The 144179-nt window shown below is 35.4% G+C and overlaps 3 protein-coding genes and 1 long non-coding RNA gene across 4 annotated transcripts; 1 reads left to right on the top strand and 3 right to left on the bottom strand.

Annotated features, from left to right (window-relative positions):
* Nucleotides 1-57972: 57972 nt before the first annotated feature.
* LOC126979323 (hexosaminidase D-like) lies at nucleotides 57973-68789 on the top strand. The gene is made up of 4 exons (XM_050828566.1): nucleotides 57973-58418; nucleotides 64219-64410; nucleotides 65912-66024; nucleotides 67721-68789. Exons 1-4 carry the CDS (start codon nucleotides 58056-58058, stop codon nucleotides 68700-68702), a joined length of 1650 nt encoding a protein of 549 aa, XP_050684523.1. The 5' UTR covers nucleotides 57973-58055; the 3' UTR covers nucleotides 68703-68789.
* Nucleotides 68790-73141: 4352 nt separating this feature from the next.
* Nucleotides 73142-143831, bottom strand: LOC126979324 (potassium channel subfamily K member 18). Its single transcript, XM_050828567.1, has 5 exons — nucleotides 143772-143831; nucleotides 86262-86359; nucleotides 85237-85387; nucleotides 74749-74951; nucleotides 73142-74218 (listed from the first exon to the last, which is right to left on the bottom strand). The coding sequence occupies exons 1-5, from the start codon at nucleotides 143788-143790 to the stop codon at nucleotides 73553-73555; spliced, it is 1137 nt and encodes a 378-aa protein (XP_050684524.1). The 5' UTR covers nucleotides 143791-143831; the 3' UTR covers nucleotides 73142-73552.
* Nucleotides 76178-78045, bottom strand: LOC126979325 (uncharacterized). The gene is made up of 2 exons (XM_050828568.1): nucleotides 77798-78045; nucleotides 76178-77611 (listed from the first exon to the last, which is right to left on the bottom strand). The coding sequence occupies exon 2, from the start codon at nucleotides 77472-77474 to the stop codon at nucleotides 76413-76415; it is 1062 nt and encodes a 353-aa protein (XP_050684525.1). The 5' UTR covers nucleotides 77475-77611; nucleotides 77798-78045; the 3' UTR covers nucleotides 76178-76412.
* On the bottom strand, nucleotides 94109-98527 carry LOC126979326 (uncharacterized). The gene is made up of 2 exons (XR_007732809.1): nucleotides 98322-98527; nucleotides 94109-94363 (listed from the first exon to the last, which is right to left on the bottom strand). It is a non-coding gene; the product is annotated as an uncharacterized LOC126979326 (long non-coding RNA).
* Nucleotides 143832-144179: the final 348 nt, after the last annotated feature.

Below are 144179 nucleotides of genomic sequence, written 5' to 3'. Positions count from 1 at the left end.
TTAAAAAAATATGTGTGTAATTCACACGCTGTAGAAGTGAAACCTTAAAAAATTTTGGCTTAAGATAATCAGACGAATGTAAAATTTCGGGAAAAGTATAATTGTAGGTTTAAGTAATGATCATAGTGATGTAAAGTTTGATAATGATTTTACATTTTATTCGTGTATATAAGATTGATTTATATAGATATGAATATATCTAGTCTGAATAGACTCAGAGTTTAAATTTTCGATAAATGATACAAGAGCAAACCACCATACCCTGTAGGGTAACCATAACCTACGGGTGTGTACACCCGTGTAGGTTATGGTGGTTTGGTTTCAAATTAGTTGTGGCATATAAAAAAAAAAAATCAAAAAATTTCATTTGTTTATTTCAACATACCTACTTTCAGAAAATGGCGCAATTTTTGCGACTGGACTTTTTTAGCGACTTCAGAAAAGGAGGAGGTTCTCAATTCGTCGGTTTTTTCTATGTTTGTTACCTCAAAACTTTCGACTGGGTTTGAACCGATTTTGATAATTATTTTTTTATTTGAAAGCTGGTGTTTCCCGTGTGGTCCCATTGTAATTTGGTTCAGATCTGACAATAGCATCCATGAGAAAACCATAAAAGTCTTAAATTTGCTATACATACGTATAGCAAAGTGGATTGTAAATTTACGAATAACTCAATATCGCGCCAACCGATTTCGATGATTCTTTTTTTATTAGAAAGGATATACATCAAAAATAGTTTGATGAGAGTTTGGTTAGGTTCTGATTACGGAATCCATGACAAAGTAACGGATTACTGTCTGTAATCAAATTGCAAAGCACTTACGTTCATTGCTGCATTGAAAAATTTAGTATATCTACATATATTTAGACAAATTTGTTAGTTAGTGTACTTCAAATTCACTAAAAATCATAAAAAAATTAACAAAAAAACAACCGCCTTTAAAAACACTATACCAAAACAATAGATATAATAGCACTAAAAAGTATAAAAATAATTGCGTATATTTATTCAATCTAATAAATTAATCTACTTCTAGTTACGGTCATTGTAATTTTTGGAGTCGGTGTCATCCAAGATAGGTTTGTTACTACATACATATACATATATATATCTATAGGTGAGATGTGCTTGAGTCGTGAGGAGGCGAGAGGCGGAGCGGGTCGCGGCAGAAGGACACTGATTCCAAAAATAACTAAACTAGGAAAACTGGAACGTACTCGTATACAGCCTATTAACAACCATTTAAAATATTTTTTATGAATTCAAAACGTATGGACTGATTCATTTTATATGAAACTTATTATTCTATGTATAAAAACTCCTTGCTAATAAACTTTTAAATTTAAAATTTAATTGTAAAAGTCATGAACTCGAGAAACATAGTATTTAAAGAGGATCTTTTGTCGTGAAAGAAAACAAAAAGAAGACCGCGTAATAGAAAGTACCCTATGGAAAAGATTTAATATTGGAATCATAATTGGACGTAATTTCAGAAAAACGTTCCAAACCACAATCATGTTGAGTTAAGAACACAAAACTGGTCACGTGATTCATATTAGCAAACTCACAAAAAATGGCAGCATTCACGAAAAAACCTTGCACAAACAACGAATTCCAGCTCTAAATGTTGATGCATCTAATATAGGATATTTACATTTATACAGTTAATTCTTTATTACTTTTTATGCAATATTATTATTATTAAAAACGCTTTCAACTAACACGATTCATATATTGAATGCAGCACCTTACAAACTAATTTGTGCTGTATATTACAGTCATTGTAAAATAATCTAGTGACGATTCAAAAAAGCTTACTTTAAGCCTAATTGAATAAAGTTTATTTGACTTTGACTTTATCAGATGAAATAAATCAAACAAAATAATCAACAAACATCGAACAAATTAATGAAATCCCCGTCCATTTAACTGAATTTAACACGGCAAGCTCGCTGGACCGTTCAAACAAGCTCCCCATGTTTGCTCGTAATTAGTCGATTTTGGTTAACAATTCATTCAAAAGCAAACTTGCTGATTGATTCAACGATAACAGAAGCTAAACATAAACGCATTTATCACTGGGAGTGTTCCAAAGAGCTGTTTCACCTGATTTCTGCCACCGAATTCCACCTTCGCACGACACGTCACAAATTAGAATATTACCCTCCACAAATTAGGATATTATCCTCCACAAATTAGGATATTATTCTCCACAGTTAATACTAGGTGACCCGTACTCTGTGTTTGTCCTCCTTTTCCATAAAAATGATTTTTTTTAATCTGTTTTGTTTTCTGGAAATTTATCAAATTAAACCGATACAAAAATTAAGAAAAGGTATTCAATACTTCAGTAAAAACATGGACACTTCAAAAAGCTTTCTCCAGGTTAAATGTTCCGCTACATTAACTTTATTATCGGATTTTTCGGATAGAGTCCTGGTCTAACGTAATCCTCTCCATAAAACTTCACCTTTATATCCAGTCCATGAAAACAACAGCTTCACTTGTATATAAACAAGCATCACTGATAAAATAGGTAAAAAAGTTTATGAACTGATAAGCACTTTAAGATGATTTGCTAGAAATTGTGACAATCATAATGTTAACACGAGGAACAAACATAAACTTGTTATGCCTACTACTCGGTTAAGTCTTTTATTGGGCGATGTATAATATTCTTCTATAATATGATCCCAAAAAATGTCCATATTTTATAATAAAAAAGCCCGCAAAAGGGCGCAAGAATTAAATTCTTGCGCCCATTCTTATCAGGCAGTCTATTCTGAATGGGTAGTTTTTGACGTTGAACAAGTGATTTTGAATCCTATCTTGAATATATTTTTTTAATTGAATATTAATATAATTTATTTAATTTAAAATTTGAATTTGACAACTTCTTTAGTCGCACTGAGTACTTTGTTTTGAGGGTATTGCATGTTGTTAAGGTATCACTTTCTTCCGGATAAAGTCGGCTCGGGTGAATAAAATCAGCGATCAGTTTGAGCATATTTTAGCATAGTAATTTATACACAATAACAGTTATAGTATTTACTTTGATCAGTTCAAGTATTACATATTTTAAGTAAAATACTTTTTAAAAAATTAAAACGCCTGTAAATTACATTTTTTTGTTATTTTTGTTCCCCTGAAAGCTCTCAGCAGTACTATGAAAAGGTCACGGAGTACATTGTTTTAATCTTAAAATGTGTTTTATTTAAATTTCTCCTAGTTACGTACATTGAAAATGAGGTTTGTTCACTAACACATGCCAACATAGACATTTTGAACCAATTTGTTTGTTTACACTTTAAACATTATGTCTCGTGCTTTTGTTTGTAAACAAAGAATCAGCTGTATTCACGTTTTTATGCATTTATTATTAATTAATCCAATAAAAAGTGTTTATTATGTGTAACATTCAATGAAGAAAATACTCTATGGGAAATGTTTCAACCTGAATAACTTTTGCTCCCGACCACCTAGAAACCCAAACTCAAAAATTTTAAGCTTTTTTCATCAAAACTAAATGGGTCTGTAACTATTGTGGATGCTGAGAAAATAATTTTCCAACAACGCCTTTGCTTTTTTTATGGAAAATGAGGACAAACGAGCGTATGGGTCACCTGGTGTTTAGTGATCGCCGTCGCCCACATTCTATTCCAACACCAGAGGAATCACAGGAGCGTTGCCGGCCTTTGAAGAAGGTGTGCGCGGTTTTGAAGGTACCCATGTCGTATCGTCTCGGAAACACCGCACAAGGAAGTTCATTCCACATCTTTGTAGTATGTGGAAGAAAGCTCCTTGAAAACCGCACTGTGGAGGACCGCCACACATCCAGATGGTGGGGATGATATCCTAATTTGTGGCGTGTCGTGAGAAGGTGGAATTCGGGGGCAGGAACCAGGTGAAACAGCTCTTCGGAAAACTCTCTGTGATAAATGCGGTACAAGACACACAATAAAGCGATGTCTCTGCGCAACGCCAAATGATCCAGCCACAGCACTAGGTCCCCGACAATTCGAGCTGCTCTGCGTTGCACGCGGCCAAATGGATCGAGCAGATAATGGGGTGCACCAGACCAGAGATGACTGCAATACTTCATGTGGCCGTGATTCCGTGCTCTGTTTATGACGCTCAGGTTCTTCGAAGCCAATTTGACTTTGTCAGCGGAATTGGCAATCGCTCGAGATTTTAATACCCAGTACTCCGATACTAGGCGAGGCTTTAAGGGAAGTATTATAGTATAGTGAAATTAATGGGCAAATGAGACTCAACATCTTATGTCTCAAGGTGACGAGCGCAATTGTAATGCCACTCAGAATTTTTGGAGTTTTCCAAGAATCCTAAGCTACATTGCTTTGTGATGGCCAGGCCGTATCAATTACCATCAGCTGAACGTCCTGCTCGGCTCGTCCTTTATTTTCATAAAAAAAAATCAATAAGTGTAGTAATAACTTTGCAAATATTTAATTAGTAATACCACAGAGCAGGAATAGATACATACGTATTAAGTAATAATTTCGACTTATATCTATTTTACTAAAATTAATTACCTACTAATGATAGCTAATCACGAAACGAATTTATTTTTGATACGAGCCAACGTGACTTATTCAGAATGGCTGTGGAAGCATTAGTATTACCATATTGATTGAAATAATTAGTAGCTAACCATTATTTTGCACGGGGAATCATGCGTTATGAAACTAATAAATTCCCAATTTATTGACACTTCCTATGTAAATAAGGTTCGTGCTATCCACTGTTTGGGCAAGTATAATTAGAATACCAATGAATATAATTTTATTACGGTGCTCTGGCAAAATATATATTGTAATATAAGAAGAATCACAGATCTATTCAAAAAACTTATATGGATGTTAAGAACTAACTGGCTATGACACAAATCCATGATTGGGTCACAAAAATACATATTTCCCTTCTGAACTCATCTCAGACACTCCTAACCATATCCTACTACCGCTCTTCTCTGAATAAGTGCAGGTCGTCATTTTGTTAGTTAAATTTTCATAATAACTTTTAACTATATAATTTTTATATCTTTGCTTGTCTTAATAAAAGGTCTGTGCCTCCAAACAGAGGTGATAAGTCCCCGCCTGGCTTCACTGTAATACTTATATGCAACTGTTGTGTAATAAGGGGCATTAAAACACGAACGTGGGTTTATCATACGAGGCGAAGCCGAGTGTAATAATAGTATCACATGAGTGTTTTAATACCTAATTATCAACAGTTGCATACAAGACTTTATCTACACCCATAATATGAATCTTCTAGAAGATTCTGAAACCGTTAGCTTACTGCTAACATTAAAACAGCCGGTCCTAGTAGTAACCTAATATCATCCATTATTGATTATATAAAAATAAACTAAGTATTAATGAAAAAAAATATTTATTTAAGTAGTAATTTACATTTTGTATAGTGCAATTATAAAATTCACTTGAATAGAGTTATGCTCTTTTGCAGCGTTTAAAATATCTGGCGGTGTGCTGTCAAAACTTGAATCGCTCATTTTTTGTAAACAAAACAATAAAAATATCGAAGAAAAATGGAGGGGATTCGAATAACCTACTTTTTTATACGGCGCGAGGTCATCACGAGGTTCTGGTAGTGTGGAACGCGCGTATACGGAAATATTCTTTTTTTGAAAGTCATACGAATACCACGCATCGAGCAATAAGAATGTGGCTGTCTGTTGAAACTCTTTGCACATGAAGGGATCGAAAAAAAACAAAGGATTGTTGTTTTGAAATTCTGTACAACATTACAACACTCGTTTGGATGATGTAATGTATATTAGGACATTGGGTGCTTTAATGTTGGCAATAAGCTGTTTTAGAATTTTCAATACAGGATTTAAAGCATGGGTGTAGTTAAGGAGGTTTTTAATCGGTAGGGGTTTTACACCCGAGCCCGACATATGGGCCCCGCTTCAATACGTTAATGCATATACCTCCTCTCGAAAAAAAAAGTGATAATCATAATGGGAGACCCTTAGTTTTTAAGTCCATTCAATAAACAAAATTATCTTTTAAATAATATTTTATGATTAGTTTATACTTCATTAATTATTTAATTAATGAGAACTGTTTGACTATCAATTACGAAATGTGGTTCATGTGGTTTTTTCAATGGATGCGACTTGTTATAACATCTAATAAGTACCTATAAGTAAGATTATAATATATAAGTACAATTTTTGTAATTTGATAAATAAACATTGTCAACTTCATCATAAGTACTTAGTTTCTTAAAATATGAGTGAAGACGTGTCATCCGCAAGCAATTCTAACTTATGTGTTTTAGTTTAGGTATTGTTTGATCAATGTGCAAATTACGGTGGTGGATAGAAGTATAAACTTTGTATATTACCGTTAACTAAGTTAATGGATAGAATTGACCGCTAAAATCATATTTTCTAACTACCCTCGTCTTGTCGAAGTGACAGCTGCCAACGTCCACCGGCTTGTGCGAGCGTATAACTCACAGTAGAGAGTCTTCTATTGTTGGGTCGTACGTAATGACTTCGTTTCGTTTTATAACCTTTTAGCATACGAGACGAAATTTCGAGCAACAAATGCCTCTGAATGAGTGCATGAAGCTGAAAGATAAGGTGCTGGATCCGAGGTACGCTTAAGGATAAGCTTTATAAGCTTTGGCCTGTTTTTGTACTTTGAGGTAGTGCTCAAAGAGGACACACATTAATTCCTCAATTAAAAAGAACTAAATACAGTCAACTTAAATATTATATTTATATCGAATTAGCAGCGCCACCTGTTTCACACAACAGGTATGTAAAATCATTAATATAGATAAGGAAGAGAAACGGTCCGAGAATAGACCCATGTAGTACCCCGATATTAAAAGTAGTCCTAAGATTTCCTGGCATTCACATCATTGAATTGTATTGTTTGAAATCACAGGTTGAATCGTGAACTAAACCTAATAAAGCTTATACGTGAACGTTTTGATATAAATCACAGAATACATAGAAACAGATGTGTCGTAGAGGAAATTCTGGGGAAATTGCTCCCCGTTACCGGAAGATACCGCAACATGTGTAGATATCTTTAAACGAAAAGCTGTAACACATTTATCGGTAGTTACTGCTACAACATAGTTTCTGTAGAAGATATATTTTATTCGAAATATATTTGGTGCAAACTAACAATGCCAAAGTTTTCTCATATCTTTTTAACAGCGAAAGTGAAAACCAGTGAGTATTTGTACGTATTTTTAAGCAAAATTTAATGCTAACCATTAAAATAAAGAGACTTAAATGAATTTACCTGTCGCAAACTATATATAAAAATATTACGAAACTGAAGAATTGTATGCCAGACTTCTAGAACTCAACAAAACGATAACGAGACAATGATTAAATAAATAGAAAAGGCTGTAAGAAACGGTAATAAATATAAATTAATATGCTCCTTAATTTTCAAGCTAACAAACTTAAATGAAGTTGTTTGAGGCTTACTCCATTCGGTAACAACTTAATTTCAAACTTCTAAGTGCAACCAACTTCGAAACTACTTTTCCCAAAGGCTTTGGTGTAAACATGAACAACACGGTTGTAAGACACTTATGAGGAAGCTCATTGTCGCTCAGAGGATGATGGGGAGGGCTATGGTTGGAGTTTCCCTGCGAGATCGAATCAGAAATGAGGAGATCCATGGGAGAACCTAAGTCACCGACGTAGTCCAAATGATTGCGAAACTGAAGTGGCAGTGGGCAAGGAAGACATTGTGTTGGTAGGCCCTCCATAAGATGGACCAATGACCTGGTCAAAATCGCCGGTCAAAATAGGTTGGATGAGGGCAGCGCAGATCTGAGCGTCATGGCGATCTTCGGGGGAGGCCTTTGTCCAGCAGTGGACGTCTTCCGGCTGAAATTATGATGATGATGATGATGATAGAAGTTTAGTAATTAATATAATATTGGAACATTTTCGGTGTTTTGCAGGAGTACAATTATATGCGAACGTACAGACGAAATATTTCAGAAATATATATGATAACGATAACCGTTTTCAATACTTGTTTTAAATTATTCAAACGCGTGTATTTCTAACCGAATTTCTTATTAATTGTTGAGGAAACATTACTATACATAATATTTTAGTTATGTAGCCGAATGAAGTTCTACATATATATACATATAATCACACGCGATCTTAAAATATGTGACACTTTAGTAATTTAAGTAAAATAATATAAGGGCAGTAGTTCGAGATTCTTTTATATTACATACAAATATATAAAATTTTATAAGTAATCAAGCTAAGATCAAATACATTAAAATTCTTGAGATATCTCAATATAAGAAAAGCGTCAGTTTAGACTGAATCTGTTGGAAATACCAACAACACTCGCGAAATTAATAAGTAATTTTATATTACTTTATTATTAGTTCTCAGCTCGTAGAAAGTTGTAGTTACTCTATACAAAACAACTACACAAATATGTAAACATATATGAATGTAATATTCTAATATATAAAAATCTTCTGTCCTGGTGTTTGTTACCAAACTCCTCCGAAACGACTTAACCAATTTGTCTAAAAATTTTGTGTGCATATTGGTTAGGTCTGAGAATAGGTCAACATCTATTTTTCATACCCCAAAATGATAAGGGTGACCCCCGTAAATATATTTTTTTATGTTTTTGACAAAAAGAAATATTTTCATAGCGTTAAAAAATACATACAACTTCAAATTTTCACCCTTCTACATTTAACCCCTGTTTTTTTGTCACCATTTTTATATTATTCTGTTCCATCCACATATACGCAATAGGGTTTCAAGATGGGAATCGAGTTTATTTATTATTGTAGTATGATAAATTTTATGTACGATATATTTGGTAGGTCTGAGAATCGGTCGTCATCTATTTTTATGCTCCAAAAATTATAATTATTAAATTTTTTATTACTTTTTATGCAATACAATGTTTGCTGTGTCAGCTAATTATATATCTTATTAATGCGAGGGATGAGTGGTAATTTAGGATAATTTAAGGCTAGAAAGAGGGGAAATAAGGAACCAGTTTTCAGAAAACAATCTTATTTAATAAAATATCTAAAAATCTTGAGAGATACATTGTGTTATGCGAGGGCCATGTTAATCTATCTATTTAAAACAGAAAATATTTTTAATTTAATATAGTCAGTTAGTAAATTACGTAATAACTTTAGCAAAGAATATGTAATAGTACTTAAAATAGAATGATCCCTAAGTTGGGACTGAATAAATTAACCAACTTGGTATCAAATGGATATCACAACTTTATACGGCAGATGAACTGAGTTGCGATGCTTGATTGTTTAACAGGTTATGTTTTTGATGGCTATGATTTAAATAATATGGATATTGTTTCCAATGTTCTTAGGGTTGCAAAGTCCGAATTTATGATAATCTTTTTTTAAATCCGAGATGGTCGTACGTAGAATTAGCATTACCACAGCTATGTTCTATGATTATTCAGATCCATAGGTCACTGGTTCAATCCGGCTCGAAGGACCATGAAAAGGGGTGCACTTAGAGGTAGATATATATATTGGTTTTATGGTAAAAGTATTTATTTACTTAAGGTGCTAAACTTATCTATGACACTTGCTAAATAACTATAATTAATTGTTCTACTGGTGAGTACGCAGATCTCTACTATTAATTGGTTAAAATGGTTACTCGGACCAGTCCTGTAATGGTTATAGGCAAATGGTTAATGGTAACTTGGACCGGACCGATCAATGGTTACTCGCGTACTGCCTTACTAAAGGCAACACATGGTTTTATTACAATTACTTTTATCTACTAAGCAATATTTGTAATATAATGCTGTTCGATAGATTTACTTCGAACAATGGATATTTACGAGGTATTTGGGGTGGATTAGATCTAATTAAAAAAAATATATGTTGATAACATTCTATTTTTATATTATCGATATGTTTCATAACTTTCACACATATTAGAATTAGAAATGATAATCTTCACCGCAAACATTGAATGATTATACCATAGTATTCATAGCGATCGTTAAATTGTAAAAAGAAACTCCTTTCTGCTATCAGAATAGGAAGTAAGTCAAACGAGTTCTAAGGTGCAACACCTTGAGTAAAAATTTCAAAAGAATTTTACATTAAATAAATAGCAAAATATTCCATCTGTAGCACTGCGCCCGAAGGATTTTACGATTTTCCGTAGAAAGTACCGCTCGTATCGGAAATCCTGTTTGATGTACGGTTATTCCGACCGACAGTTACTTCACGCCAGGGCTGTCACCTGCATGTTCAAGAAAGCGAGAGACAGGTTAGTTTTAGCTTGCGAGAATTCCTTGCGAATTTTTAAATGCTTTCATAATAAACTAGGTTGCCGCAGTCGCTCGTCGTACTGCTTCGCCGCGGCGTATATTTGAGCGAAGCGAGGTAAACTAAGCCTATATAAAAAACTAAATTAATCAATCAAGATTTGATCAATTGGCTCAATTTTTAAATAAATATAGATAGCGCGTGCTAATTTAGAATAATTTGTAAATCACGTTTGTTTTAATTATAATAATTGAATCAAATCGAAATTCAAAATTCTCGACAATAACCTAGAAAATTTCGAAAGCTTTCTATAATAATAGTGGAAAGCGTCCTATAATAATATTAACAAACGATTACAGTACACAAAATTCAGAAATAAAGTAAATAAAGAAATAAATGCTGCTAAAAATAAATATAGGCAGAGTCAAATAGAATTATGTAAAGGAGATTATAGGAAAATATGGAGGAATATTAATAGCTGGATAGGAAGGGTGAAACCTAATATAGATAGTGTAATTATGAAGTACATAGGAAAAACCAATAATTTGATAAATATTTGTGATGAATTTTCAAAAAGTTTTACGAAAGAAATCATAGATTTAAAACATGTTTGTAATATGAAATTGTTAGACCGAACGACATATGTAAATCTAAATAATGTATCCTTCAGATTTGCTAAACCCTCATCGAGGGATATTTATAAAATAATCAACAGACTTAATATTGAAAAATCTCCTGGTATAGATAAGATAAGAGTTAAAGACTTAAAATTTATAAACGATAAGATTAGTCCAGTTTTAGCGCATTTTATAAATATTAGTGTTTTAACTGGATTATATCCGAATATATTAAAAAGTGCATTAATTAGACCTGTTTATAAAAGTGGTAGCCATTACGAATATACTAATTATAGACCAATAGCAATATTATCAGTGATAAATAAGATTGTTGAAAAAATAATTGTAGGACAAATTTGCTCTTTTTTAGAAAAATTCAGTATGTTGACACCTCACCAGCACGGCTTCAGACAGGGGCGCAGCACTAAAACAGCGCTTAACAACTTTTCCAACTTTATAAATGATAGTCTAAATAGTGGAAAGCAGGTAATAGCTCTCTTTCTAGACTACAAAAAGGCATTTGAAACTTTAGACCATGATGTGTTGCTGCAAGCCATGGAAGAATGCGGAGTGGGGGGTAAAATGAATCAGTGGTTCAGAAACTACCTCTCTAATCGGACAATAAACACGATGATAAATGGAACCACTGGTGAAGAGGCTAAGGTGACCCTAGGGGACTGCCTCTGTATTTGGCGCTATTGGGTTTACAATGCTTGTCAACAGTGTAGTTAACGTCGTGCAAAAATGTAATATTTATATGTATGCTGATGACATGTGCCTATTATATGCGTCTGAAAACATAGAAAGTGCACAAATGACAATCCAAGACGATTTCGAATATATTATAAAATGGGCGCATGACAACAGCATCATATTGAATCTAGAAAAAACTAAGTGTTTGCATATTTTTTCCACCTACAACAGAAATGCAAAAAATATAAACTACAATAATATACCTATAATAGGACATACTTACGAATGTTTACACCGAAATAAAGCAAATTGTAACTGTTCCGCAATAGAATATGTAGAAAAATACAAATATTTAGGATTAGTAGTTGATAAGAACTATAATTTAAAATTACATATTGACGCGCTATGCATAAAATTGAGAGCTATTTTAAGCAAATATTATCAGCTAAGGTACGTAAATAATAAACAAACACTACGCACTGTGTACTATGCGCTAGTTGATTCGCTTATCAACTACGCTGTTGGTGTGTATGGTCGTACCTACAATACATATACTAAAAAGGTATATATCTTGCAAACCAGATTTATAAAATATTTGGTAAGCAAAAAAGATAAAAATAATTGTAAAGGTGATTATCGAAAACTATATTCACTAACTAAAATACTACCTGTTGATTTAAAAACCAAATTCCAAATAGCAATAGATTTTTATTTTAACGATAGTTTGAAAGTTCCTATAAAAAATAAATATAACTCCAGAAGCGTGAGGGAGGGAAAGTTAATGGTTCCAAAGATTAAAAATTACTACGGTAAAAGATTGAATGAATATGTGGTGCCAGTCATATACAACGAGATAGCGTGGCTGAGGAGTGTCCCCAAAATAAATAAAAATGCAGTTAAATTTAAGATGAAAAATGCGCTGTTGAATAGCATTGAATAACTCTCACTGAATGTTGTTCAATGTTATTCAACAATAACAAGATACAATAATAGATTTAGTAAATGTTTTCTTTTGTCTAATTTGAATAATTCTAATAATGTTTAGTTGTAAGTCCTAATAGTTTAGATTATAGTACGTAGTAGTTAAGTATTTACACATAATTAAATGTTTTTTAAGCGCATTAACTTGCCAACAAACTGTTGAAGTTTGGCAAGATATATTAATAAGCTAAAAGTGTACTTATTTAATTTAAAAATTAATAAAAAAAAAATAAGTTCAAAAATTTTAAAAATCGGTCCAGAAATGGCCGGGAAACAATTTAACACAGAAATCAATTTGAGTGACCCGGTGGGAGCTCCGCTCAGCTTCGCTCAATAAATGTCTTAAAATCTATGACGATTCCGATTGCGTCTACTTAATATTTTTAAAACTTTAATAATTTGATTTGATTTGAAAGTATTCTTATTTAAAACCTTTTCAACCATTGGGTACGTACATATTTTTATTACACAAAATTTATTACATATTTATTCTATATTTTTTTTTTGAGAGGAGGAAATACGATTACGTACGGGCGTAATATGTCGGACTCGAGTGTCCGCGTAAGCGGACACCCCATACCGACTAAAACCTCCTCTGTGCTGTTAGCAGCCCTGGCTTTCACAGCGAAGTAGGACGTGGGCCGTGGAGGCCGCAAAGACTACGCAACAACAGTCGCGGGGCGTCTCCTAAGGAGACTCGAACCTCAGACCGGCTGTGTGCTTGTGGGAAGGAGAGAGAATGAAAATGAAGATGAAATGAAGATGAAATATGAAAAGGTGATAAGAACACACTCGCCGGCGTGTGTGGTGATGTTTTGTGTAATGTATGTAAGTGTGTATGTATGCGTTTATGATTGTATGTATGTGTGTTTGTATGTATGTACGTAGTGTAAATGTTTGTGTGCATGTATGTTTGTGTCTGTTTGTGGAGTGTGTTTGTGATTGTGTAAGTGGTGTATGTCAGTCCGTCAGTCAGTCCGTGTGTGAGTGAGTGTAGTGAAGCGATTACAGGACGAGGACTAACGTCTCGTCGGGTATCAAAACAATGTGTGGTGTATCTAGGGTGCGGGCCGCTGGCCATCGTCAGAGCGACGACTGCCAGTGGTTTGCGGTGGTTGACCGCGCCTACGCCTGCGAAGGCGGTGTGTGCGTGTCTGTGTCGGTGTTTGTGTGGGTGTCGCGTTCGCGATGGTGATGTCGTCATCCGGGTCTACCGTTACGTGTCTGGGACGTCTTATTGGGTTGAGACTATGGTGAAGGGGGGTGTACCCGCATGCCTTCCTAACCAAGATGTTGGGATGGTTAGGCGCCTTGTCAAAGGAGCGTCGCGAGATCTCTTTAAAGTGTTGAGCTATCGTCGGAAGCTCTAGGTCGCGGTGAAATTCAACGTTTCGGATGAACCACGGGGCTCTGGTTGCCATGCGCGTGAATTTATTTTGAACTACTTGCAAACGACGTAAGTAGCTCGGTCGGGTGTGCGCGAAAACGACGTTTGCGTATGACAGTATGGGCCGTACGATGGTTTTGTACAGCGTCACTTTTTGTTTGAGCGGAAGTTTGCTTCGCCCACACACAAGTGGATAAAGGCGACTGAGGACAAATCGGGCTCTATTGCATACCGTATCAATATGTTTCTTGAAGTTCATATTGCTGTTGAACGTGACTCCTAAGTATTTGTAATCCTTCACCGACGGTATGGGTGTTTCATACAATTTAATGACGTCAGTCGGTCGTTTTTTAGCGCGGATGCTATTCGCGTTACCGAAGAGTATCGCTGCACTCTTGGTGGGGTTCACTTCAATCCGCCATTTTCTGAACCAGTTGCGTAGTTCATCGACGGCGGCTTGAAGTACTTTAATGTTCCTGCTCAAGGTTGAGCGGTTCAATAGAGCGGAGCCAAAGTAGAGTGCCGTATCGTCAGCGTACTGAGCGAGCTGGACACTCGGAAACTTGGGAATGTCGCTCGTGAAGAGCGAGAAAAGAGTGGGAGAGAGGACTGAACCCTGTGGCACGCCAGACCTGATGGATCTGGGTGAGGATAGGGTGCCCTCTACTCGATATCGGAAGGAGCGATCAGTAAGGTAGGCTCGTATGATGCGCACGAGCCTGTCTGGCACTCCCCGTTGATACAGCTTGAATACTAAGCCGTTGTGCCATACCTTGTCGAATGCCTTCGCGACATCAAAAAACACGGCTGCCGTGGTAGCGTGAAGTTGACGCCGTACGAGAATGTACTCGGTGAGTCGGTGAGCCTGCTGGGGACACGAGTGAGCGGTTCTGAATCCGAACTGTATGTCGGGTATCAGGTTGAGCTCCGCGATGTAATGATTAAGACGCGCGAGAATTAATCTTTCGTAAAGTTTCCCGATCGAGTTAATTAAGCTAATAGGCCTATAGCTACTCGGATTAGCTTTAGGTTTATTGGGTTTTGGGATACCGATAACAATGGAATCTTTCCATTGTTCGGGGAACGCGCTATTAGACAATAGAATATTAAAAATGGTAACCAATAAAGTAATAAGAGTCGAGGGTAGGATTTTAAGAACCCAATTGTTTATAGTGTCGGGCCCCGGGGCCGTCTTGGAGTGAGCTCCTTAATGATTAGCTTCACCTCTTCGTAAGAGGTGGGTTGGTTTATTACATCGCCTGAAGGGCTCAGAGCGGAGCGACGTTCAACTTCACAATCAACTTCGTCAACGTGTGTCGGGTCGGCTGCTGTATTTGTAGAGCACTGACTCTCGAGACTATCGGCGAGGCATTCAGCCTTCTCATCGTCATCGAGCGCCGGCTGCAACCCCGGTCTGTCCAAAGGAGGCATGACAGTGGGCGGCTCCTGTTTGAACGCGCGAGGCAGCTTCCAGAAAGCCACATGTGATGGCTTAAGGTTGCCGAGCAAGCGGTACCAACGTTCGCCGCGGAGTTCCGCGATACGTTCCCGTACCACCCGCTGTAGGTAGCGGAGGTGGCGCTTATTCTCGACCGACGGATACCTGCCTGGAGCAGGCCTTGATCCTATTCTGTATATGTGACGTCACATGAGAGATAGCACTGTGAGCCGTGTCGACCGAGTCGATGACGTCCGGTATAAGGTCAAGGTCGTCGGACTTGATAGACTCGAGATCCTTTTCCAGCCGTTGCCAGTCGATCACTGTTTTCGTCGGTGGTTGAAAGTTAACCGGTGGGCCTAGATTTAGGACGACGGGCCGGTGGTCTGACTCTAATTCGTGAAAAACCTCGATTGAATTTACATTGAGCGTTACGTTCTTAAGTAACGCAACGTCTAGTATGTCGGGTCGGTGCGCGACGTTATCCGGATACTGTGTTGGTTCGTCGGGTGCTATTACTGAAAAGTTCAGCGTGTCTGTCAGCGAATTTAATTAGATTCCGTTTCTATTTGTGGCTCTACTGTTCCAGCTGGAGTGTTTGGCATTAAGATCGCCACCCACTATGACTGCAGCCCCGTGGCCGAGTAATGCTTCTATATCTGTGTATAATACTTTTTTGTTGGGCGGAAGATAAGCTGAAATAACAGTGATCGGCTGGTGATTCGCCATACTGACCCGGATGGCAGAGGCCTCGATGTTAGTGAGGACCGGAGGATCTATAGGTATACAGTGTAGAGACCTTTTAAAATAAATGAGGGTGCCGCCCATACGGGTGGTGCGATCATTCCTGACTAAGTTGTAATTAACGATACGCGGATCGCGTATACGTGGTTTTAGAAATGTCTCTTGCACTAAGAATAGGTCTAATTGATGTTCGTGAGCGAACTCCTTCACCAAGTCTAGTTGAGGCTTAAGGCCTTGGGCGTTAAAATACGCTATACGGAGCGTATTTGATTTAACCCGTCCGCTTACGTAATTAGGAATCGCGAATGTTTTTATACTTTCGCCCTATATCGGTGAGGGCACGAAATATTTTGCCGTTGTCTGCCATAACTTGCAGGAGCGACGGCGGGTCGTCCCGGACAGCATCGAGCCTGCTGGCCAGGGCTGTGATTTCATCAATGTCGAACATCCCTGACAGTTCGAACATGAAGGCAAAGGTGCTGCCGCCTTTGTTACCTGTTGCCGCGGACGCGGGCGCCGGTGGCCTCGGTCGCGGGACCGACGCCGCCGGGCGGGACGCTTGTGGTGGCCGGAAGGGCGCGGGGGCCGTGGTAGGCGCTGGTGCTGTCTCCTTAATAGGAGACTTTTCCTAGGCGTTCGTCTTGGGCGGTGGGGCCGAAATGAAGGCCTCTGGCTTCTTGTTCGGCCCCTGGGCCTGACGCAGCCTAGGCGGACCCTTGCGCTTCGGTTTGGGTGCCTTGGGACACCCGCGGTAGTTTGCACGGTGTCCTTCGGCACCACAGAGCACGCATGCCGGAGGCTCCGCGCACACTGTAGGGCGGGTGCACTCAGGAGTTCCATGGTTGCCAAGAAACTTGACGCAGCGAGGTTTCTCCTCGCAGTTGCGGGCAGAGTGGCCGTATAACTGGCAGCGATGGCACTGCCCTGGACCGCCGCTTTTGTGCGGAGCCTCCACTTTGATGCCGTGTAAAGAGGACACGGCCTTCAGATTGAATATCGCCTTGCCCTTCCTTAGTGAGGTCGAGAACGACCAGCACCAGGTTCAGCGGCGACCTATCAATTCGTTTGTGCATGCGATGGACTTCATTCACAGGGTAGCCTTGCTCTTTGAGGTCAGCGTGGATCTCTTTAATGTCGAGTTCCTTTGGGATGTTCCTAAGAACGACCCGCAGTTTTTTGTCCTCAGGGAGGGCGTACGTGTGGAAGCCAACACGTAGCTCCCTGAGTATAGATGTTAAAGAGCGGTGGTCCGCAATTGTCTTCAGCCTTATCTTAATAGAGCTGGTATAGGCCTTGGCCGTGTATTGATGCGATGAGGGTATCGCTCTGCGTACTGCAAGCCACTGGGCCCTGTCGCTTATGAAAAGAGGCGGGGGCCGCACGGCTTGCGGATGGTCGCGCGGAGCGCGTTTTGCGGGCGGCGGGGAGGAAGGAACGCTAGACGCTTCCTTTGTCCGCTTCTTTTTACGGCTCACGGTGGTGAAGCCATCCGTGTCCGATGCGACACTCTCTGCTCTCGACGGAAGAGCGGTATCCGGCTGGGCCGGTGAAGCACTGGAGGCCTGAGGGGCTTCCGTGCGGTCGAGAGTTACCGGGACCTTAGGGGTCGCCTGGGCGTTAAAATATGCCTGTAGAACAGGCGGACGAGCTGACCTTAAAATCATTTTCCTCGGTTTAACCGAGGCCGCGGAGCTCGCGTCAGAAATGCTTCCGACTTCCATTTCCGATTCGTCATCCGACAACTTATCGGATGCCGAGGCGTAATTTTTGGTTTTGGTGGCGGCTGCCACCTTATTTATCTGATCCGCTATGAGCGGTGCCAGTTGAGCCATGAGGGCCTTGAGGGAACCCTCGTCAAGAACCATTGGTGAAGCCATGGTTCATATAATGTTGGTTTATGTTAATTTAAAGGTAACAACCCCCGCTGCCCCAGTCAGGCAGAGGGGGAATATAATGATTAAGTGGACAACTATAGTTTAGTTGGACACTTGTACATTAATAAAACAATATTAATAATAATATAATATAGCAAAATTTAAAGAAATTAATAATGGTAATTAAGCCTAAGACTTAGCTTTACTCGATGTAGACTGGCTGGGCCGGAACCCCGATGCACGCTGTGCAGGCCCCCGCGGAGAAGACACACACGGCACGAACTGCAACTCACAAACATACACGATTAGCGTGCAGAATCGCGAAACACAGCACAGGTGCTAACTAACACGATCGTAAACCGGGTAATTAACACTGATAATAACTAAGCTTCGTTCTGCGAAGGAACGTAGCAGATGCGAGACTCAAAGAGTCCCGAACAATAGCGCGTGATAACAATAGCTAGCCCAGGTGGCCTGAGCAGATAGTGCGATAACGCAGGTAATAAGTATTCGAAAGAGGACAGATAACACGGCACGTGTGCTCGCGTTGCCTGCCTGAATCGAACTCATTTATTCTATAATCACGAATGTACGTTCTTTTTATTTCAAAGTTGATAAATTTATATTCATGTTAGTTCCATCTTTTATTCTAATTTCTGTCGACATTTTCAATGAGCTTTTTTCATATGTATTTATCGAGGGTCAGATTTTCTTAAGTATCTCTGTATGTTTTCCACCACAAACTCAAGAATCTTTAGCCTAATTGAAGTAAAAAGTTGCAATTGTATGCATGTGGTAGCATTGGAACACATTGGTAGATATAATTATTATTTTATAAACTAAACTACATTTAATCTATAAAGAGGTAAAGTAAAAATCTAGCTGTTGACAACCCTTACTCGTATAGGAATTTATGTGCAAAACTAGATAAACGACACCACTATACGTTTATTTTGTTTTAAGAATGTCCAAAATGTTGGAGTGCTTTTTGGCACGGATTTCATTTAATTAATATTTATGTTTCTCTAATACAGCAGAGCTTTTAGAACAAAACGCATTTATTTACATATTTATTTACGTACCAATTTCGTTGTGAAAGCTATATATATATCATCTATGTTACGAATGTTAGTTCCGAATTTACATTCGAGTGCGTTACAAAAGAGAAATTTTTCTGTTTTGTATCTGCAAAGCATCCAATGACGTCATTTAGTTTAAGGTATATTATGAACACATCTTTGAACTCAGTGCATGTCATGTAAGTTACCACAAGAATGATGTGAGATACAATTGTTAGACAATGCACATGCCACAAATGACACCATAATAAGCTTCGACTGCTATGTCTATACATTTCTGCGTTTACTCAATTGTTTAAAATATTATTGGTCAATAGGCAGCAATGTAAGCACTTTTTCAGTTTAAGCTGCGTATTTTGAATTTAGAACTCGATTTGCACAATCAATTCTTAGGAGAAAAGTGTGCTTACATTGTCTTTAAGCACACTTTTTCCGTTCCGCTATCAGACTGCGAATGATATGTCCATATGTATAGAACGTCATTGCTGACAGTAGAAAATAAATGTACCACACCCAAGGCTATCGTACCAAAAACCATTTTAAATTTTACTCGTTTTAACATCATTAACATTTAATCGTTTCAACTCTCCTCATAAATCTGCAATGAAAACGCTTCCATTTTTTATCTCCATTAAACCGAAAGTTGCAGCGGTGTTAAAAATAACCGACCAATGTTGTAGCTTTTACAGCATTACGGTTTTGGTGAATACATTACGAATAAATTAAGCATCAAAAATGAAGTAACATAATTGAAGATATATATTTATCTACACCCATGCTTTAAATATTCTGAAACAGTTAGCTTATTGCCAACATTAACTCACCCAATGTTCTAATAACCATCCAAAATAATCCAAACGTGTGTTGTAATGTTGTACTGAATTTCTTAACAACACGCCTATTTTTTTTTTCTATCCGTTCATGCTCAAAGAGTTTTAAAAGACAGCCACATACTTATTGCTCAATTCGTGGTATCTGTATGAATTTCAAAAAAGAACATTTTCGTTTACGCGCGTTCCACACTACCAGAACGTCGCGCGCCAAAAAAAAGTTGGTTATTCGAATCCCCGCCATTTTTGTTCGATATTTTTATTGTTTTGTTTACAAAAAATGAGCAATTCATTTTAAACGCTGCAAAATAACATAATATTCAAGTGAATTTTAATTATTACACTTTACAAAATGTAAATTACTACTAAAATAAAGAATTCTTTCATTAATACTTAGTTTATGGTATGTAATCAGTATGATATTAGGTTACTACTACTAGGACTGGCTGTTTTAATGTTAGCAGTTAGCTAACAGTTTCAGAATATTTTAGAAGATTCATATTCTGGGTGTAGATAAAGTCTTGTATACAACTGTTGATAATTGGGTATTAAAACACTCATGTGATGCTATTATCATACTCGGCTTCGAGTCGTGTGATAAATCCACATTCGTGTTTTCGTACCCCTTATTACACAAAAATTGCATAAATAACTATTATTACATTGCAATAAAACTTTGTATTCGTTATGAAGCTACATCAGTACGTGAAAGGGCTTTGACATTTGGAAGAGAACTGATAAAATCTCCCAGTCCAACTTTTAAATCTAATATTATCATCTAATAACAAAGTTTTGTTAAGCAGTTGCTTAGCCTACTTTAATAACATGAATCCTTTTACCCCACTCTATTTTTTTTATGGAAAAGGAGGACAATCGAGCGTATGGGTCACCTGGTGTTAAGTGATCACCGCCGCCCACTTCTCTTGCAACACTAGAGGAATCACAGGAGCATTACCGGCCTCTAAGGAAAGTGTACGCGCTTTTTTTGAAGTTTCCTATGTCGTATCGTCCCGGAAACACCGCACAAGGAAGTTTATTCCACAGCTTCGTAGCATGTTGAAGAAAGCTCTTTGAAATCCGCACTGTAGAGGACCGCCACACATCCAGATGGTGGGGATGATATCCTAACTTGTGGCGTGTCATTGTGCGAAGGTGGAAATCTAGCGGCAGAAATCAGGTGAAACAGCTCTTCGGAATAAATGCGATAAAAGAGACACAATGAAGCGATGTCTCTACGCAACGCCATGTGATCCAGCCGTTCACAGAGCACTGGGTCCCCGACCATTCAAGCTTATATATACTCTATAACCTTTTTGATTGAGAGTTGCCCCGTACTTTTCCCGGGGCGTAAAAAGAATAGGGGAGTCCCAGGCCTATGGGTGTCGTAAGAGGCGACTAAGGGCCTTTTTAGAAGTGGGAAAGTCACGCTGCCGTCTTTTGACGTCAGCAAAATCGGGCCAGATTCGTCCGGGTTAAATACCACACTCGCACAGAATACCGGTGTGAAGTAGCGGCCTAGCGCCGCTATGTTTCGCATAGGTAAGTGTCGAGGACCGGAGGACAATTCCTCCCCCCCCCTCCCCTTCCCCCCAACAAAAAAATATGAGAGCGGTATATAAAGATAAATTACCCCAGCAGGGTACTGGCTCCTGTAGAGCCGGAGAATCCCTCCTCGAGCATTCTCGCTCGGCCTGCCCCTCGTATTCTGGGGAGGGCACAGTACCGCGCATGACCGAGGACAGACGAGGCAGTAGCACCACGGCATATATAACGTACCCCGGGTACAAAATTTTGCACAATTTTTTGCCTCATGCCGGGATATGTGTGTACGTTAGGGAGGATATCTGCTGTCGCCGTCTCGGCAATTTTGAGGGTAGGGACCTGTCCACTCTCTGGCTCCGCGTAGATTTAGAAGACCGCGTCCGCATCTATGCGTGTGTCTACAGGTCCCATAGTGGTAACGCAGAAACCGATCATCTCATGGGCTGCGTTCAAGCGGCAATTGACGACGTGCTTGCACAGATCCCCTCCGCTGAAATCGTAGTCTTGGGTGATTTCAACGGGCACAATGCCGAATGGCTTGGACCACGTACCACAGACTACGCAGGGCGATCTGTGCATAATTTTGCATTGGCGTATGGTCTGTCCCAATTGGTTGAGTCGCCAACTTGGGTTGCGGCGCTGGGCACAAAGGATCCGAACTGCATAGTTCTTAAGAGGAAATACAACCGTGCCTCCAGATTTTTTAAGCGGCAAATCACCCGTGCAAAATCAAACACGTCGTCAAAATCGGCGAGCAGCTTTCCAGTTACCCGACCGGAACACGCAAGTTCTGGTCGTTGTCGAAAGCTGCTCTTGGTAACTTCAGCCAGTCGTCCATGCCGCCGTTGTACATGAGGAATGACACCCTGGCCCATACGGCAAAAGAGAAAGCCGACCTTGTGCACTCTTTTCGCCTCCAACTCGACTCTTGACGACAGCGAAAAACACCGCCGACCATCCCGCGGTGTCAGAGCTCTATGCCTGAAGTACAGTTCAGACAGAAAACTGTTAGGCGAGCTCTGTTTTCGTTGGACGTCAGGAAGTCGAGCGGGCCGGATGGCATTTCTCCAATCGTGCTTAGAACGTGTGCCCCTGAGTTGACGCCGGTGCTAACGCGTTTATTCCGGCACTCTTATTCTAAAGGCGTAGTCCCTGACTCATGGAAGTCAGCCCTTGTCCATCCGATCCAAAAAAAAGGAGACAGTTCGGATTCGGCAAACTAGAGGCCTATTGCTATTACCTCCCTGCTCTCCAAAATCATGGAGAGCATAATTAGCCGTCAGCTCTTGGTATACCTAGAGGGTCACCAGTTGATCAACGACTGACAATACGGGTTTCGCCATGGTCGGTCGGCAGGTGATCTTCTGGTATACCTAACACATAGATGGACTGCGGCTATTGAAAGCAAGGGGGAAGGCCTGGCTGTTAGCCTGGATATAGCGAAGGCCTTTGATCGTGTATGGCGCAAGGCGCTCCTCTCCAAACTTCCATCATTTGGGCTTCCCGAGAGCTTGTGCAAGTGGACCTCCAGCTTCCTCACTGGGCGCAGCATACAGGTCGTTGTCGACGGATATTGCTCGAACCCGAAGCCCGTGAATGCTGGAGTGCCCCAAGGCTGTGTGCTGTCTCCCACGCTGTTTCTTCTGCATATCAATGATATGTTTGACACCTCCAACATTCATTGCTATGCGGATGACAGCACTGGTGATGCCGTATACACGGGCCATGCAGGTCTCTCTCGGAAAATCGTCGACCAGTGCCGGGAGAAACTTGTGTCTTCTATCGAGTCCTCTCTTGAGAAGGTCGCGGAATGGGGAAAATTGAACCTTGTCCAATTTAATCCCCAGAAGACTCAAGTTTGCGCGTTTACCACTAAAAAAAACCCCATTTATCGTATCACCGCTCTTCGACAACACTTCCCTCAAAGCCTCGCCTAGTATCGGAATACTGGGTCTCTAAATCTCGAGCGATTGCCAATTTCGTGGTCATCTGGAAGGCAAAGCCAAATTAGCTTCAAAGAAACTGGGCGTCATTAATAGAGCACGGCAATACTTCAAGCCGGCCCACATACTAGCGCTCTACAAAGCGCAGGTCCGGCCACACATGGAGTATTGCTGTCATCTCTGGTCTGGCGCACCCCAGTATCAGCTCGATCCATTTGACCACGTGCAACGCAGAGCAGCTCGAATTGTCGGGGTCCCAGTGCTCTGTGAACGGCTGGATCACTTGGCGTTGCGTAGAGACGTCGCTTCATTGTGTGTCTTCTACCGCATTTATCACGGGGAGTGTTCCGAAGAGCTGTTTAACCTGATTCCTGCCGCCGAATTCCACCTTCGCACGACACGCCACAAGTTTGGATATCATCCTCACCATCTGGATGTGTGGCGGTCCTCCACAGTGCGGTTTTCAAGGAGCTTTCTTCCACGTACTGCAAATCTGTGGAATGAGCTTCCTTGTGCGGTGTTTCCGGGACGATACGACATGGGTACCTTCAAAAAAAGCGCGTACACCTTCCTTAAAGGCCGGCAACGCACCTGTGATTCCTCTGGTGTTGCAAGAGATTGTGGGCGGCGGTGATCACTTAACAACAGGTGACCCGTACGCTCGTTTGTCCTCCTATTCCATAAAAAAAAAATGTTGAGTTAGAGATAAAAAATTCTTACGGTTATGTTGCCTGATTACAAAACAAGACACATTTCATTCGTTATTTTTTTTACAAATAAACTGATTTTTTTAAATTAAATGTATGTATATCATTTTTCATAATGGGATTTCTTATAAGGTCGTACTACTGTTTACTTTGCAAAAATAGTTCTACTTAGGTTACATTATGTTAATACTTTTGACGAGAGACAAACACGTTTTTTTTAGATATAATTTTTATTTCTTTGAAATCTCAAATTGTTAGTATAAGTTTTATTAGTAGTAGCAATCAACTAAGTTATTACTTGGGTCAAAGTATTTATACTATATATTATATACGAAGTAATACAAACTTTAGTAACATCACCTCATGTTGTTTCCAAACAAATGCCACGTAGTTAAACACAAGATTTAGCAGCTGAGATCTGGGAAAAAGTTGGACGTGATGCTCACAAAACTTTTTATCTTTTGCTTTTGCTTCAGGAAATATTAATGATAAAGTCCCGTTTATCTTTTTATTCTGTTTCAAACCTAACCACACATGCAATCTTTTAGCTTTTAAACTCATTCGTTTTGTATAACGATATTTTTAGTATAGAAAGTAACGAGAATACCATGACATTTACGTGATGATCTGTGACGTATCGACTAACAGCCGTTTTAATAACCTATCCATTCCTTGTTTAACTTACTAGAGGTAGACAAATCTATCTTTTACGGTTACTAACATTTCAATAACCTATCGACATAGCATTGGACTGTAACTATATTGGACATAACTATGGATAGATAAGATCTTGTCAATAAACGGTGACAGCAATGTATCCGTAACTAGAGATACGTTATTGAAAACGGCTGAAATACAACACAGGTTCCGATAAATATATCGTCAACCCATTAACTTAGTATACTAACGTAATTAATAGACAAACACTCTCCTCATTACGGCGAGACTACATTTAAAATGTTCATGTGTGCTAGTTTTACAGATGTTTTAGTGAGTTAGTGAAGTATGTAGTATTTTACTTTTAGACAATCCCTATGACAAAAATTAAAAAACGGCGTCATATTCACGTATACAATATCTTATTTTCTAACACATATTTTTTAATATAATCTTTTGAATATAGTATTTACTGCGTATATAAAATGTAATATTTAGTATTTAGAGCATATGTTTTACGAAAATAGACATCACGAAAGTAGTAGGTATTGAAGAATCAGCTATATGTAACAACACAATCTAATACAGAACACGACACTATTATATTTTTTAATTAATATCTGTTAAAACACAGAACAATACGGTTTCATGGTCTTCATGTATTCCGTCTCTTACGTCTACATCGGTAGTTAATAAGTTTATGCGTCAACCAGTACACATGGCCAGTAACATAATTTAATACATTTATAATAATTGATTGCTATCATTGACGTAAAATGAACAATTACTAGACTCACAATCACGCTCAAGAATTGTGTGAAGCAAAACTCTGCCTATGCGTCTATTAGGCAGAGTTTTACAATGCCACACAATCTTTGAATATAGCCGTACGCTTGTCTTTCCTACTTTTCCATAAAAAAGGAAACATAAAATATGTTACTTAAATTAAAATAATACGCATGTCCTAGGCGCCCTCTGGTATATAAATATAGGTACTAATTTTAAGACCGTTTTCAGAAGGGTTTTCAGATTTGTTTTATTCATTCAGCTATGAAGACAGCGGCAGATACCCTTAATAACTGATTAAAAATTGAGACTTCATAAAGAACATATATCACAGATTTGGTTACTATAACCACGTTGCTTAATAAAATGTTACTATAAAGATAAATATTTGTCACATATGAAAATCTTCGGTGGCGTTGACTGCACCATCGTTTTCGTATTCATTGTAATTCTATTCTATGTCTGTCTATTCGACTCTGTATTTTATTTTATTCGGGATAAAAACAGTACAAATTAATACCCTTAAAAAACAAAATCATTGGCCAATAAAGTTTCCACAACAGTACATAGAATAATACGAGCAAATTAATGACAATTAAAATACTATTTACATATTAGAATGAATTGAAAATAATATCATATTAATAGAAAAGTATTACTGATTATAGTAATAATAATAACAAATTCTTTATTTAGACCAACAAAGGATCGTAATATGTTAGTAACAAAGTAACTTAAAAACTGGTGTTATAGTCCGCGCGGAAGCGCTAGTCACCTTCTGAGGTATGTGGGGGGGTGAGGTGGAGGAGGGCGCCATTGACAATTACGCACACGATATATTATATGGTCGACGGCAGACTGAGTTAACTTGACGTTTGTCTAACTCCCCCGGCCTGCCGCTGACATACCTCAGGCGGTGACTAGCGCTTCCGCGCACACTATAGTACAAAATATCTTAAATCTGTGCCTTCCTAACCTAGGACAGGATCGACTTGTCAACACATTTATCATACAGCAGGGTTTCAGGTACTGACAATCAAACCTGTTCGACAATGCCCCCAGAATTCCATTGAGGCTAGCCCGGACCCTACCTACGCAGCAGGGACGTACACCGCTTACGCAAAGTCGCAAAAAAACAATCTACGTGCGCATCAGCAAACATCCCCGACGCGCTGCAGTATAGTGGCAGCCCGAATTCTAATTACAGTAATAATTAGATCAATCTGAAAGTAAATAAAAATAGTTAAAACCTGAAAAGTAATCAATTGAACAGTATTATTTGTTGTATAATAAACAAAAACGATGAATGAAGGAACTTTGTGCATAATTAAGAATAAAGATTTAATTCTCGAAGATTGTCTTGGATATTGGAAGTTAAGGCAATTAAGAAGTAGGGATGTATAATATTATGTAGTACTATTAGCAGAAATGTATGATCCTTTACCTTACGCCGTTTTCCAGAGATACCTTATATAGGTAGGAAATGCTCTTGTGATGAATCTGGTATTACAAAAAAGTATAGTAGGTTCATATTAAGAATTCGAACTATAGACAGAAATTTCTGGTGCTTTTATTCTAAATTTTCTCTAACAAAATAATAACATTTCAGAATTATAATTGTATTTGAGTTCAGTGTGCCGAATTATTTAATCAAACTTTGTTTCCTACTATTATTGGGCCAACCTGTGAAAATTTTAACATAAATTATTATATTTGGAATAGATTAAAAAACTTTCATAACTAAATTAACTGTATCGTATCTCCGACATTACAAGCTCCGAGTTTTTGATCTATGTTCTTGGAGTTAAAGATAAATTTTAGATAAAAACTTCCAAGAATAAAATACTCTTGTATTTATGAACATCTAAGATACTTGAATGATTTATGCCAGCTAAGGAAAATTATTTGGTCTTGCTGTGTTTATAACCATGTGCACAAAGCTTATATTAATAAGCTTATTGCGAAACTTCATCAATGTGGAATTAATTTGTTTATTTTTTTTTTATAAGAGTGAAAGAAAAACGATCTTCATATTTAAGTGATCACCCCTATGTATATCATCATCGCCATCATCATAATATCAGCCCGAAGACGTCAGCTGCTGACAAAAGGCCTCCCCCAAATCTTCACGATGATCAGTCCTGCGCTGCCCTCATCCAACTTATTCCGACGATATTGACCAGGTCTTCGGTCCATCTTTTGGGGGCCCTACCAACACTGCGTCTTCAGGTATGTGAATTTGCATCTTGTTTTAATATAACTCCAAATTTTCGAATATTATTGAAATAGTAAACCAATCTAAAATATATGATGAAGATTTTATAGGGAAACTTTAATAACTTAAACTTCAGTACTACACTAATAACTTTCCTGCAAGTAAAATTAATTTGTTACGGACTTCCTTCAGATACTGGTGTGTGGGATTCTTTCTCTGTCAGACAGAATACAAAGAGATACCATCCGTCCCTGAAACTGTTCTGCAAGTGACTTATTAAATGCGCTAAATAATATAAGACATCTTAAGAGATGGGACATAATATAAATCTTAACAATAGAAAATAATGAACAATGAACTTTAATGAATAGGGATGATTTAATGAAAATATGTAACATGAATATTATAATCGCTATTCAAAGGAATAGCTCCGGACAAAAGAGAATAATGATACCAACTGATAATGGCGGCGCCGATCGTAAACAAAAGAATCAGGGAAAAAAGGCATTGCAAGACAACATGAACATGACAAACAACATGACCTGAATATTTGATTATATTTTTAATCCAAAAAGATTTAGACAATGAGGTTAGCCGACGGAAAAAGAAACTTCTGTTTCAGTATTGTTTAATTAATTTCAACAAAAATCATTCGAACTGTGGAAAACAAATCAAATCATCTTTATATTTTGCAGGATGAGGTAATACGGCTCGAAGGACCAGTTTGACTATTTACGAGCTGTTGCTACAATACGATAGACAAATAAAATATGTTTGTTCAGGAATTACGTATAATATAAAAATTAAAAAGATGTTGTTATAATGTTAATTAGCATTCGCTGTAAGTGTTCGTCGCAAAATCGTACTGATGTTAATACCGCGCGTGAAGCGTAAAGTGCTGAGTAATGAAGGTGTATGGTTGCACCATACATGTGTTGTTGGCTTATAGTAATAATAATAAATCATTTATTTTAGACATTTCACCCACAGAATTACAAACAATCAATGCTTATTATCTTCTCTTAATACACAAATACAAATAAAGAGTAAAGTATTCACAAAATTTTACTACATTGACACACTTTTGCTCAAAATATCATGTATCATGTTCCAAACTTTTTTCTCAAAACAACGATATTTTTAATACGATACATAATATACACATACATAAATACATATAAACATGCAACACTCGGAACTGACGTACATCTTCATCATATAAATCGTTAAATCTACCAAAATTCAAACCTTGGTCTCCAGCTCAGTGGCCACGGGCACTAACCACATGGCTATAGGCTTCCAAAAAATTAAAATGAAAGAATCGTTGAAATGGTGAAAATTTAAGACAATCAGTTGGGAATGAGAAATTATAACTGCACTGAGCTTAAATTTGAGTCATCTGAAACCTGAGTCTATCGTTAACACAAAAACCAATTTAAATTCAACTCCTCTCAACTTGAAGATTTGAATCGTTTTAACTCTCGTCACAAATCATCCACATCTGCAGTGGAGGCGCTATTCATTTTATTTCTCAAAATTACGGGGAAAAGTTGCAACACTGCTATTAGTATCCGCGAAATGTTGGATAGCTTTTAAAGCAAAGTTTCGAAAAATTACTTACATTTGTCGGTGACACTGAAGTTCTATGGGTACAGCTGCAATAGAACATTTATTCATAAATCGCATTTATCGAAAATATATGTGGCGATATAAAAGATAGAAAGATAAAAGTAACAAATGGTTAGTATAGATAAAAACTACAAGACAAAGTTCAATGCCAATTCAGTACTGGTATTAATTATTTAGCTACAGAAAGACAGACAGCATCGACAAAAACGTATAAATACATTTTCCTTCGGAAGAGGAGGAGAGCCGTACGGGTCACGTGATATTAAGTGATCACCGCCGCCTTAATTCACCTGCAACACCAGAGGAACGGTATGAGCTTTGCAGGCTTTTCTGGTATTTGCATTTTTTTAAGGAAATAGAAACATATTTATGTACCATATAGGCCAATAATGAGTGACAATAACATAAAATAACAAAATAAAATGTTTTTTTAATCACCCTATTCCATTTGATGGTAATTTTAAATATACCAATATATACAAATAATATAATAACTGGCGGGAAATGATCGAATTTCCTATGATAAAAAAACAGGTTCCAAATATGAAATTTCGAAGTTCCGAATACAAAAAGTCTTAAGCTTTTAAATTGTAACAATATTTATGACCAGTCTACTAAAATTACTAGCTATGCCCGCTAATACGTACGCGTGAAATTAAATGCAGCCTGTTATTATAAGATGCAACATCGTTTTGTTTGTTCGTTAGTATGACAGTAATTAACACTATTGTTTTGAGATTTGGTAGATTTTATTTATTTAGTATGAAGCCCCCGTTGTGTAAACTATAGCTAACACGGCAATCTAAAAGAAAGGAATTTATCTTCTTTCTTATCAATACAAAATACAGCCTTTAGCAAGTTTCAATAAAATCCTAGCCATTTTAGAGTTAGTTAGTTATGAAGTGAAGATGTAATAAATCTATTAAATAACGTATCATTTGCGGAGTTATATATTCTAACTATACACCTATTTTCACCAAGACCGTTGTGAATAGTAAAAGGACAAACAGACGGAAAAAATTTCAAAAATCATTTATAGATGTCGGTGCCAACACATTGAAGTAGTTAGTACACAATAAACATGAATGAAATATAAATTATTAATTCTATAACGTTGGATAGGTACTCATGAATAGAGAGTGAGAAATATTTACATTTCAGTTATATAATTGTAAATAACATTATGTTCAATATTAAAGCTTATCTCCAGCTGTATTAGCATTCATGTAGCTCTTAGTAAATGGGTCTAAGTGTCGTTGGTCACTTCGCTAAAATGTTAAGGTGAAGCTCATTCTGAAAACTATTTTTAAATATTACATTTTCCAATACTTCGTCACCATATGATTTTCATATGTACAAAACGAGAAACAAAGCATTGCTTGTTACAACTTTAGTAAGCTCAATATAAATATCATTATCTTATGGATAAATGTTAAGATTTTTTACTTTAAAATCCCAGTTATATCTCTATGTTTAGACGTCATCTTTATTAGAGGTATAGGCTACATTTAGTGCTAGTTGTGTACAATTGCGAAGAAAAATTAATCCATTTTAAATTTCTTAAATATAGCATCAAATTGTAGGAGAAATTTATAGAATATATTCGAACATGCCAGAACACGAATTTTTGTTTCCGATGTTACACACGCGCGTACGGTCAGTCGCTCGGTCAGAGTAGAAGGGATGTAAATACTACGTAATAAGAGGCAGGACTGCCTATATATGAAATTTAGTTTAGTATGAAACGTGCAGTAAATAAACATAAGTTTGAAATAGTAGTAAATACAGTATCGCGATTGGCCACGAAGTATAATCCGGCTAAGTTTGAAAGCGAACAGTTGCTTGCAACTTAGTGGATTTCAGTCTCCTTTTTTTAGAAGATTATAGCCATCATCTGTCAATCTGTCAAATACTGCACGTTTCATACAATCGAGTGAATAAATTTTATATATATTTTAATTAATAAACGCACTAATTTATCGCCCTAGCGCGTCAGCGGACTGACGTACGTCGGCCCGACGAGCTCGACCGACTACTCTCGTCAGCGTGACGTAGCTCTAGCGTTCATAAGTTTTCATAGTTATAGATAGCTACGCTCGACCGATGACGGTCGAGCACTCAATGCAGCCAAAATGGCACATTTGTAAATCTGATTGCTCAACTTCACGTTATCATTGTCTTTATCAATTACTCATAAACAACATTTAAAAAATAACATATTAATGGAATTATTTTTATAAAAGCGCAAAATGAGTACTGCGAGAGTTTCCTGCGCTATTTCTTTTTCCTCAGACTACCATTTGCTTGCGAAGTGGTTGTAGTCACTTTTGGCATCGAAAGGAATTGTAATCAAAGATTTACAATATACTAGTGTATAAACAAGAGATTACAAAGTTCCTTATAGAATTGATGTTTGTGTAGCGAGTTTACGTGGCACTATCAAGACCCACAAGTTTTGAAAGGAAAAAAGTTGAATTATCTACAAAAAGAAATGAGATGCCATCAAAACATAACTTGTAAAAAAACAAGTCTCAAAAAAACAATGGATCTCACAACTTCTTACGGTAAAAGAACTGAGTTGCGAGACTTGAGTTTTTTATTTACAAGTTATTATTTATTTAATGGTTTATCTATCTAGATATACATTCAATCAAAATATATGAATAAAGTAAATCAAAATTGTACAAACTATTGAATTTCTGTGAAGGCTTTCTAGTAAATTTATTTCCCTAACAACCGAATAAGATATTAGTGTAGAAAACAAGGAATATATATAAGGGGTTAGTAACAAAAGCAAATAACAGGATACGCTGGAATCGTTGTAATTCACAGTTTGCCGAAGCACTTTGTCTGAAAGTTGTTTGTAAGCATCAAACTACACACATTACGTGGAATTTCATCAATTCTCACATAAAAATATACTATTATATTTTGGAGTTGCCTAAGAACAAAGTAATTTATTATTCCTAGTTTAACAAAAGATAAGTGATTTGTGAATGAAACCAAAAACCATTTACTTCGACAGCTAAGGCTTGTTTGCGCAGAATGGTGGCTGTTTAAAGTTGTTAAGGCGGCACTAAACGCCAGCGACCTTGAGCGATATGAGCTCACGGTTATCGGCCCGCCATCTATGTATCAAAGCCTATATTTTTAAAATTCTTGCGTGGAAAACGTAATATTTTAACAGGCGCAAACAGTTTATATGCTTACAATTCTCACTATTGATTACTTATGTAAATAAATGTAGGTACGTACACAAAAAAAAGTACAAGCTATAAGAATAACTTTTCTGAGAGTCGTAATAAACAAATGCGTCATGCCGAGAAAAAACCTGTTTAACTGCAAAGAAAAGTGGTAGATTAAAATAGCTCTGGAGTGTTAACTATAACCAACAGCAAACATTAGCAACCTTACAAATAAGACTTACGGGTATGTGTAACATGATGAAGTAGTGTTGCTATATTTTCACCACAAAACTTGTCTAAAAATACGTTGTTAGCGTGTTTTCTGCTTACCCTTCGCCTTAAACTGAACGATGTTCAGTTATATCCCTGACATGAACTAGAGTGATCGGAATACAAGACACATGTTTCACAAGCACTGGTCAGTGATTTTCCGAAAATTTTCCCGCTGGTTTTCGTGCTGCTTGTGGCTGGATGATCCTCTCACCGGGAAATCTAATGTATGTTTTTTTATTTCTTTTATTTTTTCTATATTTTTAATTAAAGTTATTATATTTTTTATATATACCAAATAAAATGCTCGCATAATGCCTTTATTTTATTTACAGTATTTGTAGATTAAGTATTAATATTATTATTATTATTAATTATTAAGTATGTTGTCAATAACTATAACTATGTTTTTACTTATTAATTTACATTTTTTTACTTACTCGTGTAAGGCATTTAGTAATTGACGTTTGTGTATTTTGTTGCATCACTTTGCATATATTGTAATTGAAATGATTTGTAAAATTAATTTGAAAATAAGAATCTGTAACATCATTCAGTTTTGAAAAGAGCAACCTTAGAGTTTCTTGCTCGTTCTTCAATCACAAGAGCGTTGCCGGCCTTTAAGGAAGGTGTACGCGCTCTGTTTGAAGGTACCCATGTTGTTTCGTCCCGCAAACACCTCACAAGGAAGCTCATTCCACAGTTTTGTAGTACGAGGAAGGAAGCTCCTTGAAAACCGCACTGCGGAGGACCGCCATAATTTGAGTATTAATCCTAGAAGTCACTCAGGATTAATACACAAATTATCACTTTAAAAACATAACAATTTTTTTTAAAGAATAAGGGACGAGACGAAGAGGACGTTCAGGTAATAGTAATTGATAGGCCCTGCCTATTATAATGCAGTGCCGCTCAAGATTATTGAAAAGCCCAAAAATTCAGTGCCACTCTACAATTGCGCTCGTCACCTTGAGACATAAGAAGTTTCATTTTAATAGTAAATTCACTAGTTACGGCGCGCTTCAGACCGAAACGCAATAATACTTACACATTACTGCTTCCCGGCACAAAAAGGTGCCGTTGTGGTACCCATAATCTAGCTGGCATCCTGAGCAAAGTAGCCTCCCTCTGGTATTTTTGATATGTTACATCACAGATCGTTATGTGCAAATCACTTGTTTTATTCTCGTATGAAACATTTTTGACGGAAACATTTCCAACTGATGAGGTTCTCTTCTGGTCGTGCCTTGAAGATATTTTATAATAAATCTAGACTGTAATCCGACTTGGCCTTAAATCACCATCTCGCGTCGAGATTAGAAGTGGATTTGGATTTACGTCGCCGCAACTGAACTCAATCTTCATATCAAGGCACTGCAAGTATGGCCTCACAGCGAATATTACAGTTAAAATTAGTTCTAGGTCGTAATAAACGGAGCTCCATAGTTCAAGTTCTATTTCTAAGAACGAATATTGTGTTTGCCTTTTTTTTTAACTGACATCAAAAAAGGAGGAGGAGTTCGACGTTTTTTTTTTTTATTTATGTTTGTTACCTCAGTACTTTCGATTAGGTGAACAGATTTTGACGATTCTTTTTTTATTTGAAAGCTGGTGCTTCCTGTGTGGTCTCATTTCTGTTATTATTAACAATTATAGTTATTTTTGGAGTTGATGTCAGCCAAGGTAGATTTATATGTACATACATAGTTATAGGTGAGATGTGCTTGTGTCATCCGCATGACGTGACGAGGAGAGAGCGGGGCGGCGGCGGGAGGACACCGATTCCAAAAATAACAATTATTGTAACTACATTACATAGTCGTAATGTTTTCATTGACTTTTCGAAGTCTAATATTTTTCACTTCATTTTACTAAGAGTTCTCCTAAGAATATGTTGATGATTTTCTTATAGAAGAACATGCAATTTTTTGACAAGCACATATATAGATAACTGTAATCTAATTACGAGAAATAAGTATTATTTAGTGCTCACTACAATAAGTTTACTCACTTACTCACTTTTAACTCACTACAATGCTAAGACTCAACTATAGTTCCTTTAAATATCAGAAGAATATTATTAGTTACACAAAGATTAGATAGATTAGTAAGGACATAATATGCACTTATCATTTATTGCGATATCAGCCCCACCATTTGGAAGGGTGGCATTCCTCTACAGTGTGGTTTTCAAGGAACTTTCTTCCACGAAACTACAAGTTTCCAGGACGATACAACGTGGGTAAGTTCAAAAGATGCGCCTAATACTTGTCTAAAACGCCCTCTCCTGTGATTCCTCTGGTGTTGCAAGAACTTGCGGTGATCACTTAACATCAGGTGGCTCGTACGCTCGTTTGTCTACGTCATCGTACGCTCTTCCATAAAAAATACTTTCGTATTATGTATAGAAATGATACGTCTCAACATTTTTTTAATCTACTACAATTTAGATTTCTACTTTTCTAAGGACCGATTTTTCAATCCTCAGTTAAACAACTAGAAAAGAGAAATTCGACGGATAGCGCAATTTCGAATTTTTCAACAGGCCGATAGAAGTTATCGAACGAATTAAGACTATATCGGGTGATTATATTTATCGGCCCCTTTGGGAGCCGGTTAAGAGCTATCGGTGGGATCATTAGGACGTGTTCTTAAGTTTTTTACGCTATATTTGTAGATAACTAATACGTGTATTATCTATTCTTAATTCTATGTTCTAATAACTATCATCTTTTGACGACTACACACGTAATTTATGTTATAACTTTCCACTATAGTAGAAATTATAATATAATGGATATTTTTGAGACAATTGACGACTTCGCGATTGAAGAAGAAATCCATTTCCTCAACAACAACGAAAACAATTTTAAATTGAAATAAACTAAACAAATAAACGAGTGAATTAGAGGTTTGTTGTTATTAATTGTTGTGATAAATGTCTAATGTCAAACAAGCATCCTTTGACCTTTCTCTGTCTTATGCGTCAAATAATATATATGTCCATCTCGCTTGCACGTATGAATAAGAATACTTCTACAATACTACAGACAACTATTCTTTGCTAAAAAGCGATTGAAAAATTCAAAACTTTTAATCGGTAGATAAACAGTAAGTTAATTTTATTCTCTCGATAGTTACCTAGTGTATTATCTGAGGATTGAAAACTCGGCCCTAAATCTACCTCATAAAATCCTATCAAACACCTTAAAAATTTGACTTAAGAAAAATGACGCCAGTTATTATCCATTATTCTTCAAATCGACTTCATTTCCTAAAATAATTCCCAAGTGTTATCAAACAAGCAGGCTACGATATTTTAATTCACAGAATACGAGACTTGTTAACAAATATCCTTCAATAAAATACGCAATAAGACCGAATTTGAACAGAAAATTACTTTTAATTTAGACTACTTTCGAGAATTTGTAATTAATTAAATGTCTGAATAGAATGTAAATTTATGCCAAAATATATTATTTGTTTCATTTTAATTTTGAAGATTGGTAACGTATTTTGAGTAAACCTTACCAACTTGAGTAAATAAAATTTTCATCACACCTAAATTTACCTCAATCTCTTCAATTCTGTTTTCGGTTCAACGTGGTAAGACACATTTTGCGATTACGCTGTAGGTCAGTTAAATAACATAATGTATTGGCGCCAAAACGAGAAAACTCAATGAACAATCATAATATAAAAATGACAGATTCCAAATTCAAATGTAATATTTTGTTTATTTTTAATTGTAACAGTATTTATGGCCAGGATAAGTAGAGAGTGTCATTGGTTACAACCATTGTAACTTCTGTAAGAACATGTATGAAGTCGCCTTAGAAACATTACATTGTACCCAAAAGCTAATTTAACAAGATGGTATCTCTAAATCCTACAGAGCCATTAAGGTGTCCCTGTAATTTGTAACCTCAAGCGTGGGCTTGTGTTGAATTTTGTCTACCTGGATTTAGGTACTTCAATTGTAATTAAAAGTAATTTTAATTAAAAGTAATTGTAATTTAAAGTGGTTGTATCATAAATTACATAATATTTCAATTTAATTTATTATTATATTTAATCACTAACCTTCATAGTTTTATTTTTAGTTATTTGTTTCCACAGTTGTAAAATCTTTAGCTATTGCAATGTTTCTACCTAATTAACATCGTTTTTTATGTGAACCACTAGAACAAGGGGACCATTTCATAGAAAGTGATCAATTACCTTAGTCTGTTACCAAAATTGTGCGCTAGCAATCGTGTTTCTTTTGGTACAGTGCAGTTAGAAAGATTAGAGAGTACACGAATGTTGTGACCGCTAGATTAGTGTACTTTAGTTATTTTCACAGCATCATGACGTACGGTATATTACTATGGGGTCATGCTGCTGACATTGATATAGTGTTTGCACTGCAAGAGATAGCTGTTCGTGCTATATATCAGCTTGGTTATAGACAGTCTCTCAAAGAAAAATTTAAAGAAATAAATATTATGACTGTTCATTGTCAGTACATTTATGAAAATTTAATATATGTTCACAAAAATCGTCACCTTTTTGCTCCTAATAGTGATTTTCATTATTATAACACTAGAAATAAGGGATTGCTTGTAACTAATTCTAGTAGGGTTCATAAGATATATAATAGCTTTAAGGGTAAATGTATACACTTCTACAATAAAGTCCCAGCCACTGTTCAGGCATTATCTATAAATAAATTTAAATGTTTTATAAAAAAATGGCTCTGTCGTAAATCCTATTACTCCACTGCTGAATATCTAAATGATCGGACAGCCTGGGACTAGATTATGATTATTTTATAGCGATAGAAATGACTGTACAATATTGTATATTTTTATTGAAAAGAGCGCAAAAAAAAAGAATGCTGGGAGAGTTTCTTGTGCCGCTTCTTCTCTCTCAGAGCGCCATTTGTTTCCGAAGCGGTAGTAGCATAAGAAATGACATCAAAAAGAATTCTAAACGAATCAATTTTGAGAAAATAAATGCCTTTTATGCCTTTTTACAAATACCACCATAATAGCAAATTATTTTGGCACACGGACGAGTAAAAGAAGAAGGACTCCGTGTCACCTTACATAACAGTGAAGCACCAAAACAAGCCGGTAAACGAGTAAATATATAGCCCCACGCACACACTTACACTAATACAAGCCGATCGGCCGCCATTATGAGATTTGCGATCGTCTGTGAAAGATCAGTTTGCATCGCAATAAAATATTTTTAACCGCACACACACTAGCATAATCACTTGCTAATATCACGGCGCAGAGTCCTTCTGTTTTTACTCGTCCGTGTTTTGGCATTGTATTTTAATTTTAAACAAAGTAGTATAAAAAATACATCTATCCTTAAGTTAAGCAATGCTATGCAATGAATAAAACTTTATTGTCTGGCTGCCTAATAAATAAGGATAGAAAACAACAACGACAAAATAAAGGACTCAAAAATTTGACAGGCAACACCTGACATAATAATATGTGTCACGTATGCAATACGGTGTATAGTCCTATAAAGTTTCGCCTCGAAGCCTTGAATAACGAGGCGTAAATTTGCATACGAATAGAATGCAAGCCAAATTTAACAGTGGAAGGCACTTTGCATAGAATGTGCAAGCATTATCGTGATTTGGTTTTAAGAGTGCCGTAGCTCGTGAAATTACTGTGCTAATTAGGAGAATTAGGTCGCTTTGATTTTGTATTCAATTTTTGAACTGAATACTTCTACCACACACATTTTTTCGTAGGTAATAAGTTAGGCTAATCCGTCACGCTCTGTGGTGAAAGGTTCGACCAGGTGAACTTGGGACCGCCGAGTGTACCCGAGCGAGAAAGATACAGGCACCCGCTCTTCGCTGTTGTGTCGCTGTGTTTAGTTTATATTTTTATTTTTTTTGTATAGTAGGGCGCAAACGGGATGGGGAGAGCTGAGGCAACCGCCCATGGACAACCGCAACAACAGATGTCAGGAAAGGCCGTCCCCGACCTTTAAGGTCGGAGTATGCTTTTTTCTTGAATGTCCCTAAGTCGTATCTGTTCGGCAAAACCGCAGCCTAATATATTTCATTTGATTCCACAAAGTGGCTGTGCGATGCAATAAATTTCTTGCAAAATGCGCCGTTGTGTAATACCAGACGTCAACGTGATGCGGGTGGTACCTTGCACGTAATGTCCGATGGAGGAATGCGGCTGCTGAAATTTACCCGAACAGCTCCTCTGAGCACTCCCCGTGGTCAAAGAATCAAGCCGATCGGAGATGACTTGATCGTCGATGATACCCATTTAACACGTAATAATGGTCATTATAAATTTAATATTTATAATTGGTACGTAATAATAATTATTTGTTTTACATTGTGAGATTACTAGTTTATCGTGGTAATATTATAATATATTTAAAAACATAATCCTGAGCGTATCACGTCATGACGTCACTTTTTCTCATAAAAAAAAATCGAATAATATCACAATTATCTATACTTATAATATTAAAAAGAAATAATAATAACAAAAGATAGTTATTTAAAATGAAACTGAGATATATTAGATTTTTCACAGTATTTACAAATAATGACGGATTGGCCAAATATCAGTTCTATGTAAAGGGAATCAAAATTTATGGGATAGCCCATAAATTGCGGCTTGAGAGTGTCAAAATATAAATATGATATATCTATATATTATATATGACGAGGAAAGAACCTCTGTATTGTTTTTAAAAGGTGTGACGTCATTACTGTTGACATCACAATTGCTATATTGCTGAAGATCACAGAAAAGATGTTCTTAGAGAATTGGGAGGTTCTCGGATATTCTCGTAGAGGATTGGTAGTTTTTCGCAGAGTTCTCGGAGATGCTCGTAGAGGATTCGGAGGTTCTCGTAGAGGTTTCGGAGGTTCTCGCAGAGTCCTCGCAGATTCTCTTGCCGCAGTTGACCTGCAAGTATAGAAAGTTTTTCTGGGTAGTGCATCTTTTATCAACTTGAGTTGCTTTGTTGTAGTTACATAAACACAAATGCTATAATTATAACTGAGGGTTCTTAGTGGTTCTCGTAGAGTTCTTGGAGATTCTCATAAGATCTCGTAAAGTTCTCGTTGAACTGCAAAAATATAAAGTTTTAAGAGGCTTTTCGGAGGTTCTCGAAGAGTTCTGGGAGGGTCTCGTAGAGTTCTCGGAGGGTCTCGTAGAGTTCTCGTAGATTAATAAAAGGTTTTCATCAGGATGTTTTGAATTATAGAATAAAACTGTTCACATTGTGTATCCATCAAGAGTCCGTGGTTAGCACAAGTGTGTAACGTGAGTAGGTCAGAGGTAACATACTCCAGACACTCGTATACATCTGTGGTGTGTACGTGTCTAATCATAATTCCACAAGGCTTCCCAACGGTATCTCCATGGTTCTCTTATGGATACATCATCGGTCCGTGGTTATCCAAGCTTATGACATGATTAGCTCAGAGATACACCTCTCCAGATATTCATACGGATCTGTGGCGTTTACGTGTCTACTCACGATTCCACAAGGAGTCCCAACGGTATCTCTGATGGATACATCAAGCATACGTGGTTATCACAAATGTATGACGTTGTTAGCCTGAGCTACCACCGCCAGAGGTACCACGTTTCAGGCACTTTTCTCGTAGGACTCCCTCGTGGATTTATAAAATATATTCGTCTGGTTTTTTTTTTGAATTATTGAATAGAGCTACTTCTAGCCCTTAAGCGTCGCTGTATCATGTGAATTCTGCGCAAGGTATTATGTAACATCACACGTCGTTCTGCACTACGCATTGCAGCGCACTCATTCCAGTCTAATTAAGTAGACTTGAATCCTTTATCTTCGCTTCGGTAGATAAAGCACATAAGTGCAACGACATTTTCTGCATCGTCTCCATCATTTGAAATGACTTGGTATCCCTCCCATCTGATTTCCATAATATGGGTATGCTTGCAGTCCTTGTGACCCTGCTTCCAATAGCGTATTGTTATCTACCAATGGTCCCTTCTGTTGGATGTTGGTTGGTCGCAGTTGATCAGGTCGTATCCCACTTCTGATGACGAGGAAAGAACCTCTGTATTGTTTTTAAAAGGTGTGACGTCATTACTGTTGACATCACAATTGCTATCTTGCTGAAGATCACTCATTGGTTCTTCCAAAGGAAACTACGAGTAAGTATTTTATTACCTTTGTTTATTCAACGGGCAGCGTTACGACGTCCCAGAGAGGTCCGTACCGTACGACAGCCCGAGCACGACTGACTCAAGTGTCAACCGTGCGGCTGTATTTATAGGACCCGGCGCACGTGCTAATACACGTGTTTTGAAATTTTTCATCCAGGCGCTTAGGTGGAGTTCAGTGACAAACACACGGACACGAGAAATATGTAAAAACTGTTAAGAAAAACATCACGTAAATATCATAGATACAAAATTAATAAGTAAAAATTTCTTATATTTTCATCATTTCAATTCACTTATGCAATGCAGTATGTTAACAACGAAGATTTTGTTAGCTAAAATCAAAATAATACCATTTGTAAAGTTAGACGCTGTATGCCAAGCAGAAATCCCGGATGACACTCTAATTGGCCTTAATTGGAAGCTGAACGAATATGCTATATGTATGTACGACGAAACGAGAATAGTCTGTCGTTCTCGGATTAAAACGACTATGTTGTTATGTTTCGGTGCTACGAAACTGCAATGGTATTTCAAGAGAAATTTCCTTAGGCGCTTTACACACTATCGCGAAGGGTAGGTATTAAAAGTGACGTCATTTTTGTGGGTCAGTTATAGTTATTTATGCAAGTGATGTGTAATAAGGGGTATTAAAACACGAATGTGGGTGATAATAGTATCACATGAGTGTTTTAATACCTAATTATCAACATTTGCATACAAGACTTTATCTACACCCATAATATGATGATAATGAATCCTCTATAAAAAATTCTGAAACAGTTAGCTTACTGCTTACATTAAAACAGCCAGCCCTAGTAGTAACCTAATGTCATCCATTACTGATTATATAAAAATGAAGTATTATTGAAAGAATTATTTATTTTTATAGTAATTTACATTTTGTATAGTGCAACAATTATTAAAATTCACTAGAATATTATACTCTTTTGCAGCGTTTAAACTATCTGGCGATGTGCTGTCAAAACTTGAATCGCTCATTTTTGTAAACAAAACACTAAAATATCGAAGAAAAATGGCGGGGATTCGAATTAGCTTCTTTTTTTTACGGGGCGCAACGTTCTGGTAGTGTGGAACGCGCGGAACGAAAATGTTATTTTAATGAAATTCATAAAGATACCACGCATCGAGCAATAAGAATGTGGCTGTCTGTTGAAACTCTTTGCGCATGAAGGGATCAAAAAAAAACATAGGAGTGTTGTTATGAATTTCAGTACAACATTACAACACTCGTTTGGATGTTGTAATGGTTATAAGGACATTGGGTGTTTTAATGTTGACAATAACCTAACTGTTTTAGAATCTTTAATAGAGGACTAAAAGTTATTAAAGCATGGGTGTAGATAAAATATGTTTAATTATTAGTATACTAACATTATTTTTTTTAAATACATTAATAAGACTAACACGACGAGACGATCTGCTTTGACAGATCATTAAAAGTCCCGTCAAATTCGGTCATAGCCATTTCAGAGATAAGGCGGAACAAAGAGACAGACAGACCTAAACTGTAAAAAATGTTATTTTGATATAAGTGCCGTATATATGTTCATTTACATGTAGTAAAAAACGGTTATTTCAATATTAATTATAAGAATATTTATATTTATATGTATAGATTACTTCGATTAGAATATTAGTTAGCTTAGAATATTACTTAAATTAGAATAATACTTAGTTAATATATATATATTATATATATATATATATATATATATATATATATATATATATAATAATATATATATATATGTACAAATCTTTACATTGTTTGCAATAAAGGCTTATTCAGTGATTCATTCATTCAATAAGACTAACAGGCAGCCCGATAGTGTGTGACCTTATAACATTCGTCAATGTGTGCGTTAGCTATTGATTTAATATTCAAAATACTAAGGACCAGTGGGAGGCTCCTTTACACAGGATGCCGGCTAGATTATGGGTACCACAACGGCGCCTATTTCTGCCGTGAAGCAGTAATGTGTAAGCATTACTGTGTTTCGGTCTGAAGGGCGCCGTAGCTAGTGAAATTACTGGGCAAATGAGCCTTAAGTCTCAAGATGACGAGCGCAATTGTAGTGCCACTCAGAATTTTTGGATCTTTCAAGAATCCTGTTTTTAAATCCTGAAAATGTAAATGAAAGTTTCACAATAATAACCAAAACAGAAACACCAATAGCTTCAATTGATTTGAAAGGTATAGGCATCTTATAATATCAATTTTATAGTAGTAATATCATATTCACCTAAAAAAACCGGAAAAAAGTAAGTTTGTGTGTACTTATGTGTGCATGCAAGAAGTTGTACTTCTTTGGCGTAACAAAGCAAAAATCCTTAAAATTATTTATCCCTCCTACTATCCTCCGTTTGTAGAAAGAGCAATATTGTATAAATCTTGCAAAGATGGCTTTGACAATTAATTATTAAATAACGAATACGGCTGCGTGGGCTTGAACCCTTTGCCTGTCCTAATAATGGACGAAGAAACCAAAAAAAAACGAATGTCGCAAACGTCAGAAAATTTTAGGAACCAACTTCAACCAATTACTTTTATGTTACACGCGCATCTATCAATTTCACTCTCATCATTTTTTCATAACGCACCGTAGAAGTATAATGTAACTTCAAAATTTATACGAAAGTTGTTGGAAAACATTTAAGAAATTCACCACGAACTCCACACATCCAGGTGTTGAACATTTAATGATAATTGAGTCTGTGGCATCTTAAAAAAAATTGGTTTCCGACAGAATCATATCAAATAACAGCATAGGCTTAGATTAAGGATTGGTCTCTGCTGTGCCCCAACTAGAAACCGCTGGTGTAGTCGCAAAGTGCGGCAACTAATACCACGCCCAAGTGGGCGTTCTCGAGCCAGACCCGAACAATGTGACATTGACGTGGTACATGTTCTGTTAAACTTTTCTAATAATTGAAACTAAAATGGGTGTTGTAGTAGTAAAGCTTTGTAAAAATAATAAATTATAACAAGTTTTTTGTAATTTATTAATTTCAATGTAAGTGATTGAGTGTCAAGTTGCCACGCACACAAGAATCTAATAGTTGCCGTGATAAAAAAGATATTCTTAGGTTGTGCGGTATCTAGTTGAAGCGCAGCGGAGGCCAAACCTTAATCTTAGAGGTACGTAGGTACTGAAATGTAGCATGGAGGTCTTATTCTTTGGTTTTAATTGCCGGAAAGCTACGAATTTCATTTACTTTATTTAAAATTCTGTCACGTCGCGAAGCAACTGAAAAAATTATGCAGCTAAGAGATCTTATTTGAATATAAAATCTCCTGATTATAATGTTGGCCGCAAGCCTACCAAGGAATTTATTTAAATTTGAACAACTGTCACGTCGGGTAGCAATTGAAAAACTTATGAAGCCAAGACAATCTATTTAAATACCTAGTCTTGCCATAAATACTGAAACAAAGAAAATAAAAAACATTTAAAATATAAAAAGCTTATTCCAAGTGGTCTCCATTAGCTGCATTACACTCCTTTAAACATTGAGGCCAGCTATCAATAGAAGCACGCACTTTTATCATGGGAAGATTAACCACTGGCAATCGTACGGATTGTTTTAGGGACTCCAAGTTATCATGGTGTCAGAATAAGTATAGTAAGCTCTTTGTTATAGAGCACTGCCTGATAGTTTAAGCAGCTCTGCATTCTTCACCGACAATTTATTCGATGTGATACAGGGTTACACCACACAGAGGTCATAGGACCAGTTAGAATGCTAGAACACAATCTATTGTAAGGTGTCACTCACGTAGACAGTGAAATTACTGGCATGATTTGTTTAACTGGATATTCTCTGTATAAGTACTGACACCATGATTCAACCCCAACTGTTTTATGATTGTTTATCAGACTGCAAACATATGGTAGTGAGTAAACCGGCAGCCGAGTGGAGCTACATCTGAAAGGCTAATTGTTGACAGCTTTGTAATTTTAACATTTTGTTCTTCCCGAGGCATAATAGTTCTGCCGCACTTGTGATTCCTATGCACTCTCGGATGTTGCGCAGCCAATTCTTTTTTCTGAGACCTACATCGTCTTCTGGCAACTTTTCCCACCATGATAAGTTGTAGGTACCTCTCGTGCCTAAGCATGTGCCCCAAATTTGCGACTTTCCTCATCTTGATGGTTTGCATGAGATCGCGTTTTTGACTGACGCGGCACAGAACTCAAGACAAGACAGACAAGCACATAGCCGGTCCGATGTTCGAGTCTCCTTAGGAGACGCCCCGTGACTGTTGTTGCGTAGTCTTTGCGGCCTCCACGGCCCATGTCCTATGTCGCTGTAAAAGCCAGGGCGAACAGCATAGAGGAGGTTTTAGTCGGGGTGTCTGCTTACGCGGACACACAAAAAAAAGGCACAGGACTTCCATATTCGTGAGTCCAACTAATGGTCATCATACATCGAAATGCCCTCATTTCAAAAGCTTCTATACGCTGAGGTCTTCTTTAATAGATCACGCCTTACATCCGTATAGAAGTATGGGTCAGATGTAACAGCGCAGTAAACGAGTGCGTCCCACGGAGTGACAGACGGTGGCGGGGAAGAGGGACTTAAGATGTCGACGGGTGGCGTTGCGGGGAAGAGCAACGCGTGAGACTCCCGTACCCCCCTACCCGCTTGTCACCCAGTGACGGTCGCGCACGAAGTTGTCGGACTTTAATAGCAAGTTTTGCTACTAGATGTCGAAACAGTGCTGTACGTATTTAGGGGCAGAATAAAGGAGTTAACCCGTTATTTGTTTTTATTACACATATGACGCTCTGACATTCTACGAAGACCCTTCGAAATGTTACCTAAAATGTTTTTGTTACTTGATCTAAAGATAACTGTTCCTGTTTCATGGTAATAGCCATAAGGATGCTTGCTAGATCTCTGCAAAATAATATAATCGTTAACCCTTAATTTTAATTGGAGATACCATTAATTTAGTTCAGATAAGCGCTTCCTTAATTGAATACTGCTTACATTTATGTTGAAACAACATAAAATTTTGATATCGAAGAAATAACTGTTGATAACGAGGGTTGTATAAATAGCACACGTGAATAATAGAATAATAAAACGCTCACTTAAAAGATTGCTGATATTAAATATTTGCTTGTATTATTCAATCCCCTCATATTTTATGGTACTCGTTTCAGTAAGGTTATTAAAATAGCTTTTAATAAAGCTTGCTATTTTTTCTATTATTTTGAGCCGGTCTCTACGTAACATTTAGTATTCGGTTCATTCCAATTGTTTTCCGGATAAACTGTTTGGTAACTGTAGCTTGTAAAACCATGATGGTAATTAGTTTTTTTATACACTTCCGAAACAGCTGGACCCATTTTCATGTAATACGCAGAAAGACGTAGCTAGTGAAATTACTGGGCAAATGAGACATAACACCTTATGTCTCACAGTGACGAGCACAGTTGAAGTGCCTAGAGAATTTATTGGTTTTTAAAGAATCCTGAGTGGCACTGAATTGTAATGGGCAGGGCGTATCAATTACCCTCAGCTGAACGTCCTACTCGTCTCGTCCCTTATTGTCATAAAAAAAGGCAAACAGAAGTTGAAGAAGAATTGTAACTTTTTTATTTTTGCTGTGCTAGAATCAAATTGCGCATGCATCAATAGCCACGTCTCCAAGTAAACCAAAATTACTCGTGACAAATCAGGCATGCTCGCTCTTTAAAAATAAAAATAGATGTACGAGAATATTTACATGAAGCTCCACATACGTACATTAATAATGATGCTATTATCATTATTAGTGCTATTTTGTGTTAAACTTTTCAGATTTGGTTGAAGTGCATGTTATTCTTAAAACTTCATCAAAGCGAGCTCAAACATTCAATTGATAGTTGAAATTTTGACGCTTTCAAACAAAGAAATCATATTTAAAAAAAAAACAAAATTTTAATCATCCTCACGTAGCTGCTACTCACCTACGAGTTCTGAAGGACTACGGTGCCACGTGGGACAAGTAGGTGTACCTACTGTAGCGCGCGGCTACTTGAATATTTACAGGTTGTTTCAAAATTGATAAGAAAAGAAAAAGAAAGATACAAAGAAAAAAAAAATTATTCATGACGATATAGTACAATAAAACATAAAACAAAATTGAGAAATATCATTTTCTATACGTCACAATGTGGTCCCAACTCAGTATATTTGCTGCTTTGAAAACCAGCGCTGGTCTTCCGTTGGGCCATTTGGTGACGTCGACTTAAAGATAATTATATAGTAACTAATGCGTAGACTGAGTAAACAAGATAATGTATTAGCTTGTCAATTTCTGGAGTTTCTAAAGTTCTGACTGACAAGTTGACAACTCTGTCAAATGTCAATCTGAGTTCGAAACATTAAAGTAATAATATGTTATCACAGATCAGTTTACAATTTACATTATTTATTCATTATAAAATGTATTGATGAACGCCGGCTGCACGCATGAAAAAATGTCACTTTCAATAACTAAATAATCACACATACAGCCATGCGTGCGAGCGAGAGAGTGGATCAAGCCATGAAAAGGGACTATAGGCCTAAGGTGTGGTTTAATTTAAGTAAATTTATTTATGGTGTGTGTGGATGATGCAGCTACTGTACTCAATAACTTTAGTATAAATTTACATTTACTTTTTTGACTTACTCGTGTAAGACATTGACTATTTGACGTTTGAGTGTATTTGTTGCATCATTTTACATTTTACATATTATATTGTAATTGAAATGATTTGTAAATCGATGTAAATGTAAATCTTGAGATAAAAGAGTGGCAATGAGTTTCTTGCTACTTCTTTCATTAGCTCAACCCTTTACGAAGTAGCGGTAGATTCAATAAGAAAATATTTTATTTTTATTTATTTTTTGACATTCATAAGTGTCATTTGAGTGACCTACGTGAATAAACTGATTTTGATTTGATTTAAAAAAATATATGAATAAACGAACGCAAATACTACATCTTATATTATTATTAATATACTAACTCTATCTTTGTATAAAGTTTGCAATTTTTCATAAATATTTTCTTATGACGTTATCACGTAAAACTATCGTCCGTAAACCGACAGAAAACTATTTTTGAAGGGAAAACTTCTTTAACCGCGTTGAGCACTCTTTGCTAGGGGAAAATCTTATGGGTTCGCGTCACTGACATGCTCGCGCACTCGATAAATATATATAAATATAATAATAATATTTCAAATTAATATAGTTATACACTTTTTGGATGGATGAAATCTCATGAATTCGCATCGCCGAAAATGCTTATAGCAGTGTATCTGTAGCAATACAGCTGGCGTATTGTGCAACATTAGTCCTGTGTATATATAATAAGTGTACTGTACATTGTTCATTTTTTTTTATGGAATAGTAGGACAAACGAGCGTACGGGTCACCTGGTGTTAAGTGATCACCGCCGCCCACATTCTCGTGCAACGCCTGAGGAATCACAAGAGCGTTGCCGGCCTTCAAGGAAGGTGTACGCGCTTTTTTTGAAGGTACCCATGTCGTATTGTCCCGGAAACACTGCAAAAGGAAGCTCATTCCACAGCTTTGTAGGACGAGGAAGAAAGCTTTTTGAAAACCGCACTGCGGAGGACCGCCACACATACAGATGGTGAGGATGATATCCTAACTTGTGGCGTATCGTGCGAAGGTGGAATTCGGCGGCAGGAATCAGGTTAAACAGCTCTTTGGAACACTCCCCGTGATAAATGCGATAGTAGACACACAATGAAGCGACGTCTCTACGCAACGCCAAGTCATCCAGCCGTTCACAGAGTACTGGTCCCCGACAATTCGAGCTGCTCTGCGTTGTACGCGGTGACAGCAATAATCCATGTGTGGCCGGACCAGCGCTTTGTAGAGCTCTAGAAAGTGGTCCGGTTTGAAGTATTTCCGTGCTCTATTAATGACGCCCAGCTTCTTTGAAGCCAATTTGGCTTTGCCCTCCAGATGGCCACGGAATTGGCGATCGATTTCGTGACCCAGTATTCCGATACTAGACGAGGCTTTAAGGGAAGTGTTGTCGAAGAGCGGTGATACGACAAATGGGGTTTTTTAAGTGGTAAACGCGCAAACTTGCGTCTTCTGGGGGTTAAATTGATCAAGGTTCAATTTACCCTGCTACCTTCTCAACAGAGGACTCGATTGAAGACAGAAGTTTCTCCTGGCACTGGTCGACGATTTCCCGAGAGAGACCTGCATGGCCCGTGTATACGGCATCACCAGTACAGTCGTCTGCATAGCAATGTATGTTGGAGGTGTCCAACATATTATCATTGATAGGCAGAAGAAACAACGTGGGAGACAGCACACAGCCTTGGGGCACTCCAGCGTTCACGGGCTTCGGGTTCGAGCAATAACCGTCGACAACGACCTGTATGCTGCGGCCTGGCACTACCCTATTCTTTTTACGCCCCGGGGAAGCACAGGGCAAAATAGTGTTATTGTTTGATTGTTATTAAAATTGTTTAATTGTAGAATGATTATGAGTACTAAATAAAAAATACTTAATAATAAATATACTAATATTTTTAAGGATAAAAATAAAATAAATAACATTAGATTATTTGAAATATACGTGTTTATATTGGCGTTTGTACATTTTGTATTATATTAGATTACATAGTTTAAAATAAAAATATACCTTTAATTGAATTTCTAAATGAAACACCTAATGTAAATAATTCGTCAAATGATTGAAAGTTAAATACAAAAAAAATATAAAACGACGATCGACACGGTTTTCACGCAATGCTAAGATAAATTGCAATCAAACATTTTGATTTCTTACTTTAGATATCATAATCCTAAACTTTTTCGAAAAAAAATGAAATAATTGAAAGTACAAAAAGTGTTTTATTTTTGGAGAAAAAAACAGAACTATTATGTGAAACAATTGTTCCATAAAAATTTATCACTAAGATCTAAAGTTTTTAATGTGACAAGAGCAATATAATTAACTAACGATTACTGGAAACGAACAATAAAAAAAAACAACAAATTTTACAGAATATAATATAAGCGTAATTATAAATTATAACGTATTATAGTTATTCTCTTGTTTATTATATTTTTAAATTGTGCGAATTTCATTACATTAAAATCTAAATAAATTTCAAACAGAAACAAGTCATTATTGTCAATAATTTTTGAATGTAAACAATTAAAATAATGTTATAAATCAAGTAGGTTTATCGAAATTTATGTAAATAAAAATTCTATCCATAAATAATATGATTGCATTATTAATTATTATTTCCGATTCGGTTCTGTTCACTTTGTTCGTGCTGCCATATTTCATTTATTGTTCTAGTGGTTTGTGACAAATTGTAATTGTGACTACTCACCGATTCTCATATTATTAGTGTTTTATTATATTTTGTTGTACTATTAGATATAAGTGTACCTTTCTTTTGTTACTTTTCATACTCGTTTGCTTTGTACGTAAATTACTTACTTTTACTTTTAAGATAATTTAAGTTTTCTCAGTAAGTGAATTGTTAATTCTTTTGAGAAATAAAGATTCTTAAACCATAATTATTATTTCAAATGAAAAATTTTATATTTTTTCATGACCTTGTACAGCCCGTAATATATTTGAATAATAGAAAAAAAACAAAGTTACCATACATAGATACCTAGTATAATTGTTTTTCGGAGTATCAATAGAAGTGAAACCAGATTGAAGTTGTTATTTTTAATTCCAACGTTATGATGTTTAGGTATATATATAACATACTATTGGAACCTGTCCTGACGTTGTCCTGTACACACGTCTTAAATTTGAAAAAAGGTCCAGCCGTTAGGAGGAGATCACCAACATGAGCAGGAGGATTATATTATATGGGCGGAATTGAGAATCTAAACCAATCTCAAATTCACTAGAATACACAAAATAATTCGGTCCATCCGCTTAGGAGGACTTCAGTTACAACAGACGCACTAAAGAAATATATATATTAAGATGATGATGACAGTTGATGTGTATGATGCAAAGATGTATATTATATATATGATACCAATATTGGTCACTCATTGGTCACGACCATTCTACAAATTTCTTTAAAGCAATGTGAGACTTTTTTCAACTTTTTCTTTTTCTGTTTTAATTGATTAAGTATTTTAAGATGTTTTTCAGTTTGTAAAATTATGTATGACGGTATTTTATATTGCTAAAAATCTATTCTATTTCTAAAGCAATCTTCTCCCATTCCACGTCGATCAAAATTATATAACTCCATTTGTGGTGAAGAAGATATTATTAAGGATTCGTTACCTGCGTTTAAAAAAATATTACGAGATTCTTAGTATATATATATTTTGTAATTTTTGTTTTATTTTTTTTTATTGCGTTCTTGGTGTCACGAAAGTATAGCCAATGCAAGTTGTGATACCTTCAATTTGTTGTACATTCAACTCAAATTTTGTTAATCTAATTCTTATTTTTTTTTATGATACATCTTTAAAAAATACATACAACTTCAATCGCGATTTTTATATTATTCTGTTACATCCTCAGATCCAATATGCAACAGGGTTGCGAGATGGCAATGGATTTTTTTATTTATTACTTTATATGGCAATACAACTTTTGCTGGGTCAGCTAGTATTCAATAGAAAATTTAAGCGTATAAGAATGTAACAACTACTGGTTGTGGTGTAAAATGTGTGTGTGTGTACTTATGTATGCACGCAAGAAATTATGACTCTTTGGCCTAACGAAGCAAAAATCATTAAAATGATTTATTCCTCGTGCTATTCTACGTTTTGGGCTTTCACAATTAATTATTACATAATTAATACGGCTTATGGGCTTAAACCCTTTGCCTGTCCTAATAATGGACGAAGATACCAAAAAAAAAAAGAATGACGCAAACGTCAGAAAATTTTAGGAGCCAACTTCAACCTGCTTCTGTTTTTTGGCGGGAACGAGTGAACGAAGGAAGGCGCGCTTATACAAAAAAAAATTGTTTAAATTATTGTTCATAGTGCATATATTTTTCATACTTGTAAATTGTTTATCCTGGTTTATAAATATTCGATTTTTGTATATATAAATTGTTAAGTGCGCTTCCCCATCGCCATGGGGAAGCGTACAGGTAAAAGGCCGAAGAACGGCCAGAGCGACGCAGAACCAGCAGACGAACTTCCCCTATCCGAATCCTCGGTATCTGACGCGGAGGTGACTGAATGTCTCATTGTAAGAAGAAAGGATAAAGAGAAGTATACCCCTTATAGAGCGACAAATTATTATAGGTTATACGACGAAAATTCAAATAAGAAGGAATTTATTGTATTTCTCAATCGCAAGCAGGGTGAAGTCAAAATATCAGACAAGGACAGGTTGGGTCTGTCAAATGGAATCAGGAGGCATTGCGTATCGGGTGTGTTGCACCTGAGGTCCGTTAATGCTTTTAAAGTTGGTGTTACCTTTGACCTGCCTAACAATGCGAATGTATTTTTAAAAAATGAAAAGTTACTTAGCGAGTTGGAGATGGTTGCCTCAATTCCGGCTTCTGAAACGGAGGTCACTGGAGTTCTTACTTCTGTTCCCACTGATTACTCCAACAAAAAAATTCATCAATTAATTGCATCGAGTAAAAAAGTTATTGCTGTGAGAAGGTTCATGCGGCGAGTAAAGGACCCACAGGGTGTTGTCTCCTTTGTTCCAACGCAAACTGTTGCAGTCACATTTGCATCAACGTTGTTACCTGAGTATGTAACACTTGATCACTGGAGGCATGAGGTTAATGTATATGTACCCCCTATTAAACAGTGTCTACGCTGTATGAAATTTGGCCATATTGCTAAATTTTGTAGAAACAATGAAGTTTGTTCCATATGTTCTGACAATCACAATTTTAAAATGTGTCCAAAAACTTTAACAAAATGTGCCAACTGTGGTGGAGATCACATAGCTATCTCATCTACCTGTCCTCTGAAAAAACAAAAAATTGAAGAAAACAAAGTGAAGTCCCGTAGTGTTAGATACTCAGATCTCTTCAATGAATCTGCTTTCCCTCAATTAAACTCAAAGTATATTGACACACACCTGAGCAATCTTATAAAATCTGACAAATTTATGAACCTCTTGGTTGAAGCAGTTTTACAAATTTGTACAAATAAAGATAAGTTAACTATAAATTCAAATAGTATTAAGGAAATTCTGAATAACACTTTTAGAAAAAAGACACCTAGTTAATTGTTATTATGGATACATTGAATATAGTGCAGTGGAACGCTCAAAGTATTATTAGTAATAGGCTTATTTTTACAAGGTTTTTATATGAAAATCATATCCATATTGCTATAATTTCGGAAACTTGGTTAAAACCACATCAGTATTTTTTAATAAAAGGCTATAACACAATAAGGAATGATTGTGGTAATAAACACAATGGTGTAGCAATTTTTATTCATAATAATATCACATTTTCTAACATAAATACATATTATGATAGTGCTCTACAAAATGTTTGCATTAAAATTAAAATTAATAACAAAGAACTGAGTATTGTGAGTTTTTACAGTCCTTCCAATTCAAATCCTCCATTTAATAAAAACAATTTAAACAGTTTAATTAAGTCCATTCCAGAGCCAATGATATTTGCAGGTGATTTCAATGCTCATCACATGTTGTGGGGATGTGTTGATACATTGCCTCGAGGTAAAGATGTTTTAGAGGTTATAGATGAGAATGGTCTTGTTATTCTGAATAATGGTCAAGCTACCACAATAGGATCTCCATCTTGGCGTCCTAATGCTCTTGACTTGACTTTGGTAACTCCATCTTTGGCTCTTTTATGTGACTGGTCAGTTATTGACAGTCCTCTGGGCAGTAGTTATCATCTCCCTGTAATAATAAAAATGGCAGTAAGTAGTGATAATATTAGTTTGCAAAACACATTATGTAATAATCTACATTTGCCCACTCACCCTAATTATAAGCAGGTGAATTGGAATATGTATAGTAACTTAGTTGTTTCTTATTTGGATGATGTTAAATTTGACACTTTATCTTCAATAGATGCTTTTAATTCCTTTTGTAATATTTTACTTTCTGCTGCCAAGCAGTCAATCCCTAGCTGTCTGTTTTCCAAAAGTTCTAATAGTAATAATGCTACTAGTTCTTGTTCACAAAAATCTTTTAAATATCCTTGGTCGCCTTGGTGGAATCAGAGGTGTACAGAAGCAGTTTTAAATGCTAAAAATGGTTACATTAATTTTAAAAACAACTCCACTGATGAAAATTATGTGGAGTTTAAGAGATTGCGGGCTTTAAAAAAACTTATCTTAAAAAGTGAAAGAAGAAATAGCTGGATAGGCTTGTGCAATTCATTTAATCGTTGTACTCCTTTGTCTTCAATTTGGAAATACATGCGCAAATTTAACAAAACTTACATTCCTGACAGTGTGTTGAATGATAGTTGGATTCCAGATTTTCTACAAAAGTATACTTCTGACTTTGTATCAAATGAGTTAACTAACTATGTAAATGTTGTTAATGATAGTAATAAATATTTGATAGAGCCTTTTTCTTTACAAGAACTAAAATCCGCTTTATTTACTAGAAGAGATACATCTTTCGGTCTTGATACCATTCCATATATTTTACTCAAAAAACTTAATTGCCACAGTCTCAACATCTTTTTAAATAATCTTAATCGCCTATGGAAGGAGAATACTATTCCTGCAGAATGGAAAACAGACTGTTTAATCCCAGTTTTGAAGCCAGACAAAAATAAAATGTTACCTGACTCTTATAGACCTATAGCTCTCACGTCTTGTGTTGGGAAGATATTTGAGCAGCTTCTAAAACAACGTCTCGAGTTCTTTATAGAACAAAATTGTCTTTTGCCTAATAATCAGTTTGGTTTTCGCAAAGGTCGGTCTTCTAGGGAGAGTATAGCGCAGTTACAGCTTGATGCGCATCAATGTTTAGCAAGTAATCAATATCTTTTGTCTGTATTTTTTGACATCTCAGGTGCCTTCAATAGTGTAAATATTGCCGTGCTTTGTGACGAGTTATCAATGTTAGGGATACCAGGTAAAATAATAAATTGGATGCAATCCTTTTTGACTGACAGAAAAGTATATGTAAAATTTAATAAACATTTGTATGGACCACGACTTTCTTCTCTAGGTGTTTGTCAGGGGGGAATATTGTCTCCTTTAATTTTTATTATGTACATAAGACGATTGAACCTTATTTTGGGGCCAAATATAGTAAACCTACAGTATGCAGATGACTTAGTCGTCTATGTATCGGGAGTTGATCTGATTAATTTAGCCGCTACTATTAATAAAGCACTTGTAAATTTATATCAATACTTTTCTTATCTTAATTTAAATGTAAATCCAACCAAATCAAAAGTCTTTGTGATTGGTCGTAAACGCATCATATTGCCTCCCATTTTATACAATGGCATTCCACTGCCTATTTCATGTGACATAAAATTTCTAGGTGTAACATTTACTCCAAAACTTTCTTGGAAAAAATATACAGATAGTGTTATAATTAAAGCGAATAAAGCTTATAATGTATTAAAATCTTTGTGTGCAACGTCGTGGGGAGCGGACCCTAAAATATTGTTAATTTTGTATAAATCGCTTATTCGTAGTCATTTTGAATATGGCTTTCATTGTTTCGCCGCAGACAGCAAAATTGTTAATAGTCTGGATAAAATACAAAATAAATGTATGCGTACAATATTGGGTGCACTTAAAACTAGCCCAATAGCTGCTATGCAAATCGAGGCCAACCTTCCTCCTTTGTGTATTAGATTTAGTTATCTTAAAGAAAGATTTATTTTAAAGCTCTATAGCTTGCCGACGAACAATCTTCTTAAGAATCTTATTGCTTATCAATCGTCTTCATTTCCGAGACAGTTGTTTATCTTGCAAGATTTTTCTTCATTTTTTAAATTTCTACAAGATTTAAATATTCATCGGAATAATGATATACTTCCCTGCCATGCAGGTTCTTTTCGATGTAAATATTCTGCAATTAATGTTGTAATAGATCCAAATTTAACTTCAAAAGAGGAGGTTCATGTATTATTGTCAGAATGGTCTAATTGTAAATTTGTTTATACGGATGGCGCAAAAAACAATAATAACGTTTCTTTTGCAATCTACCTTCCTGAAATTAGGAAGGGTATTGGCTTTAAGATTAATAGATATGCCAGTATTTTTACTGCTGAAGCCGTCGCTATTCTTTTTGCTTTAAAGCATATTAAGAAACAAAATCAACTTAATAAGAAGTGGGTAATAGTTAGTGATAGTATGAGTGTGTTAAAAAGTTTGTCAAATAACAAAATGAGTGCTAACATCAATTACATCATTTTTGCTATAAAGGAATTGTGGTTCGAACTATGTTTAATCGATATTAAAGTGGATTTCGTTTGGGTCCCGTCCCATATAGGAGTAGCAGGAAACGAAAGCGCTGATTTTCTAGCTAGAACTATCATTAATATATCCGATCTATCCCTATATCCTGATTGCAAAGATCTAGACATTAACATACCATATACAGATATAATAAGTAATCTAAAACAGCGTATGACTCTTCTTTGGGGAAGATATTGGTACAATTGTACAGAAGTTGAAAATAAGGCTCATTCGTATACTTTGTTAGATAATCCCGTTAATAGCACACCCTGGTTTTGTAAGTTTAAAAATAACGCTCACAGAAAGTTCTATACTACAATAACACGAATGCGTATTGGTCACTATCGATTGAATTTTCATCTTCATCGCAAAAAAATTGTCTCCTCTCCTTTTTGTGACCATTGTAATAAGCAACAAGATCAGTCTCTGGATCACATCTTTTTTGATTGTTCGTCCTTTGGCATACAGCGCCTTGTGCTGATGGATGAGCTACTGGAAATATATGGTGCACCCAATATAATCCCGCTCTCAGTAATAGATCTATTAAAGGACACATCAACTTATATGTCCTTGTATAAATTTGTATGTAGTACTGTAAATACATTGTAATTTGTAGATACATACGTTGTAAATTTGTTTATAATTATGTAAATACGTTATAACTTGTACATATACAACTAGTAATAGCATAGCGCAATTCGCGAACTGAACAGATAATGTAAATAGGTAGGTATTATTCTAAAAAGTTATGCAAATTACACTGGATTTGACTTTAAGAAAAGGGGAAAATTATTAGAGACTATATTACTGGATTTGGACTTACTAAAAGGAAAATATGGAAAATATTCTTTAGAGAATTATACATTAACGGAAATGGTAAAATAACTGATGACTTTAAGACTGGATTGGATTTGATGAAAGAAACTACTATAAATATTCGCTATCGAATATACATAATTGGAAAAGGAAAATGGAAATAATGTAAGATGAAATGAGAAAACTGGATTGGACTTTTTGTAAAACAAAATAGTGAAAATAATAAATACCAAAGAAATGAAAATACTAACGACAAGGCAGTAAGGCCCCTGGCTATAGCCTGTTCGAAAGAACGAATTAATATAAAAAAAAAAAATCAACCTGCTTCTTTTGTGTTACAGTGATGCGCGCGCATCTTCAAATTTAACTCTCATCATTTTTTCATAACGTGCCTAAAGAAGTATAACTTCAACAAATAAAGAGGTAAATACGTCCAGTTAAGACGTATTTGAATCGTACGAGACTTGCACTATGCATACCCATGCCCTCATACGATAAACACAGCTAAATCGATGACTAATGACACTTAAGTCTTATTATATCTATTGTAGGTCGCATCCCTACATATGCATACAAGGCCATATCTCAGTTAGCTGCCGGTATCGTAGTTGATTACACATAAACAACTAAATTGACTCTATAGAACATATAAAAACTCTTTGACATTTGTGATTTGAAGATTCTACAGATTATAAAATGAATCTAAGGAAATATATAAAGTTTAAAGTGCGTACAGTGATAGCAATGCTACAATCGGTAAAAATGAAAGTTTTCATTATAACTGTGTTATTAGTTGTATATTTTATTATGTTTTTCGTTGTGCTGGAATTTTGGTATTCAACAAAAATTGGGCAAGTGGAAGGCAGTTTGAATTTGGAACACGTTACCGTCCACATTGATATGAAGGGATCACCTCCGAAGTTGACATACTTGAAATCATTACTGCCTGAGTTACAAGAGTTAGGTGTGACTGGACTTCTGTTAGAGTATGAAGATATGTTTCCATACGAAGGAAGACTGGTGAACATAAGTGCTACTAATTGTTATGAAAAAACTGAGGTATCTTTACTTAATATTTTGATAGATAAAAGAAACTAATAAGGAGTTATGCTTCTTATGGAAAGTGATAACCGATGCCCATGCTCTATTCCGACACTAGAAAGAACAGTAGAAACAATTGCTCGATATCGATATATATTCCAGGATCCACAAATTAAAGAGTTAGGTATAAGCTTAATAACATAACCTTATCTCAAAGTTAAAAAAAGCTAAACCTACCCTTACGTGTTATTGAGTGCTCTGCAACTTTAATTGGTTTTTATTGTTTTAAATAGTTTGAATGTACTACGTGTAGAAGTGCAGCATATCAACTTAACGTAAACCAGAATGTTTTTAAGGGTAAATGTATACACTACTATAATAAAGTCCCAGCCACTGTTCAGGCATTATCTATAAATAAATTTAAATGTTTTATAAAAAAATGGCTCTGTCGTAAATCCTATTACTCCACTGCTAAATATCTAAATGATCGGACAGCCTGGGACTAGATTGTGATTATTTTATAGCTATAGAAATAACTGTACAATATTGTATATTTTTATTGAAAAGAGCTCAAAAAAAGAATGCTGGGAGAGTTTCTTGCGCCGCTTCTTCTCTCTCAGAGCGCCATTTGTTTCCGAAGCGGTAGTAGTATCTAGTAGTTATTAGAAATGACATCAAAAAGAATTCTAAAGGAATCCATTTTGAGAACATAAATGATTTGTATGCCTTTATGCCTTTTGAAAACAAGTGTAAAAGCATCATTAACTATTAAAGTACGTATTTTTAAGTGATTAAAAAGTTTCCTTTATAGCTGTTTGTAGACGTTTCACTTTTCACTATTACAGATTTTTATGTATTTCACGCCTCGAAAGCAAAGCGGCCAGGTTGTACTTTATAACCGACCTGTCAAGGTCACACGATTTCTACTCTTTAAACTGCATATTTTTTTTCTATTACTCTTACACATTATAAAAAGCACATCAATATAATGCTGAGACACTAATGAATAATCCTGATACTTTTTCTAAGTTGTCTAATACGTATTAATATAAAAAAGTTCATTATAAAAAAAATATCGTGGACGTCCATTAGTCTGTGGTTCAAAAAAACGGCGTGGTACGGATATCTGAGAACGACTTGACGAAAAGACTTAATTTATTTTTTCACAATTTTCAGAATTAAGCAGAGAAGGTTCCTTTCGAAATCACTACTGTAGGCCTGCTCTAAATTTTTTTTTTAAAAAGGTAGGTGATTTTATTTTATGCCAAATTTAACTTTAAAAAAAATAGCATGAGCGTTCGAGGCGTGCACTTTTGGATTTTCTAATTTTGTTAGTATAATGTTAATGCCAAGAATTCAAAGTGATTTTTACAATAAACGGTTGGAATAAATAAATAAATAAGTTAGACAAAATATTCTGGTATTACAAATTACTTTACAACACACTTGCTCGTAAGGTGAGCCTTATTACATCCTATTTATGTTTATATCTATATTTATACATTCCATTACATAATATTACACATGAGAATTATCCTTACAAAGACTGTCGTCTTACCGGGAGAGAATCGCCCACTTTTTCCCTGGTACTAGGGGCTAAAAGCGAGGTTTTCATCAAGGTAGGAAAAAAATATATTTTGTCGCATAAACGCATGGTGTAATTAATTTTATTGACAAACTAGCTAATAAATAAACATAATAAATGAAATACTGTTTTTTATGAATTTTTTAATACAAATAAATTTTCATAACAATATTCAAGAATTATTTCGTAAAATATGCGCTCAGTTGTTATAATGAAATTGTTTCACATCAGAACTGTCGAACCGAGCAAATCTTCAGTAAATTCTCTCATAGAAAATATTATGTCCAAACAAAACAGATATTGGAAATTAAAATAATTATGGGTCCGAATCGAAATAAAAACTATCCTATCTCTCAAGTTCTTCTAAACTGCACTCCATGAAGTAATCCTTATTAAAATCCGATCATTGTAGGAATTCAGTGGGAACAAACATCCAGATACTGGATTTATGCATATTAAGATATTGTTTAAATTAGTTTTATTTTGAAAATTTATCTTACAATGCAATGCACCTATTAACGGAAATTTATAAGAAATACTTAACGAAGATATTCTCTTACAATTTCAATAGGAAATATAACGTAAGCAAATATTGCACCCGTATTATGATTTTCATAGACCGAGTCCCCCTCAATTTGTATAGGCTTATGAGAGTAATCCGAACAGAATTAACTATTGAATTGGAGATTTGCTTTGGAGCTACGACTGCGGTACCAAACTTTAAACATGGACCAGAATACACGATTCAATATTATATTATATACTACCCTTTCCTTACCGGGCCTTAGGCAGGCTAAGCTGCTCGAGGTGGCCATTAACCATTAGGTGGGCAAAGCTTTGCATTAACTTAACCTCTCTGGACACTGCAAATTTAAAGGTCTATACATAAATAAGCCCCAGTGAATCCGGACTATGTAGATTTTGCCAAAAGGCATACGAAGACCGTTAACACATCCTTCTGGAATGTGAGGCCATCGCCCCAATGAGGGCGGGATGCCTGAAAGCCCTCAATATCCACGAATAAGGACCACTGAGTTTACTACGCATCTTAAAGGTCATCAGCCTGGAGAATGTGGTTTAGATACATATAAGAACGCCAATTATGTAAGGGAATAATTTCTCTAAACGGTGCCTAACTACCTCATCACAACGAGCATAGTCATCACTAGGGCGTTCGTCCAAGTTCATGTAGGGGTACAATTATATATCTAAGTGCTACTTTCCACGATATTAATAATAACACCACCCTTACTCGGATAAATTGAATTGATATCTCATTATCAGTTTGAGTTTCGATGTAAACATGCGAATCCTCCTAATAGGGATTCCGTTGGTTACCCTCAAGTTCGTAACCCAAAAAGTATTGATAATAATATAAATATAACAAAACTACGCCTAAAAAACCGACTTCAAAAACTGAAAAGTACAAAATACACCTCTTATCTAAACCTGATAACATTAATATGAATAAAATACTACCTATTTCATAAGGTTTAAGTCGGTGCCGGCCTGCTTAAGTTGTTTTGTTCTAGACGAAGCTATCCCGCTCAAAGGTATTACATTTGGCTTGGTACCAACTTCAAACCTATCAATATGTAGTATTTTATTAATGTATAGCTTAACGTACTGTAGTAGCAAAGCACAGCGTACCGTATTACCAAAGCGTAGCGACATGACGAGAATGATGAAGAAGATAAGGGAACTAATTGTAAGTGTGATCCGGAAACAACACAGAGATTATGTCTTATTATACCTATAAAGCATAGCGTACACTAGTAGCAAAGTACAGCGTACCGTATTACCAAAGCGTAGCGACATGACGAGAATGATGAAGAAGATAAGGGAACTAATTGTAAGTGAGATCCGGAAACAACACAGAGATTATGTCTTGTTATACCTATAAAGCATAGCGTACACTAGTAGCAAAGTACAGCGTACCGTATTACCAAAGCGTAGCAACATGACGAGAATGATGAAGAAGATAGGGGAACTAATTGTAAGTGTGATCCGGACACAACACAGAGATTATGTCTTATTATACCTATAAAGCATAGCGTACACTAGTAGCAAAGTACAGCGTACCGTATTACCAAAGCGTAGCGACATGACGAGAATGATGAAGAAGATAAGGGAACTAATTGTAAGTGTGATCCGGAAACAACACAGAGATTATGTCTTGTTATACCTATAAAGCATAGCGTACACTAGTAGCAAAGTACAGCGTACCGTATTACCAAAGCGTAGCGACATGACGAGAATGATGAAGAAGATAAGGGAACTAATTGTAAGTGTGATCCGGAAACAACACAGAGATTATGTCTTGTTATACCTATAAAGCATAGCGTACACTAGTAGCAAAGTACAGCGTACCGTATTACCAAAGCGTAGCGACATGACGAGAATGATGAAGAAGATAAGGGAACTAATTGTAAGTGTGATCCGGAAACAACACAGAGATTATGTCTTGTTATACCTATAAAGCATAGCGTACACTAGTAGCAAAGTACAGCGTACCGTATTACCAAAGCGTAGCGACATGACGAGAATGATGAAGAAGATAAGGGAACTAATTGTAAGTGTGATCCGGAAACAACACAGAGATTATGTCTTGTTATACCTATAAAGCATAGCGTACACTAGTAGCAAAGTACAGCGTACCGTATTACCAAAGCGTAACGACATGACGAGAATGATGAACATGAAAATTAGTGTTAGAGCCTTGGTATGTAGTAATACCCGTTAAAAAGCGCGGAATGCTTAATATCTTCGGTAGCCAAAGATAAATTGACGCTGTGTGACGTTTTTAAGTTCGCAACACCGTTTCACACTGTCATGTGTTGTTTTATAGGCAGCCTAGCGAAATTCACTACGACTAAAGCGATTCATTGGATTGTATGAAACGTGCAGTCATTGATAGATTGTCAGATGACGGCTATAATCTTGTCAAAGTCCGAGATAGCCGAAATCCACAAGTTTAAAGCAACTGTTCGCTTTCAAACTTAGCCGGATTATACTTACGAAACTTAATTTATTATTTTACCTAAGCAGTCCCATCTCTTTTCAAACTGTGTGCAACCTCTATATTTCACCACTTTAATTTATTTTACTACACGAGTATAGCCCAACGAAAATTTATTTATATTTTTTTTACCATAAGAATATTTCGTCTAGAACTCAGACTAATATTTTTACTACACAATCGATAGATCTCGACAAATTGAAATTCAAACAACCATCTTAGCTTCTTTCAAAAAGAAAGATTCTAAACAGAAACTTTGTAATAATAAAATTATCATAAAATGGAGATATTTCCCCTTCTTCTGGAATCAATAATTTACAATCCCCACTTAATTCCCCAATTAAAATTCATTGATTCCTTGGCTATCGAAGATTTTAATTAGAGACATTAATAGATGCAACATAATTTTATGTATCTCCAACATCAACCTCTATATCCATATTTGTTTATCGTAATTTTTTGGACACACCAAATTTTACATTTACAGCTATTTTGCAGCTAAAAAAATGTATAATTAACAAAAGTAAACTTATTAAAACAGAATATATTACAGCTTAAAATTAATACGAATCTTAAACTTCAGCTGCAAATAGGCACAAGCTCGGCATATGCTGACACACATATCATGTATGTTCAGCGCCGATTTTCCGCTTGAGCCATTCTGTGACCTTGTAGCTGTCCCAATACGTATATACGCTATGATTTCTATAATTTTTAAATTTGTTGTGAATTATACGTTTTGATTTACGACTTTCTCGGTGTAACTAGTATCGAACCGATGGTTGCTTGCTCTGTGGTACGATTTGGTTAAAACTTGTACCTATTTCTATATTTTTTTTATGAAAAAAAGGGATGATACGAGCAGAATGTTCAGCTGATGGGAAATTCCCATCCCATTGGGAATTGATACGCCCTGCTCATTACAATTCAATGCCGCTCAGGATTCGTGAAAAACCCAATCTGAGGGGCACTACAGTTACGGTCGTCACCTACAACAACAACACTAGCTACGGCACCCTTCAGATCGAAACACAGTAATGCTTACACATTACTGCTTAACCGCAGAAATAGGCACCGTTGTGGTACCCATAATCTAGCCGGCATCCTGTGTGAAGGACCCTTCCACTGATTCTAATATATTCTTTTACATTTAATCCATCTCTAATCTAATCTATATCTAATAATTTGATCTAATTCAATTATATTTTTTACAGCTATACGACTTTGTTTCATTTGCTACTCAATTAGGGCTTGAAGTGATACCATTGGTTCAGACATTTGGTCACATGGAACACGTATTAAAACTGGCAGAATTTAAACATTTGAGGGAAGTGCCGCTGTACCCAGACTCCATTTGTCCAAGCAAGGCAGAAACTCATGGTCTAATCAAGGATATGTTGGAACAGGTATGATATCCCAATTAGTAGATTTCACCTGCTTTCTAATATCTGTTACCTGCCCCCAGCAGCGTATATACAAACTGAGGAATAATAATAATAATATAAACACACTTTTACACAAATTAGGTTGCAAGACATCGATATATATCAAACGATATACTTACTTAAACATACATAAATTCATATAAACATCCATGACTCAGAAACAAACATGTATATTAATCATATAAATGTTTGCACCTACCGGGATTCGAACCCAGGAGTAGCTTAGTAGGTAGGGTCGCTAACCACTCGGCTATATAGGTCGTCATGAATGAGCTTACTGGCGAGGTGTTATTCGGACGAAAAGACATAAGTAGCTTCAAACATACACATACACACGTACACTTTCTTAAAAGTCCAAAAACACTCCTATTATTCCTCTGATGTAGCAGGAGAATGTGCTGTGATTATTTAACATCAGGAGGACCTTCGTTTTTCTTCTTTTTCCATTAAAAAAGCATTGACAACATTATAACACAACATTACTTTGACCAGTGTTAATTTGTTTTTTTCGACCTAGACTAGTAAACAAGGGCCGCTAAATAAGAGACGAGACGAACAGGACGTTCAGCTGATAGTAATTGATGCGCCCTACCCATTACAATGCAGTGCCGCTCAGCATTCTTGAAAAACCCAAAAATTCTGAGTGGCACTACAATTGCGCTCGTCACCTTGATACATAGTGTGTAGTGTAGTGGTACCCATAATCTAGCTGGCTACCTATGCAAAGGAGCCTGCCACTCCTCTCTCATTTAATACTCGACGATCGCTGCTGCAGTGAACAAAGGCCGATTCGCTTAGATAACAATTAGTTGATTAGACGAATTCATAATTAAAAAATAATGACTATACAATAAATACAAGAAACAGACCAATTAGAGAAGGCCTCATAAACTAACGACCAGTAAAATTTATAAAATATCACTGCCTTACAATATCACTATAGTGTACCCGTGACATTACAATGGCACTAAAACCAGGCCGTTAGTTTGTAAGAAATGAAGTGGAATGAAAATCTACTGGTAAATTATTATATTACTAGTGAAATTATAATATCACGGCTTTGACAATATACCTGCGACATGTATAAAACTTTTAAAATAGATAACGTTAATTTAAAAAAAAATGAAGCAGAGTTTTAGTTAACAGGTTCACCAGCCACCACCAAGTGACTCCCGATCACAAGCATGACGCATGGAGCAGCCATCGCCTCACTCGACCATATTTAAGGGAAGGGAACGACCCTTCCCACGTCGTCACCATAACCCTTTAGCCACCAAGTGGCATTTAAGTGACCACGACGAAGCTTGTCAAGAGAAGTCAACCAAATAACAAAAAATAATGTCCATCTACCCGTCACCCTCGAATCAATATTCAATATTCTTATGTTACCGCTCATCTTCATCTAGTGCAATTTTGGATAATAATATGGATTTATTCATTTTATTTTATTTCTTATTTTTAGGTTATGATATTCCACAATGAAATAACACCTCTGAAGCATTTCCACATTGGATGTGATGAGGTATTTCAAATAAACAAATGCCACTTATGTACTCGAAGAGGGCTCAGAGATACGTAAGTATTATTTTTGTTCCAGATAAGGTCGCCCATATGTCTTAATACGACCATAAAGATCTCAGCTAAATCATGTGGCTAATAAATACAATCGGCCACTAGGCCGAGTTGACACCCAATAACTCTAGTGAGCATCGTCCCCTACCCATTGCTGTTGTACCGATTCGTTCAATTCACCAAATCGGTGCTGATATTTGTAATACACGACTTCAGCTTACACGTTTATAGTTCTTGAACCACAATACGAATTTGCTACTTACTTTTTACTTTAAAAGCCTATCATCTGTCCTGTAAATGACTATACGTAAATATCCAACCCTCGCATATTTTCCGCGACAGCGTATTAAGTGTTTAACAGCAGAACATACTATAATAAGTTTTTACTACACATCATTTTAGCTGGATGACGTCCACTGCTGGATAAAGGCCTCCCATAAAGATCACCATTTTGATAGGTCCTGCGCTGCCCTTGACCAGATCGCCGGTCCAGTGGGAGGACTTTACTGCCCCAACGGCCATCTGTCCGTTGACCTATGTGCCCCGCCCACTGCCACTTCAGTTTCACAACCATCTGGGCTCTGTCGATGGCTTTGGCTCTCCTACGGATCTCCTAATTTCTGATTCGATCTCGCAGGGAAACCCCGAGTATATCTCAATGCCTTCTGAGTGACCATGAGCTTCCTGATAAGTAAACTACACATATAATATTATATAATATATGGTTAATTTACATCACCTTGGCACGCAAGCAGCACCGGCTTATACTTCGGATCCTGTATTATGACCAGTATACTCCCTGCACCGCACTCGGGACCCATTGGTTCATCAATGCTCAGCTTCTCAAAAAAAATATTCTTGATATCCATCATCACATCCACTACCGTTGACGTTTCATCATAAAATATCACAAAAATCCTTATTCCAAGATACTCGAAGAGGTGATCGTTCTTCTTCATAAACCATTCATCCAAGAAACAAGCAGATGGACACCTGAAATAAAGCAGTTGAATCTGCCCATAATAGTGATAATATTAATTGAAGTACAACTCTTTATACAACCAATGGAATTGTCATAGACTTAGATTTTTGGATCCACGGATTAGAGAGGCACGGTTTCGAATCCTGCTTCGTCCATTTATTTTAGTTTATTGATTAAATATGTATATCTTAGATAATTTACGTCTAGATAGACTGTAACAGCTGTGAAAACGTTAACAATTAATCTCTATTTTGAGCAATGCACGCACACTAACACAAAGAGACATACAAATCGCGAGTGTAAGACGTAGCTTGTCACGCAAACTAAAGTAATAAACCTGGCGAATTTGCATCGGTTGTCAAAGCATTTGACAACCACAGTGTCTACAGACATTCATTTTTTCCATTAAAATTATATTTCTTATCAGTGAATTAGTTTCTGAATTAATGTGTGTGAAAAAAATAGTTTTTTTCTGAATTGAGAACTTCCGTATAACACAAGAATGTACAGGTCAGTGTTTGAAGTAATAGTATTTTAGAGCGAATAAGTGCTGATATTAATCAGTCGGAAAAGACTGATCAGTTTAAAAAATAAATCATCATTACATCATCTCTTTGTTATCAGCTTGAAATAAGGATAAGTCAAAGATCCTTAAGGTAAGGTCCCAAGAGTCCAAAAAACCATTGCGCATTAAGTAATATGCAGTATTTATTTCAGGGAAATATTCGTTTCGCATTTAAAAGCTGTAACGGATATTGTTAAAGCAGCTAGTCCAAACACAACCATATTGATTTGGGATGACAGTTTAAAAAACATTCCACTGTATAAATGGGAATCATTTGTACAAGATATCGACGTCGAACCAGTATGCTGGGACTATGGAACAAGTGTATCAGTGTCTCATGTAAACCTGATGAAGTATCATGAGAAATTTGGAAATATATGGGTGGCTTCAGCTTTTAAAGGCGCCGATGGTCGAAGTGCCTCATTTCCAGATATTAGAAGGCGATTACATAATCATTATAGTTGGTTGACGAATATTTATAACTATAAATTTGGAAGTGAAAACATGGTGTATAAATTTAAAGGTATAATACTCACTGGTTGGTCGAGATACAGCCATTTTGATCCCCCTTGTGAACTTTTACCCGTGTCTATACCCAGTTTATTCTTTAACTTGATACTTATCAAACATTTTAAAACATATGGCCAATTTTTCAACAACGAGTCAACGAGTCTAAGCACGTATATTTCTACATATTTTAAAGATGAATTTATGTCTACCCTCAAATGCAGTGACGTGGTCAATCTCGACTTCATTGATGGTCAACAGTGCCTTTATAATGGACATGAATTGTTCACCAATTTGAAACATCTTGAAATTATATCATCTGAAATATATTCAAATTTGAATGATGAAACAAATGATTTAGCTTCGATTGCGTTTTATACTAAAACCTTTAATGTTAATATGAACAAGCTAAAGGATAATATTCAATTTTGTAACGATACTCTCAAAGAGTTATGGCATATAGAAGTTAATTTAAGACGTAAACTTAAGATGTATTATGGAGAATGGTTTGTTAATGAGTATGTTGATTACAAAATGTATAATTTGGTAACTAAGATACAAGAGCTGTTAACACACCTGAAGGAAATGATGAAAGTTCGTTCATGGGGTAGGAGGCCTTACAGATGACTTATGGTAGTAATTATAATATAGTATTTAAGGTTTCTAGCTTAGATTAAGGATTGGTCTCCGCTGAGCCGAGCCAGTCTCGAACAATGTGTGTATTATTGTGCAATTACACTTAATATATAAATTTACACTTAAATTACACTTAATAGCAAACATCCAGTTAATAAATAAATCTAACATAATGCAGTTGTAGTTGTTTTTGTATTTTGACATCCACATAACCGATTCAGACTTAAGCTGCGTTGGTATGCATGAGCATTCACCACCTCCCTCCCGTCGTTAACCCAGAGATACAATGGAGCTCCCATTGTAGCCCAATATCGCGCACGAATGTCGTACTATACTAGGTAGGTAGGCTAGGTAGTTCAGTTAACCGTGCGGCTCCCATTTTCAAGCTTATTCTTTTACCAATTATAAAAGTTTATAAATAATATTGTTTCAGTAGTCCATTTATATTTTTTTAAAAGCAAACCTATACCCATAAGTAAACAAACTTAAAAAAATCCAACTCTTTAGTATAAAATTTAAAAATGGATATTTTTAGAAGTTATCTTGTTTACCCGCCAGTCTCAAGAGTCCGTAGACTTTATAAATCTACATCAAAAGGTACTATAACTATTTTTAAGTGCTTTTAATATCATTTATATTAATGATATTATAAGTAATTGTTATGTACTATATTGATACTGATACGTCAGAATATTGATTTATAGGCCCTAGTAGAGCATACCTACCTACATACAGGTAAATATTCTTCTTCTATGCGATCTCTTTCGATATTCACGTATATATTTTTGTTACAAAATGTCAGACGTGTCCACATTTTATAAAGTATACATTAAAAATGATCCAAGTAAAGTACACCGTCTTTTCACTTTATTTATCCGATCCGAGTGATGTCGTGCTTTGTCGTCACGAGAGAGTATTAAACATTGATTGATTGCCCACCAACTCGAGAGGGAGTTTAGAAGATAGAAAGAATCGATACGGAAACGAGTAAAAAACCAATGCCAATTTAATCTTTATTACCTTTTATGATATAAGTATTTTAGATTATTTAAACACGACTCATATTATATTTGAACAATTTGTTATGTTTTTTAAAGTGATAACCCTCACTTCTAGGATTAATACACAAATAAAATTAATAATAAATAAAAGCCACAACCTGAGAGTGAAACAAAGCATACAAGATTTTATAACGATACGTCACTCGACGGTTAGCTCAGTTGGTTAGAGCACCGGCACGGAACGCCGGAGGTCGTGGGTTCGAGTACCGCATCATTCATAAAATTTTTTTTTCAAATTTTATTTGTGTCGTATATTAGATGCAGCACCTTACAAACTATTTTGTTATGTATATTACACCCATTGTAAAATACTCTATTTGATTGAAAAGAGTGGTCGTTCAGTTTCTCGTATGTTCTTCTCACGAGCTCTACTTTTTCCGAACATATGGTATATTTTGTAATTTAAAAGAAATATTTAAAGAGACTAATTGAATAAAGCTTATTTTACTTTTACTTTGAATAAGACAAAACATAAAATAGGCTGTTCTTTTAGGTTTTTCAACATCATATCTATACTAATATTAAAGAGGTAATGTTTGTGAACTTAAAAGGCGAAGTCTCTGGCTCTACTGAACCGATTTTGTAAATTCTGTTATCAATAGAAAGCCACATTATTTGAGAGTTTCATAGGCTATGTACCCCATCCCCGCCACCGCCTGTCACTCCGTGGGATGATCGTGCACGAAGTTGTCGAACTATATCTACCTAACTATTGGTACCCATCGAAGCTTACCTTACCAGCCTTGCTATGTTGAACCGGCACAAAGAAGGGATTTTGGGGCGCATTGTGACGTGCTGTGAAAAGTGTATTTCTATTCGATAATCGCAAACGAAAACTGGAATGGATAATTCCGTTGAAGTTGCAACAATCCAGTTGTATGGTAACTGGTGGGTCGTCACTACAGTCTAATCTGGTCTAGTGTATTCAGCACAGATTCAGATACGGCCAAACAATAACAGCCGATATCTTTTGTGCTAAATTGCGAAGAAAGATGGTGAAGCTCGCAGAGAGACAGCTCCGACTCGTCAACTGATCTTCATCATTGCTCCATGCCATAGCAAGACCTCACACGGATCAAGAAACCGTTGTAAGTCTACAAAGCCAACGTAGCCGTTAGCCCTCCATAGCCGCCAGACATAGCTAGCCCCAACAGATTGCCATATTTGACCAATGCCTTCTCAGATTGTTGGGTCTATGTAGAAGCAAAGGCTTAAATGAACTCCCCGTGTGGATGACATAACTAGGGCAAATACATACTTCGACTAAAAACATACACTTACTTTACAAACAAAAATGTATGAATTTTTTAATACTTACCTAAGAAAATGGTGCTAGGGCTGCTGCTTCTACTGCCAAAGACAGCAAGCGTTGCAAATATGTCGGTGTTAGTGTTTGTGCTGTTTGGTGTCGGACCTGAACTTGGACCGTGGGGCCCAGAGGCATGGAGAATGTACTGGTAATCCTAATAAGCTGGCAGCTATTTCGGCCAACGGCTAAGCTGCCAGTATTCGTGCTACACTTCCCAAATTCAAATTCAAATTCAAATATTTTTATTCAAAATAGGATGTGACATGACTTAACGAAAGTCTAAAAACTACCACCCATTCCAAAATGAATGCCTCAGACCTGAGAAGAATGGGCGCAACAAACTCAGCGGGTTTTTTTTTTTTCTCATCGAATAAATATGTTTACAAAGTAATATTGTACAATTAAACTTATTATTAATAGCCTGTGGGCGGTCACTCCATTCCCAATCTGTGGTATCATTAAGAAAGTCATTTATGTTATAGTAACCTTTACCACACAAACGTTTTTTAACAATTCTTTTGAATAACGTAATACTTTTATTTTGAACATTTTCTGGGATCTTGTTGTAAAAGCATATACATCGCCCCACAAAAGACTTACTAACTCGACTTAAAGTAGTAATGATAGTTTTAATTTAATGTATGTAATCAGAGTATTGTAAACATATTTATGAGATTTGTTTTATTTGAATAAACATAAACCCAAATATTATGAAATACTATTATATCTGTATAATTAACTTACTCTACACGCGGCCTATTCACTAACAATGATAACGGAAGATTATTCCTAAATTAAAATATAGCATTTTAGGCTTACAGAAATATTTGGGTATCATTATAATATTTAAAACAGTCCGACCAGTTTGTATACTTTAGCTCCTTTTCGATGCATAATTAAAGGTAATTAATATTCATGAATCTAAACGATACAAAACCTCAAATAAATTCTTTGGAATAAAAACGAAACAATCAAATGGCTAACGTTATCATCAACCAATACAAAATGAATAAATTCTAGAACATTCACCGCTGTGGAAAGCCGCTCGGATTATAGGGTGGCATAATTAAATTCTTCAAAGCTTTCCGAGCGGCGATACACGTCACTTCCATTACACGTAACAATGTGTTGGAAAAATATTGTCAAGCTATTCCATTCATTCGTGCAGACGGCTGGAAATTAAGCCCTTTGTGGCGCGTGTTTTTTTGTACTACCCGCCTATTCTCTTTGACTTTTGATATAGAATGAGGGAGTTTAATTAAGGATTTTTATTATTAATAAGAAGAATGCTTTCAAAGAGCAAACATTTATAGAATTCCAAGAAAGTAATATAGTACAAAAGCAAAGGAAATCGTGATAATTCTTTCATGAGAATACTGATTGGAAATCCATTGCTTAATTGGATTGAGCAAAATACAATTCCAATGAATGAATATATCAATTCAATACATTTGCTAATTAATTTTAACCTTTTTTTAAATTTGATGTGTTTATGTGTGAGGAAAGAAATTCTGTTTGATATATAAGTTGTTATGTTATAAATGTGTGATGTGAATTATCAAATATGTCGCTCAGGATTCTTGAAATACTCAAAAACTCTGAGCGGCACTACAATTGCGCTCGTCACCTTGAGACATAAGATGTTAAGTCTCATTTGCCCAGTAATTCCACTAGCTTCGGTGCCTTTCGGACCAAAACACATTACAGCTTCATGGCAGAAGTAGGCGCCGTTGTGGTACCGATAATCTGGCCGGCATCCTGTGAGGATCCAGAGTCCATAAGGAGCCGCCCACTGGTAGTTATAGTGTGCTCTAAGAAATAGGGGTTCACTATAAACCCCTTATTCTCGTGGTTAGTGTTATCGTAGGCCTTCCTTTGATGTCTTAGCGAACTAATAGAAGCGTCCTATGAGATGATTTAGGCACCTATATGACATGGAAACCCTGCACAAGGTATCGTGACAATCGTAAGGTAAAAAGTGTTTGTTTTAATTCGAAATTTTTAATAGAAGAATAATATAAAAATTGAGTTTTGCTTCTTTTTCATAATATAAAACCTCATTTTATTTTGTAACGATTTATTTTACACATTTCATAACAAAAACACCGTTAAACAGAGTAGATGGAAGACTTCAATCGCAATTCGATTTAAATATATGAACATATCTAGCACTACATAAAATCAATCAATTATATTTTGGTTACATGTATAATTTGCTGATTTAATTTATCATTATTTGAACTCATCTTCTTTTTCTGCATAAATCATACGTTCACATTATAATTATTATAAAAACGTCAGTGTAACCTAATTTTGTGTAAATTTTTGAACTTTTTAACTAATTTAAATACTGGTCCAGCTTAAGTCTACAAGCAACTATCTAATGACTTAGTAAAACAGTTATAGTACATTTACCATACAATATAATATCAAAAACTTCATAAAAAATCTTATAGTTAACATTCCTAGATTTATCTGTTTTTAGCATCATCTTTAACATTATTTTCTTCTTGATCACTCTTTCCTTTATGAATTGGTGGTATTTCTATAGGTGGTGGAGTGACTGGAACTAGGCTACCATCTTCCTCTGCTACTTTCAGACCAATAGTAGCACCTAATTTAGCACTTGCTTGTTTAAACGTATCAGATAATTTAAGTTGTACAACGTTTATGCACATAGATGTTAAAGCTAGACCAAATACTAAATACAATATGGAAGCCATCATAAACATTGGATGGTCTGGGACCAAATCCCCTAAGCCAATGGTTGACATTGATACAAAAACAAAATAAAATGACTCAAAGAAATTCCACGTCTCCCAAATACTGTAGCCTACTGCTCCTATGATTATATAAATAACAAGAATGGTTAATGCTACTGATATAGGAACATTGAATTCGTCATCAATTTCGAAAACTGATGGTGCTGGTGTATCAGGATCGATATCATTTTCGGAAGACTTGTTTGTGACTTGTGTCCCAGGCTTTGGAGGTAAGGGTGGAGGAACATCACTCGGCTTTCTATCTAATTTTGGCGGATGACTGCCATCAGGAGCATCTTCTATGTCTTCTTCGGAGAATATCTGAGATGGTCTCCGAACAACATCATAAACAATGTTCAGCCCTTTCATTACTTCCTGAAATTATAAGGAAACATATATAAGCTACTTTCAATAATGCTATTGAATATGCATATAAGTGTTTTTGACACAAAGAATTTCAAAATGCATCAGTTGTCAATTTTGAGTATTCGTGAGTTTCGCAGCTATTTTTATACACCGATATATCAGTGCCCTTTTACCATTTAATTTACTCATATGCTTGTACTACAGTATTGTTGTATTTCGGTTTGAAGGATGTCGGTATAACTACAAGCACGCGTGCCGGGTGATGTAATCGGGATCGTATCTTATTAAGCCACGTCGTGTGGTATTCTGATGCGTATTATTTATTTTGACGATCTTTCTTGGTAACAATAATATGCTCGTAATATACGGTGCCGCTTAGAATCATTTACAAATGTGAATAGCAATATAGCTGTAAGTTCCTCAAACTCTTGATTTCGTACAAGTTAGTTCTAGTTTATTCTTTAGTATGAGTGTCGGTTTATTTAAGTAATCAACCTTAGAGATCACATTCCTCCATATCAATTTATAACAAAACTTACCTGAACGGGTACCGTCCTTCTGACTCTTCTACAGCTCCTTGTGTAATAGAACCGACGAATAAAAGCCCAGAAAAACTTTATTATTCTTGTGAAGAGTTTGCCAAAGTCTGCTAATACAATAAGGAACAAAGGTATTCCGATTATTGCATATACTATCGTAGCAACACGGCCATATGTTGTTTTCGGTGCTATATGACCATAACCTGAAAAATATTTAATAATTTTAAAAAATATATATTTAAACCATCAGCTACTTTTTCAAATAAAATAGGCAGGTTAAAGTTTAATAAAATGCTTATTAATAACCAGAAAAACACCGTGGTGATTTATTTCTTAATAATTTATTTGTTAGCTTACCAATCGTTGTTATTAACGTCAAACAATACACAAATGAGTTCATAAAATTCCATGATCTTTGGCCACTATATGAAGTAACACCAGCTTCATGAGCTGTGTGTAGTTGGTCTTCAAACTCATGTAATTTATTTCGAGCCATTGATTTCCAATCTTCTTCTCGAAGATGATGACTTCCACGCCACAAACTTTCAATAAAATCACGCTTGACATTTCTAGTATTACATTTGAAAGCATTTTCAAATGACCCTTCTAGAGATCTAAACATCATTCCACCGAAACCACATGTCATTACCAATATCAACATATCACATATACATATATTTCTCATTATAGTAATTTTATTCCAATCCTGGTTGTGCTCAATTTTGAACTGTTGCCAATTTGCAACCAATTTCCATTTTGATAATTTAGTTGATATTGTTTTTTTCTCTTTAATCGTCTTTAGCTCTGTTTTCGTTTTCTCGGCAGAGTTTATGTCAGTTTCAGTTGTAATAAGCTTTTTAGAGTGTTGCATAGATCGTTTTCTCAATGTGGCTCCTGGTTCAGTATTTACAGTTTGTAAATTTTGGGAAAACATAATATTAGTCATGTGTTCTTTCTCGGTCGTATTTTCATTTAATAAATTGAGTTTATGTCTTAATTCGGCAGACCTTTCCAAGAGATCAAATTCGTATTCGTTTTCACTGGCTGACGAAGAGTAGCAACTAGTTGTATATTCAGACTGACTCGCATCTACATATCCAGAACTTTGACGACTATGCTTCTTACGATCAAGTTCAACTTTTGTTGCTCTCCCTAGTCCTGCCAATATTTCCTTGTCACTAATGATTTGAATTGTTTTAGGACATGATATACCTCGAGTTCCTCGCAAGTTTACTGGTGTTTTATTTGGTGTTCGTAATGTTTTTGTATAACTTTTGTATTCTACTGGTAATCTAGGATCATCCTTAGGGATTGACAAGCTCCGAGCTCTAGCTTTTTGCATAAGATCAATAATTTCCAAGCTTGTTTGACTCATGTCAGTTTGAGTTTTATCTTTATGTATATAACTGGAACCCATGTCGTCTACTCGATTTACTGACTGTGAGCGATTAGCTCTTGGAGGTTTATTTTTGATAAAACGCCGTGGCGTTGGCACTAATTTCCGACGAGCCCCACTGGAAGGCAGATTTTGACTGTAAGTTTGATCTTCACTCATCTCACTCTCACTAGTTTTCTGTAAATAGTATTAGCAACAATTAAAAGTTAGTATTTTCTGATTAAAGAACATTCCAATAATTATTTTATGATTAGCCAGTCACCCTATTTTATTGTTTAACATAAATAAAATATAAAATAATGGCAACAATCACAACGACCACTATTGTTATCTTTACGTAAAAACTGACCGACAGCCGTGATGCTGATTTACTTCTTGCTGGTTTAACTGGTGGTGTTTTTGGTTGAGTTTCTTGCTGCTTATCTTGTGTTTGTCTAACAACAACAGGCTTTAATTCATTTGCGAGTTTCCTACTAGGTGTCCTCACTACCCTTTCTCTTATTTGTACAACAGGATTTTGTTCTTGACTTAACTTTTTACTAGGTGTTCTTTCCACTTGTATTACTCTTGTTATAAGTTCACCAGTTTTTTGAGCTAAAGCTTCAGGTCCTTTTGTCGTCTTGGCCTTTTTACAAATTTTTTCATCAGTTTCTTTTGTCAATTCTTTCTTTTTTCCTTCCTTAGGTAAATTTGACTTTTCTGTAGCTTGTTTATGTACTTCATCAGGGTAAACTATTTCTTCAAGCTTCTTAGGTGTACTTGGGCAAGGATATGGAAAATTTTTATCTTTGGGAGAAGCACTGGCACTTAAAGGTGGTGATAGAGAGCTAGACTGTATTTTCATCATATCGGATGTATCAATAGTTAGAGAACTTCGACGAGGATTATCTTCATCTTTCAAATTCAATGAATAATTTGTACTCAATAGCTTATTTGATGGATCTATAAAGCTACCTTTTCGCTGTAAATTACAAATCTCATCTTTATCAGGTACAGCAAATGGAGATATACTCCGTCTTCTCCTTTCATTTGCAGCCATCGCTCTTGCTTCTAAAATTTCATCCGTGTTTATGTCATAAACGGGATCAATTTCATTCGCTTTTTTTTCAACTAGACGCCTCATTTCTTCATATGTATTGTCAGCTTCAATCTCTCGAGAATTACGTTGAGGATTATTTTCCTCATCATCAGATGTTGTGTCTTCATGTGGTGCTGGTGTTCTTCCTGGCTCTGGCGTCTTTTCACGCAATCTAGCATTCTGGCTCCTATTTTTTGAAATATTTCTTCTTTTTCTTATTGACATTGATATGTTCTGTTCTGAATTATCCATGCTTTCCTTTTTATTATCAGGAGATTTGAGTATAATACGACTCGGCGTTTGAGTTTTGTGTCTCGGTCTTTATCTTCGGTATTTTCAAGTCAACACAAAATTCCTCATTCATATCGTATCACAACTCCAATATGATCCTGTAATTAACAAATTATGGAGTCAGTACAGTTTAATACTACTACAGTTTAATATAATTTATTAGCATAGGATATACATTTGTGGCAGAGTTTGGTAAAACAACATTATATTAGTGCCAATACATACTGAAAGGGTTGAATCTTATTATTAGTAAATAATAACTAGTAAATAATTGATAGACTTACCATTGTGATACCAAAAACCAGAGTTCGCCTTTCAATCAGAGCGAAGGTTATTAAAAGAAACTATTTTCGTCAATCTGACTCTTTTAAGATAAACAAATCAAGAATCAAACAATCACTTTATCTAATATCAGCTGAAATAATATAATTTAAAATACGAAAGTTATTGTTTAGATAGATGAACACTGCTATGGAAAGACAGAAAACTTCAAACTATGTAGTACGAACGTTTAAAGCGCATGAGGACAGAAATAAAATGCGTTGAGCTTGCCGGGCAAAGTTCCAAAATTAAATCGGCTATAGCTGTGTTGTATTTGAAGAGAAAATATCTTGGTGTGAAAACTACAGAGATGATCATAATTTGCGAAATAATGTTTATTAATATTCCGTAGGTATATGTGGATGCTTTCTATACATAAGATGTTTGCCCTGACTTCGAACTGGCTGAATTTGATAACATAAGAAATAAAAAAGATAACGCCTTTATGTTTTTAATAGCAACGTGTTAAAAACAAACATTGGTCGGAATGTTTAAGAGATATTATCGCATTTTACTCGTGAATATATTTTTTATACAATTGCTCCTAGTACCTTATTTTTAACATTATCAATCAGAAACAAAATTACACATAATTGTTCTTATTTGGTATTATAAGAAAAATCGTTTTCTCGAATTAAAATTAAAATATTTTTATTCAAAATAGTCTGTGATTTATTGATCACATACTATTAAATATATAATAAAAAACTACCACGTATTCCAAAAAGAATGCCTCGGATCTGAGAAGAATGGGCGCAACCAACTAAGCGGACTTTTATTTCATCAAAAAATATGTTTAAAAAGTAATATTGTACAATTAAACTTATTATTTAATAGCCTGAGGGCGGTCGCTCCATTCCCAATCTATGGCATCATTAAGAAAGTAATTTATGTTATAGTATCATTTACCACACAAGCGTTTCATAAGAATTCTTCGGTGATTTGATTAATTACCGAATTCCATGCGACCATAGTTCTATTATGGTTTTCAAAATTGCTCAATGTGATCGATAATTCTTAAGAATATTTTAAAAGGTTTAAATGGTTTAGAATTGTTTACTGTTTTACAGTTTACAGATCGTAAATAGTCTCAAGCTTGCTTACAAATAGATCTGGGTGGACGCAAAATAGCGATTGCCTTACCAACCCTTTTTATAAGCGTATGCAGAATACCAGCATGGCGCTGTGGACTAGTTTTCCAACATAAAGCTGAGCCTTTTGGTTCAAACATTATGTCTTTGTGTAGTTAGTATTTATTAATGTTTTTGTTTTATATGTTTTTGAACTAAATAAATATATTTTCTTTCCTTTTTATTTTCAGATTATAGCGCGCAGTCATTGGTTACGGGATTGTCAATCTAAATGATATTGCACAGAATCTAAATTTTCTAGATGATATTTTAAAGTGTCTTAACTTATGGGACCAGAGGGCCTACCATCAACTTTTAATAAGCGATGCGAATCCGATGCACTTCAGTTTAGGTACCTAAACTGAATCACTAAAATTCGTACCAGGAGTGCCTTTTACTGAATGGCGTTTGGAACGCTTATGAAGGATGAACAAAATAAAGTTGCGTTTCGAAACGTAAAATGATATGATTTTAGGGGTTTCTTTGCGTAGAACATACTAAAAATACATTTTAAAATTGCGCAATTGCGTCAAATTATAAACCATTAAGCCCCTTTTTGTACTTAATAAATAATAGTAATATAAATAAATATAGTTCTTTGAAATATTTTTATTTATATGCAAATTAAATAAAAATAATTCAAAGAACTGTTAAATGTTTGCTTAAGTGTTTTCGTAAAAATAACGAGTTATGAACGCACCTCCATTGATGTTTGATTTGACAGGACCACAGAGTACATTTTTTTTTAATTCGTTCTTGCGAACAGGCGCTTACCAGTGGGAGGCTCCTTTGCACAGGAAGCCGGCTAGATTATGGGTACCACAACGGCGCCTATTTCTGCCGTGAAGCAGTAATGTGTAAACATTACTGTGTTTCGGTCTGAAGGGCGCCGTAGCTAGTGAAATAACTGGGCAAACGAGACTTAACATCTTATGTCTCAAGGTGACGAGCGCAATTGTAGTGCCGCTCAGATTTTTTGGGTTTTTCAAGAATCCTGAGCGGCACTGCATTGTAATGGGTAGGGCGTATCATTTACCATCAGCTGAACGTCCTGCTCGCCCTCTTCCCTTATTTTCATAACAAAAAAAAAAAAAAAAAGATAAAGCCCGGGCCCTTACTGCCTCGTCTTTAGTATTTTCATTTTTGGTATTTATTTTCAGTATTTTGTTTTACAAAAAGTCCAATAAAGTATTCTCATCTAATCTTTCATCAATAAAATATTCCTTTTCTGTATGTTTTCACTATTTTTTAAAAGTTATTAACAACACGATTCACTTTCCTCTGAGGAAGGAGCAATTTTTTCGAATCGCTCACTTTGACAAATAAGCTATCCAGTTTAGGTTGAAATAACACCTCATGGTACGAATGAATGAACGAACTTAATCAGTTTGCGATTCAATTGACATCATTGCGATTTAATCAGTTGATTTGACGTCAACCTAAATTAGATAGCTCTAATAACGTCGTGGTACGAAATAGCAAAGCAGTTCATTTTAGGTTGTCAGTTGAATCGCAATAAGAGTTCATAGTAGGCCCGCAGTTATTTGTGAGTCAGTAGGGTAAGTAGGTACAAAATGACATACAAGGACGAGACAAGCAGGACGTTCAGCTGAGTGTAGTTGTAATGTAGTGCCGCTCAGGATTCTTGAAGAACCCAAAAATTCTGAGGGGCACTACAAATGCTCTCGTCACTTTGAGACATAGACGTTAAGTCTCATTTGCCCAATAATTTCACTAGCTACGGCGCCCTTCAGACCGAATTACAGTAATGGTACCCACAATCTAGCCGTCATCCTGTGCAAAGGAGCCTCCCACTGGTGTATGTGAAAAGCTACGTCTTCTACTCGCGATTTGGATGTCACTTTGTGTTAGTGTGCGTGCATTTCTCAAAATAGAGGTTAATGAAGTCTTAATTTTTTTCGACATTTTCACAGCTGTCACAGTCTATTTAGACGTAATTATTAACATTAAATATAGACACGGGTTGAACTTCTTAAAAATAATCATAAAGAAATAAAACATAAAATAAAAGTAAGTAATTTTAATTTTCAAATTTTCGAAAAAAAAAAAACAATTATTTTTAATAACCAAAACTTTTATCAACCTGACGTGGACGCTACTCACCTACGAGTTCTGCCCTGCTACGGCGGAGCGTGGGACAAGTAGGTGTCAGTACCTACGCTGGCGTGCGGGTACTATTTTACTTACAGATGTCCCAAAATGATATTATGGAAAATTGATTTATTTAGGTAAATTTTGTAATATTGCGCGTTTATTTAATGATACCATTGTAACTGTATAATGTGTATTTTTTATTTAACGGTTAATTTAGCTTCCGTTGCAAATTATTCTTGTAAAATAGTTCTCAGTTAGCCTTTGTAGTTATTTTGAGATAATGAAATAAATAAAAACAAATTTATTGTTTATTTACATTATAAGTACCTACCTAATATATCCATTCTTTATATTATTAGTTCTAATTCCAATTAATATAGAACCAAGTACACTATTATCAATTAACATTATTTTGATATTACCGCAACTAAAACAATCTTCAAAATGGGACATTAACGGCGGCACGATAGGGTAACTGACATATTATTCGAAATTAATTTAGTACCATTAGCCCTTTTATTAGGAGGTATTGTTTTTATGCTATTTATGGTGGCGTTGCGTGCCTTGGCGGGGCCCCGTATATAAATTTGTTTGGGGGCCCTTATGAAGGGTAAAGATTTCAACAAATATGTTTGCTTATAATTAAAAGAAATATTATTAACTCTTAGTAGCATAATGACTTTTATCTACACCCATGCTTTAAGTCCTCTATTAAAGATTCTGAAACAGTTAGCTTATGGCCAACATTAAAACACCCAATGTTCTAATAACCATTACATCATCCAAAAGAGTGTTGTAATGTTGTACTGAATTTCATAACAACACTCCTATGTTTTTTTTTTATCCCTTCATGCGCAAAGAGTTTCAACATACAGCCACATTCTTATTACTCGATGCGTGGTATCTTTATGCATTTCAAAAAAAGAACATTTTCGTTTACGCGCGTTCCACACTGCCAGAACGTCGCGCACCGTAAAAAAAAGTAGGTTATTCGAATCCCCGCCATTTTTCTTCGATATTTTTTATTGTTTTGTTTACAAAAAATGAGCGATTCATTTTAAACGCTGCAAAAGAACATTATATTCGAGGGAATTTTAATTATTGCACTATACAAAATGTAAATTACTACTAAAATAAATAATTTTTTCATTAATACTTAGTTTATTTGTATATAATCAGTTATGAATGATATAAGGTTACTACTAGGACTGGTGTTTTAATGTTAGCAGTAAGCTAACTGTTCCAGAATCCTTTAGAGGATTCATATTCGGGGTGTAGATAAATTCTTGTATGCAACTGTTGATAATTAGGTATTAAAACACTCATGTGATACTATTATCACATTCATAAATCCACATTCGTGTTTTGATACCCCTTATTACACAACAGTTGCATAAATAACTATAGTTTTACTAAAGTTTATGCCTCTATGGACAATATTGAAAGGTCTGACCGATGAAGGGTGTTGCCATCTTTTAAAAGCATGCTTTACGCGGGAAAAAAATGTTTTTTTGACTTTTGTCAATTCTGAAATAAAAAAATCGGAAGTTTTATTAATTTTAGCTTACGCACGTCGGGCCCCCATACCCCGGGGCCCCGTATAATTGATACGGCAGATAAGGCGGTAGGTACGCCCCTGTCTGTATTATGAGGTGGTCAAGGCGCTCACCTGAATTCCTGCCGCCGCTAGTATGAGAGAACTATAAAACCCGTAACAAGAAGAATGGAACACAATACCTCAAGATTTTATTCATAATTTTATTAGGAGTATGAAAAGGAGATTGGCAACAGTTCGTGGAGCTAGAGGTGGTAGTAGTAAGTATTAATTACTTATAGCCCACGTTAGGGCCTTTCCTAAACTTTATGGGGAAAACAAAATAAAATTGCATACAAAACTGTTTGTTTACTGTAAATTTTATTTGTATCTTATTTTGGTTGATTTTGTTAAACGAATATTGTAGAACTTTGTATTTAAAAAAAAGCGGCCAAGTGCGAGTTGGACTCGCCCATGAAGGGTTCCGTAGCAGCAATTAACAGAATATGAAATTTCTTGTAGTTTTGATCGATGTTTCAATAATAGTGTATTTTTTTCAATCAAACCAATTTTTGGTGGAAGTTTGCATGGTAATGTACATCATAATATATTTTTTTAAGTTTTATCATTCTCTTATTTTAGAAATTACAGAAGGGACATACATTTTACCTCTTTGAAAGTGTCTCTCGCGCTAACTGTTCAGTTAAGAAAAAATGATATTATAAACCTCAATATCATTTTTCAATACCTATCCACAAATACCCCACACGTTGGGTTTAATGAAGATTTTTGAGTTTCAGTTCTGAGGGGAACCCCAAAATTTATTGTTATTTTGTTTTTTGTGTGAAAATCTTAATGCGGTTCACAGAATACATCTACTTACCGAGTTTCAACAGTATAGTTCTTATAGTTTCGGAAAAATGTGGCTGTGACATACGGACGGACAAACAAACAGACATGACGAATCTATAAGGGTTCCGTTTTTTGCCATTTGGCTACGGAATTCTAAAAACAAATAATAAGTAAAACCCAAATTTATAGACTTAATTGTCGCAAATTACTTATATTTTCTTTTCACTCTCTTTTGCGGTCCTATGTCAAAGTTTATCTGAGAATATTATGTGAGTTGATAACATTGACACAATTATAGTAAGCACACAATAAGCTTAAAATATTGTTTCTCTCTTTTATTGAACAGTAAAACTCTGAGTACAATTGAAGGAAAATAAACTTCTGTTTCAAACAGAGAAATATCCGCAACGGAAAACATGTTTTGCTTTTATTTTTGTATCGTACTCGAAGATAATATAAATGTTGAGAGTTTGTGAAATTGCTCGTGAAAAATTGCAGGCGTTTTCTTTTTGATACTTTCCGATTTCACTCTGAATACAAGCTCACAAAATATTAAATTAATATGCGAAATACTTTATTTTATTATTTCAAAGAGATAAAGGAGACATTTTTTTTTAAGTTTTTTTTTATAAAAGTTCTGTTTTGTGAAAACATAGTTAATTCTTATAATTATTATTTTATATAATAATTCACCAGTGGGAGGCTTCTTTGCACGGGATGCCGGCTAGATTATGGGTACAAAAATGGTGCCTATTTCTGCCGTAAAGTAGTAATGTGTAAGCATTATTGTGTTTCGGTCTGAAGGGCGCATCTTATGTCTCCAGGTGACGAGCGCAGTTGTGGTGCCGATTAGGATTTTTGGGATTTTCAAGAATCATGTGCGGCACATGGTAATGGGCAGGGCGTATCAATTACCATTGGCTGAATGTCACGCTCGTCTCGTCCCTTATTGTCATAAAAAAAATAAAAATAAAATATTATAGATATAAGAATGACTGCCAATAAGTAAAAGACTTAAGTCAGGAACATAATAATTACTAACTTAGTAACTGTAATTCGGTATGTTTGTTCAAGTCTCAGGTTGTGGCGCCATCTACAGGATATACTTGATAGCTCAACCCCAATAGTTCCATATTAGGAAATTGACTTAAGACATCGCCTTTTCACATTAAACATTGTTTAAATTTGCAAGTGCATCATCTCAAGTTAGTGAGTAAGAGCACTTGTATGCATATTTAAACCCAGAAGTGGGATATTTTTAATAACAATTTGTTTTAATCTAGCAGCTAGAGGATGGCAGAAGAAACATAAAAGCAGAATAAATGCAGTTGAGATGAGAGCGTTGAGAAGTATGGTAGAAGTTAAACTGAGTGACAGGATAAGAAATAGTGAGATAAGGAAACGCTGTGGTCTGAAAGAAGATGTTGTGACAAAAGTTGAAAAAGGTATGCTGAGATGGTTTGGACATGTCGAGAGAATGAATGAAGAACGATTGACGAAGTGTATAAGGCCAGTGTGAATGAAAGTGTTGGAAGGGATAGACCTAGGCGGACGTTTCGAGATCAAATAAGGGACGTCTTGACAAAAGGCCAGGTCAAGAGTACCCTAAACCGAAGAGAATGTATGAAAGGAATAATGAAAGTGGACGAAGCAAAACAAGCGTGTAAGGATTGTAGCAAGTAGAATGAAGTGGTCTCTGCCTACCCCTACGGGAAAGAGGCGTGATTATATTTATGTATGTATGTATGTAGTTAGAAGATAAATCATTTACCTATAGTGGTATATATAGTTCCCGCGTAAAACATTGCATTCCAAAATGTCCAGGTTTTGTTGTTAGTGTTGACGTGCTTCAAATACTCTGCGAAGCTTTCTTCATAGGCTGCTAGATCCTTCTTGATTGACTCTAGAAGGTCAGGGCTATTCTGGAACGAAATGCGTATTTAGCAAATACCTATAAATATAAATAAGAAAGCCATTTATTCCACTACCTACATTAATTAACAAGTAAGCATTGCAATGTATTCATTAACGGCCGTTTACAATAACCTATCTATCCTTAGTTTAACTTACGCTTACTTACATTTCAATAACCTATTGACAGATCGCATTGGACTATAAATATATTGGACATAACTATGGATAGCAATGGTAGCTAATATGGTGACAGCAATGTATCCGTAAGTTTAACTAAGGGTAGATAGGTTATTGAAAACGGCCGTAAATTAAAATACATTTATGAATCAAATCAAAGTAAAATTAATAAGAAAAATTATATCAAAGGGCAGCAAAAATGATATTTTATAAATTTAAATTTAATTAATGATAAATTTGAATTGCATTAAAATATAATAAAATTATTAAAATCATAATTACATAAAAAAAGGAAATATGCTGTTTCTTAAATTTTAAATAATGATTTATAATATTAGTTGCCTACTAGTAGATTAAGTTGAGGTATTAAGTCGTTTGTTGGTAAATGCTCATACAAGAGGATCCCATGAATGAATCAAAATGAAAAGGTATTGAATTATGAGCTAAAGCTCCCGGGTTCGAGTCCCGGTAGGTGCAAACATTTATAATTGGATGTTTATTTATGAGTCATGGATGTTTATTTGTATGTAGCTTTAAGGAAAGAGCAATTATAACAGTATATAACTAACAACGAACTAACTCATATACCAGTCTTATAATTATTAAGTAAGTGTCAAAATTGTGTGCCAATTTATCATTAAATATTAAAACCAATCGAAGCACATATACATGAAAAGCAAACGTAATAATAGGTATTATCATCACCTTTACTGAATCAGTATTTTCAATCGCTCTGTGTATACTTCTTGCTAATTCTTGCCTTATATTCGTGAGGTTGTTGTGATACTTCTCTTCATATGGACCTGAAAATTAAAATATTTATTATTAAAAGAACGGTGACGCAAGACTTTTATCTACCAACGAAAGATCTTGTAGACTACTGGCCGTTTTCAATAACCTATCTATCCTTTGTTTAACTTACTAGAGGAACACTAATACATCATTTTACGCTTACGTACATTTCAATAACCTATCGACATCAAATATTGGACTATAATTATATTGGACATAACTATGGATAGATAAGATCTTGTCATTAAACGGTGACAGCAATGTATCCGTAACTAGAGATACGTTATTGGAAACGGCCGTACATGAATCACTGGTCGCACCACGCCAAAAGTTTATATGCGAATGCAAATATTAATACGATACGGAACTCACACCCGTTGTACTTGTTTAGATTTGAAAAAGCGACATCTCAAGTCAATTTCCTAATATGCAATTGTTAGGGTTGAGCAGGTTATGAACTGCAAAGTATATGCTGTAGATGGAGCCACAACCTGAGAGTTGTACAAGATACATAAAGATTCACGATCGATTACTCCGACGGTTGGCTTAGTTGCTCAGTAGTATGAGTCCCGCGTCGTTTGTAAATTTTAGTATTTGTATAACTATTGAAGATGATATAGCATCTTAATTGTGTATTAAGAAGTGTTTCTCAGTAAAAGATATAACAAACGCCTTTTATAATATTAAACTTAGTGAGGATTCCAATGACTTATTTACTTTCAGCAGCCCTTTTCGTTCTTTTAAATTTTAGAGAATGCCATTAACTTTATCAGTGGTTCCAGAAACAATCTGAATGTACAATGAAATGACTTTCGTAGAAGTCAGTTATTACGAACGCTGCCTTAACGATGAGAGATTTAATATGTTTGTTTTTATATATGCATGTAGCAGCATTGTAAATATGGTCGAAGTCACGAGTAACAGTTAGTATATTACCTATATTATGGATACATCCCACCCGACCTCAATTTAATTACTTTGAGCAAAAACATTGCGTCACATTTTATCAAATCCGCACGTTACATAGAAAAATGATGGATATGCCTTAAAGGCTGTAACTTTTCACCACGTCAGCTTAACGTCTCACGTTCCTGTGATATATTTTATCTCTTAAAAGCCTGACTAAGCCTCTCAGGTTGTGGCATTCGTTTAAAATCCCCCTACGGCTTACGGATTCGATGAGTTAAATTAAATAGAATGAATTTTTCATGATCGTTACAAATGACGTCTCAAATTGACGGCGCTTCAATAAAATAAAGCTCCTGCGAAAATTTGCGAGCAATGTTTAAGGTAGACGTTCTGTGGTTATATGTAATCAGGTAACAATATTCTTTGTACTTTTTTATTGAATTTGAAAATTAAGAACTGTATGTAATTGTACTTAATTATTATTATTATTTAATGACAGTAAGGGACGAGACGAGCAGGACGTTTAGCTGATGGTAATTGATACGCCCTGCCCATTACAACATTACAATGCAGTGCCGCTTACGATTCTTGAGAAACCCAAAAATGACCGGCAGCACAATTGCGCTCGTCGCCTTGAAACATTAGATGTTAAGTCTCATTTTCCCAGTATTTCACTAGCTACGGCGCCCTTCAGATCGAATCAAAACAATGCTTACACATGACTGCGCCACGGCAGAAATGTGCCGTTGTGGTACCCAAGATCTAGCCCGCATCCTGTGCAAAGGAGCCTCCTACTGGTTCCAACTATTCCACTTTGATGGGATACAAATGTGAGGTTGCCGCCCGCTGTGAACAAGTAATATTAAAATTGTATATATTACTGTGTTTCAGTTGGAACGGCACAGTATAGTTTTTCAAATTTCTGGGTTATTGAAACTTAAGAGAGGATAAGTCTATGGTAACTCCTGATCGACATATCCATCCACTACGACTTTAGTCAACCAATTCTCTTTAACAATTTCGAAAGGCCTCTTCAATAATTCGATTTACGGAATTTCACTGAAGCTTGGGATTGATATATTTATTCGAGGAAACTTTGAATGTATTAATATTCGCGTAACATAATATTTTATGATTATATATGCGCAAACATGCATTTTTTATTGTATTTATTAATTAGGAAGCCAATTTTGCATACAATAATAATTCTTAATCTAAAGGGTTTAGAGGACTTACAGGCTTACTCAACATGCATAATGAAGAAGAAAACAATACAATACAATTAAAATAAATTACATTATGTACAAATAATATTATTAAAAAAACATGAAAATTTAAACAAGTTATAAGTAATAAACAATTAAAATACAATATGAATTATTAAATCTATCAATGTGAGAATAAGTAAAAATTAATAAACAATATACGCATACTTCTTAATACAAAATGTGCTTTCATATTTTGTTTACAATTTTTTTATGATGCGATGCATAAGTACGGAAACTAAACTAATTTTCTTTATAATTTCCTTCGAGTTCTTAGACACTTTTTGGATGGAAGAATTCTCGTGAGTTCGCGTCACCGAAATGCTTAGTAGCTGACATAAACAATTGTATAACATTAGTGCTGTGTATATCTTTTAAGGGAAATTGAATGGATTTAGTGAAAAGTTCAGTGTGTACATACTGTGCATTATAACTAATTGAAATAGTGCTTTTGCTTTATTAATTTATTATTGAAAATAAGTTTTAAAAATAAATTTAAATTGATCATTAAATTGTTTTTAAACATTACGAAATTTCAAATTGTAAGACTAACGGCCGTTTCCAATATACTATCTACAAAAAGAGATAAATTACTACCTTCTACTGTCAGTAATTAGCTGTCATAATCAGCAATAATCTGAAGCTGCCCCAATATAGCCGATATTTCATTCTTATCGCCTTATTTTGGGACGCGTGAATTGCAATTTCCATACAAACTTTATATCGCTGGTAAGCTATACGTCGTCCCATTGACGGTGCACGCTTACGCACGATACGCGTGCACGGATAAAGTTACCGTCGATAAGTTTTTTGGGACAGCAAAGTCAACGACAGTTAAGATTTTTATCCCAAGTAAGAGACAGACTGAAAATTGGGAACGGCCGTAAAAGTTCTTAGTTTTAACTTCTATCGGCAGTCTCTGCAATTGACATTTGTTTTGTTTTATCCTACTCTATTAATCGACAAAAAAGTTTTTCTCAAATAATTCAAGGGATTTAAAACACTTTTTTATATTCAGTTACTGAATTAACAAAAAACCTTTATTACAAAATAAACAAAGTGGAAACATTTATCAAACGATTCAATAACCACAAAGAGGGCCTTGTGTCAAAAAGTTTCACTTGTAAATGTTGTTGTTCGCTTAGAAATCGGGCAAAACCAGATACAGCTGAAAGCTAGTGAATACTAATAACGGTACAAATAATACAGACTAACGGAACGCGGGGGAAAAATTTTAAATACAAATTTTGTGTTTATTATTATAAAATAGCTAGCGACCTGCCGCGGCTTCGCACGGACATAGCTGTCGCATCAGCCTATTGGAAAAACCGTTTTTAAATTAGTGATGTTATTACGAACAGACAGACAGATGGACGCGGCGGGGGATTGTTTGATATGGTTAGATATGCTTTTCTATGTGTATATTCAGGTGCTCTTAGAGTCAGACAATATGCGTACTGATAATATTTTAGCTCTTTCATATATTTAATGTCAGCTTTTATTATACTACAGATTAGAATCAAGACCAATAGTACCTTTAACGCCGGCAACATATTGATGACTGATCGCCTATTGTACCTACAGTTAATTTCCATTTCCACACTTATATTTATTTCCGTATTCAGAACTTTTTTCTTCATGTCATTTCATTAAAACGTTACCATCGGTGTGACTAGTAATACTTATAAAGATCCCAGTTATCAGTTGGTCATACCAAGGATAATATCAATAATGTTATATCACTCGAATTTGTCCTAACTGGGACGTACTTTGACAATATTTTACGTTTGTTAAAAAAAATCCTATGTATCTTTTTTTACCTTGTTTGTGTCAATTTGGCGTGCAGATTTTTTTCGGCTGTTTTGTGACTAAATCTTCATATGTACCTCTACAGAAATTTCGTATCACTTTGTTTCTTCACAAACTTCGATAAACTCTTAAACCACTAAACCAATTTAAATCAAATTTTGCACACTTTGTGCAGTTTGATCCAACTTGAGAAATAGGTTAGTTTTTTTTGAGTCGTGACCTGATATTTTCAATTTCTTATTTTATTTCTGCACGATTAATTCTATGAGATAACTTTTTGACAGTTCTGCTGTGACAGTATTTTATTACAAGAGCAGGGAAAAAGGAAATAATTATTGTAATGATTAAACTTCTACAAAACTTTTGGCGAGAAAACACGTCCTGAGGATGCCTCGTGTAGAGGCGAAACACGTGTCGAATTATTTAAAGACAAATATTGGCGGAATTAACACTAAAGAAAACTCAAATCATTTGGATAATTATGGATTTCTGCTAGGTAACGCCTACTTCAATAAATTTTCTAGAAGTTGATTGCTAAAGTGCAAAAAATGCTCTTTAGTACAAATTTTTATTATATTTAATAAAGAATTACTTAAAATCATGATAAGTTTAGAAATTGATTGTATCAAGTTGTGTATACATATTAATTGTGTATATGCATATGTTTAAGAGAAGTGAAATGCACCGATCACCAGCGAGTCACATTAATATTTTATAGTATTGCCTATAACTTCATGTTATTTACTCAAGGCAAGTTAAGATTTGCCGAACTTTACAATCTAACTACAGCATTCAAGTGGTTACGGCCAAACTTAATGAGAATCCACTTTGAACACAAACAAGAGTCTGTATTGACAAGTTTGACAAGGTCCTGAATAAATTATGGTTCTTGTTAGATATGGGGTTGGATGAGCATAAGTGTCACTTGACAGGGGATCAATTTACGAATTTCGGCGAATCTATATTTTACTAGAAGGTAAGAAAAAAAGATGAAAAGGAATTAATTTAGTTCATATAATCAATAAAAATTTGAAGTTTCTCCCTTAATAAGGCGAAATTCTTAACATAAAATTAATAATAATATTGACACACTTTTACACAAATTATCTTGCCCTAAAGTGGGTGCAAAACAACGATATACAAATAAAATTTTGTTTTTCAAATTTAATTTGTGTATTAATCCTTGAAGTGAGTGTTATCAATTTAAAAACAAAACAATTTGTTAACAACGATATATTAAATACGATATACTTACTTAAACATACAAAAACAATATAATGTGTGCACCAGTGGGCAGGGTCACTAACCAGTAACCACTGGGCGTTAATATGGGTCGTTAATTGTATTATAATTTATATCCATTATCTACATCATTAAATGAACATCATAATATGATCAATCTATCCAAATAAGCTTTCATTTGTAAAGTCACCAGCTGACCCGAGCGACGCTGTTCTGCTAATAGAACATGATAAGGATTAATATCGTATTTGTGCAAACTGCTTTGACACTACCACTTTATAATTGCCAATTTTGAAAATATTAAAATGGAGATAGTATGCTATCCATAATAGATACATATTATATGCCATCGCGGACTTTTCTGTAGACCAATATAATAATAATATTGACACACTTTTTACACAAATTATCTTGCCCCAAGTTAAGCATATATAGCCTGTGTTATGGGTTACAAGACAATGATATATTTAATACAATATACTTACTTAAACATACATAAATTCATATAAACATACATAAATACATTTAAACATCCATGACTCGGAAACAAACATCCATATTCATCATATGAATGCTTGCTTCATTATGTAAGATACACAATTCCACGTTACATTATTTTGTTATATCTCAAAGGCTTAAGACAGCGTTTTCGTTCAAAGCTTCCAGACGGCATACTTTTTCCGATATCTCCAACAAATTTCAAAAATGTATACAAAAACTTAACAAATGACATACTTATTAAAATCTTCCTCGAGACCCACGCTATCCATTGTAGTTTTTGAGTTTATCGCGAACAGACAGACAGACGCGACGGAGGACTTTGTTTTATAATAATACTACCTGATCCGACACACGTTTTTCTGTTCATAATAAAAAAAAACTCTTGCGCATGGAATTTTGAAAAATCCGTTCTTAGCTGACTTTTACTGGGTGAAAAGAATATTCCTACAAAATTTCAAGTCTTTAGTTCTAATGGTTCCAGAGATATCGCGATGAGTGACTTTATACATGGAAATCTCTGATATATATAGATGTAGTCGTTTATGTTGTAAATTATCACTTACTGACGCAATGCAATACGCCGTTCTTATTAGATTTCTATGGTCTTCCAGAGGAGTATATTAAAATTTTAATACCAAAAACTTTTTAAAACGAAGCAATGAAAACAGTTATTCGTCTCAAAGAAGTAGATTATTTTTCCCATTAAATGAACCGAAGCGATACAAATAAGTCACATACAATAATATATGAAATTCAAAGGCATACTGTGAACGTGCCCTGCATATTCTTGTGTCGCAAAAATATTCTCGATATTTCAGCAGAATCTACGAAACATCAAAATAGACTTATGGATATGTTTTATGAAATCATTTTGTAAGGACTCAATGATTATTTATTAGTCAGGGTGATGTTTATCATATCTTATATATATGTATGGATATTTATTTATAATCGCTTATAAAATACTCACAGAATACCTTCATTTATTTATGGTGTATGTGGATGATGCAGCTACTGTACTCAATAATTATTGTATTCATTTAAATTTACTTTTTTGAATTACTCGTGTAAGACATTTCACTATTTGACGTTTGAGTGTGTCTGTTGCATCATTTTACATTTTACATATTATATTATAATTGAAATGATCTGTAAATCTTGATATAAAAGAGTGGCAATGAGTTTCTTGCTCCTTCTTCTCATTGGCTCAACCCTTTACGAAGTAGCGGTTGATTCAATAAGATAAATATTTTATTATTTTGACATTCATAAGTGTCATTTCCGTGACCTACGTGAATAAATTGATTTTGATTTGATTTGATTTGATTTATCATGTTTTAAGGGATCAATTATTATAAGTCAGGTAATTTTTATATAAAATCTTTCAATCTATGCTTCCTATGGTTATAAATTTTACTGAATTATTACAGGAAATGTTCTGAAGAGCTGGCTTATATTTTCTGCAGCTGAATTCCATTAACACTCTATATTGTACAATGTAAAATATCATTCATAATGTCGTAATATCTGGCTTTAATCCATAATGCAATTTTCAAGGCACTATCTTCCGTTTATAAAAAAACTGTAGAATAAACTTCATTGAGCAATTTAACTAGTACGATACGAAATTTAATGCATCAGCGGCGGTGAACACTTACATATTATTATTAATTCAAATTTAGAACGCGTTTATTATGCTAGAAACTTCGATTATTTCCCGCCATTTCACATATTTTTTTCAAGGTTTTAAATGACAGTGCCAGCTAATGAAATGGGATCTTAAAGAATACAGAATTGATATTATTGCCTTGTACGAGGTGCGTGTGGAGCCAACGGTCATTTTCAAGAAACTTAGTAGCTAACTATCAGCCGTAGGGTCGTATATTACAACTACAATCGCTAGATACCCAATACCTGCTGATATAGCTTGTACTCCGTCCCCAGCATCGTCTATCACGGTGGGACGGTCGCGCACGAAGTTCTCGGACTATCGGCCAGACTAGATAAGACTTGTATAAGAAAAATAAAAGAAAATTAAACTGAACTACGTTTAATGACTAACATTAAAACTAAACCGCTTGACAATATATTTGCATCAGGTACATAGTAAAAAGCAATTGCAAATTTGGCAGAAAAAACAGAAAACCCCCAGTGATAGATAGAACAATATTGGTATAGTTCGTACTATTATATTAAGCGCCATCATGCCAAAGTAGAACAACGTCCTTTTAAGAGATACAGTAAATGGCACATCGCGTAATTTTCCACTGCACCAGTCGTATTCTGCATCTGAAAAATATTTACGCATTTGTACCAAAAGATGATACAAAGGCCTCCCCTAAAGGTCTCCACGACGATCGGTCCTACGCTGCCCTCATCCATCAAATCCTGGCGATACCTACCAACACTGCGTCTTCCGGTACGTGCTGGCCATTCGAGCACTTTTTTGCCCCACCGGCCATCTGTCCGTCTGAACAATGTGCCTTGCCCCTGCCACTTCAGATTCGCAAACATTTGAGCTATAACGGTGACTATCTGCATTTCCCTCTGAGCGACCATGAGCTTTCTCATCAAGCCCATAGCGACCACATCTGCATACCGTAAGGTAACACACACTGATTGAAAACCTTCATCTTCAGACACTGCGGTATTTGAGACGAGAAGATTTTCCGACGCTGCTCATCCGAGTTGGATTCGACATAAAAGAGTTGAAATTGAAAATGTCATTCACACCACTCCAGATATTTGACATTCGTGCGCGAATAAAATGGAAGGTAACTTTGTCAAGGTGACAATTTTGACCAGGTTGTTGCATTCATCACGAGGACTGTTTCGAAGATTTGTTTGACTTTGAAGGTTTTGTATCTGATGTGTGCTATTGCTCCACAGTGTGGTTGTGTGATGTGACTTATCTGGTGTGTTGGAACTTGGGAAGAAAGTACGTGGGAATAACATGCCATCAGGTATGCTCGTTTGTCCTTCAACACAAAAAAATAAACGGTCTTGAGACACTTCTATTATATTCGTTACGGTCTAGACGTCACGTCACAGTGAGTAGCTAATCGCGACTGAGACGGTGTTGCGCACCACCACATAATTATGACAGGCGCGCCATAGCTGTGTGTTACTCCCACTTGTTATTTAAATTCCGTAGTTTTATCAGACCAAATGAATTCATCAAGTGCGATTAGTCCTACGTCTAACCTATATGGCTATTATAGTCTATAAACAGGCTAAATATAGTCAATAAAACTATATCATTTTAGGACCCAATTGTTAAGTACGAACTCCTATAAGTATTTTCTTTAGATTTGTGGATATTATATTGTAAGATTGCCACATCATTTATACTTAATCCGTAACACAAAATACAGCCAAAAGACTTGAAACATGGAAACAACACCATATCATGGCCAGTGGCCATTTAGAATTCATAAATTATCTCCTTATATCCCCGCATATTGTGCAAATAACATTATAGAAAACCTAGACTCGGTAAACACAGTGACATAATTCACTCAATTCTTCACTTATCTATAATAATATGAATAGCGCATTGCCCGTTTCAGATTCAATTTGTAAATCTACCTATTAAAATGTTTGTCCATTCATGAGTTCCATCAAAAGATTTTATGGTTTTTAGAAAATGCATAGAAAATTATTAGATTGCAACAGCGTCGCTATTAATAAAACTTTCTGCAGACTACGTATGTAACTAAGTCACAAAAACGTTAAGTGTATAAGAGATATCCAACATTTTGCGGTAATTTACGGCAATACTGCAACTTTTGTTGGTAACACTGAAAAACAAAATGGATAGCGCTTTTGCTGCAGACGTGCATAATTTATTAACGGTAGTTTAAAACGATTCAAACCTTAATGAATTCAAATGAGTTAAAATGAAATTGTTGTTTCAACTAACGATAGCGTTATATAAAAGGCGCAAATATAAAATCCAACGTTCATAGCCCGCAGTACGATAATTCATCAATGCGTACACCTTCCCTAAAGACCGGTAACGCTCCTGTGATTCTTCTAGTGTTGCAAGAGAGATTACTAAAGGCGCTATAGTCCTACAAACTACCATTTTTTAAAATCTATTTAAAATACTTCTACAAATACTACGGTTCCAATTTCCACCAGGTGACCCGTACACTCGTTTGTCCTCCTTTTCCATAAAAAAAGTGTGCTAAGGCATAAATCGTAATATAATGAAATGCAATTGTTTTTATGACTATATGGGACAAAACGAATAGGACGTTCAGCTGATGGTAATTGATACGCCCTGCCCATTACATTGCAGTGCCTAACATGTTAAGTGTCGTTTACCCAGTAATTTCCCTAGCTACGGCGCCCCTCTAGTAGTAGTAGTATAGAAAATTGTATGAAGAAAAAAATAGTTATGAAGAGAGATTATTGTGAGCACAGACCGGTAGTAAGACAAAGAATAGGACTTAGAATTTTATGTGAGCCAATATGGACCCAAATTGCACCCATATGTTTTTCTAATAAATTGTATGTCATACACGTTCACGTAAAAACGTTCACACGTTCACTGGTTGCCAGCTCTCAGTCTGCCGCAACATAAAGGTTGCCAGTTGTAAACAGGAACATTTTTGTGGATAAATTGCCGATCTTCTTGTGCATTCATGCAGAGTACCGTTGACAGCTTGCCTCACTTGGTCCGTCCACCTCATCGGAGACCTTCCTCGTGGTCTAGTGCCCTCGGCTTTACCCTGCACTATCAAGTGTTCTATGGAGTCGCTTCCACGTCGCGATACATGCCCGAAGAAGGTGAGAATGCGAGCTTGTACGGGAGTAGACAGTCTCTGTTTGATGCCGAGCTCCCAAAGAATGGACTCATTGGTACGGGATTCCGTCCACGATATACCAAGCATTCTTCTCCAGCACCACATCTCAAGAGCATTGATCTTTTTCTTCTCACTTACTCGTAGGGTCCATGTCTCAGCAGCGTAGAGGAATATGGGGAATATGAGAGCACTTACAAGTCGTATTAGCCTAATAGAACAGTGCAAAATTTTTACAAGTCTGGTAGGACTAATGACCCCAGACGAACACTCAACTTATAGTTCTAGTGCTTTCTACGCAACCAATTAACTTCTTTCGAATGAAGAATATTAATTAAATTCTTTTGAGCAGTTGAAATACGTGGTCAATCCCTAAATTCATATTCCAGTCGAATAACTCTCGCAAGTTTCCGAAGTAAAATTGAAAGAATTGCTGAGCGTTCGAATTCATCAGGATTAAGTGTTCCAATTGTGAAAACTTTCCGACGCGTCTGAAAAGTTTCAGTCTTAACGGATTATCAGAATGTACTTTCAATATTGTGCAAACCATTTTTCTTATAATCTTTGTGTTTTCGAAGGTGGGATCAGAAAATCTGTACATATTATAAATGGCACAATGATCATTGAATGCAATTCTTTTTAAGATGGTAAATTACTCTAAACATAAAGTGTGCGCCAGTATAAGTGTGTACCAGACACAACTTTTATGTGTGATACTCCCTTTCAGCATTTATTTATATTATGCTATAGGCTATCGGAAAACTTTTCGGACTTTTTATCTTTTTATACGCTTAGCCTGACCTGTAGCTCTGTATAACGGAATCTTTCAACATAATATTATCCACCACAATTGTCTTGAACGTGTCAAGAACCGAAGAAAAAGTATTTTATACAAAAAATTGGTCTTTACTATTATATCGTATATCGTTCTATCCTAAAATAACCAGGATAGTAAAAAAAAATTAGATACATATGATGTAATATAAATTAAGAATATAATAAGAAACGCTTTTGATTCTGTTTCAGAAGGAAAAAAGGAGAAAATAAATTTCAATTTTAAATACAAGGAACATGGCCTAAAGGTAAATCAAGTCCAACTACAGAAAAATTAAATGCCGCACATGTTATCTTACATCACCAGAATAAAGTGTATTTCCTTCTGATAATGGTGGCACAGACAAGAAGCTATCTAGAGGATGATTTAATGCAGAAGAGGGGAGTCAGCCGCTGCGTCTGAAATGTGTCTGCCACCTCTCGATGCAAGCAAATCCACAAGGTAAATTTTGCGCTTCTGGGCGGAGCTTTGCTGGCTGAATTATCATCGTGATTAGTGCAACAAAGAAGAGTTTGATGCGAAGACCACTTTCACATTATCTTATATCATCAGAAGTATTTCAAGATAAGTTGCCGACTTTAATTGAAAAATTATTAAAACTTACGTCTTCTCTTCATCTTGTTTGTATCTTAATTATTACTGTTTTTATAAATTATAAAATATTACAGTTGTTGCATTTAGTTTAAATTTGATTTCTCGTTCACCATTTTATTCTTGAATGTTTTTAATATTGTTATTTAGTGGTTTACTTTATTGGTTTATTTTATTTTTTCTTCATGATTGGTTTTCTTGATGATTTCTGTTTTTGTGTATCTATGTTATGACATTAGTTCATTTCGTAACATTTGATTCCAACCTTCAGTTGGAGTTTTAAATCTTTTATTGTAGAATAAAGGTCGTACATAAATTTGTTATAGAATCTCTATGGTGTTAGGTTCAAGGTTTGCAACAATCTTGAGAGTAATATCCTGATAGAGGTCTCCTATTAAGACTAGTTATATAGAGATGATGAAATGCAGATATAAGAAGTAAAAGAGTAGAGAAAGATGGAACGTTACCTACATTCGTAGACCAGGTCGAGTTTGCGCTGAAAAGGACCAGTTTAAGAGTACCAAGGGAGCTTGTATGAAAGGATTTGATTCGCGTGAAGAAGTAAACATTAGTACTGAGTTTCTGCCCTTTCTTCTCTAGTCTGAGGCATATCTTTTCGGTGGTAGATTTTCTATGCAATAAGTAATTTTAAAATTCCATTTTGATAAAATAACATTTGAATTAAATTGTAATCTCTCGGTATCCGTTCTTAGAGGCTGGCATAACTGTTGAAGAAATTTTAGAAAGTATATTGACTGCACAAGTTTATTTTTATAGGAGAGGCGGACAAACAAGCGTGAAGACTTATTTGGTTAGTGCTGCCCACTCTCTCTTAGTGTTACTAGTCCCTAGCCTTTGAGAAGAGTGAACATGATTATTTTAAAGGTTAAAACAATTTGATTTGGGTGGGATAGTTGGGACACATAGACGTTGACGTAAGAAGGCTTGCATGAATAGTTTAAACGGAGTAGAAGAAGCCAAAGAAGAATAACAGGGCCGTAGCAAATGGAATCACCATGTCTTAAGACATCTTAGCCTATCCCTATGGGAGATTAGCTTGATCATTATGTGTTCATACATCTTTTGTATTATATTATAATAGAACCGCAACAAAGTAAACACTGTTTATTGAACATGATTAAAGATTCTGTTTGTTTGCATGTATGTCCGGGACAAACGCACCACGTTATAAACTTATCCTCATCATCATACATCTCTTGTAATTTAGTATCTCATTTATGTCTTTACAGTATTTCATTGCCATAAACAAAAACAACAATCACTGTATGACGTGTTTTATCTGTGTCCTTTTTCAATGTCGACCGGAGGAGCATTGGCTCTATTGAACAGAAAGGAGTATAGCACTTCAACACACACATTTTACTTGGTTCCTCAGCTACGTCTTACACTCGATATAGGTCAGTCACTTTATTTTTGTGTGTGCGTGTGTGTGTGTTGTGAGTTGCTCAAAATAGTTCTGCTGTCTTAGAATAGCCGCTTAAATTAATTTATATCATCTAAGTATCTAGACTGTGACAGCTGCGAAATCGTCGAAAAAGATTGAGGTTGACAGTTAACCTCTACTTTTAGCAATGCACGCACACTAACACAAAGTGCGCCTGTCGTCGCGAGTGTAAGACGTAGCTTGCTACGCACACTAAAGTAATAAGCCTAGCCTTTCTTCATTGGTTGTGTAGCAGCAAGAGGCTCTATATAATAAATGGTCTAATAAATGTTTCAGAATTTAAGAAATTTCTGAAAAAAAAATTATGAATGCAGAAATTAGTTTCGAACAGCTTTTCAATATGTTTCAGTTTGCCAATCACAAACAAATAATCTTATTAAGATTGTTGAAGATTAAATCGATTCAAACCAATTTTAGGGTTTAGTAGCCAAATGGCAATAAACGGAACCCTTGTGGATTCGTCATGTCTGTCTGTCTGTATTTCACAGCCACTTTTTTCCGAAGCGATAAGAACTGTACTGTTGAAACTTGCCAAGTAGATGTATTCTATATAGACAACTGATATAGCCCAATAGTTAGTGACCCTGACTACTAAACTGGAGGTCCCGGGTTCTAATCCCGGTAGGTGCAATCATTTATATGAAGAATATGGATGTTTGTTTCCGTGTCATGGATGTTTATATGTATTAATGTATGTTTATGTAAGTATATTGTATTAAATATATCGTTGTCTTGTACCCATAGTTACAGGCTATGCCTAGTTTAGGGCAAGATAATTCGTGTAACAGTGTGTCAATATTATTATTATTATTCTGTGAACCCCATTAAGATTTTCACACAAAAATTTTAAAGGCATAAAAATAATATATAATATTGTACATTACCATGCAAATTTTCACCGAAGATGGTTTGAACGAGAACTAGAAAGTAGGTTTTTAATACTACATCTAAAAATCGTGTCTTCAACCGCAATTTTGCTTCTACGGAACCCTTCATGAGCGAGTCCGACCCGCACTTGGCCCTGTTTATATATTTGAGTTTAACATTTCACAAACCAGTTATTTTATTGAAAACTGTAACTAGCCAAGTAATGTGTTATTTAATATGTTCACAGGAAGACCAGAGGTAGAATTATTGCTACATAATACCTCATTAACTACATTTTAACGGTCCTGTGCCACTTTATGGGTCGTAACACCGACCAATAGTAAAACATGAATCGCAACTAATATCAATTCAGTCGTAAATTATTATTAGACGAGATAATTCTAGTAAGTGACAAGTTACTTAATTTGTTACTAGTCTCTACAATCGTTGCAATATGAGATAGTAGGACAAACGAGTGCATCGCCTAATGATATGACATAATCCCTTGCATTCACCAGTGGGAGGCTCATTTGCACTAGATTCACTCAAAGAGGATGTTAATACTACGTAATAAGAGCCGAGTGCCTCAGTAAAAATTGATATTTAGTTTAGTACGAAACTTGCAGTGATTTTACATAAGTTTGTAATATTTATATCAATATTATTCAGTTTGAAAGCAAAACGTAGTGGATTTCGGCTATCTCCGTTTTTACAAGATTACAGCTGTCATCTGTGAATCTATCAATGACTGCAAATTCCATACAATACAGTTTATTCCTTTTTTCTTAGAGTTTCGCTAGACTCCACCCCTTTTAATATCACTCGAAAACTGTTTTTCATTTTTTTTTACCTTATCTAGTATTATTAATTATTTAATTAAATTGCGTTACATGCGACTTAGTTACTAAACAAAATTGTAGCACTAAATAATTATCACATGCACCTCGTAATAAGGCATAGCAATGAACGACAGAGGGGCAGACATTCAAATATATTTTTCCTCTAGTATTGTACAATAAACATAGTAAATTTTTTATTAAAATTTTATTGATTTAAATTATTTGCAGTGAATGTTATAAGAAATGAAAATAAAGTATTATAATTCTCTTTATTGTAATTTCACCTTATTTTATACATTTATATATATACATATAAGAAATTTATATAAAAAAAATATTACAAATATAAATATAAAAAATAGAGTCCGCCGGGGTTGGTTCACGACAGTTCCGCCGGTGGTTAGGGCGACAGACTGAGGAACTTCCGCACGATGCGTGCCGTTCCCAAAACAGCTGCTTTCTGTTACTGACCCTTTATCCAGTTATAAAGTGAGAGCTTCTTGACATGATGGTCGAGGCTCTAGGTACTTCGACAATTTGTCTATTTCAGCTTTCACAAGGTTATCATCACATGGAACGGTGATATCAACAATAAATGCCCGACGCTCTAACCGATCTACCAACACAATATCAGGCTTATTAGCATGATAACTTAAAACATTATAACCATTAACTAGTATTGTACAATAAACATAGTAATTTTTTTAATTTAAATTATTTGCAGTGAGTCTAAAGAAATGAAAATAAAGTATTGTTATTATAATCTACCCTCACGTCTTATAAGAAACTCAAATCGTAAAACCTATCTAAAGAGTCAGAAATGTAATCAGTTATTTTTAGGAACATAAACCGGTTTGAGGGAGATATTTGCAGATTACGCGAGAGTCGTAAAGCCAGATCTCTATTACTTGTGAAATATTAAAATGTGAAAAAATTGGACGAGTTTATGGATATAACTTTGCGAGGTGTGAAATTTTGTTTTCTTTTCGAATTAATCCTTAGGATATATTTGCAAAGATAGCTATCACTCTGTTATTAATATTATAAAGCTGGAGAGATTTTTGTTTGTATTTTTTGACGCGTTTAGCTCTGCCTTCCGATTTGAATAATTGTTCTTGTATATTATAGGTAGACTTACAAGGTATATTAAAGACTTATACCACTTAGCAAGACGTTGTTAGTCGAAAGAAAAAGCGTTGTCTTTTTTTTTTTTTTGATTTCTTTATTGGCTTCCTACGTAAATATAAGTATTCTAAAAATGGTTATAAGTACATCTAAAAAGCTGCAATATAATATTCCTTGTTCTGTGGTTTTTTTTTTTTGGAATAGCAGGACAAACGAGCGTACGGGTCACCTGGTGTTAAGTGATCGCCGCCGCCCACATTCTCTTGCAACACCAGAGGAATCACAAGAGCGTTGCCGGCCTTTAAGGAAGCTGTACGCGCTTTTTTTGAAGGTACCCATATTGTCGTATCGTCCCGGAAACACCGCACAAGGAAGCTCATTCCACAGCTTTGTAGTACGTGGAAGAAAGCTCCTTGAAAACCGCACTGTGGAGGACCGTGGCGTGTCGTGCGAAGGTGGGATTCGGCGGCAGAAATCAGGTTAAATAGCTCTTCGGAACACTCCCCGTGATAAATGCGGTAGAAGACACACAATGAAGCGACGTCTCTACGCAACGCCAAGTGATCCAGCCGTTCACAGAGCACTGGGTCCCCGACATCGCTGGGTTCGCCATCTGTGTCTGTCTTTGGCTACGTGCAGTGCATTATGAAGTCCTGTATCCAGAGATGTGCAGATTTCGTCAGAGCATCTTATAGGGCTGCAACCTCTGGGGCTTCGTCCGTCAACCTTCCCAGTAACCATCAGTTGTTCGAGTTGGGTCCATATTTTCTGGCGATATGTCCAAAGAACTCTAAGATTCTACGGAGGCAGATTGATGAGAGTCTGATTTTTAGACCTAGAGTGTGAAGGAGAGATTGGTTGGTGCGGAATACTGTCCAAGGGGTTTGAAGCATCTTCCTCCAGCACTACATCTAAAAGGCATCAATCCGATCTCAGTCAGCCTTCTTTAGTGTCCATGTCTCAGCCCCATAGCTGAAGATGGAAAAAATTAGAATGTGTAAGCGAAATGTGAATTTTAGGTTTATCCCGGTCACTCTGAGATACCGAAAAGTAATACATCATTAACAACATGGTGGGGTAATCTGGCGGCGTCGGCACGTCTTATTTTAACCAAACCGTGTTCGCTGGTGAATATTCTCATTTTTAATTTGAAAAACTGGAGAAGACTGGAGAGCGTCATATGGTTCCAACAAGATGGAGTAACATATTCTCCACGAGCCAAATTGTGAGAAATACTTTTCCGTTTCGCATAATATCTCGTTTTAGTGACTTGCACTGGCCGATCCCCGTTTTAACCTTTCTAGACTTCTTCTGGGGTTTCTCGAAGGTACGAGAGAACGTCAACTCGAAGCCCGCGAATAGATTATTCGTCAAGATTAAGGACCTCCGTACCACCTACAACCGGAATTTCCGGCAACAATGATGCTGTAGATCGGGCCCTATGGCCATCAATTACTTTCCCTTGTAGGCTTCCCATAGCTCATGCAGTTGATAATAACGCGATGAGCAATTGCGATGCCGCTCAGAATATTGGGTTTAATCGAGTGACCTAAGCTGCACTTATTTTTAATGAAAATAAGGGATGAGACGAGCAGCACGTTTAGCTGATGGTAATTGATACGCCCCGCCCATTACAATTCAGTCCCACTCAAGATTATTGATAAACACAAAACTTCTCAGCAGCACTTCAACTGCGCTCGTCACATTCAGACATTAGATGTCAGATCTCATTGCCCAGTAATTTCACTAACTACGGCACCCTTCAGACCGAAATGTAATAAATTATAATGGGCAAAATTTGGCAGCGGCTACTTGGCCGGTAGCACTTTCTTGATGAAAAAAAATCACTAACTAAACGAATCTATAAGCAAAACCAAACCTTAGCATTTATAAAAAAAACATCGGGTGAAAAGGGTAAATCATGGGGCACCTATAGACCGTTATTTCAGGGCACAGATAGTTTACAAAAAATTGAGACTGAATTTAAGAAAGAATGAATTGACTCAGATAAGTTGAATTGAAGTCGACTAAAACTAATTAAGAAAGGTTCTAAAGTCTCTTCATGCGCGACGTGACTGCAGAAACTCAATAAGACTTTATTTGTAAGCTGAAATTGTGAAATCGTTAATTAGTGAATCAGCTTTTTAGGAACGCTATTCCAAGAAATCGCCGAAATAGCGCATAATTGAAACCATTTCTTAGCGGTTTATATAAACCTTTTATTTTTACAAAAAATAATTATATTTCAATATAGAAGAAAATTCATTTTTGCATTGCGAAAATTATCACCAAAGTATTCACAGTTGGAGCCATGTCATTCATTCAATCTAGATAAAAATTGTATGAAAAATTATTAACTGTTAAGCAATACTACCTAACATGACATAGGTTTGTTATTTTTGTAAAGAAAATTGTATTATTTTTGTGATAAATTAAAAATGTTTCTAATTCTTAATTTAAACTATGGCAAACTAACGAAACTCTCTAAGAAAAAAGCGATTCACTCGATTGTATGATACGTGCAGTGATTGACAGATTTACAGATGACGGCTTAATCTTGTAAAAAACGGAGATAGCTGAAATCCACCACGTTTTAATCAACTGTTCGCTGTTAAACTTAGTCGTCGCCAATCGCCAAACTGTAATTACTACTATTTCAAACTTATGTCAAATCTCACTGCAAGTTTTGTACTAATCTTAATTTAAATTTTTACTTAGGCAGTCCCGCCACTTATTACGTAGTATTTACATCCTCTTTGTATATTCTAAGTCTATGGACTAATCAAACATAAATCTTTTTTTTCTTTGGCACTATATATCTTAAGTAAGGGATATAAAACTAATTATACTTTTGGTGAGCAAAAAGTAATTTATCTGCATTTTGATCAAAGATACAGATAATAATATTTTTTTATACAAAAGTCAAAAGTCAAAGTGAAATAAACTTTATTCAATAATTAGGCTTAATTTAACGCTGTTGAATCGTCACTATAAATATTTCTTTCAAATTACTAAACCTACCATAATATTATGTTCGGAAAAAGTAGAGCTCGTGAGAAGAACATACAAGAAACTCAAATGTGTGGATCTTTATACATTGATTCGTGAAAACGATTACAACGAAGACATCAATTGGCAAAGTGTCAGGGTTATGTGTTAACTTCCCGAGGCAACGCGATACAAAATTAAACGGACAATGTCGCGGGCAAAGGCTAGTGAATCGTTAAAAGTATAAAAACAGTTGTAAATGTCTACAAAATAATAAACTATGACAAACCGTCTCGACATGAGGTTATTTTTATTGGTGACGATATTTTTGCCTAATATCTGTTGGACGCGATTGGACAGCGAATATTGAGAAATATTTCTCAGTTTTATCTATAGCTTTTACCTTCTGTTTTGCCCACGCTGTGGTAAGATTTAGCATTAGTAACGTGTAAAGTATTAGAATGAATAACATTTAAACTGAAACTCGCATTCTCTCTGAATCATTGGAAATTATTACTACTCATATTTCACGTCCAAATTTAAACATGACTGCAAAAAAAATAGTAAGAATCACATCTTACAGAATCGAGAAATAGTGAAAAATGTAGGAAAACAAATTATGCAGCCCCGGTGACCTCAAAAAGACTTGCCTGAACTCGATCAGAACATACTGGGACATAATTCACTATACATCAACTTTCTATACAACGGGTGTGCAAAATTTCATTATGATCGATCAAGTTGTTAAGGGGTAAAGTTTATGTAACAAACTTACATTAGCATTAAGAATGTTATTAATTATCCAAATGTTGTAATTTTTTTATTGACTGTAAATTACAAAATTCCACTACTACAACTAAACTTAGAAGACGGACCATTCAGTCTCGTGCCAGAATTTCGCCAGTGAACGTAGCGGCATCGTGTAGCGGCGAAACACGTGTTGAATTGATTAAGGACAAATCTAAACGGAATGCACACTCAATTTAGATACTTATGGATCTTCGAAAAATAACGTCTAATTCAATAAATATTATTAAAAAAAAATACACAGGATTCTGTAATCCTGTGGATAAAAGGGTGCGCTAATGTGAAAATTCCCTAAATATTTTATTTAAATCAATACAGCCGTTTTGGAGTCTATAGGTAACATACAACGATTTTTTTATAAAATGAGCCCCAACTCATCCATTGATGGCTGACATAGTATATATATTTAGAAAAAAACGTTTTGTATTTACGTAAACGCTCTCTTATAGTCTAAACAATTCAGTCTATTAAACACTTCACTGGACGTAAATAAAGTTTTACAACGCAACAGATTCTGTTTTCACAAACAGATCATACTGGGCGAGTGAACATTGTAACTATGTCTACGGCAATTTATTACTCTGTGGCCTTCAATTTGTCTATGGATTTATAGAAATTCAAACGTTAGTGTTGCAAGCGAATCATTCAAGGTTGCAATATCTACTTCTTTGCAGTCAAATATATATCGGGTCTTTCAACAAGAACATCGTTTTTCAATATATTCACACCAAAACCACATGACAGTTTTGACATAACATTTAAGTATATTGACATCGGGAGCATAGAAAATTATTAAAATAATACAATTTTTTACGAATATTATTCTAATATCGCTATCATTGCTAAAGCCAAGTGTCGAAAGAATGACTTGGCTTCGGCCTTATCATTATAAGAAGACTTGGAAAAAACATACCTTTGACAATGGCTGCATGGCTCTGCCTTTGCCTTTCCCAAGAAAAAAAAATATTGACATCGGTGTCGGTATTGGCGTTCTCAGAATGACGATTCAGAAAGAATTTAAACACTACGTTGGGAGGATTTTGTTTTTCGCAAATATCCCGAATTTTACGAAATGTAACTGCTACTGATGCATTATTTACAAAAAGAATTTTTAATATTTTAATACGATTTTCGAGTGAAATTGAATTCATTTTAATAATTGCCCAAGCTGAAGCATATCTAAACTACGGATATATCATATACCGATATTTGTTTTTTTTTTAATGGACTGGCCCTTCGAACGTTAACTGGAAGAAATTGTAATGTAAGGGATCAATAATTTGTTAATTATTAATTGATTTATTAGATTTTTGTAAGGAGAATGAGGACAAACGAGCGTCATCGAGCGTCAACGAGATCATCGTCGCCCACATTCTCTTGCAACACCAGTGGAATCACAGGAGCGTGGCAGGTGAGTAAGGTGTACGCGCTTTTTGTTAAGGTACCTATGCCGTGAAGCTCGTTCCCCAGTTTGGTTGTACGTGGAAGAAAGTCACTTGAAAACCGCACTGTGGAGGAACACCACACATCCAGATGGTGAGGATGATATCCTAATTTGTGGCTCGTCGTGCGAATCAGGTGAAACAGCTCTTCGGAATATTTAAGTTAACATCTTGATATATATATTGCTTGTGTGCGTGTGTATGTCACTGAACTCCTCCTAGATGGCTGGACCGATTCTAATTAAGCTTTCTGTGTGTATTCAAGTGGATTCGAGAATGGTTTAGATTCACAATTGAACTACCTCCTAAACGGCTGGACCAATTTTGATGATTTTTTCTGTGTTGCAGTGAATTTGAGATAGGTGTGTGTCTTCAGGTGGATTTGAGAATGGTTTTGATTCACAATTGAACTACCTCCTAAACGGCTGGACGATTTTGATGATTTGTTTGTGTGTTCCAGTGAATTTGAGATTGGTTTAGTTTCTCAATTCCGTCCATATAATATAATTATCCTGCTCATTTTTCAAATTTAAGGACCGATTTTTCAAATTTAAGACGTGTCTCCGAAATTTCCGACAGGACAACGTCTGTTGGGTCCACTTGTTATATATAAATTTAATATCAACATTAATAATCTAATATATTTATTTTGACCGTAGCTCAATGCTACGCCTTACATTGTTTTCCCCTGTAAGCTTTTCCTCAAAAGTCCGCATTTGATTTTCTTTCAATTTTATTTCATTTCGTAACTACAGCTATTATTTTATTGTTCAAACCAACAAATTAAGCCATTTTCTTAAATGCTAGTAACAGATAATAACAATTCAACAAAATATTAAAGACATTTAAAAAATATTTCAACAAAATGTCATTAGTGCTTAGCAAAGTCGGTTCTTCTATATTTACACAGACAGAACGACACATTCCTGTCTTGTCTATTTTGATTTGGGACTAGGTTACGCCACCGGGCTTTAGTACAAACATCTCTCTAGAATGTTCTCTTAAGGGCCTGCCTTCAACAAAATAGTGCTTATTTTCCGCTATTTACGTTTTTATTTCATTATTATTTTTTTATAATATCTATTCGTATTGATAATTTTAATCTATCAAACTTTGTAATAGCCAATACATGTATAAGATATTCAAAAAAAAATTGTTGATTAATTGATGAATTTGCTAACTTTAAAAAAGGTAGCTTTAATAAGTAAATATTTCTCGAAGTGGTCTACTCACAGTTCTGTTTTTTAAATACATATGATTATCGACTAAATATATACCATTTAAAATATTTGAAATATGAATCTAGATTTACAAAAAATACGTCAATAGAAAAAAGGATTTTTACTATTTACTACTAAATCGTAATTTGGTTGGGTTTAATTGCGGTAAATTTGAACTTCTAACCAAGTTAGGAAGACTTGTAGTTTTTTTAACTTCCTCCTAAGAAAATTGGAAATTTTCAAATTTATAGGTATTAATTATTCTGTTCTATCTACAGATCCGCAAAAGGGTTTAAAGATGGCAATCAATTACAACATTTGTAGTAGGATATATTTTATGTACGATATATTTGGTAGGTCTGAGAATCAGTCGTCATCTACTTTTTATACCCCAAAAATTTAAATTATTGAATTTGTTTTTATTATTTTAATTGGCAATACAACGTTTGCTGGATCAGCTAGTTTAATTATATAAATAGCAATTTTTTATATATTATAGGTACAGTGCTACATACCTTCAATACATTTTCTAATAGTTATCAAATCAAATACGTTCATATTTTTAGGAAATTTGTCAAAGATTAACATGTTTTTTAACTTATTAACTTGCCTAAATAAGAACAAATAATATATTGAATAATATAACGATATTATTGAAATATAATCATGAAAATATTAAAATATGGGAGAATAAAAGTTATATAAAATGCTATTAAATTGACATTATGTGTTAGTTCCACTCAGTTTCAGACACGTGTTTCGCCTTTGCACGAGGCATCTTCAGGAGCCATTGACTCGCCATACGCTGGAACGAGTGACACTCTCGCATTAAAGGTTATAATTTTTTTGAAATTACTGGGGAAACGAGACTTAACATCTTATGTCTCAAGGAGATGAGCGCAATTGTAGTGCCTCAGATTTTTTTGGATTTTTCAAAAAACCTGATTGGCACTACATTGTAATGGGTAGGGCGTATCAAATACGATCAGCTGAACGACCTGCTCGTCTCTCAATAAGTAATTTTATATACTATTTTGTATATTTGGATTTGAATAACCTCGAGACTAAAAAAGCCAGTTTTTTAATAAATAGAGGCCGGAGATGCCATTCTTTTGGAACAAAATGGCCGCCGCCCACCTCATGTCTGTCCGCCCATCACACAACAATGACAACAAGACAGACATGTCAGTAAGTATTATTAATAACGACACAGGAATGTAGAACAAAATACACCGCCGTGCCTTTTACTTTTGTTTTCCGGCTTACATAAACTTTATTTTCCTAAACATATTTCGGGTCGTTCCTTTGTCTATAATATGGTAGAGGGAGGCGATGGCTGGTCCATGCGTCATGGTCGTCAACGGGCGATACTTGTAGCGGATGATCCTGTAGCCAGAAACTCTGCTTCATAGTTTTAAAATTTAATGTTATTGTAATTGCTAATAAAATTGCCGCAAAATACCTTTATTTATTTATTTACGGTGTGTTTGAATTTATGCATCTACTGTAACATGGCCTACTATTATTGTTGATACAGTATTAGTCGGCCATTAATGTACTCAAGTACTCTTGTTTTTACTTATTAATTTACATTTATTTATTTTTGTGACTTACTCGTGTAATGCGTTGAGTATTTGACGTTTGAGTATTTATGTGAAAAGATGAAGCTGTAAATGTCTGATTTAAAAGAGTGGCAATGAGTTTCTTGCTACTTCTTCTTCTTATTAAAGCTCAACCCTCAAAGGCGGTAATCTAAAAAAAAGGAAATGACATGAATGTGAAGTTTTTTTTTCTTTTTACATTTACCACCGCTAATTCCGAAGAAGTTAAGATTGAATGAGAAGAAGTGCCAAAAAACACATTGCAACAATTTTTAAAATCAACATTTAGCTTCATCATTTTACAAATCATTTCAACTATAGTATATGTAAAGTGATGCAACAATTACTCTACATATGACTAAGGACTAATAAAGCAACTTGCAATGTCCACCTGCTTCACACGCAAAATTTGACGGACAGAAAAACAAACATGAAACACACATGATGTGTTCTTTTGAAAATTCACAGTACAGTTTTTACGATTTTATATTGTTTTTTTATGGAAAAAGGGGTGAGACGAGCAAGACGTTCATTTGATGGTAATTGATACGCCCTGTCCATTACAATGCAGTTCCGCTCAGGATTCTTGAAAAACCCCGAAAATTCTGAGCGGCGCTACAACTGCGCTCGTCACCTTGAAACATAAGATGGTAAGTCTCATTTGCCCAGTAATTTCACTAGCTACGCAGACCGAAACACAGTAACTAACACATTACTGCTTCACCGCAGAAATAGGCGCCGCTGGGGTACCCATAGTCTAGCCCGCATCCTGTGCAAAGGAGCCTTCCACTGGTAAATATGTATATTATTATAGATCTAACGGCCGAGTTATATAATAGTTTTGGCTGTGCGATTCTCGTAAAACGCGTGGTTCTAGAATGCCAACATGATGCGGGTGTATTAAATGGTTAAGTTATCACGTTGTTCAAACTTCTTTCAATTTTACCAATCTGGTATGATATGTTTACGCTGTATGCATGGTCAAGTAAAAAAATAAGGACTCCGTGTCACCTTACAAAACAGTGTAGCACCAACACAAGCCGATTATCGTGTAAATACATAGCCCCACGCACACACTTACACTACTACAGGCCGATAGGCGGCCATTATGAGAATTGTCATCGTCTGTGACAGATCAGTTTGCGTCTCAAAAAAATATTTTAAAAAGGCCGTCGTGCGTTGTGAAAAAGTGTATAAAGGATATTTTATAAGTATTTGTGGCCATATATGATTATTTAAGGGAGAAAAAATTGTGTAACTGGTATCCCACGTAACCGCACACACACCAGCATAACGGTGCTTCACTTGCTGATATTACGGCGCGGATTCCTTCTTTTTTTACTCGTCCGTGGCTGTATGCAAGGATTTTCAATATCTGATATAGAATTATATTATTCTTATTAGATCTTTAAAAAAATTCAGCACTTGACAGTTAGTACTTTCACTGGTGGCAGTTAGTACATAGTAGAAAAACATTTGCATTTTTTTTACATAAATTATAATTTGACAGTTTACATAAGATGCAGCAACAAGTCACCATTGCACCCACTGAGTATGCATTATACAAGTACAAACTGAAAATTAGTCATAATATAGGATTATAAGATTTTAGTTAGGTATTTTCTAGATATTTTAATTTACTAGCTAAAATAACTTTTGTTTTATTTTAAACTAGTTCACCCGACAGACGTTGTTCTGTATATAATAAATAAAATAATGTTTTTTATTAATTTGTCAATAACATATCATAACATCAAGAATTATTTCGTAAAATATGCTCCCTGTTGTTGTAATTGTTGCACACAAGATGTGTCAAAACGTGCGTCAGTAAATTCTCTCATAGAAAATATGTCCATACAAAGCAAATATCGGACGACACATCACAGGAAAATCAAAATTGTTGTTTTTATTTAATTCCGAACACTTTCATATTTATTCACCTTTTAAACCTTCCCTGGACTTCCACATATAATTCAAGACCAAAATTAGCCAAATCGGTCCAGCCGTTCTCGAGTTTTAGCGAGACTAACGAACAGCGTATTATTATTATTATATTTAGCGTGACGTCACCAAATGGCCCAATGGAAGACCAGCGTTGGTTTTCAAACCAGCAAACATGCTGAGTTGTGACCATTTTTGTAACGAATACGTAGACGTTTTGTGACGAAAAATTTGTAATACTTTTTTTTCAGATTTTGTTTGTTTATTGTTTGTCTCTTTTATAAGTTTTTTTAAATTATATGTATATTTATGTGAAACGTTTCAAATAAACATTTTTCATTAATTTCATAATGTCCGGTGGTGGAATTCGGCCGCTGATGTCTCCTCCGAGCACTCCCCATGATATGACTTGTGCGGCAGAAATAACAGAAAGAACCCACATCTCTAAGCAATACCAAAGAATCAAGCCGATCGGAGATGACTTGATCGTCGATAATTCGAGCCGCTCTTCGTTGTATGCGGTCAAATGCAAGCTGGTACTGGAGAGCGCGGATGATATAACATACGTCCATACAAAACCTGTTAATATTGCGATTTAACTTTTATGCCATAACGTAGGATACACACAATCAAAATCAAACACGACGCGTTCACTTTACGGCTGCGTAGACACTCACTGTCTAACAACTGACAGTTGTCTCGAGCTGTAGATAAGTCGATCTATAATGATATATACCAGCACTGACCTGTATATATACCACTGGACAGGCTGTTCCATATGTTTGACAGCAAATTTTGGTGTCTATTTGAAGCATCATTCGCGAGCGATCTAATTTTAACGTTTAATACTGCGAAGGAACGCACAATACACTGAAGTATTTTTTCATTTTGAATTAATTTCGTTCGTTTTCCGAGTCATTTATACTTCAAGAATAAACGACAACAATTTTTTTTAGTAAGTAAATAGTTTCCCACCATCTATCGATGTTTGCTGAGGTTGTCATCACTAGTTTTAGTACCGCAGACATGGCGAATATCAAACAGACACAAAAGCACTTTGACAGCCACTAGTCCAGTGATATATTATAGTAGAAGAGGTCAGTGTTCAACTTTCGTTTGCCGCTTTGAATGAGCGAAAGAACGCACAGCCAATATGATCATTTTGTATTACTAATGCGGGAAAGCAGTATCTTGGCTTTCGCTGTTGTGGTTGAAAAAGAGCCGTTTGCCCATTTTTAAAATTACGCGTGAGTTTTTTCATAAATGAAACTGTTGTTTGAGTGCGAAAAATTTACTTGTCGCACGCAAATTATACTTATCACGCGCAAATTTAGATAACATTGCTAAAATAAATAAAATAGTAACAAAAAAAACACAAACAAAATATCAAAACTGAATAGAGCTTGACGTCTGACAGTGTAATTTAATAAATAAACTTATAAGTTAAGCTACAAAAGTTTAAAAACGAATATGGAGTCGGAAATAATACATAAATCATGGGATTTGTGATGCAGTATGTGCAACTCGTGCGACAATTTGTCGATTGCCCACGAAAGCGAAGTTGAACGCACGAGCGAAGAGAGTGCCGTCATTCGCTTGAGTGGGTGTTGAGTGGGAGTGGCGAGTTGCACAATATACTATTAGGGACTACGCGCACTTATTCAGTTCCATTCGCGTTTCGCTGAACAATTTTGGTCACACTTATACAGCTCTGCTTCTATCAGCCGCCTACGGCGTCGTAAGAATGAGGATCATAACTTTAAATCACGTCTGCACTCTTTAATCTTTGCGTGCATAATGATTACGTCAAATCAATGCAGGAACAATACAGGTCGCAACTTGTCGACAAGGAGTCGCGAACCATCCCTGTAAAGAGCTGTTCCGCCGCATTCGACGGCGAACAGCGCTGTACGCGGCGGTACAGCGCCGAACGCTCTCTAAAGCATTCGCATAATAAAAACACATTTATCCTCATTTTATGCTGGTTTGCCGCGAAAGCAGAATGGACGCGGAAAGCTGAATCGACGCGTACACGTCTCCATACAAAATTGTTGTTTTCTATGGACAAAAGCTGAAAAGAGCTGAATAAGTGCGCGTAGTCCCTTATTCGTCGCGTCGTTGTTATTGACGTACTATAAACAACTAGATTTGCAATCGCCTAATAAATAGTCGTCAAAAACGTCGGAGCAGCGTTGTATAAACGTATACATTAAATTATAAAGATAACATTAAAACATTCATACAAATTAACACCATAACTCGTGGCATTAATGTTCAAAGTCTATTGTATACGTTCATAAGAAGCTTTTAGCAAAATGATTAAAAACGTCATGTTAGTTACACAATTTTTTTAATTTAACGTGGCACTTAATAAAAATACAACAGTCCATCCTTTTGAAACTAGGCTATTATTTGGACAGTTTATCACTGAACATTTGTTTTTGCGTGGCGTTGTTATCCAAGCGCTGTCAAAACACAACTGAACGAAAACTCTGCCTAATAGACGCGTAGGCTGAGTTTTGCTTCAGACAATTTTTAAGCGTGATTATTGTACGTCAACGGTCGTTGTCGTTGAAAAATTTGTGGCACAGATTTGCACGTTTTATAATATTATTATGTTCTCTAAGTATGCATGTATGTATGTATGTATCTGGGTTCTAAATTTACAAGAGACAGAGATGGTTTGGACATGTCGATAGAATGAATGTAGAACGATTGACGAAGAAAGTGTATAAGTCCAGTGTGAATGAAAGTGTTGGAAGGGGTAGACCTAGGCGGACGTTTCAAGATCAAATCAGGGACGTCTTAAAAAAAGGCCAGGTCAAGAGTACCCTAAACCGGAGAGCATGTATGAAAGGAATAATGAAAGTGGACGAAGCGAAACAAGTATGTAAGGATCGTAGCAAGTGGAAAGATGTGGTCTCTGCCTACCCCTACGGGAAAAAGGCGTGATTTTATGTGTGTATGTATCTAAGTATGTAATTTAAAGGTTCTTGCCACTATTTATTATGGAGAATTTGTTAAAACCAATAAAGAATTTTATTATCCACCCGACGCGGGAAACCTGCGCTCGCTTTGCTTTCAACCGTCATCGCGCATGCCTCACGTGCGCTATTGAATGCCTTTAGACGCATGCCCTTGATGAACAAAATGAGGCACGGTATAGCCACAGCTTATATAGACCACCCGTGAAATACAGCGGTATTCCCTTAGTGAACCGTTTGTTCGATTCCGTCATTTTCTAATAAATTTAGTGGCTTCATATAGGTATTAGTTCTCCTTACAAAAGCCATGATTTATAGCAAAAAAGTTTCGACATTTATTCGTTTTCGTTCATTACTAACATATTGCATAAGTGACGCAGTAATGAAATATTGAAAAAGTTTCCCACAGAATAAAAAAAGAAACAGCCATAATATGTTAAAAATGACGCCCGCCGATGTTTGATATTTAAATAACATAGTCAATGTCGACACAGCGAAATATTTGGTGAATAAAAATAAACTAAAATTACTATAAATTATAATTAATCAAATTCAAATATTTTTATTCAAAATAGGATTCAAAATCACTTATTGAACGTCAAAATCTACCACCCATTCAAAAGAGACTGCCTCAGACCTGAGAAGAATGGGCGCAAGAAACTCAGCGGGCTTTTTTTTTTAATATAAAATATGGATTACAATGTAATATCGTACAATAAACATTTATAATTAAAGAGCCTCAGGGTGTTCGCTTTATTCCCAGTCCGTGGTGTCATTAAGAAAATCGTTTATACTATAATAACCTTTCCCACACAAACGTTTTTTAACAATTCTTTTAAATTTCGTAACACATTTGTTTTGTACATTTTCTGGGATCATATTGTAGAAGCATATACATCGCCCAACAAAAGACTTACTAACTCGACCCAACCGAGTAGTAGGCATTACAAGTTTATGTTTGTTCCTCGTGTTAACATTATGAATGTCACAGTTTCTAGAAAATTCCTCAATCTGCTTATGAACATACAAAACATTATCGAAAATGTATTGAGAAGCAACAGTCAAAATATTTATTTCTTTAAATTTTTCTCTTAATGATTCTTTAGGACCTAGGTTATAAATCGCGCGAATAGCCCTCTTCTGCAGCACAAAGTTAGTATTAATATCGACCGCACTGCCCCATAACAATATACCATAGGACATAATACTATGAAAATAACTAAAGTATACTAATCTCGCCGTATCTATGTCAGTTAACCGTCTAATTTTCTTAACCGCATATGCTGCAGAACTAAGCCTATTCGCCAATCCTTCAATATGGGGGCCCCAATGCAATTTGGAATCAAGAGTAATGCCAAGAAATATAGCAGATTCCACTGGTTTTACCATCTATCCATTTAATAAAATATTCGCATCTACATTTTTGACATTTGGCGCGGTGAATTTAATATATTTGGTTTTATGATTATTTAACAATAAGTTATTGGTGCTAAACCAGTACATGATGTCAGATAGAGCATTGTTTACTTCGTCATACAAAACTTGGCTTCGTTTCACTTTGAATATAAGTGAAGTGTCATCCGCAAACAATACCACCTTGTGTTTCTTTTCTACAAGGTTAGGTATATCATTTATATAAATTAGGAAGAGGAAGGGTCCAAGAATAGACCCTTGTGGTACCCCCATACCGAGAGGAGTCCCAGGAGATCTCCTGCCATTCACCTCGACCCTCTGAATCCTATTATTTAAATATGAGATCAGAAGATCGAGTGCAGATCCTCTTATACCATTGCAGTTTGTATTTTGACCAGCGTTGAATGCTGAACACAATCAAAAGCCTTAGATAAATCACAGAAGACACCAAGTGCATTCTGTGATTCCTCCCAGGCCTCAAAAATATTCCTGATGAGTTCATCCGTAGTCGAGCGTCCCCTAGTAAAACCAAATTGCTTTATATGAAGTAACTTATAAGTGTTAAAGTGAGTAAGCATTTGGCTTAAAATAATTTTTTCAAAAATTTTACTAAGGGTCGGCAACACCGAAGTCATGTGGTTTATTTATTAATTTACATTTATGTTTTTAATTTACTCGTGTTATTGAGTATTTGGCTTTTGAGTATGTTTCTTGCATCACTTTATATAGATTGTAATGAAAGTTATTTGAAAAACGATGAGGCTGAGTTTCTAACAACTTCTTCTCATTAAACCTCCTCTTTTCTGAATTGGTGGTAAATTGTTAGTTACTTTTGACATACATAAGTATATAGTAAGCATAATATAAATTACAATACCTAATTAGAAAATGATGTTAATTTGAATCGAATATTAATTTTAAATTCTACTAAGATCTAAATTAAATTATTTTTATTCTAAGTAGGATTTACAATCACCTATTGAAAGTCAAAAAGTATTACCCATTCAAAATGCTTTTTTTTTATTACAATAAGGGACGAGACGAGCAGGCATAAGATGTTTAGTCTCATTTGCGCAGTAATTTCACTAGCTACGGCGCCCTTCGGCCTACACGCAATAATGCTTTCACATTACTGCTTCACTACAGAAATAGGCGCCGTTGTGGTACCCATAATCAAGCCGGCATCCTGTGCGGAGGAGCCTCCCACTGGTTACTATGCCTCAGACCTGAGAAGAACGTTCACAAAAAGCTCACCAGGCTTTTTATGAGAAAAGTAACGGCAAGAGACTTTGAGACATAACATGATGTGGTCTCATAACCATACCAGTGCCACATGGTACCCACCTAGCTGATATTCTGTGCAAAAAAGCCTCTATTTGAAAATGCTGTATAAATTTGTGCGGCAATACATTTTTTTGTATCATATTATAAAATTAAATGAACTGTTATTGTAGGTACATATTTATTTCTGTGTCTATATCTTGCCATCTCGGAATCGGCTTAAGCCATTTGGATGAAATTTCCTACACGGACTCCAACCTCTACGTTAATAAACTTACTGTACCCAGCTGATGCATAGATTATTTCTGTGTATTTAGAATTTTCTTTAATTACCGCGAGTGTTACACAGTTAAATAAATCACTTTTAAAGGATTAAAATGCGTGTAATTGTAACTGTGTTTTTACATTCGATTTTTTGTAAGGGTTACATTTTTATTTTAGTTAACCCGAGGTTTCAAGACCTTTCCAGATCTCGTTTTCAGGGGGACTCAGTCCCCCAGTCCATTTCAGTCCCCTTAAATATAATGTAAAAACACAGTTACAATTACACGCGTTTAAAACCTTTAAAAGTGTTTTATTTAATTCTGTGTATTTCCTTTCAAAGTGTACAGGCCAGACATAATATTGGAGTATTCGTACTCGAAGCGTAAGATAACTTAATGGCTGTACAACACTTTATGTATCCTTTTAAGATCGCTTGGGCGATTCACTATCACATTCTTCATTCACCCCTAGCACCGCTCTATCCTAGGAAAATATAAATAAAATTGTAGTGTCTGTTTGTAATATTGAAATAATCGTTTTGTAAATGCACATATATACGGTACATATACCAAAATAACATTTTTTACAATTTTTGTCTGTCTGTCTGTTTATTCCGGCTAATCTCTGAAATGGCTGGACCGATTTTGACGGGATTTTTATTGGCAGGTAGATTAAATAATAAGGAGTAACTAAGGCTACGTTTATTTCAGAAAAATTATTTTATGTTAGAAAAATAAAGTAATATTGTAATGTTCAAGAAACGGTTTAACTCTAAAAATAATTTATATGGCAAAACAACGTTTACCGGGTCAGCTAGTCTTTAATACGTATTCATGTCAAAATAATACATACGACTAAGCGATTTAAAGTCACACACTTGAGTGTTTAATTAAAATTTATGATCCAAAATATTTCTTTATTGTTATCTTGACAAGTCTTTGCTCATTACAAAAACATATCTCGCACTCTTCTATCTAACAAAAGCACACAATAATTCATTGAAATAAAATTTAGTCACGCCTGTTATAATTTATGTGAGCACTTACTAAGAATGTTATTTTAATAAGCTTATAAGAAAACGGTCGCAAATCTCTCCTTGCCAGCTGCTATAAACGCCTACTTAAATATTTATTACCTTGAGCATTTCAGCGACAGCATAATCACTAATTTAGTGCGCTTACTTATTGAAAATCGTTACAACATATCTTTTAACGCCTTTCCTTTAATGAAGTCATCCTTAGGCATTTGCCGTTCACAGTTTATCAGCTGTTTTAGAGCCAAATGGTTATTACCCGCCGCGATGGCAAGGGTACTGATGGAATAACCGGAATGTACCAGTAGCAGGCTCAACGAGTTACTACAATGGCGCCTAATTTTGCCGTGAAGCAATAATGTGTAGACATTACTGTGTTTTGGTCTGAAGGGTAGGTAGGTAGCTAGTGAAATTACTGGGCAAATGAGACTTAACATCGTATGTCTCAAGGTGACGAGCTTAATTGTAGTGCCGCTCAGAATTTTTGGGCTTTTCAAGAATTCTGAGCGCGGCGCTGCATTGTATTGGGTAGGGCGTATCAATTACCATCAGCTGAACGTCCGGCTTATCTCGTCCCTTATTTTTATAAAAAAAAAACCTGGTGACTTGGCACAGGGAAGGGTGTTGGTGTGAGACGCAACTTGCCTCGACTCTCTGGCTCCTTCTCATGTCCAAGTTACGTCAGTTGGTGCTAGGGCTGCTGCTTGGACTGCCGAAGACAGCAAGCGTCGCAAATCTTGGCCTCGGTGAGTCTTACATCTTTGTACCGTTTGGTGTGGAGACACTTGGCCCTTGGGGCCTAGAAGTGCTTTGTGCATTCTCCGCGCCTCAATAGGGCCAAAAACTTGCAACTATTTCGGTCAACGGATCAGCCTAGCTATCCAACGCGGAAATGCTGCCAGTATTCTTGGTATGCTTCTCCGTAACGATAGTTTTAATTTAGTGTAATGATAGTATTCTAAATATGGTAAAAAAATATTTGTTTTGTTTGAATAAATAAATACAATTAATTTAACGCCTTCATTTGTTCATTGCAAAATACTAGTCAGGTGCAATTCACACTCGCGCACGAAGTACTATGTATAACATATTTTAACAGTAGTAGGACTATAGTAGGACTAAATTTTCTGAGAGATTAGGCTAATTTTTTATATTTTCAAATAAAAAATATAACGTTCTTTTTAAACTATATCGTAACTTATTACATTTTCGCCCAGAAATCCCCGCCTCCTTTACTTTAATATGATTGATAGTATATTAATAGTTTAGTATTTCACCATTGTGTTGCGCGTTTACAGATCGTGCATTGTCTGAAGTTTGGTGGTTGGTATCGGGCCTAGCGTTCCTACATTCAGTTCATAGCCTTTGGTCACTAGAATTGTAAATCCCGTACAAGTTGATTTATAGTGTCATGAACAAGACATAAAGCATGGAAAGTGTTTTATTAATGTTAACTGATGGGTAGAACTTATTCGTAAGTGGGCCTTTGATGATCTTTTGATCAAATCTACTGACATAACAGAGGGTGCTTATCTTTTTGCCATGACACGGAATGTACGCTACTTGATCAATGACATACAATATGCGTATCCTTCGGCCAGGATTAAAATTAAATGAACCATATCTTAGGTGATGTTGCGTGCAGATGCTCTTCGTCGCCATGAGCTATTCTGCCTAGAATTGGCAGGTTGTTACAGTCAAACCCCGAAACGGGGCCCATATCAGGCCCGGTTGCGCAACAGTGATATATGACATGGGCCGTGGAGGCCGCAAATACTACGCAACAACAGTAGCGGGGCGTCTCTTTAGGAAACTCGAACCTAGGACCGGCTGTGTGCTTGTGGGAAGGAGAGAAGATCTCTAACGATCTAACATGATCTGATATTCCGATGGACTTTTGATAAAAGAGATAACACACTCGCTGGCGAGTGCAGTGATGTATTATGTAATGTATGTCAGTGTGTCTGCTTGTGTGTGTATGTATGTGTTTGGATTTGTTTGTGAAGTGTGTTTGTGTATGAGGTGTATGTAAGTTTGTCCGTGTATAAAATAAGTGTACCTATTGATGTCATGACTCTAGTGTATTAGGCACAGGGAAAGATGCTGGTGAGGGAAGTGAGTTGGTCATCACAAATATGTCGGTCTCTATGAGTCTAACAACTTTGTGCAGTAGAAATTTGTATATTCTTTAGTATCTTATCTTCATTTTCCTTAATACATAATTGAGGGAAATCAAACCATGCAAATTTTAAGCATATCCGTTTGGTAGATCTTGAAACCGTGAGTGAGTTCCAGAGAGACAAAGTTTCCTAAACATTTATAATTATTTATTAGTATGAATGGAATTGCAACTTGCAGTCGATGAACTTCTAAAAATAATGTTCATACTATCGCAGAACATTTCTAATTTAACTCCGACACACTTTATACGCACGATGAAATCTTCAGGAATATTTCGAAAATGTCGTCGTATCTTTGTCAAAGATAAATGCAATTTCGTAGCAGATACGGTTCGTGTACACTTGGACAGTACGATGAGTGTTTAATGAACCTTTATATTCTTCTCGGAAAGTCCTTTGAACTCATGTGGCAACTGTGTCATTTATTTTGTACAGATATGCGGGCAGAAGGATGAAAAGTATACAAATTTTTGTGCGGCTTTATATTTGGTTCCAGGAATCAATACTGGCCGGATACAGTTTATGAACCACAATATGACATTCGAAAATGTAAAGAGACTTCAAATAATTATAAATTTATAGCTTATAGCTTTTTGTAAAATTAATGTATGCAATGTTTTTATAAGTTTCCATACTACACGGCCACTTTATGTCCGGTCGCTGCAGCAAGCTGTCATGTCAGGGAACCAGATTGTTTCTACCAGGCCTACGTACCTATTTTACCTAATAATTGTCTACTTTAATAGTTTTTCTATTTGTCATTCATAAAATATATTTGCTTGTTTTGCAGACCGTAACAAAGCGACGATGTGACGTCATCGGCATTCGATCCTGGGATAATGTAACCGCGTAGTACATATTTAGTATGAATAGTCCTGCCATTAATATTAGTTTTTTTATGAAAATAAGGGACGAGACGAGCAGGACGTTCAGCTAATGGTACTTGATACGCCCTACCCATTACATTGCAGTGCCGCTCAGGATTCTTGAAAAACCCAAAAATCTGAGCGGCACTACAATTGCGCTCGTCACCTTGAGACAAGTTGTCAAGTTTCACTTGCCCAGTAATATCACTAGCTACGGCCTTCAGACCGAAACACAGTAATTCTTACACATTACTGCTTCAAGGCAGAAATAGGCACCGTTGTTGTACCCATAATCTAGCCGGCTTCCTGTGCAAAGGAGCCACTGGTAGATATGACATTGTCTGGCACCTATAGCACACAAAGATATCAGAGTTCGGGGCTAGTTTATTTCTGTGAGAACAATTGACTAACAATTATTCTATATTAATACAGAACTCAAACTCCCTCAACTCATTGAGAAAGAATAAAGTTTTTCTGTAAATCCAAAGATCCGTATTCGCTAAGTATACCAGAGCTCCCCTAAGGCTCCCGACGGAAATACTTATAAGGCTATTATACACTGTGAAACTATAATACTTAATATCTTTTTTACTTAAAGAGTTTTTTCAGAACGATTTTAATGGGCGGTATTATCAAGAGTAATAAAATATTGCAAATTCTCAGGAACTTTGTACCAAATTACGGAAAATCGTGTAACCTTCTTATTCTATTTTATTAAATACTAGCTGCTGCCCTCGTCATCGTCTGCGTGGAGGCTTTAGACTTTACAGCTTCTTAACCTTTGATATGCCACGGTATCTGCTTCGGACGGAAATTTCGTGCATCTCTCTCTAAAATTAACGGTTTTTGATATACCTAATAATTCCTCCCATTTTTTTTTTTTTGTAAAATTGACCACACTTTTAATCTAATTATTTAGCCCTAAACTAAACATAGACTGTACTACTCGTATAGGTAAAAATGTATTCTTTACGGAATCTTTGTTCAAAGTTTGTAGCAGTAGTTAATATATATATGTTTTCATGAACCAAATCCGATTTTATACATATTTTCTGTTTCTCTTTAATATATTCTTTTCTTTAAATACATTAGTTCAAAAGTAGACTTTTTGATGGGGAGGTTTATTATTTTAAGCTCTACTGCTTTTCGTTTTATTGAAATGGTGTTTTTTACTTTAGCCTCAACATTCTTTATATTGTAATTACTTCTTGTCCAAGGATTGAAGTTGTATCATTGGTTTCCTTTCGTTGTTTTGTTTTTTCGCACTATTAGAAAAAAATCGTGCATCACGCGCGGAATTGTAATTGGTCTTATTTTTGTCCGCGCTTTTAGCTTTCATCAAATTGAGATTCATGAAGAACTGACTTTCTGCACTTGTATCGAAATATACTTTTACAATGACTTTTACCACAATCCCCTTATATCTCCCCAATCACCCAACGGGTCTTTACGATGTCTACCGCATTTATCATGGGGTGTGTTCCGAAGAGCTGTTTCACCTGATTCCTGCCGCCGAATTCCACCTTCGCACCACACGACGCCACAAGTTAGGATATCATTCCCACCATCTGGATGTGTGGCGGTCCTCCACAGTGCGGTTTTCAACGAACTTTCTTCCACGTACTACAAAGCTGTGGAATAAACTTCCTTGTGCGGTGTTTCCGGGACGATACGACATGGGTACCTTCAAAATAAGCGCGTACACCATTCTTAAAGACCGGCAACGCTCCTGTGATTCCTGTGGTGTTACAAGAGAATGTGGGCGGCGGTGATCACTTAACACCAGGTGACCCGTACGCTCGTTTGTCCTCCTTTTCCATAAAAAAACATGGTATTCATTCCTCGGTAGTCAGGCACCTAAGCCTAACCCAAGAGATCGCAAAACAAGTTATTTAAATTAATTATGATATTAAACAAGACGCCAATGACTCAGCGTCCGTGGATGATATAAATAGAAATTATTTACGACTTTATATTTATAGCGAGTTGTGAGAATAAAGATTTTTCGTCTTTCCACGTTGTGAGTATTTTCGTGACATGATAAATTCCGTAATACAGGATGTGTTCAATTTAACACATTATTTTTAAACTTTGTGTCGTGATTTATACACTCGAATATCACGTTATTTCGATACCACATGAATGTCACGTTACATACCATATAGCTGGTTCCACATGTATGTTAGTGTACCAACATATTTATAATTTTAATTCATTTAAGTATCTATATTTGGTTGATTTTATTAAATTAGCATGATTTATTTAATAATGAATCTTATTGTTAAATTGTAATAATCTATTAAAATGTATAATAGAGACAGTCAACTGACAACACCAATGTGTCGTTGTCAGTTGACCACGAATACAGGCATTCAAGTTGTAGTACCGGTACGGGGTGGTCGATTAAAATGTTTTAAATTCTATTATTACAGTAATTTGTTACTAAATACGATCTATAATAATTATAAGGTTTGATCTCAAAACAGTGAACAGTGCTAATATGTAGATAACGAACGAGCTATTGAACGAAAAGCGAAGAAAGGAAATGTAGTACCTACATATGTGTAGCGACGTGAGGAAAAGAGAGTTTTTTTGCATGTGGATCAGGAAATGTTTGAGATTCAAATATTTTTTTAAATTGAAACTCGATGAAACGAAAAAGCGAGACAATAGAGACACAAACAGGGTATAGGATTCAGGCGACGAGAGAATGAGACAGACATATAAATTCATAAGATAACGTGGGAGAAAATGACACATGAAGTATTATACAGTGTTTTTGTATCAGGCGATCCTAGTTGAAAAAGAAGTTGTCTTATGTTTGACGCGAGTATACCTTAAAATATTCTGACGTCATGCGCACGACGTATTTCTACATACACCAGGAGAACATAAATATGGTAGCGGTGATTGTAATGTATTTCATAGCGGTTGAAATCATGTGTCATCTGAGCAACATGGACCAGGACCTCAAAATATGCAGTTTAGAGATCTTAAAATGATTATACGATTAGTGCTGACCCGTTGTTATTGTTGTTTGTTGGTGTTCAATTTTTCGTAAAAATTCATGTGCTTAACTTCTCAGCTTTTACCTTCGATCATGTATATAATGTACGCCTAAATAGACTGTGAAAGCTGTGAAAAGGTCGAAAAAAGTTGAGGTTCATCCTCTATTTTGAGCAATGAACGCACACTAACACAAAGAAACATACAAATTGAGAGTTTAAGACGAAGCTTGTCACGCACACTAATGTAATAAACCTGCCCTATTTTCATGGGTGGTGTAGCAGCAAGAGGCTCTATCTAGACGTATAATTTATCTAAGGCTTTTACATATTGCTGATGTTTTACATAATTTTCTATTCAGTGTAAGCGTTTCTCTACTGTAGTATTCAGGAACTATTAACCGTGTAGTGTCTACGTTGCAAAATTAGCTTTCAAAATTATTCAACCCTTCACAATCTGGTGTAAAATAACTGTTGGATTTTCCAATGTAATTTGGCTTCATAAAGCCAAGCTTAGTAAGAATTTTGCGCATTTTTTTTTTTATAAAACGTTGACCAGTGGTGAGATGTAGTCTCTCATAAAATTAAAAGTCTTTATACCCTCAAATTTGTTAGTTGTTATTTATTTCCTCAAATTATACTATTATTTTTTATTTTCCTCGTACGTCTTGCATAAATAACTGTAGGTACATTACTCAGGATAAACTTGAATCATGTACTCGACTGTAAACAGTCTATATCTGTAGGGTGTCTATAGGTACTTTAGACACCCTACGGCTTTGAAAGATGCATACAAATCTGAACCTCGTAGGAACAACACTGAAAAATATCAGAATTAAATATGATTTAGGGGATTAACATTGCTATTTACAATGTTTAAAACATTACAACGGTTTATATTACAACCATTGTAGGAATTTTGTAATCTTGAAACAGGGTTTCTATCTATATATATTATTAGTAATAAAGTTAAGCCTATTAGATAGTCTATAGATATCTGTTTAAAAGAAAACCTTGTCTATTTTCTACGAAAAGTACGGAAAAGATTTAATCAGAATTTCACATAAATGCAAGATGTCGGGCAACATATAGATTACGCACTATCATGGTAGATATATGTATTGTATTTTTGCTTCTTTTTAGCATCCACAAACATCGTTGCGGGTTAAAAGTATAAAGATATTAAAGATATTAAAATTTGCTAGGTGGGTATTTGAAATAATTTTTAGAATATCCAATAAAAAGAAAATTTAACACTATATTGGTTGAACATGAAATTGAGTATCTTGAATGCATTTTTTCTTTACACAAGCTTGATATTGGAAGTAAGCTGGCGAATGCGTGATTAGAGTGTTACGATAACTGTGATCGGGGGAGGCGAACGGAAGTTGAAAGGGAGATAGATATAAGTTTGTGAAGATAGAAAGAGACAGAATTACAGAGTTTTGTAATTAAATGATTAATAGCAATATAACATTATATAATACTTTGTAAAATATAGAAATATAATTAAATTATGATTATTCCAATTCCAGTGATATTATTCACTTCAATCCCGTGTAATAATTACACGCACAATCTTTTTTTAATTGAATTTTATATGACTAATAAAACAATATAATTAAAACTTTTAGTTACACAAAATTATTGTTAGCCCTTTCAAAATCCCTTAACCCTTTTAAACTTTGAATAACTAAAGAAGCCCTTCAACTACTAGGGCAACATGATTCTCAAATAAATTAAGACTCGTTAATATTCAGTTCGATGTGGTTTATATCATTTTATTTTAACGTATACAACTCAAATCAAGTGTTTCAACACTTTCAGTGCTCAAAAGTGAGAGATTATTAAGTAACTTTGCCCTGTGCTTTACCGGGGCTTAAAAAGAATAGGGGGTAAGAGGTGGCTAAGGGTATTTACTAGTGGGAGGCTTCTTTGATGTCTTACAGGATGCCGGCTAGATTATGGGTACCACAACGGCGCCTATTTCTGCCATGAAGCAGTCATGTGTAAACATTACTGTGTTTCGGTCTGAAGGGCGCCATAGCTAGTGAAATTACTGGGCAAATGAAACTTAATATATTATGTCTCTATGTGACGAGCGCAATTGTAGTGCCGCTCAGAAGCTTTGGGCTTTTCACGAATCCTGAGCGGCACTGCACTGTAATGGTCAGGGCGTATCTAATTACCATCAGATGAACGGCCTGCTCGTCTCGTCCTGTATTTTCATAAAAAAAATAGTAATTGACCTAGCTCCTGCCGCTGAACCCTACTAACGAGACCTCACAGATTAGGATATCATCCCTAACATCTGCATGTCGGGCGTTCCTCAACACTGCGGTTTTCAAGGAACTTCCACGTACAACAAAGAATAGGAAAGAGCATGTGATATAGATACCTTTAAAATAACCATGAATTGCATATACCTTTCTAAATGCCGGCATACGCTCCTGTGATTTCAAGCAATGTGGGAGGCGGCGATCACTTAAAATCAGGTGATTAGTTAAGTTAATGTATATAATAAAAATCATATTAGAAAAATGTATACATATGAAATAAATCAAAAAGTAAAAAAATACTCGCCTCAATAGATTGAATTAAGTGTCAAAGAATCAAGTACTATCTTCCAAAGTTTGTTATTCGAAAATAAAAAATATTCAAAATGTTCTATTTTCATTTTTAGCTCTTCCGTTACTTTGTGTTAAATGTATCAATAAACTACAGCCTAATACAAACTATCACAATAATATAGTTTACGTTACGAAAATAGAAAGACCATAGAGAAACCAGAGTAGATAAATGGAAATGAATAATAAATTGTCGCAAGTAACAAACACTGCATAACACACAAATCGTTACAATTCAAATAAACTGTATTTATATTTAGGCTGTGATTTCATAGGGCTGTCACAAACACATTTACAACAAAAACATTTACTTCCGTAAAAGCACACAAGTACCATATTAATCCCTTCTAATATTATAAATGTGAATCTAAGCTTGTTTGTTATGCTTTTACGCCGGAGCTACTGAACCGATTTTGATGAAATTTGGTACAGCGATAGACAATACAGGCTACAATTTTATCCCATATAAATCAATGGTTGAAAATGAATTGTGAAAAACTGAAATTCACGTCGTTGAGCTATAACTATTCCAATAGTAGGTTTAGTTTGCCATAGCAATCTTCCGTGGAATAAGATGCATATAAAATGTTAGGAACAGGAGCGAAAACGGGAACCGGAACTGGAATAGGACATGAGATAATCTTTAATTCCAAACCTGCGTATTATTTTTAAGAACCCTTTATCTACGTGGACGAAGTAGCGGGCATCAGCTAGTAACTGTATAAATCTGAGCTTTATTTTTAGTATTCTACTGCCTCCTATTAAATTAACATGGTACAACATGCCACTACTTTAAATATGTAGGAGCTATCTTCTAGTAAAACTAAAGGACAGAATGAACTTCTTTCAGCAATGTTTCTTTACTACAACAAAATTTTTATTACCTTTATAACATTTCAGAATATATATTATCTCAAAAAGTCACGGACGAGTAAAAAAAGAAGGACTCTACGCCGTGATATAAGCAATTGAAGAATCGTTATGCTAGTGTGTGTGTGTGGGTACGGGGGATACTAGTTACACATTTTTTTGTGTCTTAAATAATCATATATGGCCACAAATACTTATATAGTATGGTTTTTACACTGTTTCATAACGCACGACGACATTTTTGAAATATTTTATTGAGACGCAAACTGATCTGTCACAGACGATGACAATTCTCATAATGGCCGGCTGTAGTAGTGTGTGTGCGTGGAGCTATGTATTTACACGTTAATCAGCTTGTTTTGGTGCTACACTGTTGTGTAAGGAGACACGGAGTCCTTATTTTTTTACTAGTCCATGCAAAAAGTATACAAATTCATTTACTGATCTACTAACATGATATACATATTGTGCGGCAAATCGTAGTGTATATACTATACATAATTTTAGTAGTAATATTTAAAGTTACAATAGTTACCTATTTACAAAGTTACAATGAATAATAATTAAGTAGTTAAATTAATACTAATTGGGTAGTTACATTAATAATAATTCCACCTTCGCACGACACGCCACAAGTTAGGATATCATCCCCACCATCTGGATGTGTGGCGGTCCTCCACAGTGCGGTTTTCAAGGAGCTTTCTTCCACGTACTACAAAGCTGTGGAATGAGCTTCCTTGTGCGGTGTTTCCGAGACGATACGACATGGGTACCTTAAAAAAAAGCGCGTACACCTTCCTTAAAGGCCGGCAACGCTCTTGTGATTCCTCTGGTGTTGCAAGAGGTACCACCAGGTGAGCCGTACGCTCGTTTGTCCTCCTACTCCATAAAAAAAAACGAAATAGGTGGGTAACGTATAAAATAAATGAGTCTATTTGTTTACAGTAATGAATGAAATACCTACTCTATTTTATTATTTATTATATTGACAGCTATGAGGGTATTTGTTTATTAAAGTGTCGCTTATCTCTTATTAATCCCTCTCTCTCTCTCGTCTATCTCTGTTATTAATTATGACAATCACGAAATTTGTGAAGGTTATTTTCATTTCATTTTTATATGAATTTTGTTTTTGTATTGTAATTGTAAAATAGGTGTTCCATATCGATCTAATAACTTTTAAATTGACATTAAAAAGTGTGTAATTTACTGATAAATGATTGTTTAGCATATAAATAATGTTTATTATAATTGACAATGCAAATAATGTAGTTTCAGTTAGACAACATTTAAAATAAACGTAATTATTTCCTGACTATTTGATATGTCACATTCATTTTAGCATGACAAAAAATGTTGTCTTGCTTCAAGACCAGTGGGAGGATATTTTGCGCAGGATGCCGGTAAAATACGAATACCTTTGCACAGGATAGCTTGCCGACTAGATTATTGGTACCTCAACGGTGCGTTTTTCTGCCATGAAGCAGTCATTTGATATTATTTAATAATTGTTTTTTGGACTAAGTCGAAGGGCACCGTAGCTAGTGAAATTACTGAGCAAATAAGACTTAACATCTTATGTCTCAAGACGATGAGCGCAATTATAGTGCTGCTTAGAGTTTTTGGGTTTTTCAAGAATCCTGCGGCATCGCATTGTAATGGGTAGGGCGTATCAATTACCCATCAGCTGAACGTTCTGCTCGTCTCGTTCCTTATTGTCATAAAAAATTGGGTATCACCTTTGTCGTTAAAAGCAATGGGATAAAAAGACCTAAGATGCAGCGGCTTACAAACTAATTTGTTATGTATATTACAGCTATTGCAAAATATTAAATAAATGTATACACTTTTATAATAAAGTCCCAGCCACTGTTTAGGCATTATCAAAAATATTTTTTTTTATTAATAAATGGCTCTGTCGTAAATCCTACTACTCCACAGCTGAGAATCTAAGTGATAGGACAGCCTGGAACCCGATAATGATTATTTTTATAGCAATAGCAATGATAGTTACAATATGTATTTAATCAAAAAGAGGGCAAAAAAAGGAATGCTGCGAGAGTTACTTGCGCCACTTCTTCTCTCTCAAAGCGCCATTTGTTTCCGAAGTAGTATGAAGTATATTTGAAATGACATCAAACAGAAATTCTAAACGAATCAATTTTGAAAAAATAAATGCCTCTTATGCTTTTTACTCAATATGAACGAATAGAATGGAAGTTGAACTTCTTGTATATTCTTCTCACTAACACAAATTTTGCCAAAGATATGGTAGATTAAGTCATTTATAAGAAATATTAATAGTGGCGATTCAAAAGCGGTTTTAGCCTAATTGAATAAAGTTTAATTAACTTTGACTTAAACTTTGTGATTGTACTCAAAAAAAATATGATAAATATTCATAAGCGAGACAGCCCTGATTTTATTCACCGGGTCATTCCTAAACATTTTATTTACCCAACTGCGTCTGTTCGTGCTTTGAAATAAAGTCACTATCGCAAGAGCCATAAGAGTGAAATTGAAGAGTTCCAAATTTTTATGTTGACCGCGTACGCAATAAAATCTTTTTTTATTATGGCCCTTCAGAATCGGCCGCTTCAAAATTGTATTCTGTATAAAAGTCACGCGAATATAAAGATTTTTGTGCCATCTTTATGCTTATAATGTTTCCTGTAAAGCTATGTTGTATAGTTTAGAAAAAAAAAACATTTAGATAAAATAAAATTTATAGAAAAAAAATATCTATAATGTTTTATTACTGCTATGATTTCGCCCATTTTCGTCCAATTTGCTTGATATGAATCTAGAATAAATGCAAATGAATTAATAAAAATCCTTTATTGCATTATATACCTTTATTGATTTATGGTGTATGTGGATGATGCAGCTACTGTACTCAATAACTTTTGTATTAATTTACATTTACTTTTTTGACCTACTCGTGTAAGACATTGACTGATATTTGAGAGTGTCTGTTGCATCATTTTACATTTTACATATTATATTGTAATTTGAAATGATTTGTAATTCGATGTACTTAAATGTAAGTACTTAAATGTAAATGATATAAAAGAGTGGCAATGAGTTTCTTGCTACTTCTTCTCATTACATCTCTTTACGAAGTAGCGGTAGATTCAATAAGATTTTTTTTTGACATTCATAAGTGTCATTTCCGTGACCTACGTGAATAAATTGATTTTGATTTGATTTGATTTGATTTGATATAAATATTTGCATAATAATAAATTTTCAAAGATATGTAACTTTAGATTAAGGATTGTATCTGCTGCGCTCCAACTGGAGATATATGGAACGTTACATCAGAACAATAGCTATTTTATTACGGCAACTTTATAATGTAGTATGTATTGGCTCTATGTTAATATGCTTGTGTGCGTCGCATTTTGACACTCAATGGCATCTTTGACATCATGACTTGTAGTATTATTTTTGCAAAGTTTTACTACGCACCCGGCATTTTAGTTTCAATTATTAGCAAAGATAACAGTAGATGTGGCACGTCAACGTCACACTTTGTTCTAGACTTGTTAGAGTACGCCCACTAGGGCGTAGTATTAGTGGCCGCACTTTGCGACTACGCCTGCGGTATCTAGTTGGAGCGCAGCGGAGACCAATCCTTAATCTTTGTAACCTAAATTAATTTCTTAATTGAGTGAAAGTTAATTGTTTTAGTAAACGTATACAAGAATATATTTTTGAATATGGTGATGATGATGTGAGAATTTTTAAAAGTATGTATATTTTAAGAAAATATGTTATTAAGTATTTGTAAGTATTCCAGTAAGTATTCATAAAATTGTTTGTTTGTACATAGATCCTAAATCAGAGTCGCATACTTACGTTCTTCGGACACGTCTCCCAACGCGAGAGTGAGTCCATTAAGCGCCTTGTCGTGCAGGGCAAAGTGACGGGCACGGGAAAGCGAGGAAGGTCGCCCATGCGATGGACCAAACACATGAAGTCTGCTGCGGGCAGTGCATTGAACGAGTGTACCAGACTGTCGGGTGAAAGAAAAAAAAGTGGCGACTGTTCGTGAGGCGAATTACACCTGCTCCAAAAGATCACTTCGCGATGACCACGACCGCTCTGCCAAGAGTGTCATGAAAAAGGAGAAGTTACTGCGACCTTTTCTGCCATGAAGCACTAATGTTTGATGTTAATTGATCACCTTCGCCTCAAATGTTGGTGGCCTTTTAAAAAGTGTATGGTGTTTTTTTTGATGGTACCCATACAGTATTGTCTTGGAAATACTGTACAAGGATGCTCATTCCATAGTTTGGTTGAAATTTCCCTGAAAACCCTATAGTAGGTACGCCAAACATCCGAATGGTGGGGATGATATCATAATTTTTTTCATACGGTTGCAAGTCTAACAGGTCTTCTGAACACTCTCCGTAATAAATGTTTGAAGACACACAATGAAACGACGTCTCTACGCAACGCCAAGTGAACCAGCCGTTCACAGAGCACTGGATCCCCGACAATGTGAGCAGCTCTGTGTTTTAAATGTGCAAGCGTAAGGCTAAGCGTGTGCTGAGACGCAGGTGACACAGCACAGAACAATACAGTTTAAATACTTATCTTGTTTGAATTGTGTGGATGGTTAGAATCATACAACTAAGGTTCACGGCGCACTAATTCAATTAAATAGTAACAAATTAAGAATTAAGGCGAAGGGTAAACACAAAACATACAAACGAGGTGTTTTTAGACAAGTTTTGTGGTGAAAATATAGCATTTGGAGCTATGAACACTACTATATCCTGTTACACATACCCTTAAATCTTACTTGTAGGTTGCTAATGCTTTCTGTTGGTTAAAGTTAATACTTCAGAGCTTTTATGAATTACCAATTTTCTTTGCAGTAAAACAAGTTTTTTCTCGGTATGATGCATTTGTTTAGTATACTACTTTCATAAAAGTTGTTCTTATAGCTTTTAATTTTTTTGTGTTGGTACATTTATTCAGATTAGTAATCAATAATGTGGATAATCTGCTCTGCCCTGTGCTGCGTGGACTATAAAAACTAATATAAAATTATAAATCAACATGTTGTTTGTTTTAGGGCTCAGAGCGTAAAATCTGTCAGTAAAACATATTCGAAATCTTATTAAAATGTAAATTCGATGTCATGTTGTTTCATATTCCAAAGTCTATCCTTTATGTTAATTATTTAATAAAGAAACCCAACCTTTACAAGCGACAAGCCACCGGCTTGTGTATCACTATTTACAAATTTAAATATAGTCATGCTATATCGACTTGGAAATATGGATTTTGTAAGTTCTTAAGGCCTTAATTGTCTTAGAATTCCAAAAATTTACTCTAAATATATACATTTTTTTTACATTAATATAACTTCCAGTTCTAAAAAATATTATAGTGTATGTATTATAGTAATTGGTCCGATTGTTGTTGTACTTTTTATTGAAATGAAAGTTTCTTTTCTTGGGATGGGTATAAAATGTTAAACTCGAGTCAGGACACGTGGCCTGATCGAAAATTCCTAAGACAGTCGTTGAGATAATGGATGATAGTTCTTTTTTCTGAAGGATTTTATATATAGATAGCGCAATAAATGAATATTGTAGTTAACCACATAAATGCTAGTACTTTTATACTGATAATTCGTGCGAAGATATTCAAATATGCACAACCTTAATGTTCTAGTTTTCACTTCTGACGGCACTCCCGGCGTGCAACCATTTTTTTTTTTCAAATCCCATTTTATAACTAAAACCTATCCCTTGGAATATTTAGTTCAAACCTAAACATAATAATCCTTCACCGTAGGTATATCGTAGGTATATCCACAACTTACTAATAATTAAATAACATTTGATTTAATTAAAAGCTCGTTAAGAAGTTTGTCAGAATTCTCTCAGTAACGAGGTAATTCTCAAAGAGTAGTAATTTTATATACAAAATATATATTTTATTATGAGTAACATGTTCCTTCACAACGAGACTTTAAGAAAAGTTTTAATTGGCTCGTTAATAATTTTAATTATGTATTTCACAACGAAGTTTAAAGAAAGGCCCTTACATGCTGTTCAAAGTTGTATAAAGGGCCCTCTAAGGATTTGTAAAGGATAAAACTTTGTAAGAGTTTCACCGTACGTAATTAAAAAAGATTTTTAAACTTCTTAAAGTACCTATTGTTTTAAATAACTGGTAAGTAACAAAATTGGTATAGATTTCAAAAATCATTGAGTTGAACATCGAACTTTGTTAATATTTTTTCGATACAGTTGTTAAAAATAGATCATTTATACGTATAGATACTGTGACAGCTGTGAAAACGCTGAAAAAAATTGTGTTTAGAACTAAACTCTATTTTGAGCAATAGATATAGTGTGCGTGACACACTAAACACAAAGTGTCATACAAATCGCGAGTGTTAGACGTAGCTTGTCACGCACACTATATTAATATTCCTGGCCTGTTTTTATCGGTTGTCAAACAACAAGAGACTCTATCTTGACGTATTAACTAAATTGTTGAACTTAGCGTATTTTCGGAAGCTATTCTTTTGATTCGAAAATTTAATCTTTTGCATAGACCACTATCTTTTACACGATCGTGACTTCCTTTTACAAATTCGATCATTACTTTTGCAGTTTAGTTTTAAATTTATAAGTTAACTAGCTGACCCGCAAACGTTGTATTGCCGATATTAAAATTGCGATACAAAAGTAACTGTTGATCGTAGATGGATGAAAATTTGAAGTTGTATGTATTTTTAATGCTGACTCATAATCAAATTAAAAAAAATGTCAAAAAAATAAAAATTTGAAATTTGGCGTGGGATAACATTTATGGGGCTGAAAAATAGATGTTGTCCTATTCTCAGACCTACCCAATATGCACTCAAAATTTCATGAGAATCGGTTAAGCCGTTTCGAAGGAGTTTAACTACAAACACCGCGACATGAGAATTTTATATATTACATTTAAAAAGTTTTGTAACATAGAATAATATAGCCTGACTGGTGTGGTATATTTTGCACGTATCGTCAAATGTGCGTTTTATAATCCAGTATCAATTTGGGAATTTTCTCACTTAATCGTAAGTAGAGTGCTTAACTCGAGCTAAGATCAATCGGCGTCACTCATGAAGTGTAACTGAGTGCTCCGAACAGAGTCACTTAGATTACCACTGAGCCGATAAAATAATTATATTACACAAATTAAATTTGAAAACAAAATTTATGAACGATGCGGGACTAGAACCCGCGACCTCTGGCGTTCCGTGGGATCGCTCTTCCACAGAGCTAACCGTTAGAGTGACGTATCGTTGATAAATCTTGTATATCTTATTAAACTCTCAGGTTGTGCCTTCATCTACAGGATCTACTTTACAGTTGATAAAGGCAGAAAAGACATAAAAGGCAGAAAAGGCATTTATTTTCTCAAAATTGATTCCTTTGGAATTCTTTTTGATGTCATTTCTTATACTACTAGATATTACTACCGCTTCGGAAACAAATGGCGCTCTGAGAGAGAAGAAGCGACGCAAGAAACTCTCCCAGCATCCTTTTTTTTGTGCTCTTTTCAATAAAAATATACAATATTGTACAGTCATTTCTATCGCTATAAAATAATCACAATCTAGTCCCAGGCTGTCCGATCATTTAGATATTCAGCAGTGGAGTAGTAGGATTTACGACAGAGCCATTTTTTTATAAAACATTTAAATTTATTTATTGATAATGCCTGAACAGTGGCTGGGACTTTATTGTAGAAGTGTATACATTTATCCTTAAAGCTATTATGTATCTTATGAAGCCTACTAGAATTAGTTACAAGCAATCCCTTATTTCTAGTGTTATAATAATGAAAATCACTATTAAGAGCAAAAAGGTGACGATTTTTGTGAACATATATTAAATTTTCATAAATGTACTGATAATGAACAGTCATAATATTTATTTCTTTAAATTTTACTTTGAGAGACTGTCTATAACCAAGCTGATATATAGCACGAACAGCTCTCTTTTGCAGTGCAAACACTATATCAATGTCAGCAGCATGACCCCATAGTAATATACCGTACGTCATGATGCTGTGAAAATAACTAAAGTACACTAATCTAGCGGTCGCAACATTCGTGTACTCTTTAATTTTTCTAACTGCATATGCCGCAGAGCTGAGTCTATCTGCTAGATGAGTATATGTGGACCCCACTGAAGCTTGTTATCTAACGTGATACCCAAGAAGACCGTATACCTGCTCAACCCCGATATTTGCATATTAGAAAATTGACTTGAGATGTCGCTCTTGTAAATCGAAACAATATGTTATTAGTTTGTTATTGGCTCAGTGATAATAGCTGACCCGACAAACATTGGTTTGTTTAACGTTTAACAAATGTTTTTTATGAAAAATTGTCAATAATATTACATAACATCAAAAATTCTCCCTGTTGTTATAATGTAATTGTTTCACAGCAGAACTGTCAAACCGTCCATCAATAAATTCTCTCTTGGATTGAATTGGAAAAAAAAATATGGGTCAAAAATCGAAATAAAAAATTTCTTAACTCTCAAGTTCGATTAAACTGTACTTCATGGTCTTCACAGTTCACTGGGAACAAACATCAGGACACTGGATTTATATATATAAAGATATATATTTACTTATAATTCTGAAATAGATGATTTTAAAATTGTTATTATTTAGGCAACATAAAGTGAATAAATAGAAGCAAATTTGGTTATAAATCAAACACGACAGCTTAAAAGCATAAATAACAAATTCAATACATTATAAAATACTCATCTTACAGTTTAAACTCTCCTCTACGCGATAACGTGGTTTGATAAATATTAAATTTTCACTCAGGTGCTACGAAAGGAGGGCACAATGAATTTATCGTAGTAATGCATCGTAACAGCTTTAGTGCGGGGATTAACCTAATTTTGAACAAAGCATGTGCAAATATGCGCCGGTGTTACTAATTGTAATATCATGTTAATAAATATGATAGACAGTTATAATATTCGTATGAAAAAGGTAGTTAGCACTGAACGAAGTCTTTTTTATGGAAACAGAGGACAATCTAGCGTTTACGAACTGAACTTGTTAAGTGATCACCGCTTCCCACATTCTCTTGCAATACCAGAGGAAGGTGTACGCGCTTGTTTTGAAGGTAGCTGTTTCGTATCGTTATCGTGCGCCACACATCCAGATGGTGGGGAAGATATCCTAATTTGTGGCGCGTCGTGCGAAGGTGGAATTCGGCGGCAGGGATCAGGTGAAACAGCTCTTCGGAACACTCCCCGTGGTAAATGCGTTGGAAGAGAAAAATGAAAAATAAGAAATAAACATGTTTTTTATGAGAAAACTATTCAATAGCGCATGTTACCAGACAACCGCCGAATACGGTATGGTTCCGCAGAACTCCCTATAGCTATTGGCATTTTAATTTAATTTAGCAAGAAAGTTTTGTAGAAAGAAAAGTTTATTGTAAACTTTTTTAAGCCAACAATGTAATGCGATGTACAGTTCCAACGTTACAAGTAATTAATGTCAATTGTACAACATCTTTTTATCGTTTATTCATATAACTAGCTGACCCGACAGACAATATTCTGTAAATAGCAAAATATTAAAATGGAAATAACATGTTATCCTCAATAGATATACATATGTCATCATGAACTTTTCTGTAGACCTATATAAGATACATAATTCCGCCATACATTATTTTCTTACATCTCAAAGGGTTTAGACAGCGTTTTCGTTGAAATCTCCCAGACGGTTAATTTTTTCCGACACTTCCAACAAATACCGTTCATATATACCAAAACTTAACAAATTACATACCTTAACCTTCCTCGAGAACCACACTATCCATTGGTGAAAACAGCATGCAATTCGATGTAGCAGTTTTCGTGTTTATCGAGAACAGACAGACAGACAGACGCGGCGAAGGACTTTGTTTTATAATAGTGATAACTCAACAAGAAATCAACCATGAGATTTTTGGGTCCCTTACCCGTGGGGTAGCTGACTGGAACCCTGTTTCTAACAGTTTGCCGTCAGTCTGCCCCTCGGTCGAACAGGGCACTGTCTCTCATAAACCTCATAAAAACGGCTGGAATTTTAAATTAAATGTAAAGTTTGACTAACTGGAAAACATTTATAACATATTACTAGCTGATGCCCGCGACTTCGTCCGCGTATATAAAGGGTTTTAAAAAATATAAGTAAGTTTGGAACTGATGATTATCTCACGTCCTATTCCAGTTCCGGTTCCCGTTTTCGCTCCCGTTCCCAATATATTTTATGAAAGATTCATATATATTCATATGATATTCATTTCGAGGAAAATTGCTATGGCAAATTTAACCAAATTCTGGTACAGTTATAGCTGAAAGACGTGAATTTAAGTTTTTCACAAATCCCGCGCGAACAATGGTTTCTTCTGGGTTTAAATGTAGCACATGTCCTTTTCCAAGCTAGAGCTTGGAAAAGGATAGATAGATAGAGTAGAGATAGATAGATAGATAGATAGATAGGTAGACTAGAGTCTATCGCTGTACCAAATATCATCAAAATCGGTTCAATAGCTCCGACGTAAAAGCGTAACAAATTTTCATTTTCATTTATATTAGTAGGGATTTGTTGTTTTTAATTTAAATGATTTATTCTGAGAGAACGCTCATTATACAAATATATTGTGTTGTTCGTCAGTAATTTTTTCGTGGCTTTGTCACATTTTTGTTGTTAAGACAATGAGACATAATAATTATTGTGTGATTTGAATGTAACTGTGTTACAAAATGTATATTCATTACAGTTTTTTCAGCTAGCGAAGTTTTTCTGTAGATGTGCCGATAAAAGTAAATGAGGTCATTCTTTTGTAAATTTCAATGACTAAATAATTTATTATAACGGTTCTGTAATCAGAGGGGAATGCGTTTTTTGTATTTTCTTCAGTCTGTCCTTTTAAAGTATATCTTAGACTTAGGGTGAGATTTATAGAAACATATTTATAAAACGAGAGCTTGACTTTTGCATTGGATTGTCTTAGCTTATTGTTTACCAGTGGGAGGCTTCTTTGCACAGGATGCCGGCTAGATTATGGGTACCACAACGGCGCCTATTACGGCCGTAAAGCAGTAATGTGTAAACATTATTGTGTTTCGGTTTGAAGGGCGCTGTAGCTAGTGAAATTACTGGGCAAATGAGACTTTACATTCATGTGACGAGCGCGATTGTAGTGCCGCTCAGAATTTTTGGGGTTTTTCAAGAAACATGAGCGGCATTGCATTGTAATGGACAGGGCGTATCAGTTACCATCAGCTGAAAGTTCTGCTCGTCTCATCCCTTATTTTCATAAAATAAAAAAAATGCGTTTCCGACCTATAAGGAGTATGCTCTATTCTTGAAGGTCCCGAAGTCGTATCGTTTCGGGAAAACATCAGCAGGTAATTGATATCAATTGGAGACGCCTCCTAAAGATCCCGTGGACGGCATTTCGCACCAATTTATCCATCCTCAAAGAGCTTCGTATTAAAGGCAGACTATCGTCAATTGTGCAACTAAGAATACTGAAGTTCTTTGGTCACGTCTCTAGAAATGAGAACTCGATGGAGAGACTGGTAGTTCAGGGCCAGGTGGAAGGCAAGAGAGCACGCGGTCGATCGCCAACCCGCTGGATAGACGCCATCACAAAGGCTACTGAGTCCACCATAGTCCAGTGTACCCACAACGCCTCTAACCGTCAGAAATGGAAGCACATCGCCAGGAGATCTACCCTCAGAAAGGATATTGACTCACCGAACACCCCACCATGTACCTCGTCAGCGCAACCACGACCACTCTGACAAGAGTGTACGACAAAGAAGAATTGATTCCACAAAGTGGCTAGGCGTGGCAAGAAATATCATATATCTTCTCCTCCGATATCTTCTCTATTGCACACTTTGTTAGTATATACGATAGTATATTGTAAGTCTTTGGTATGAATCATTTCAGAAATACATGAAAACATATTTACAAGAATTACTCATTTGATAAAATAACAAAGTAATTGTTGCTTTACTGCACTACTTGTTTTAATACTTACAAAAATTTAAATTCCATATGTACCTACTGAATACATTGTACTTTGTGTAAAATGATAAGAAAATATGAGTATTAAAATATCACTAACTATTCAACACAAATTTTTGCTCTGTTGTCCAATAGATTTCTAACGGACATCTCCAACGAAGTTCCACCTTCACACGACACGCCACAAGTTAGGATATCATCCCCACCATCTGGATGTGTGGCGGTCCTCCACAGTGCGGTTTTCAAAGAGCTTTCTTCCACGTACTACAAAGCTGTGGAATGAGTTTCCTTGTGCGGTGTTTCCGGGACGATACGACATGGGTACCTTCAAAAAAAGCGCGTACACCTTCCTTAAAGGCCGGCAACGCTCTTGTGATTCCTCTGGTGTTGCAAGAGAATGTGGGCGGCGGTGATCACTTAACACCAGGTGACCCATATGCACGTTTGTCCTCCTATTCCATAAAAAAAAAGAAGTACAGCAAGATAGAAACCCAAAATACCAAAGCCTAAAATTTTCGGTAAAAATGTATTAAATGAATAAAATCCCAACACATACAAGCATTTAAATTTCATGTATTAAGTGATTAAGAATAACCGTTATACAAGATTACCTTCACAAAATTTGCGATGAATAAAGCCTTAAAGAACCTATCACTAACTGAGTGCCAAAGAGATATTTCATCCCAAAACAACTGAAGTAATATTTAAAGTAATTTATTCAGTCTCGCTTCACGCGGAGATAATTTCTGCCCAAGTTCACCAGTTACGTAAACCTGTTACATGGGAATTATGCTGTCTCTCCTTCTCATTTCCATATTACACTTTAATAGTTAATACCAGTCTTACATTATAAGCAACTGCAGGTATTTTAAATCTTTGTAAGAATCATTGAGAGCAAAATTTTAGGAAATAAACATTTAAACTGTTGCCTCTCAATATATTCTTGATAATTTTATGTACGTACATAGGCACATAAGTGAATTTGCTAGAAACTGTCATAACCATAATGTTAACTAGGAACACAAACTTGTCATGCCTATGCGGCAAATTACATAAAAATATCAAAAATAAATTTTTATTCAAATAGATTCATGAAAAATACTTGACTTGATATGCGTGTCTTAATTATCACAGATTAATAAAGGTGCTTATGTTGAAAAGAATAGGGAATAAAAACAACGATATGTGTTTCAAAATAATGTATATAATTTCATCACGTATGTTTTCACGTTGCTGAAAGGTCTTGGATTCAATTTCAATGAAACTTCAAAATATTTTATAAGTCAACAAATTTATCATTTTATCATAAGACTTACTCATTTTTTGCTCACATATTTTGATTTTCGGATCGTATTCTAGCATCCATGCGAGAGAGTATGGACAGGACGTATCAAACCATCAGCTGAATGGCCTGCTCGTCTCGTCCCTTATTTTCAGTAAAAAAAAGAGTCTAGAATTGATATCTTCGTTATTAACATTACAATCTTTTAAATCTTTGGTCCTTCAAAATCATACCAATCAATAAATTGATTTTATCGTAGGTAATTTATGCCTCGAGATAGACTCTGACAGCTGAGACCACGTCGAAAAAAATTGCGGCAAACTGTAAGACTCTATTTTCAGCGTCGCACGCACACTAAAACCAGGTGACATACGTATCGCTAGTGTAAGGTAGCTTTTCATGTACACCAAAATAATAAACCTGGCCTGGTGTATGCGTTGCCTAACAGCATCTAGACGTAAAAATTATCTTAAAATTTTATGTATATTATGGCGTTAGTTTTACTAGAATTTTAGCCACGTACGGCCGGTTTGTGGCGACATAAGGACCTTTAACCCCTAAAAGCAAACTCCCATCACAAGGTCCCGCAACACATCTTGGGCGTTTGATAATGTTGATGACCTTGGGCAGCTGGATTTTACTTTCCATTCTAATAAAAAAAAAAAAAGTGTTTGTCCTTCTAGTAAAAAAAAAATCTCGCGAATCATTTTATCAGTGTAAAGAACGTATAAATGTAATTTTTTGTAATTGTCATTCCGTCATTATTATCTCAGATTATTATTATGATTAATATAATTTACTAACATTTTCGATAGATCAAAAATGAAATAACATAGGTAATTTTCACATTAGAAATGGACTTTTCCGAATTAAAATTTTCACAATTCAAATCGTCTTTAAATTATTTTATATTATAATTATAAAAACAAATAAAATTTATAACCAAATTTAAGTGATCGATGCGGATGTAGAGATATATATTTCTTTTTCCCTACTTTTGTTAAAAATCGCATAGTAAGATTATATCGTGCCAGATATCCAATTTTAACAATAAAATTTATTTTTACATTATCTGTTGAAAATTTGGATACTTAACTTTCGTCAAAACCGACAGATAGACAGCTTTACTGTCACTTGTATATCACATATTACGGTATATATTGTATAATCATGAATTTTCTAATTGTAAGCTTATTTTTTTGAAACGTGAGATAACAAAAATCACTGATTACTTAAAGACCAAATGGTTGTGACGAAAAAAAAACAAAACTCTACTTACTTTCTAAGGCCTGGAACATGAGGGCACCAAGTATACTATACACCAACAAACACAGCGTCAAAAAGAGATGCGTGAACCATTTCTTCGACCACAATTTCAACTTATTATAAAACCAGAACGCGATCTTTTCACCAGCACTCAAACCACTGTTCGCCGTGTTCATTGTAGTCTTTAAAACCTTCAAACTGTTTGAACATGAACTCCGAGGCTTTATCTTAATTATCACAGATTAATAAAGGTTCTTATGTTGAAAAGAATAGGAAAGAAATACAACGATATGTGTTTCAAAATAATGTCAATATTATGTAATGTCATCACGTATTTTTTAACGTCGCTGAAAGGACTTGGATTCAATTTCAATGAAACTTCAAAATATTTTGTAAGTCAAGAAATTTATCATTTTATCAT

This window comes from Leptidea sinapis, chromosome 3 (assembly GCF_905404315.1).
Source record: "Leptidea sinapis chromosome 3, ilLepSina1.1, whole genome shotgun sequence".
Lineage (NCBI taxonomy): Eukaryota > Metazoa > Arthropoda > Insecta > Lepidoptera > Pieridae > Leptidea > Leptidea sinapis.
The sequence above is the reverse complement of the archived record's forward strand: the minus strand, read 5'-3'. Positions and strand labels throughout refer to the sequence as shown.

Excerpts from the sequence above, each read along its gene's own strand:
- LOC126979323 (XM_050828566.1), top strand. The coding sequence starts at position 58,056 with ATGAATCTAAGGAAATATATAAAGTTTAAAGTGCGTACAGTGATAGCA. Across the intron at positions 64,411-65,911 it reads TCAAGGATATGTTGGAACAG|GTTATGATATTCCACAATGA; the intron begins GTATGATATCCC and ends TCTTATTTTTAG. Across the intron at positions 66,025-67,720 it reads CGAAGAGGGCTCAGAGATAC|GGAAATATTCGTTTCGCATT; the intron begins GTAAGTATTATT and ends TATTTATTTCAG.
- LOC126979325 (XM_050828568.1), bottom strand. The coding sequence starts at position 77,474 with ATGGATAATTCAGAACAGAACATATCAATGTCAATAAGAAAAAGAAGA.
- LOC126979324 (XM_050828567.1), bottom strand. Across the intron at positions 74,952-85,236 it reads AACTATATATACCACTATAG|GTTATGGTCATATAGCACCG; the intron begins GTAAATGATTTA and ends AATATTTTTCAG. Across the intron at positions 74,219-74,748 it reads GAAGGACGGTACCCGTTCAG|GAAGTAATGAAAGGGCTGAA; the intron begins GTAAGTTTTGTT and ends TTATAATTTCAG.